This window comes from Schistocerca americana, chromosome 2 (assembly GCF_021461395.2).
Source record: "Schistocerca americana isolate TAMUIC-IGC-003095 chromosome 2, iqSchAmer2.1, whole genome shotgun sequence".
In the NCBI taxonomy this organism is placed as follows: domain Eukaryota; kingdom Metazoa; phylum Arthropoda; class Insecta; order Orthoptera; family Acrididae; genus Schistocerca; species Schistocerca americana.
The window spans coordinates 193,798,189-193,942,367 of record NC_060120.1 but is presented as its reverse complement, the minus strand read 5'-3'; the positions used below and the strand labels follow the sequence as shown (position 1 = coordinate 193,942,367).

At 38.7% G+C, this 144,179-nt stretch overlaps 1 protein-coding gene and 1 non-coding gene across 4 annotated transcripts; one reads left to right on the top strand and one right to left on the bottom strand.

The window, feature by feature from the left end:
• The first annotated feature begins 15,967 nt into the window (after nucleotides 1-15,967).
• On the top strand, nucleotides 15,968-16,042 carry Trnas-cga. The gene has a single exon. It is a non-coding gene; the product is annotated as a tRNA-Ser (tRNA).
• A 16,530-nt stretch (nucleotides 16,043-32,572) lies between these two features.
• Nucleotides 32,573-126,880, bottom strand: LOC124595422 (protein SMG8). 3 transcript variants are annotated; one of them, XM_047134154.1, is made up of 17 exons: nucleotides 126,609-126,880; nucleotides 115,346-115,508; nucleotides 109,053-109,175; nucleotides 108,822-108,973; nucleotides 99,983-100,267; nucleotides 92,307-92,497; nucleotides 84,760-84,866; nucleotides 83,875-84,114; nucleotides 83,399-83,631; nucleotides 76,683-76,898; nucleotides 76,366-76,487; nucleotides 67,714-67,875; nucleotides 62,855-63,086; nucleotides 40,349-40,467; nucleotides 36,533-36,713; nucleotides 36,258-36,437; nucleotides 32,573-32,850 (listed from the first exon to the last, which is right to left on the bottom strand). In XM_047134154.1, exons 1-17 carry the CDS (start codon nucleotides 126,650-126,652, stop codon nucleotides 32,730-32,732), a joined length of 2,871 nt encoding a protein of 956 aa, XP_046990110.1. In that variant the 5' UTR covers nucleotides 126,653-126,880; the 3' UTR covers nucleotides 32,573-32,729. The 3 variants fall into 3 exon arrangements, with proteins under 3 accessions (XP_046990110.1, XP_046990111.1, XP_046990112.1); XM_047134155.1 differs by having other exon boundaries at nucleotides 67,714-67,860; XM_047134156.1 differs by lacking the exon at nucleotides 126,609-126,880 and having other exon boundaries at nucleotides 108,822-108,975; nucleotides 109,057-109,175; nucleotides 115,346-115,502.
• Nucleotides 126,881-144,179: the final 17,299 nt, after the last annotated feature.

Genomic DNA, 144,179 nt, shown 5'->3' with positions numbered 1-144,179 from the left:
CTTTTTTATCAATGCAGCAAACCCTAATCCCTCATATCCTCATAAGAAGAGTTCAAAATCAAATTCACAATCTACTTATATAAACCGTTTTTAACAAAACTTTGCTGATACTGTGCCAAGCTGTAATTGGGGACATGTGGAAATAAGTGATGCAATTAAATCAGTGGCAAAGTTAAGTGACTCCAGATCAGAAGATATTTATGGCCTCTCAAATTTTGTGATTAAAAAAAATAATCGACTTGATATCATTCCCTCTGTGCACACTCATAAACTGGATATTTGACAGTGGTATTTTTCCAGAATTTCTAAAGAAGATAGTAGTAATTCCATTACACAAAATGGGTGATAAAAACTGCACTAATAATTATTGTCCAATTTCTCTGATACCTATTTTTTCAAAAATAATCGAATATTGTATACAAAAGCAAATTAACATGCATTTGTCAAAAAACAATGTACTGACTAAGTCTCAGTATGGTTTTAGGGTCCAGTTATCAACAATTAATGCTGTTGAAAATGTTGTTTCTATTGTGGAATCTTCTTTTCAATCCAAATTATCTGCTGAAGCCACACTAGTGGACTTTAGCAAAGCACTTGATTCTGTAAACCATGCAATACTGCTGGAAAAACTATGGTGTTATGGCATTAGGGATCTGGAACTCTCCCTCATTAAATCATATCTCAATAACAGAAAGCAAACTGTAAGCTACAACGGTCAAAAGTCACAGTTACTGAATGTCACTAGAGGTGTACCCAAGGATCAGTGCTTGGGCCATTAATGTTTATAATATTTATAAATAACCTACCCAGCAATATGCCATGCAAATATGTGCTTTAAGCAGATGATACAACTTTCATCAATTCAGGGAAGGACACAAATAAACTGAAGGAGCAAAGTAAAGATTTTCTCAGATTATCCTTATGTGGTTTGAAGCCAATGAGTTAGCTATCAACTATGAAAAGACTGTAAATATATCCTTCAGCTTATCCAATGCTGTATTGAGTACACTTCTACCAAACTTCTTGGCGTATACTTAGATACGAAATTAACCTGGCAGAGTCACATAGACAACATGTCTCAAAAGCTTTCGCAAGTTATCTATCTACTGAAAAAATTACGCACCTCTACTTCTGAAAGCTTGCTGATTAATTCCTATTATGCATTCTTTCATTGCCATATTAGCTATGGTATTCTTCTATGGGGTAATTCTCCATGGTCCAGGAAAATTTTTATTTGGCTGAAGAAAGCCATCAGGAGCATCTCTGGAATTACGAAAAATAACGTATCATGTAGGTCATACTTCAAAGAATTACAGATAATGACAGTCCCTTCTCTTTTTATATACAGCTGCCTTTTGTACATAAAAGAAAACTTTAACAGTTACAACCTTAGGCAGTCCGTTCATAATCATAACACTCGTCAAACATTTAAGATAGACATACCAACAACTCGACTCAAGAAAACACAAGACAGTTATGAATACATGGGAATAAGGCTATTCAATACATTACCTGTGCAAGCACATTGTATCTCTCTTAATATGTTTAAAAGTAAGACTAAAAAATGGCTGAAAGACAAAGCTTTTTACAGTGTTAAAGAATTTGAAAACTCTTCAAAAATAGACCTGATGAACGAAACAACTTGCAACTCTGTTTGCACCTCTTCCTAAGCTTTTTTCGTCTCTGTAGTTCCACATTTAACTGTTAAACATGTGGAGAAATCCTTATGTATGAAATGTATTCTTTTATTATGCACATTCTTTAAAATGCACACTTTAGTTATGTGGGATATCTTTATGTATCAAATGTACTCCTTTATTATGTATCTTCTTCTGAAATGTGTACTTTAGCTTTGTGTGATACCTCACAATAGTTATATTTCTTAATATGTAAATTGTACATTACTCATGACGACATCGATTGCAATACCTCACAATAGTTATATTTCTTAATATGTAAATTGTACATTACTCATGACGACATCGATTGCATGTAAATGCTTAAAGATGGATAAATAAATAAAAATCTGGTTTTTGTTTCTTCCAAATAGGTCTCCAAATATTCTTTCGTGTTTTGGTAAATAGTTTCGGCGATAGTTAAGCCTGTTCGGAGCGTAGCAACAGTTGGAATATTAGACAGATCTTTTAATTTGAGTTCATTTATATACAATTGCAGTTTGCCTTCAAATGCAAATATTTTGTTAGTCATTTGCTGTGCTGGTACTGAGAATGGTTGAAAGCAAGAGGAAACTACAGCCGTAATTTTTCTCGAGGGCATACAGCTTTACTGTATGATTAAATGATGATGGCGCCCTCTTGGGTAAAATATTCCAGAGGTAAAATAGTCCCCCATTCGGATCTGTGGGCAGGGACTCCTCAAGAGGACGTAGTTATCAGGAGAAAGAGAACTGGCGTTCTACAGAATGGAGCGTGGAATGTCAGATCCCTTAATCAGGCAGGTAGGTTAGAAAATTTAAAAAGAGAAATGGATAGGTTAAAGTTAGATATAGTGGGAATTAGTGAAGTTCGGTGGCAGGAGGAACAGGGCTTCTGGTCAGGTGAATGCAGGGCTATACATAAAAAATCAAATAGGGGTAATGCAGGAGTAGGTTTAATAATGAATAAAAAAATAGGAGGGCGGTAAGCTACTACAAACAGCATGGTCAATGCATTATTGTGGACAAGATAGACATGGAGCCCGTGCCTACTACAGTAGTACAAGTTTATATGCCAACTAGCTCTGCAGATGATGAAGAAATTGATTAAATGTATGATGAGATAAAAGAAATTATTCAGATAGTGAAGGAAGACGAAAACTTAATAGTCATGGGCGACTGGAATTCGATAGTAGGAAAAGGGAGAGAAGGAAACTTAGTAGCTGAATATGGATTGGGGCTAAGAAATGAAAGAGGATGCTGGCTGGTAGAATTTTGCACAGAGCATAACTTACCTTATTTACTCGAATCTAAGCCGCAATTTTTTCCCGTTTTTGTAATCCAAAAAACCGCCTGCGGCTTAGAATCGAGTGCAAAGCAAGCAGAAGTTCTGAAAAATATTGGTAGGTGCCGCCATAACTAACTTCTGCCGTCGAATATATGTAGCGCTACACAGGCATGCTTTGCAGGCACAAAGATAAATACTGGCGCCAAAACCTCTGCGTCAGTAAGTAAATTAAAAAAAAAAAGTGGAAGACGAGCTTTCTTCTTCGCCCCGAGTTTCGACCACTGCAATTTGCATACATTATCCAACGAAGTAAATACAAATTCTGTATTGTTCATCCTCGAATTTAACAGCATTTCAATGTACTACGAAAATCCGACTGGCAAGACTGGGATGTTTGTCAATATGGCCAATTCTACGTTCAGAATTTTTTCCTACCTGTTAGAAGAGATTGTTGCTAAAAGAAACTTTTATGAATTGTGAATCACATGCAGTATTCTCTTGACCATAAAAGTAATATGAATATAAACATTTTGCCATGTATTGTTTCGTGTTTGCTGCTATCTCATTTATATCCTGTCTGCCTAATAAACTGCGAAACTAGAGTGAGACAACAGCAAACGCGGAAGAATATACATATCATGTCATGTTTATAGTCGTATTATTCTTATGCCTAATGGTGATACAGTCAGAAATGAAGCACGACAATTGACTAGATTTTTAAATCTAAGATGACTCTAATTTCTGTGCAGAATGTAATGTACTAAAGAGGCGCCTGCAAAGATTTTCAAACGGAGAAAAATTTTTGCTAAACTCTCGTTCAGAACATCTTCTATCGTACGCGGTCCATTATTTGGTTCTTGTTGATCATTATCAAAGAGAGCAGCAGTGTAAGTAACAACAAATAGCAGTCTCTTGCCATTGTTTCGCTAATGAGACGATTCCTCCTTTTTTTTTTTTTTTTTTTTTTTTTTTTTTTTTTTTTTTTTTTTTTTTTTTTTTTCCCAAGCGGCCGTAGCGCGAACTAAAGCAAGCCATGTGGCGAGCGGCGACAGGCCTTAAACACTCATTATCAGAATGTGACAAACAATGCATTTTCAGCTTAGAGTGACGTAAACAATTATAACAAAGAGAACTGCACTTATCAAATCAAAGAAAAATAAGCAATCAATTCAAACCATACGAAGCACGTGAAAAAGGAAGGGTACCTGTATAAATACGGACCGAGCGCCTGACGCATAGCAATGGCTACCTGGTAAAGCTTAACTGCTAAGCCTACGAATGGAACCAAAGTACTGTAGCTGTATCGTCATTAATTCGACCTAAATTGTGTCTCATATTACAATGGACCAACTTTGTTTCGATTTGGGGGTGCGGCCTAAAGCTTTTCTCTCCCCTCGAATTTCAAGTCTCAAATTTTAGGTGCGGCTTAATTTCGGAAAATTTTTTTTCCTTGATTTCGAGTCTCATTTTTCAGGTGCGGCTTAGATTCGAGTAAATACGGTAATCATAGCTAAAACTTGGCTCAAGAATCCTGAAAGAAGGTTGTATACCTGGAAGAAGCCTGGAGATCTAGAAGGTATCAGATAGATTGTAAATGGTAAGACAGAGATTTAGGAACCAGGCTTTAAATTGTAAGACATTTCCAGCGGCAGATGTGGAATCTGACCACAATCTATTTGTTATGTACAGAAGAGTAAAACTGAAGAAAGTGCAAAAAGGTGGGAATTTAAGGAGATGGGACCTGGATAAACTGACTAAACCAGAGGTGTACAGAGTTTCAGGGAGAGCATAGGGGAACAATCGATAGGAATGGAGGAAAGAAATACAGCAGAAGAAGAATGGGTAGCTTTGAGGGATGAAGTAGTGAAGCCAGCAGAGGATGAAGTAGGTAAAAAGATGAGGGCTAGTAGAAATCCTTGGGTAACAGAAGAAATATTGAATTAATTGATGAAAGGAGAAAATATAAAAATGTAGTAAATGAAGCAGGCAAATAGGAATACAAACGTCACAAAAATGAGATCGACAGGAAGTGCAAACCGGCTAAGCAGGGATAGCTAGAGGACAAATGTAAGGATGTAGAGGATTATTTCACTGGGGGTAAGATAGATACTGCCTCCAGGAAGATTAAAGAGACCTTTGGAGAAAAGAGAACGATTTGTATGAATATCAAGAGCTGTGATGGAAAACCAGTTCTAAGCAAAGAAAGGAAAGCAGAAAGTTGGAAGGAGTATATAGAGGGTCTATACAAGGGCGATGTACTTGAGGACAGTATTATGGAAATGGAAGGGGAAGAGGATGTAGATCTAGATGAAGTGAGAGATTGATACTGCGTGAAGAATTTGACAGTGCACTGAAAGACCTGAGTCGAAACACGGCCGCGGGAATAGACAGCATTCCATTAGAACTACTGACAGCCTTAGGAGAGCCAGTCCTGACAAAACTCTACCATCTGGTGAGCAAGATGTATGACACAGGTGAAATACCCCCAGACTTCAAGAAGAATATAATAATTAAAATCCCAAATAATGTAGGTGTTGACAGATGTGAAAATTACTGAACTATCAGTTTAATAAGCCACAGCTGCAAAATACTAACGCGAATTCTTTACAGACGAATGGAAAAACTGGTAGAAGCCGACCTCGGGGAAGATCAGTTTGGATTCCGCAGAAATGTTGGAACACGTGAGGCAATACTGACCTTACGACTTACCTTAGCAGATAGATTAAGGAAAGGCAAACCTACATTTCTAGCATTTGTAGACTTGGAGAAAGCTTTTGACAATGTTGACTGGAATACTCTCTTTCAAATTCTGAAGGTGGCAGGGGTAAAATACAGGGAGCAAAAGGCTGTTTAAAATTTGTACAGAAACCCGATGGCAGTTATAAGAGTCGAGGGGCATGAAAGGGAAGCAGTGGTTGGGAAGGGAGTGAGACAGGGTTGTAGCCTCTCCCCGATGTTATTCCATCTGTATATTGAGCAAGCAATTAAGGAAACAAAAGACAAATTCAGAATAGGTATTAAAATCCATGGAGAAGAAATAAAATCTTTGAGGTTCGCCAATGACATTGTAATTCTGTCAGAGACAGCAAAGGACTTGGAAGAGCAGTTGAACAGAATGGACAGTGTCTTGAAAGGAAGATATAAGATGAACATCAACAAAAGCAAAACGAGGATAATGGAATGTAGTCGAGTTAACTCGGGTGATGCTGAGGGAATTAGATTAGGAAATGAGACACTTAAATTAGTAAAGGAGTTTTGCTATTTGGGGGGCAAAATAACTGATGATGGTCGAAGTAGAGAGGATATAAAATGTAGACTGGCAATGGCAAGGAAAGCATTTCTGTAGAAGAGAAATTTGTTAACATCGAGTATAGATTTAAGTGTCAGGAAGTTGTTTCTGAGAGTATTTGTATGGAGTATAGCCACATATGAAGTGAAACATGAACGATAAATAGTTTGGACAAGAAGAGAATAGAAGCTTTCAAAATGTGGTGCTACAGAAGAATGCTGAAGATTAGATGGGAAGATCACATAACTAATGAGGAGGTACTGAATAGAATTGGGGAGAAGAAGAGTTTGTGGCACAACTTGACTAGAAGAAGGGATCGGTTGGTAGGACATTTCTGAGGCATCAAGGGATCACCAATTTAGTATTGGAGGGCAGTGTGGAGGGTAAAAATCGTAGAGGGAGACCAAGAGGTGAATACGCTTAGCAGATTCAGAAGGATGTAGGTTGCAGTAGATACTGGGAGATGAAGTAGTTTGCACAGGATAGAGTAGCATAGAGAGCTGCATCAAACCAGTCTCAGGACTGAAGACCACAAAAACAACAACAATAATTATATCACCAAATATGAGCACAAATACACTCAATACCCAATGAACGCTCAGGGGAAACGAAACTTAGTTCACGACTGATACACTGACAAGACAAAGCTAACAATGAGGCAAACGAGTGGTCTTCGGTACGCAGCGCATTTGATGCATGGCTCATATTGTTGGCTAGCATGCCACACATGCCTTTAGTGCTGCGGAACACCGGCAAGTGGCGCGTTAAATGAAAGTGGTGGATGGTTTTCAGTTACCTAATTACTTCCCCAACTTATTCACAATTCTACGCAGTTTCCGTAAACAAAACACCACTATGCCAGACAAATAACGAAAACATGATCTGGGCGGCATGCCGCCCGCAGGCCACAGTTTGACGACCACTGTCCTAGAGGGTGGTACTGTTCTTCATACGTTCATACGTCATGTCCTAGTGACCTCTCCTGCCACAGTAATTGGTAATGTTGTGTCCGATTCACTTTTCTTGCTGACTCACCTAGTAGTGGATGTGATACAGTGTTGTACACAATGGTTCTGTATTCGAATCGAGATCTTGCCGGAACGGTGTTTACGTGAGGAAAGGCAAATGGCAACGGGCGGCGAGAAGCAAGGTCGTATCAGGAGACCTATCCTCATTGACAATAACCACAGCTTTCAATGTTTGCAACAGTGTTTCACTATTTGTCTGAGATAGCGTCATTTCAGTAAGCAGAATATCATGAAGGACACACCCGAAATGTTCAGACACCAGACTTGGAGGAAAATATGATTAACACTGTGGAAGGTGACCACTGTGTCAGTACCAGGCAGATGGTCTGCCAGTGGAACTCTCTCCATGAGAATTGTTACTACCCGTATCACTTACAGTTTGTACTAGGCTTACTAGCAACACACTTTCCACATCAGGAGCAGTTTGTCACTGGTTTCTTCACCAGGCACCAACAATTCTGAGATTTGTCTCATCCGTCCTATTCACAGATGAGGCCACCTTTATGCGGAATAGTACCTTCAACTTTCATAACAGTCATCTGTGGGATAGCATGCAGAACCACCTTGGTATGGTGACAGTGAAGCATCAGCATCTGTGCAGCCAGAATGTGTGGGCTGAGATAATTGGTGGCCGTATTTTGGGACCAGTCTTCCTTCCATGTCGCCTAACATGCCAGAACTATTGGTGTTTCTTGCAAGTGACTTTGCCTCTCCTGCTGGAAGAAGTGACATTGATGATTCGAAGGGTTATGTGGTTTCTACATGAAGCTGCTCCAGCCCACTTAACCGTTACTGTCCAAACACATCTCAATCGTGTCTTCCCTGGTCAATGGATCAGACGAGAGGGTCCAGTTGCATGTCCTCCTTGTTCACTGGATCTCAACACGTGATTTTTGGATATGGGGGCCATCTCAAAAGTGTCATGTATCCAAAGCCCATTCCAGTTATGGCGACACTGGAGGAGCATATCCATGCTGCCTTTGACACATGCAGCCTCGCTGATGTGAACATGTGAGACAGAACATGCTACGGCACGTACACGCATGCGTTGAGGCCTATGTAAACCATTTTGAACACTTGCAGTAACTGTGGCTGCATGGTTCAGCACATATTAGACTGCAATCTCTGTAAAATATATGAATGAATAAATGATCTCTAACATGGAAACCATGCGTTTCTACACATAAGTTCATTAGACCTTTTTTTGTTCCATATCCTCTCATCAAACAATACCTAGAGTTTGTACACAATGGAAAAAATGACCCTGTATATGTGCTGATTAACCTTCTGGAATCCGATTAAATTGTAGTACCGGTAATGTAGTTGCAGTGGTGCCAGCGTGGCTGCAAACAGGCCGCATCATGATTTTATTTATTTATTTTTGTGCTAGGAATGCAATATTTTGTTAATATTTGGTTATAGGAAAGTATAATGATGATTGAAGAATAATCTAATGTAGACAAGATTATATATTGAACAAACATTAATATATTACCTTAAGATTTGAACCAGGCGCAAAAATAATTCAACAATGGGTTTAGTATACAAATTAAGAAAGTACCTCATAAAGAAATAACTGAGATAATGCATATATCTCAGACACTCTAAAGAAAACTTGAAAGGAACATCATTAATCATAAGTAAAAACTGGAATTGATGCTCTTAAATTAAAAATTTGGTATCTAGACAAAAGTTTCTCATTCACCTTGAACTTAGTTTTTTTGTAAATGACAAAACATAATCTTAGGTGGTTGTTTTCTTTTAAAAAGCACAAAACTGCAAGACATCATCCCGTAGAATACACCCCATTGCATATTCTCTTCTCTGTCTTCGGCTGTTTCATCTCCTTGGCATCTGCTGCAAATCACTGATAGTGTGGTATGTTTTTTACAAGCTTTGTGGAGCATTTCTTGCAGGCAAGGCTTGTTCTGTTATTTTTATGGGACCCATATAAGTAACAAATTCTCCTACAAAGAGCTGAGGTGGCATTTGGAAGCCCCACTGAGGGTTCATTGTACTTAGAATTAGGAAAAGTTGTATATCCTTTGGAAGCCTTCAGTTTGGTGCTCAGTTTCTCAGATTTGGTTTCATCAACATTTGAGCAGATTCACTGAGATAAAGTCATCTTCTGTAATTATTTTCTCTGGGAACATTGGTTTTAGTATTAATTTTCAGAGAGCAGAGACCATCCATCCAATTTAAATGACTCTTTAGTGGAAACCAGAAAGAGGAGGAAGCCCACAAGATAAACAGAGGTATGACCTTACCTGAGGTAAGTGGTTCTCCAGGAATGAATAAAAGCAATAGCAAGAGCAAATAAAATAAAATCAACCCTCCCCCTTTTAATATACTGTATCACAATGTTCAGTCCTTAATAAACAAGTTACAAGGATTTGAAGTAATATTGGGATCTGACCTAAATGTTGATGTCACCTGTATAACTGAACACTGGCTAGAAAAGCAGCAAATAAGTACTGCAAATATTCCTGGTTTCCTTCAAGACAATCAATTCTGCAGATCTTTTCACAAACACGGAGGAACAATCATATTTGTAAGGCAGGATTTAAGGTATAGAGCAATCGAAAAACATCCTGTACGAAAAGGGTCTTGAAATAGCAATCAGTGAACTTTCTGTCATGTCACTCTATACAGATCCATCAACAGAAATTTTGAAAGACTTCTTATGTAACCTAGAAATGCTCTTTACTCTAGAACCATCCAAAAATAAGATCATATAGGGTGACTTCAACACTGATTTTTGTAACAATCAAATCATAGAGATAAACTACTGTATATGACAAAGAGTTTCAATCTAATCCCTCTGTAAATACACCAACAAGAATCTCTTTAAACAATGAACCTGCCCTTTTAGAGCAAATGTTCATCCAAGAAACCTACTACCCATATAACACTGAAGTAATAAATATGGGCTACAGTGATCTTGAAGTCCTGAAGGCCACCTATCAAAATAAGTGAGTGTAGAGCCCTCAGTGACAGTGAGATTATACACTTCTGCTACTTACTACGCCGAGAAACACAGGATGAAGTGAACAGCGAGCCTGATACAAATAAAAAGTTCAATAACTTTCATGGTACATATAATCATTATTTTGATTTAGTCTTTCCAGTTAAGAAGTATAGATCAAAACAATCTGGTGATAATAGCTATGTTACAACTGGCATAAAAACCTCCAGTGTGATGAAAAGATTCCTGCACTCATATAAAAAATAGAACCCTGTATCATTAGAAGTTAAAAATTATATAAAAATATACAATATCTACCACAAAGTTATTATATATGCAAAAAAAGTGTGTGTGATAGAGAAAGAAAGAAATGTGCAAGGGTCATTGCAGAAGTCATGGCAATTTTTTTTTTTTTTTTTTTTTGTCTTGCAAATGGTAACAAATTGGAAAGTTCTGAAATATGCAAGCAGAAAGTTAGTTCATATGTAAATGTTACATGTAGGGGGACGGATGAACACACACACCACCATAATAAAGATATAGCATGAGAAGAAAGATGTGAAAATGTTCGTTGTCGCAAACTCGTATTACTGTCAGTTGCAACAACACAGGGCAGGAAGAGAGACCTGTGAAATCTTAAGAGTGCCTCAGAATAGTCTCCCAGTGCCCTGGAAGACACCCTATATGTTTGGCCTCACCATGAGTGTATCATTGCATCTCATGCATTACTATTATGAAAATGTCTTCATGTGTTCGAAAGCGTGCTCCACGCAATGGCTCTTTCAGGTTTGCTCACATCACGTTACTGCGGATTCTTGGGGAGACTCCTGGAATGTGAGTAGTTTGTGATGTACTATTGTGTACTGCTGCAACTGACAATAAAACACATTTGCAACAACAAACTATTTTTGTATTTTTTCTCATGCTAAAACTTTATGGCGATGTGTGTGTTCACCCACCTCCCTACATGTAATGTTTGCATATGAACTAATCTTTCATTTGGATATTTCAGGATTTTTTATTTTGTTACAGCCTTGGGAGAGCCAGTCCTGAAAAAACTCTACCATCTGGTGAGCAAGATGTATGAGACAGGTGAAATGCCCTCAGACTTCAAGAAGAATATAATAATTCCAATCCCAAAGAATGTAGGTGTTGACAGATGTGAAAAATACTGAACTATCAGTTTAATAAGTCACAGCTACAAAATACTAACGTGAATTCTTTACAGACGAATGGAAAAACTGGTAGAAGCAGACCTTGGTGAAGATCAGTTTGGATTCCATAGAAATATTGGAACACGTGAGGCAATACTGACCCTACAACTTATCTTAGAAGCTAGATTAAGAAAAGGCAAACCTACATTTCTAGCATTTGTAGACTTGGAGAAAGATTTTGACAGTGTTGACTGGAATACTCTCTTTCAAATTCTGAAGGTGGCAGGTAAAAGACAGGGAGCAAAAGGCTGTTTAAAATTTGTACAGAAACCAGATGGCAGTTATAAGAGTCGAGGGGCATGAAAGGGAAGCAGTGGTAGGGAAGGGAGTGAGACAGGGTTGTAGCCTCTCGCCGATGTTATTCCATCTGTATATTGAGCAAGCAATAAAGGAAACAAAAGACAAATTTGGAGTAGGTATTAAAATCCATGGAGAAGAAATAAAATCTTTGAGGTTCGACGATGACACTGTAGTTCTGTCAGAGACAGCAAAGGACTTGGAAGAGCAGTTGAACAGAATGGACAGTGTCTTGAAAGGAAGATATAAGATGAACATCAACAAAAGCAAAACGAGGATAATGGAATGTAGTCGAGTTAACTCGGGTGATGCTGAGGGAATTAGATTAGGAAATGAGACACTTAAAGTAATAAAGCAGTTTTGCTATTTGGGGAGCAAAATAACTGATGATGGTCGAAGTAGAGAGGATATAAAATGTAGACTGGCAATGGAAAGGAAAGCATTTCTGAAGAAGAGAAATTTGTTAGCAGCAAGTGTAGATTTAAGTGTCAGGAAGTCGTTTCTGAGAGTATTTGTATGGAGTGTAGCCATGTATGGAAGTGAAACATGGGCCAAACATAGTTCAGACAAGAAGAGAATAGAAGGTTTCGACATGTTGTGCTATAGAAGATTGCTGGAGATTAGATGGGTAGATCACATAACTAATGAGGAGGTACTGAATAGAATTGGGGAGAAGAGGAGTTTGTGGCACAACTTGACTAGATGAAGGGATCGGTTGGTAGGACATGTTCTGAGGTATCAAGGGATCACCAATTTAGTATTGGAGGGCAGCTTGGAGGGTAAAAATCATTGAGGGAGACCAAGAGATGAATACACTAAGCAGATTTAGAAGGATGTAGACTGCAGTACTTACTGGGAGATGAAGCAGCTTGCACAGGACAGAGTAGCATGGAGAGCCGCATCAAACCAGTCTGAGGACTGAAGACCACAACAACAACAACAGCCATTTTTGAGACAAAAAATAGTTGCCATGACTTTTGCAGTGACCCTCATATATCCAAATCAAAAACCAAGACACTGGTCACATTGAACATTATCAGGTCTGAAACAAATGCCATGCCAGTTGTAAAAGTATTAACCTAAATCTGAAAAGTGGACAAGTATCTGAATACACACTGCTTTGAGAATGGAAGATCTCCAAAAGCATCAATGTTTCTCAAACAGGTCACAAAAGATGAGATCATATTGACAATGAGCTCACAAATGCAACTTTCATATGGTATTGATGATATTCTACAGTGCATTACAAAACAAACAGGGAAGTATATTGTTGATACTCCGACATTTGTTATTAATCACTACTTTTCAACCAGTACATTTTCCAATCTTCTGAAGGTCATTAAGGTCACACTGTTGGACAAAAAGGGAGTCACAGACAATATTACTATTATAGGCCTGTATCACAGCTTAGTGGCTTCTCAAAGGCCTTCAAGAAACTCTTTTACAATAGACTACTAAAAGTTACAAACAAATACAAATTACTATTGATCCATCAGCATGGATTCCAGAAATCTGGATCCACAGCTGCAGCTGTCTATAAGTATGTAAATGAAATGCTGAGAGCCACAGGCCAAAAGGAAATAGCTATTGGAATATTCCTGGACTTACCTAAGCATTCGACATTATAGATCATGCTCTCATACCACATAAAACAGAAAGTAAGGGTATTAGACGTAACCCAAATGAATTTTATTCTTAAACATGACATACAAACTGGTAACATCACAAGAACAACAACATACTCATTAGGGAAAACTTTCATCAAATATGGTGTGACAGAAGCATCCATATTATGTCCAATCCTCTTCCTTCTGTATATAGATGATCTGAATGACTCTGTTCATCCAAAAGAGAAAACACTGTTTGCAGATAACATTAGCATTTTGATAACAGGATCAAATAAAAATGGCCTTTAGTAATCAGCAGATAGGAAATTGATGCAACTGTCAGTGAGGTTTAATAGAAATAAGCTCATTATAAACACTGAAAAAATCGTAGCCATGAACTTTCATATATCCCATAAAAAGGAACAGAATGACCACCACTTGAAAATAAACAACGAAAGATTAAAACCAATTATTTGAAATTTTTGGGAATACATCTTCAGGATGATCTCAAATGGAATATTCAGTCTCTGAAAGGCAAACTATCATCTATTTGGTGTATGCTGTGGATATTGAATTCGAGCTGCAACAGGGAAAGAGTAGTGCAGGTATATCATGCTCATTTCCAATCAACATTCAGATATGGAATCATGTTCTGGAGGAATTCACCACGTAGCCAAACTATATTCAAAACACAAAAATGAGTTATTAGAATCATCTGCAACCAACAGAGACAAGATTCATGTCATTCTCTTTTCCACACATGTGAAGCAATGTCTTCGTAAGAGAATATAAATTCCCAGTGTGTATAAGAAACCAGCTCTGTACATAACCATGAAACAAAAAATTGCAATAATATTCATACTCTCATGTCAGAACATCTGCCTACCAGAAAAGTGTCTTACAGAGTGTAACACCATTGTATAAGAACCTTCTGGCAAGCTTGTTCAAATAAAGACCTAAACCTGTTTCTGATGAACCACAATTTTTACTCTGTTAGTGAATTTCTCAGCTAATGACATGTAACACAGTGTCTCACTTCAATGCAAAAATACTTATCACAGCAAATTCCTCTATCTGAAAAACATAAAATATCAAACATGTATAGTAAACTGTATTTATGTGATCATATGTCTGACCATAATGTTTATAGGAATCATTTGTCATATGTCAACTACATATGTAGTAAACATTACTATGACTGAATGTGTAATCATTATTAATTTCTATTGTCTTTATGTATACATGTTTTCAAACATCAGTTATATATGTGGTAAATGTTACTCATATTGAATGTGAAATTGTGTATAATTTCTGTGTTGTCCTTATGTGAAAAATTTGTAATGATTATCTCTGCATTATATTTTGACTTGTCCTGTATCTACACAACATGTCACAAGACTAAATAAAAATAAATAAATTTTGTATGAGCTAATTCTGGCAATACTGAGTTCCCTCAATAAAACCACCATAGGACATCATCTTGTTTTCCTAGCTGTGGTCAGTGTAGAACACATCTGATCCACTGAGTCCACACATCCTTTTGTTCTATTATAATGAAGTACTGTATTAGAGGCTTACATGATTCTGGGGCAATTTCAGCAGTAACGTTCCAAGTCGACAAGAGAATTACAGCTTTTTTTCCTTTCAGTTACAAAAGTTATTAAGGACATGTCATACTGAAAACCAACTAGTGACAATCCTACTTTATGAGTAGGATCATTTACAAATTCTGGAGGTATCTCTTTTCTATTTGTTTTAAGTGTTCCTAGGAATGTCATCCACTTTCAAGCAAATATTTTGCTAGAGAAATACTCGAGTAGTATTTTCTGTAGTCATGTTATGGTTAGACATTTTTATTGGTTCAATCAATCATGTCACTATGTCTATGAGCTTATTCACATAGGAACCCTCAGACTGAAACTTCCTGGCAGATTAAAACTGTGTGCCAGACTGGGACTCAATCTCGGTACTTTTGCCTTTCGCGGGCAAGTGCTCTACCAACTGAGCTACCCAAGCATGACTCACTCCGTGTCCTCACAGCTTTAATTCTGCCAGTACCTCGTCTCCTACCTTCCAAACTTTACAGAAGCTCTCCTGCGAACCTTGCAGAATTAGTACTCTTGAAAGAAAGGATATTGCGGAGACACGGCTTAGCCACAGCCTGGGGGATGTTTCCAGAATGAGACTTTCACTCTGCAGTGGAGTGTGTGCTGATATGAAACTTCCTGGCAGATTAGAACTGTGTGCCGGACCGAGACTCGAACTCAGGACCTTTGCCTTTCACAGGCAAGTGCTCTACCAACTGAGCTATCCAAGCACGACTCACGCCCCGTCCTCAGTTGGTAGAGCACTTGCCCAGCGAAAGGCAAAGGTCCCGAGTTCGAGTCCCGGCCCGGCACACAGTTTTAATCTGCCAAGAAGTTTCATATCAGCACACACTCCGCTGCAGAGTGAAAATCTCATTCTGGAAACATCCCCCAGGCTGTGGCTAAGCCATGTTTCCGCAATATCCTATCTTTCAGGAGTGCTAGTTCTGCAAGGTTCGCAGGAGAGCTTCTGTAAAGTTTGGAAGGTAGGAGACGAGGTACTGGCAGATGTAAAGCTGTGAGGACAGGGCGTGAGTCGTGCTTGGGTAGCTCAGTTGGTAGAGCACTTGCCCGCGAAAGGCAAAGGTCCCGAGTTCGAGCCTCGGCCCAGCACACAATTTTAATCTGCCAGGAAGTTTCATATAAGCGCACACTCCGCTGCAGAGTGAAAATCTCATTCTGGAGTTTAAACTATCATCCTGAGAACTGAAACAGGTTCAGATCATTGGTAAACTAAAGTCAAAATAAGAATCAGATGGTAGTGTTCTACAAAGGATTGGAAAAAAAGTAGAGCAGGTATGTTAAGAACAAATATACAAGGAAGATGAAAGTCAATCAACGTACTGGTGTCATGAAGGGCCTTGAACATGCCTACATACAAAATGGGAGCACTGGTGTATATATAATATATATATAAACTGTAATAAAGCCTACAACAGCTGAAGCACAAGTATTAATTAAACCTTATAAAACCACATAGAATGACTGATGACAGCATTTAAATGGACATTATCCATGGACCAAGGTTAGGCAAAAGACATATAAAAGATAACATCATTGCTATGTAAAGGGAGCTAAACAAAGGAAGATAAACTGTTCAAATTTTCATATTCTTAACAATAAATATGACCTCAGTGTGGCATTTACCATGAATAATGTCATTAAGCATCTTCTTATATTTAACAAGACAAATATCTCACATCTGGGAAGCATAAAAATCAGTGCAATGTGTGCCTGAGCTTTTATATAGGACTAACAGGGAGGGCTTTTAAAACTCACTTTCACAAACACTTACTCAACAAAGATGGTGAGAATTTTTATACAGCAACTTTTACAGAACATTTTAAAACTGAAAAATGGACTACCCCCTCTATATGGAAATTTTACATATAGTCAACAAAGGGTTCAAAATGAACCTTCTAGAAGATGTTGAAAGTAATAAACATTCCCACTTTCACGCCAAGAATTTGCTGAGTGATCAGCTCACACTGAAAAACTGTTTTGTGATTGTATAGCTCTTCTGTTAAATGATTTACAGTGATCTTGTAACAACAACAATTGTACATATAATAATTTTTTCTTCTGATTTTCGATAAATTAGTGTAAGCGATGTTCTGATTTCATTTCTTTTTTCTTTTCATGTCATTATGTTAAAGAAACTGTAAACAATTTTCGACGTGAATATTAATGTTAATGTCAAATTTCAAGCAATATTATAACAAAATGGAAATGTAAGAAATGTTGAAACTTTTGTAAGATGTTAAAGTTGTACTTGTGTGTCTGGTCCATACGTAGGCAATGTATTAGGATATGTGGAATTCAAAACCTTTGGTGAATACCCTGTCTGTAGGGGAGCGGAAAAAGGTGGATGGCAGGCGAGCGCGGGAAAATGCACACGGGCGCTGGACGGCATAACGGGCTCAGTAGTAGTAGTCAGAGTTGGGCTTTGATCTGAGCAACATGTTCTGGATCGAGGAGGCTCTCCTGGAAAACGTGATTTCATTGAGCCTCGGATGTGCCGTTCCCGACGACTATACAGCATTGCTATATTCCATAGGCACTAAATGGAAAAGTATTGCGACGCTAAGAAGAAGTAAAGTGCCGATACATCAAGAGCCATAGCTGTGATTGTATGTGTGCTCTGCGCCTCGCCATCTCGTCGCCCGCCAACCGCCGCATCGATACGAACAGGTTGAAACTTTTAGTACTGTATTCGTGTGGACCAGTGTTACTTTTGTTCCTGACTGTTCAATAACAACTTAACTTTTACCAGAACTGTCCTATCATTTAATTATCCTCATCACTGGCCTAGACAGGATCCTTTCCACATGTTGTGCAATCCGAGTGTCCCGAGATGAAGATTTAAAGTTTATGTTAATAATACTTACCTGCAGACCTATCTATGTCAGAATGATGTTTAAAGAACTTTGTTGTTAATGAATAATATAGGTCTGACAAAGTTGGAAGATAATGTTGAAAGTGGTTTAGTAATGAAGTTTAATTAATTTGAGACAAAAATAATGGTAGTTAAATGAGCAAGAAATAAGACAAAAAGAGTAGTAAATCATATATTGGAAATCTTGAGTGCTTAATGATTTAAATAACCAAAATTTCAGTACAGTGATCATAACAGTTTCAGCCCACCCCCCCCCCCCACAACCTTTTCTTTTCTATTCATTTAAATTCTGAAGTGTAATGAACTGATTTGACCAGCAAAGTTAAAGTCAATATAAGATCAAAATTTATTAATGTTTTACCTTTTTCAAAAGTGACATTGTATGTGTGTATCGAAAGTGCTGTTTCTAGGGTAACCTATGCCCGATTTTAATCAGATCAATAGACAGTACAAAGTTTGTAGTAAACATTATAGTGTATTGTTGTGTATTTTTGGCTTGTCCATATTAGTACAGAAAGTGAAATTATTAGTTCAATAGATTTTTCTGGTTCCAAAATTTACCATATTATTCAGTGTTGTTTAGTATGAACGTACATCAACTTGTACTGGGAAGAAACTCAGTTAATGCCTAATTAGGCTGGCGACCGTACTATTAACAATTTGGTAGCATCTGCGGTGTTATTTCTTGTCCATCCTAACGTGTAGTTGCATTTCAGACTTGCTTGACGTATTATTGTTGTTACTGAGTGGGTGAAAGTCTGATTTTGCCTCCATTCAGGTACACACGGTCAACATATGTACCAAAATCCTTTCTTATAAGGTGAAGCCCGTCAACTTACCATAGTACAGGCTTTAATAAGTATCGTGCGCCAGTAGCGTAGTGTTACAAGTGGCTTCCCAGTGACAGGACATCCAGTTGTTGTCGGTCACAAATTAATGTGAATACCAAACAGTGGATGTTCAGTGGCACGAATTGCAATAATAAGTAGTAAAGTAAATAGCAGTGAACGTCAAGTATGATAGTGCGGTATAATTTGCATTCAGTATGGACAGGAGCGTAGACACAGTAGGTGTGCCGAGCGTAATGGAAAATGCGACTGGCAATGACAGGAGTGTACGCAGCCAGATAACAGATGGCGTTAGCGTAGACAATTGGTGTACATACAATATCACGAACATGTTAACGAACAGATTGAAATGTCGAGAGTGCCTCGAACACAGCAAGGGATAAAACAAGAAGTAGAGGGTGACTTTGTAGATGATAGTGGGTATGTGAATGAATCCACTGACATGTTTGATTCTCCACAGATAAAGAAAGAACCGAAAGAAACTTTTGAAGTAGGATCAGAACACACAGATTCCGTAGAACAAAACAGTGTGAAAATTTTAAGCATGAACGACTTATTTGAACAATTAGAACGACTTATTTGAACAATTAACCAAACAAATTGTGGGACAGAATAGTCAGCTTAAAACACACGTTGCAGAGCAGCTCAAAACACAAAGTAATCAGATTAAAGCACAGGTTGAAGAACAGGGAATAAAAATTAGTAAATAAATAGAACAGGTAGAACAAAAAGTGGGTAGTTTAAGCTCTGTAGTAAATTCTATGAAATTTGAAATTGACACAATTAACAAGAATATGGATACTATGCAGGGGGAAATTGACAACATTAACAGTAGATTTGATGTTGAAATCCTCAACATTCAAGAGAAAGTAGAGCCTCTAGTCGAAACAAAAGTAGGCGAAAAAGTTTTCGGTCTTAAAACTGAGATCGTAAACGAATGTCAACACAGAATCTCACAATTGAAAAGGCAGTTTCAGACACTGAAAGAGATTTAGGTGAGAAAGTTACCAGATGTGTACAAAAATGTGAACAAAATACTTCGAAAATTCAAGGCAACATTTTCGATCTTGAGAGTAAAATTAAAGATTGGCCTGGTGTTGTCTATAATGGCACACCACTTACGAAGCTATTGGAAGGTGAGGAACGCTTCGATCCCGCCAAGAAACATAACGGATGGCATCCGTTAGATTTCACCAAAAATTGCGAGAGGGTATTTCCTGAACACTTGTCTGATCAGGAAAAGATAAACATAGTAATTAGCGCCTTAGCAGGTGACGCTAAGCGCTGGGGAATTAATATGAATACCGAACGAACGACGTTCGAAGAATTTAAGCAAAAATTTAAGGAAGAATATTGGTCCGAACAAAGACAGGATCATTTGTGACGCGAGTTTATCATGGCCAAACATCATGATAACAGGGGCAGGAATTCTTTGAAAGATTTCTGCGAATATTGGTACCGAAAATTGACACATTTAAGAGGTAGAAGATCCGATTCATAAATCATATGGGAGCTATATAAAAAGCTTCCAGAAGATTCGAAGAGATACGTGGGAAGCAATCATCGCAGCTTCCAAGCGTTTCTCGAAAGGGTCGAAGACGAAGACCATTGGCGCGAAAGTCGTGCCAATCATCAAAATTTTGGTAACAGAAACAATCGTAATCATGACGAGAGAAATGACGGTGAGGGGTTTCGCGTCAATATGATACAGAGAGGTAGAGGTAGAGGAAGAGAAAGTTATCCAGGTCGCGGTAGAGGGTACACCGCGCAAAATAATAACGATGCAGGAAACTGACTTCCGCGAACGTTGCGGGCCAAACGGAAGCGGACAGTATATACCGGCCCCGATTTAAGAAATGTTACCGGACTGACAGTAAAGTTATGAGACAGGTTAGAGACAGGCGTGGAACGAAGCAACGTGTCGTTGCGGAGCAAGCGTCAGGTGCGCACACAGATGACTCATCTTCGCTGAGCAGAGTGCTACATGTTAACAGGCGAGTGGAGCATCAGAGGGAAACGGCTCAGCCTAGCAGAACAGCTGTTCAGAGAGAAGCCGCTAGCAATGCGGCAGCATTAGATACGAACATTGCCGTAAGAGCTGGTGAATACATTACGAGTGGTAATTCCGTGGTGAAGGAAATTATAGATGAAACTGTGGTTACACAGAGAGGTGCGGTTAGCAGAGTTAGCAATGAAGTAAATGACGAGACTGAATTAGCAGAAGTAACTGATTGGCGTGTGCAGATCGACGATCTGTACAAAGGCCTCAAGCAATGTGAGTGGGAGGATTTTAAGAAGGAGTATGAGGCAAGGAGGTTAATTAGTGAAAAAGGAGGTAGTAGGGACGTCGATAAGGTGATGTGGCCCGAATTTAAAGAGGAGAGAGTAAATAGCGCCGCGCAAAGTACTCGTGCTGCCGATAGGACGAAGGTTAAAGATAGGAAGGAATTGGAGGATGAAATCCTTAGCATTGACGAGGAAGTAAATTCTGTTAACAATCCGCCAACAGTACAAGCTGCTACCGAAAGGCACCGTGAGGAAGAGGCAGGTAATTACCTGAAAGTAATTGAAGTCCCCGAGGATTACACTAAATATGAAGTAACAGTGGATGTGAGTAACGCTTATAATGAGGCCGTTTTGCCAAAAGAGGATATTGAATTAAAATTAAAGCCTGACAAAAATGCAGAGGGAGAACTTAGTGCCTGTCTCAGAAAAGCTTTTATGTTAGAACCTGAAAGCGATCCAGAATGGTCGGATTCTGACGATAGTTCGGATGACGAGTATGTCAGTACTAGTGAAAATAAAGGGGATACAGTTAATTGCAATATTGTACCTAATGATGACGAAGTTTCAAAACAAAATTCAGATGTTGAGACTGAACAAAGAAAGAAAGAGCCACCGGACGACTCAGTGTTTATTTTGCAACGAGTTCAAGTAAGCAAAGACTTTGAACTCCAGAAACCGAAAAAGCCGCCAGATATAAATGGTTCACGGGTCAGGAACGTATCTTGGGACAATGTCACAGTCAACCAAGGTGCGTTGTGGAAAAAACAGGAAGGGGCATGATTTAGAGTCTGGGGCAGATTTATATTGGACTTTGAGAATGTCATGAACACCTTACATCATGAATCTACTGGATTCCCACCGGAAGAAATTTTGTTAGGCAGCAGAAGTAAAAGTTTAATTGAGGAAAAACTAGAGTTTCCACCTTGTACAAGTTTGGGGTTGAGCCAAAAGAAAGAATTAGTCAGAAAAAGGGCAAAACAAAAAGCTGAATCTAGATCTAAAAGATATGATAAAAATCTGAAAGTTTCAATATTTAAAAACCCACGAAAAATCTAGTGAACTGAACCATGAAATTTCCAAATTTAAATATATTTATAATGGACCGTATATAATACAGAACATTCCACACGATAATGCTTACTACCTGATCTACCCAAAATCCAAAAGACCTTTAGGTGTAAGAAATGTTGTGGACCTGAAACTGTATGTTCCTAGGAGTGAGTGACCTAAGTACTCTCAGAGAGCAATTTGCATTAAATATGCTGTATCTTATGCTGAAACTAATTTATTCCAAATGTAACTAATCTTTGTAAATGTATGTATACCAATGACAGTGTGCTAATGTACTTATGTGAGTTTCAGATTACCGAATGTACTGTAAATGTAAAGATGTATGGAGAAATTTACTGGAAAAACAGGGTAAATGCTGCAAGCCAAATAAAAGATGGGACTGTCAAAAATCAAAGTGGGCAGTATATGAGTCATAATATAAAGGACTGCCAAACACCAATGAGGGCAGATAAATAGTCAATGGAGAATTGTAAGTGTGGTACAGGTGATGTGGTAAAATGAAGCGAAACGGACTGCCCAAATCTGAATAATAGGCAGGAAATATATGTAGTGATTTTTCTAAATATTATTGTGTGGTTTTTTTTTTAGTAAGTAAGGAAATGGACTGCCATTCAATGCAAGCAGCAACAAATTGTCTTATTGTGTATATAGATATTTGCATTTGCTTTTGTAATTAAATGTTTGTGTTCCAGATTTTGAAATTATTTCTTTGAGAAATTTAGTAAAAATGAGTAATTTGCTATTTAAATAATGTTGTGACAGGAGGTTGGACTGTGCCAAAGGCACTTAAGCAAACGTTAAGTAAATGTTCTTGATATGTTAAAAAGTGTAGACCTGTATAATGTGAGTGAAAGGAAGTTTGTGGTATAAAATTTTTTTTTGGGACATTCACACAAAGATTTAGAACCACCGTATAAATATAAAAATTAGTGTTCCCATCAAATTTGCACTTAGTGAAATTTACTGGAAACAGGGGCATGTGTAAAAACAACAATTGTACATATAATAATTTTTTCTTCTGATTTTCGATAAATTAGTGTAAGCGATGTTCTGATTTCATTTCTTTTTTCTTTTCATGTCATTATGTTAAAGAAACTGTAAACAATTTTCGACGTGAATATTAATGTTAATGTCAAATTTCAAGCAATATTATAACAAAATGGAAATGTAAGAAATGTTGAAACTTTTGTAAGATGTTAAAGTTGTACTTGTGTGTCTGGTCCATACGTAGGCAATGTATTAGGATATGTGGAATTCAAAACCTTTGGTGAATACCCTGTCTGTAGGGGAGTGGAAAAAGGTGGATGGCAGGCGAGCGCGGGAAAATGCACACGGGCGCTGGACGGCATAACGGGCTCAGTAGTAGTAGTCGGAGTTGGGCTTTGATCTGAGCAACATGTTCTGGATCGAGGAGGCTCTCCTGGAAAACGTGATTTCATTGAGCCTCGGATGTGCCGTTCCCGACGACTATACAGCATTGCTATATTCCATAGGCACTAAATGGAAAAGTATTGCGACGCTAAGAAGAAGTAAAGTGCCGATACATCAAGAGCCATAGCTGTGATTGTATGTGTGCTCTGCGCCTCGCCATCTCGTCGCCTGCCAACCGCCGCATCGATACGAACAGGTTGAAACTTTTAGTACTGTATTCGTGTGGACCAGTGTTACTTTTGTTCCTGACTGTTCAATAACAACTTAACTTTTACCAGAACTGTCCTATCATTTAATTATCCTCATCACTGACCTAGACAGGATCCTTTCCACATGTTGTGCAATCCGAGTGTCCCGAGATGAAGATTTAAAGTTTATGTTAATAATACTTACCTGCAGACCTATCTATGTCAGAATGATGTTTAAAGAACTTTGTTGTTAATGAATAATATAGATCTGACAAAGTTGGAAGATAATGTTGAAAGTGGTTTAGTAATGAAGTTTAATTAATTTGAGACAAAAATAATGGTAGTTAAATGAGCAAGAAATAAGACAAAAAGAGTAGTAAATCATATATTGGAAATCTTGAGTGCTTAATGATTTAAATAACCAAAATTTCAGTACAGTGATCATAACAGTTTCAGCCCCCCCCCCCCCCCCCCAACCTTTTCTTTTCTATTCATTTAAATTCTGAAGTGTAATGAACTGATTTGACCAGCAAAGTTAAAGTCAATATAAGATCAAAATTTATTAATGTTTTACCTTTTTCAAAAGTGACATTGTATGTGTGTATCGAAAGTGCTGTTTCTAGGGTAACCTATGCCCGATTTTAATCAGATCAATAGACAGTACAAAGTTTGTAGTAAACATTATAGTGTATTGTTGTGTATTTTTGGCTTGTCCATATTAGTACAGAAAGTGAAATTATTAGTTCAATAGATTTTTCTGGTTCCAAAATTTACCATATTATTCAGTGTTGTTTAGTATGAACGTACATCAACTTGTACTGGGAAGAAACTCAGTTAATGCCTAATTAGGCTGGCGACCGTACTATTAACAATTTGGTAGCATCTGCGGTGTTATTTCTTGTCCATCCTAACGTGTAGTTGCATTTCAGACTTGCTTGATGTATTATTGTTGTTACTGAGTGGGTGAAAGTCTGATTTTGCCTCCATTCAGGTACACACGGTCAACATATGTACCAAAATCCTTTCTTATAAGGTGAAGCCCGTCAACTTACCATAGTACAGGCTTTAATAAGTATCGTGCGCCAGTAGCGTAGTGTTACAACCTACTTCATGTTCAACTATTGTTTTATCCGATTACACATTCGAAGCTGGCTTGCTCACAGATTTTAAAGTAATTTTATTTTATCATTTCTATCCAATAAGTATTAATGTCTTTTATGAAGCACAGATTTTTTTTTACTTTCTGACATTGTTTTCTTGTTACAGCCATGAACTACTACTTATATTTAATGTGTAACTGTCGCATGCTGACTTGTTAAAACACCTACCAAGATGTTTTAGCTCTCAGGCAGTAGCTTTTACTCAGCGTCTAGATAAGCTACAGGCATGTTTCCACATCCCAAGTCAACTGCTAGACATGTGCTGAGGTTGGTGGCATCTCTGCTATTGAAGCTCGATTGCAGCTCCCTTACTTGTATTTCCTGCTAACACACATCTAGTGTGCCCAGTGGCCAGCCTCGTCTCCAGGATACTGAACTATTCAATGTGTCATTGCTGTTCCAGTGGCCCAAGGCATCACCATAAACTGATAATAAAATTTGAACAGTTTACCTTCCTTTGTTTAGCTCCCTTCACATAGTAATGATGTTATATTTTTGTATGTCTGTTTGCTTAACTTTTGGTCCTTGGTTTATTGTCTTTCTAAATGAGTTTGTTAATAATTTTATGTGACTGAATAGGGTTTAATGCATACTTGTGTCAACTGTTGCAAGCTCTATTACAGTTTATATCTACATTAGTGCTCCGACTTTGTATACAGCCATGTCCAGTGCCATTCATGTCACCAGTATTTTAGTTGACTTTTGTTGCACATATTATGTACAAATTGTTTTGACAGCTCACTGTTTCACTGTTTGCCTCTCACCATGCGTATCATACATTCTAGTGATGTCACACTGTTTTATTGATTCTGTAGCAAAGGTAAATTGTGTCTCTCAGGTTTAGCTATTTTATATTTGTTTTAACAAGCCTATTTTACTTCTGCTGTTCAATCTTTGTACATTTCTTTTTAACATACTTGCTTTACGTGTATATATTTTTAGCCAATCATTTATAGGGTACTACCGTCTGATTCTTATGTTGACAGCAGCTTACCAATGATTTGAGCCTATTTCACTTCTTCTAAAGATGAGAGTTTAAGTTGTTGAGACTCATAAAGTGAATCAAATAAAAATTGTCTTGTGCAGCTGATGACTGGCTTTTCAGCTTTGTTGAAATATTCTGCAGCTGCTGAACCTACAGCTATGAACAAAATCACGAATTTATTGTTCCTGTAAGCTTGGATAACTTTGACATGGACACAGTCTGTCAAAGGGCTCAATGATTGTCACATTAGAGATACTAGATACAGAAGATATCGACAGGTCATATGATGACCAGAGCCACAAGCAAACTGTTAATGCAGCAGCATTACATGAAGAAGTGGGTCCCTTGCGAGATAGTGATTGGCAAGCAATGGAAGCTTTTCTACTATGTTTTACACAGAACACTGGTTACCCACTACTGTATAACTACAGCTAATAATGCACCAGTTTCATAAAGCTATACTACATAGCAAAGCGTCATCAACGCGTATAATGCACCAGTTTACAGAAAGCCATACTGCATAGCGAAGCATCATCAACCCGTTATGGAGGAGTTTAGAGATCAATAATTAGCAGAAGGTATAATAGAGTACAATGATAACCCATGGGGTGCAGATATTGTTATCATTCCAAAAAAGTCATCACTGGTACTAAGAAGTATAGATCCTGTTATGATTACTGCTACCTGAATGTAAAGAACATGATGGGTGCATATCCAATCCCCAATTTTATGGAAACTTTACATAATCTAGGAGAGGGACATTGTTTTTCAACAACAGATCTAAGAAGCGGGTTATACCACAGAGCTAGTCCCAGAAGATAGACCAAAACCCGGCTTCACAGTCCATTGGGACATTGCCAGTATAAAAGGATGAAGTCTGGCCTGAAATGCACACCAACCACATTCTAGAAGTTATTGGATGGGATCTTACACAGTTTAAAACCAAAAACTGATGCTTAACAGACTAGTGCCTGTTTGTGCAAATCCAGGTAAACTAAATAAAAGCTTCTAGTTTTTCTCACTGACATACGACACTACCACTTTTTTTTTACCTAGTTTACTAAACACACAAATCTTTCTACTTATTTCAGGTGCCTTTTTACTTGGGTAATCATTGTTGCTACAACTGTCTCTTGGTCACTGATACCTGTGTCAATGATAACATCCTCAAAGAGATCAGGGCTATTTGTTGCCATTACTTCTAATATATTTCATCGTGAGTGGGGTTCAGAACCATCTGTTCTAACAAGGGAAACTCCTCTTCACACCTCTTCATATTTAGTGTAAAATGGCTCAATGGATAGCCCATCAAAAGGCAAACACAGATCAAGCATGAAAACAGGATGAATGTGTACTAAACTGTGAAAAAAGAAGCAAAATCAAAACAGTGAACGGTTCAAGCTGAAGATGTGCAAAACTGAGTGAATCTGAATAGCCACAGCATATTGATTATGTGGTCATGGTGTTCGACTGCAAAGGAGGAGATCCATGTTCAAATCTCCCTCGTGCCTAATTTTTTTAAAACTTTTTTCACAAAATTATGAACTGTCCATCTGGTCATTGATGTGTCTTTTCACTGTATTCAAATTTGTGTTTGTGTCATGGTGTAACGCACATTTTGCAAAAGCATGGTTAAGGAAGGGACCTCCGAATGTATGTACTTCTTATTTGTTCTAGACAAATACCACATGTTATTACTCTTGTATTATGCAATGGAAGATTTGACTCTTCAATTCCTTTGTGTAACATAGTTCACACCTGCATATTTGTTGTTTTCATTTCAGTGAGAGGTCTACGCAACATCTTACCTGCTCTCACTATTTACTTGCAACAGTAATATATTCTTACCATATGACTCATATTCTATAACCAATGTATAGTATGACAGTTGCCAAGGCTACTGAAGAAGAACAGACATGTCAATGACTGATGAGAAAGTGTGTGTGTGTGTGTGTGTGTTTGGGGGGGGGGGGGGGGATGGCACAGTGGAGAGTTGAACACAGATCTCCCACTCTGCAGTCCAGCACTGTGACCACACAACCATGACGTCATGATTCTTGCAACTCACTCAATGTTGCACACCTTGAGCTTCAATCATTCACTGTCTATTTTGCTTCTTTTTTCACAGTTCAGTACACCTTCTTCCTGTTTTCATGCTTCAGTTTTTGACAGACTATCCACTGGGCCATTTTACCACAAAATCTGGGGGTGGGGGGGGGGGGGTGCAATGGGGAGTTTCCTTTGTAAGTAGTTTCCATCACAGAGGATATTAATTACGTTTCACAGGATGTCTTGGCACACCCACCACTAACAAAACTGTAAATTTTCCAGTTGATTGTTAGGTGAATAAAGTCTCCATCAATGATTACTGTATGACTGGGAAGCTTATGTACAAGCAAACTGAGGTTCTCTCTCACATTTTAGATTACATCAGGAGATGAGTCTGGTGGTTCATAGATTGAACTCCGGTCAATTACTATGAAAAGTGGTCTTTCTAACAAGAAATCACAGATCCAGTCATACAACTGAGATGATACTTTACAAACACGTAATTTTATTAGAAGCTGCTTGGGAGGAACAATATCAAAAGCCTTCTGTAAATCTAGAAATATAGAATCAAGTTGAGATCCCTTATCAATAGCACTCATTACTTCATGTGAATAAAGACCCAGCTGAGTATTTCAAGAATGATAACTGTGAACATAGTTATATACCAGCTACAATTTAATTTTTGCACAGCCTTTTACATAGGCATTACCTCACACCAGCTATCCATCTAAATGAATGATCAGTGCCAAACTGTGGTCAAGAACACAGTTGACCAACTGGTAGCAGAACATCCCTCTGAGCACAATAGGCTTGACTTAAATAACTGCTTCATAATGACTGAAACTTCCTGGCAGATTAAAACTATGTGCCAGACCTAGACTCGAACTCGAGACCTTTGCCTTTCGCAGGCAAGTGCTCTACCATCTGAGCTACCCACGCACGACTCACGCCCTGTCCTCACAGCTTCACTTCTGCCAGTACCTTGTCTCCTACCTTCCAAACTTCACAGAAGTTCTCTTGCTTGGGTAGCTCAGATGGCTGAGCACTTGTCCACGAAAGGCAAAAAGGTCCCAAGTTTGAGTCTCAGTTCGGAACACAGTCTTAATCTGCCAGGAAGGTTCATTTCAGTGCACACTCTGCTGCAGAGTGAAAATCTCATTCCAGAATTATTCTGATCTGAGCTGCCAGAGTTGGTGGTCATGTGTGTGTGAAGTGTGCCTGCTTGTGTGACTGAATGGTGTGTGTTTCACTTTCTGATGAAGTCTGTGGCCGAAATATTATGTGTAAGTGCCTTTTAATTGTGACCATCTGCAACGTACAAGTGATCAGTTCAAGACATGCAATCAGCCTAATGAACTTAGATGGAAAAAACAACTTGTGTTCTTTGACTCTAAGTGGGCTTTTAATGGGCTGTGCATAAATAATCCACATAGTTGCCCAATACTCAGATATTTTTGTTCATTGTTTCGAAGTCTTTTTAAAGCTTTTTAGATTTATTTAAACATTAAGTATACCAAACACAAACTTGAATTTTAGAAAGTTTTATTTTCCTCTTTGTCCAGAGTCAAACCATTAGTACCTTCATCTAAGTGAAGATGTGTCACAATGTGCACATATACACACAAGAGGAAAAGCATAATTTTTATAAAATAATGGAAAATCTGGGATACAATAAAAACAATATGGAATAGAATAGACCAATAACTCCCACCTCCAATTCTTTACGGAATCAGTCTGTCATGTATAAAACAGCTAGTTTCAAATGCATCTCAATGTTTATGGTGTCATACCTTCTGAACGGTGTGCCATACAATGACAAAATTTTGCAGCTACATTCAGTGATATACGTGGATACTGTTTGCAAAATGTGTTGCAAATAGCATTAATATTAAAGTAGTAATAAAATGAAACATCATGCCTGATGCTGAAGTGAAAATGTAGTATGTGGTAAACTTTTTTTCCTTCCATTATTCCACGGAGGGGAGAGGGGGTTGTATTAGCGATAAAACGTTTTTAAAAAGTTTGAAATTATGTGCAAAGTTTGCTGTAAGTCAGTAATTGCTCCCATTATCAAATACTGGATAAATACAGTATGCGTAAGTTGTGCACCATGATTTATGGTGCCTGAAGACACATACATACTTTCTAACTTTTATACTTGACTTAAAAGTGATAAATCTTTAATGTAAGATAGTAGCTCTTAATGAGAAGATTATAACAATATTTTAAATGTGACCAACAATTATATGACATAACAAAAATCTAATTTTTATTGCCCCTGGAAGCCATTAGATACGCAATTTGCAACTGGCCTGGATGACCGTTATACTATTTAGTAATACAGATTGTTACTCACCACATGGAAAAGGCTCTGAACAGCAGACTGGCGCACTGAAAGAGGACTGTTAGATATTACAAGCAACTCGATAGAGTTCAAAGACCTTCTCAGATGCCGACAAATGCACACACAACCCAATTCAGACCTCAGTGCATGGAGACAACAGTAACATGGTTGTGTGTGTGTGTGTGTGTGTGTGTGTGTGTGTGTGTGTGTGTGTGTGTGTGTGAGAGAGAGATTAACTGCCTGCAGCACAGCCTCATCCAACAGGAATCATCAACCCTTCAAGGACCTTTTTAAGGGACTGAAGGTATGATAATTGCTTGGGGAGAGGGCAGGACTAATCACATCATCAACTACTCACTTGATGTTGTCCGTGTCCTCCCAGACTGACCAGCACCTTCTGTTGAATCACGACCAGCACTTCAACTTCATGCACCATTCCACAATGGCAGTTTTTATCAGACATGCTGTCCCACACACATTCTTCTTTGTCTGATGGATGTCTACTGGTGTTTGTCCTCGGAAACCAAGAAAAGAACAACAGCATGTTGGCACTGTTTGGATGCATTTGGTAATAATGTGCCACAGTCCACGTTCCCACATTTAGCACACATATGTCAGAAAGACATGACTTCCACACTAATTCCTTGTCTACATGATGGTGCTTATATATCCACAACAGAGGCACATTATGTTGCATATAAGCTGCGGCAACACCCTCAAACAGAAACTTTCTAGTTGCACCTTATATGTAAGAACTTCAGAAGGTAAGTTATACATCTTGCCTCATTAAGACCATTGCGTGACAGTAGTGGCACACTGTCAGAGGAGAATAAATGTTCCAGATTTTCCGCAGACACAATTCTGATGTGGTATGGATAACAGACGTGTCACAGTGTGGAAGAAAAATAGCACAGAAATTTGAAACATACTTCAAAGTTGAAGTATGCGGGACAGTATGATTCTTGCAGCTAAAATGTCTAAATTGCACACAGATACACCGTGAAATTCTTGTGATCAAATACTACGTCAGGTCCAGTCATAGTGAAATGGTGCCAACAATTTGACCAGGGCCAGACAGATGTGAGTGAAGCTGATGCGAAAGGTCAGATCTTGTGCTATGCGATTTCCATCTTTTTGGCAAGCTGAAAGAACATCTGGGGTGAAAGAGATTTTCCTATGATGACAGTGTCCACACAGTGCTTCTTGAACTGCTCTGTGACCTAGGAATAAATTTCTATTTTCAACGAACTGAACAACTGCTAGAACATTCCGACCTTGTTTGCAGACTTGGTGACTATGCTGAAGTATAGTGTGATGTATTTGTGTCAGTTTGAAATGTAGTGCGGGATTCAGTAAAAAGGTACTTTTCCTAGCTTAATAATGTGTAATGTGCTTTTTAAAGTCCCCTCATCTTCAACAGTCTTCTTTCACTAACCCAGTCTGCTGCTCAAAGCCTCCTCTATGTAGTGAGTAGGAATCTGTCCTATTTCATATTGTTAATACTTTTCATAATTTTGGTTTCCATCTGCTCTGACTATAAACACGATACTTATGTGCAATACACTTTGAATCTCAGCTGTTAGTAAATTATTACTTATAATCCTTGCTTCAGCTGTTCCTATTGATAAATTTATAGTCTTCTTCTGGCTGAAATACTGACATCATCCAAAACAAGTTTACATCCAGTATTTTCTAACCACATCCACATACATCACTATATGTGTACTGGCTATACAGGATGTGGTAAAATTTGCTCTGCAAGGACAACAGTGCACATATGAAAATTAAAATCAAACAATGGAAAATTGTGGATGGAATGTAACAATATTGTGAAAAGGGAAGTTGCGACTCACCATATAGTGGAGATCCTGAGCCGCAAATAGGCCCAACAAAATGACTGTCACAAGTAATAGTTTTCGGCCAGTACAGCCTTCATCGAAATTAGACAACATACACACATACACGGAAATGCAACTCACACACACCTGAGTTTATAATTTTGGTTTCCATCTGCTCTGACTATAAACACAGTAATAATGCGCAATATACTTCGAATCTCAACTGTTAGTCAATTCTTACTCATAATCCTTGCTTCAGTTGTTCCTGTTGATAAATTGATGGTCTTCTTCTGACCAAAATACTGACATCATCATGAACATTTGTGTGTGTGTGTGAGTTGTGTTTGTGTGAGTGTTGTCTAATTTTGATGAAGGCCGTACTGGCCAGAAAATATATTTGTGACAGTCTTTTTGTTGGGCCTATTTGCGACTCAGCATCTCCGTTGTATGGTGAGTAACAACTTTCCTTTTCACAATATTGTTATGAAAATTAAAACTTATTTAACTGTGAAGGGTGCACTGAAATAAAGAGCAAATACATTTCACCATTCATTTTTGACAAAATACTGTATATTTTTATTTTGTATGTTCAGTCTGTTGAAAAGTGATCACAATTTCCAACACACACACACACACACACACACACACACACACACACACACACACACAGTGATCTTAACAATGATCACAATACTAGCTGTAGAATCATTTTTCTTCAGGGGTGACTTCTGTGATTCCATAAACATCAGTGAGAAGGCGCCCATAGTTAAGTGGAACTGGTTCCTTTGGTGCAAGGTATGGCCCCTGGTCACCAACATACACATATCTGGCAGCAGTCAAGAAACAATACATTATTAACAACAGCAGGCTGCAGAAAACATGGTAGTGTTTAATGCACAGTTTTACAGTCTTAGAGCTTTGGGTCTAAACTGCAAAATATAAAACACTTTGGTTAAAAATATTAAAAATGAATGTTAGCCAATCCACATTAATTTCCATTTTCACATTATGAAGAAATTTCAGGCATATAAATAAAGATTTTATTGCTTTGGAATACACAATGGTAAGGTTAGTTATTTGTTATTATCCATGCAATGACATCTACATCTCAATAACTAAACTAATTTACAGGGTAATGGAAAGCCCTGGTGGAACATAAATAATTTTAGAAGTACTGCTGAAAACTCAATGAATAGTAGAGGTCCTGAGTCGTCGTCAAGAAGCACTTATAAAAGACTGAAAACTTCGCTTGCTTCCAGATGAACCTCATTCAGAGTAACACAAATGCGCACACATACATGTGTGAAACAAACACACACACACACACACACACACACACACACACACACACACACACACACACACTCTACAATGTCCCAGCATTAGAGCTGCAAAAATGTAGCCATACAGGTGTGTGTTGGTGGGTGTACATTAATACTCTGAAAAAAAATTCCTCTAAAAGCTAGCAGAGTTCTCAGTCTTTTTTTATGTGCTAAACCATTTATGTTAATATTTCCAGTTTTAAATTAATCAACTGAAACATACGCCCAGTCTTAATGTACCCTAAATTCCGCTGCAGCTATTCAGTTAGATATAGCTGCTGTTTCAAGAGTGTGCACTTCTGTCAAATTGCCTGTTGAAGTAATTTGGTATAAATGATGGATAACATCACACATTGTACTGGACATTGATGACAGTTGGGCAAAATGTGCATTATCATTGGATTAGATCATGACCAGATCTTGAGTGCTCATTGCAGGTGACACTCCCTTACTGAAGTACATACTGGGCTCTGCATCTATGGCCCAATCAAGAATGTACCTCAAGTACCCAAATTAGGTGAGACCCACCACTGCCACAATCAATCTTCAATTTATTTTATAGGCTTCCTGTTTCAGTGATATTATACATCATCATTAGGCCCTTCAATGATACATTTCCTGTTGTATTCAATGGCTGCCATTGTCTTCATTAGATGTATTTTGTCATGAATAAAGGTTCAGGTTTGTCTAATTACCTGGTACAACATGTCAAACATAGGTTCATCCATCCTTGTTCAATGTTCAATGTACAGACTGAGTAACAATGGTAAGTTACAACCCTGTCTCACTCCCTTCTCAACCTCTGCTTCTCTTTCATGCCCCTCAACTCTTATAATGGTTTATGACAAGTTGTAAATGGCCTTTCGCTCCATGTATTTTATGCCTACTACCTTCAGAATTTTAAAGAGTATTCCAGTCCACACTCTTAAAAGCTTTCTCTACGTCTACAAATGTTATGAATGTAAGTTTGGCTGTCCTTAACTTACCTTCTAAGACAAGTTGTAGGGTCCATACTGCCTCGTGTGTTCGTACCTTTCTCCAGAATCCAAACTGATCTTCCCCAAGGACAGCTACTACCAGCTTTTCCATTCTTTTGTAAATAATTTGTGTTAGTACTTTGCAACCATAACTTATTAAACTGATTGTTCAGTATTTTTCACACCTGTTGGAAACTGCTTTATTTGGAATTGGAATTATTACGTTCTTCTTGTAGTCTGTCTCATACACCTTGCACACCAGATGGAAGAGTTTTGTCATGGCTGGCTCTCCCAAGGTTATTAGTAGTTCTGACAGAATGTTGTCTACCCAGGGTTCTTGTTTCGAATAGGTCTTTCAGTGCTCTGTCAAATTCTTTTTGCAGTATTGTACCCCCCTCTCATTTTCATCTATGTCTTCTTCCACGTTACTGTAAGTTTATTTCCCCTGTATATACCTTCTATATACTTCTTCCACCTCTCAGCTTTTCCTTCTTTCCTTAAGACTGGTTTTCCATCTGAGCTTTTGATATTCATACAGCTGCTTCTCTTTTCTCCAAACACCTCTTTAATTTTCCTGTAGGCAGTATCTATCTTTCCCCTAGTGAAATATGCTTCTACATACTTTCATCTGGCCTCTAGCCATCCTGCTTAGCCATTTTGCAGTTCCTGTCAATATTATTTTTAGGCATTCGTATTCCCTTTTGCTGCTTCATTCGCTGCATTTTTCATATTTTCTCCTTTCATAGATTAAATTCAATATCTTTTATGTCATCCAGTGATTTCTACTATCTCTGCATTTCACGAAATCTTTGTCTATCATTTATAAGCCTAACTGAAAATGATTTTGTGTTTCAGCTGTCATTGTTTTTAATGAAAACTAATTGTTAAATGATTTAATACATTTTTATGCATATTTTCCCAGGCAGAGCGAGCATTTTTCTCTGTAAATTCAGTCTGTTTCCAGTCTGGCATCCAACATTTTAAGGTTTGTGTCATATTAAAATTGATATTTATTTCATCACAAATGAAACAAACTGAAAATGTATCAGCATTACACCTCTCTCTATCATCTTGACTTTCCAAGACTACTTGTAAAAGGTGTTACCAACATGCATTTCGAAATAAAGGTTTGGACACACCCTTGTAAAATTTTACCCAGTAACTTAGAATACTGAACTGGATTTTTCACCCTTATTTTTTACCACTTTAGGTGACTGTTGTAGTGAGGTTATTGTGACAGTCCATTTCTTGATGGTTGGCAATTAGTCATAACAGTCTGTTGACAATGGCATTCTTGTTGGATTTCTGTGAAATAAGAGTTTCTTTTTTCATATTCTTACATCCTCCACCATCTCTTCTGAATTACACACTTGAAAACACCGTTATGAGATGAAAGAGAGGTTCCCCACTGCACATTACATATATAAAATAGCATGATTATAATTAAATAGTTTTCTTTAAATACTTAAAGGAATCAGAGATAATTTTTCCTTGCTCCACGTTAGATATCTTATTACAAAAAAGTCCTCCGTTTGTGACAGGATAAAAAATGAAACTAGAAAAACCAACAAATAACTAAAATGTGTATACAGAAAAGTATCTCCTGATAGAAACTACAGTCAAGACAGGAAAGAGGTACCATGTAACAGGTGACTGCAGGTGCAGACAAAAACACGTGATGACAAAAATCCTAGCTTCCAGAACCAAATATTCTCACCTAGACCTGCTGCCACCCTTTGGCCACTTGACTTCCCATGCAATACCTGAAAATTGCAGTTTCTGTCAACTTTTTCTCTATTTTTGGCAGACAAAGCAGCCTATATATTCTACTAATTGTGTCCACACCTGATGTCTCTGCCAGTTAAAACTACTTCCTTTAAAATACTGCATCATTAACAGAAATATGACCACATGAGATATTTATTAAAGGATACGGTAATCGGAGAACCCAATATGCACTTTGCGAAAGCCTCAGTGGTTGATCACAACCAGTTACGAATATAGGACATGGAGGTGGTGCTGGCTGGACACGTGGATTCAGAGTGACATGTACTGGTGCCTTTGGTGTCACTACATGCACTCGCATCAGTTGTGCTACTAAAGGTTTCGTTGTTCTGAAATAAACACACAGTATGTTGAAAGCTGATTATAATGACATCACACACTAAAGGGCATATATCAATGTGTAAACAAAACATTTTTAACATACCTGCATGGACAAGGAAAATACAGTGGCATATCACTGCCTGTCACTTTGTTGCCATTATCTTTGACTAGACCAGAACCTGTAGTCTTTAAAACTTTATCTGGGGCTGCACACATAAAACGGTGACCCCTTGGGCATTCGTACTCCACACCCACAAAGATTTTTACAACGAATTCAGAAAGATCTGCAAATTCATAATATATTATAAATCCATATCTAGTTTTAAGATTTTAAAAATATGATGGGAAGCAATAAATAAGTCCTGTTGATTATGTCACATTATTGCTATTTTTCACTACATGAAGCCAGAGAGAAACAGACAATGATAATGATCTATATACGAGCAAAAGTGAGCATGGTTTCTCAGAAATACCGAAGAAGTCATTCTGAGAACATAACTTTTCAATTTGAATGGAAATGAACTGGAAATTAACAGTTCTTATTAATGTGGAGACAAGACTCCTGCCCTTCTATGACCTTCTGCAGAGTGTGCAAAAATATCACATAATTTTCAGTGTGTGAAGGTCTGCAGCTGTGGTAAATTTTTTTAATGATTTTCTGATACCTTCAGCTGCCATTCTCTTTATTTTATGTATGATTGTACAATTTTGGCATAGGCCATTTTCAGGTATCTAGAACAGAAGCATTATATGGCTCTGAGCACTATGGGACTTAACATCTGTGGTCATCAGTCCAAAGCATTATACATTGGATACATTAGTGTCACTTGTGATTTTACCATAGGAACATGTCAAATCGCTAGATATACTAGGCACTTTATAACTTACTTTATGGACAGTGCCTTAGTGGTATATTATGCCATATACATTCTTGCTCACTTAGCTGCATGTAATTGTCACAACATAAATTAGAGAAGGTTGTTAAGTATGTTAAACCACTGACCTTATACATGAGAGCTTTGCAACAAAGCCTCAAAAGTAACGTACTTCTAAAATAGCAAAATACCTTTTCTAATTTATTTTATGTAAATTACCTGCAGTCATAGGAGCAAGGACATACACAGCTTAATATACCATTAAAGAATTGTCTGTAAAATAAGTTAAAGCATGTATAGTATACCTAAGAGATATGAGTTGTTCCTATGTTAAAATAAAAGTGACACTAATATATCTAGTGTATAATGCTTCTGTCATAGGTACTTGAAAATGGCCAAAAGCTGAAACTGTACAATTGTTCATAAAGAGGAAGGCTGCTGGAGACATCATGGAACTGAGGAATCATGAAAGCATTAAAAAATCACTTAATGTAACTGCCTGCAACTTATAATGGTGACATTGTGTGGTTTTTCACAGTTTGTACAATTTATTGTTTATTTACACACAAAGCAGAAAATGGGGAAAAGAGAAAAAATGCAAAGTTATAACATGTTACTGTGTCAAAAACAAATACAATAATTCTTAATGAGAAGAAAGGGGGGAGGGGGAGGGTCAAGGGGGGGGGGGGGAGGGTTCTACTGAGGAAAAATTAGAACAACACGTGCTGTTCCAACAAAAGGGATTATGACTGCAGAAACATAAAGCAAAATAATACAGACCAGTGTTATTTTATTCCTCGAGGAAATACTACTGAGTGGTGCATAAATATGCTTCTGTATCTATAAACACTGTAAACATTCATCGTTACTGAGTATACCCTGTGTGAGTGTGATTTGGCCCTCAGTACTTTGTACCATCGCCATGCTTCCATTTTACGAAAATTGTCTTATTCTATGCTACTAAAAATGATGACTCATGTCTCATGAAGTACTCTGACTGATGATGCCCTATTGGGTGAAACATGTCATTTTTTTAGCCAATCAAGACCATTACGCAACTGTTTTTTATGTTAAGATGCAGTACAATCACCAAAGATCCACGCTCCTTTTTCTGCTCTCCGTTTTTAATACTTTGTGCTCTACAGTCTACGAGACTATGGTTACTTATCAGCAACGTCTGCACAGGCGGCTGTTGGAAGGGCATGACATTCACCTTATCCCTTCTAATGTAATACATATTTGAAAAACCTGTATTTCCCCTGGCCTTCCCAGGGTACCATAAGGGCAAAAATATGTAAGTATCACTTCAACTGATGTATAAACTCTATGGTGTACATTCTGTACTACCACCATCAAGTATGGAAGTAATCCCAATTTACTTTGTCTTTCATTTGCACTATACACTACATATAATTTATGTTCAGATCACCTATTACAAGAACAAATTATATTCTAACTAGACAATACAGGGCGTTTCAAAAAGAAAGAGCAGATTTCAAACATTTATTTCTCAAAAACTACAAATGATAGAAACACAATTCAAACGTTTCTTGTCAGAGAAAGGTTCAAAGTTTTTCAATGGTCCGCGCAGAAGTTCCATGCAAATCCGCAGTGGCGCTGGCGTTTGTTTGTAGGAAAATGGCGACGACACCACAGGAACGATCATTTTGTGTGCTGCAATTTGCAAAGTTAGAGTCCATTGTTGGTGTGCAACGTGCATTCCGCCGTCAATTCAACAAACAGCCGCCTCGTCATAAGCAAATTTATGAGTGGCATCACAGATTCATAGAAGATGGTTGCATCTGCAAGCGAAAAAGCACGGGTCGTCCACGCACATCGGATGAAAATGTCGAGCGTGTCCGTGCAGCTTACGAAAGGAGCCCTAGAAAATCCACGACACGGGCAAGTCACGAACTAAACATGTCTAAAACAACGGTATGGCGCGTTCTGAGTAAGCGTCTGCACATGAAGCCGTACAAACTGCAGTTATTGCAAGCATTGCGTCCTGACGACCACAACAAAAGGTTCGAATTTTCAACTGCAATTCTACAGGACATGGAAGAGGACAATTTTGCCGAACGATTAATTTTTTCAGATGAATCAACGTTTCACATTTCTGGTAAAGTTAATCGGCATAACGTACGAATTTGGGCGAGTGAAACTCCGAGGGACGTTATTCAACATGAAAGAGACTCACCAAAGGTTAACGTCTTTTGTGCAATTTCGGTAAACAAAGTTTATGGACCTTTCTTTTTCATGGAGAAAACTATCACAGGAACCATTTACCTGGACATGTTAGAAAACTGGCTATTTCCTCAACTTCAGGAAGATTCAAATCACTTCATCTTCATGCAAGATGGCGCCCCACCACACTTCTCTGAACCTGTACGACGGTACCTAAATAACACCATTCCAGGACGGTGGATTGGAAGAGCAGGAGCACAAGATCAATGTCATCGTCTGTGGCCTCCCAGGTCACCAGACCTTACTCCCTGCGATTTTTATTTGTGGGGGTACATAAAGGACTGTGTTTATGTCCCACCTATGCCCGCTACTCTTCAAGAGGTACGACATCGAATTGTTGCGGCCGTGAATTCGGTAACTAAAGACCAGTTGCGTCGTGTGTGGCAAGAAATGAGATACCGGTTTGATATTTGTCGTGTAACAAATGGTGCTCATATTGAGGTACAGTTTTGATATTTGTTGTGTAACATTTGGTACTCATATTGAGTGAAGGACCGTTGGAATTGTGTTTCTATCATTTGTAGTTTTTGAGAAATAAATGTTTGAAATCTGCTCTTTCTTTTTGAAACGCCCTGTATTTTAGAAAGGCTAAAATAATTTTTCCTTGGGGCCATTCTAATAAAATAAAAGATTAATCAGGGTTTTGAAGCCAACAGTTTGATGAGGTGCTCCTGAAATTAAGCCCACAGATAACACTGAGGCATATGCAGTACAACTGAAGCAGTTCACTTTTTATAACTATAATGAAATGTCTTAACAACATAATCCAAACTAGTGAAGGTAGGAACAATTAAAATCACCTTTGTTTCCTCCTTTTGATTTGCGTCCACGTAGAAGGTTGCTGGACATATGAGGACTGGAACATGGATGCTTCCCTCTGTATGAGTCACCAACAGCTGGCCAACCACTGTTGCGATCTCTGAAGGAAAAAATTGGAACAGAATTCCTCTGATACTGCTATATTGCTACTTAAAACTACTAAATGTGTAAAATTTCTTTTGCTCTTTTAATGCCTCAGACACAAACTTTTTCTTACTTACACTTTTATTATTTACACTGATGCAAAATCTATGCTTCAAGACAACTAGATATATGAGGATAGATCACTACTCACCAAATTAAAAGGTGTCAACAACAGGAAGGCAGACAGTACTAACAAAATTATTATTATTTTTTTATAAGCAGTAACAGTAGTAGTAGTAATAGTAGTAGTAGGATCATTACTTGCTAAAATTTTAGACAAAAAACACAACACACACACACACACACACACACACACACACGCACACACACACACAGAACTGTTTTCATCCAGTAATGCAGTTCAACTTTGACAAACAGAATGATACTCTTTAAAAGAGTTGTATTTCACACAGTTTAAAGTTAGTAAGTTTTTTCCATATAATTGTTAATATTTCCACTGATATATTTTACTTGTGTTATCTTTCAAATTTGTGCACCAGAAAACAAGAAAACAGACATTTGTTACATTTTCCTTACTACAGTTATGTCATGTTTGACTATCAAGAAAAAAAAAAAAAAAAAAAGGTTTGACACTATTTCAGTACAAAATTCTTGATGCTTTTTTCATGGCAATTTGTTGCCATATTGTCTGTTAGCTTCTGTCTTGAGTTCTTCAGCTGATATTTAACAATTTTCCTGATGTTTCATCAGCAATGGAGGGTGAACTGTTGTAATGCCAGCCACTTCTGCTGGCAAAATGTCAGGAAAATCATGAAACAAATGTCAGCCATGTAGACAGAAGTCAACAAGCAATACTATTTTAGTCATTTGCATGTTACTATGATTAATGCAGCTCACCTCAAAATGCTGAATGGATATTGCTTAACTATTCCAAATAATTCAGTATTATCACTAGAGATTGAATGTTTTATAAATCTGTCGTGCTAACTGCTAAGATCACTTTCCTTCTTCCCTCACATATTCCTTACGGCACCTTCACATTTGGTAGTCTACCTTTTTAAATATTTTAACGTCATTCTAAAGCACCAAATTCAAATGCTTTCAGTTCCTTTCCCAAATTTCCATTTTTCATGTTTATTCCATACAGTGCATGGCTGAAGATGTAGATTTCTAGAAACTTGTTTCTCAGTTCTAAATCAGTATTTGAAATCAGCAGAATTCTGTTGCTGGAAAAATCTTGGTATCTTCCTTTCTTCAACCATCTTATATAATTTTGCCCTCTACCTATCAGAATGCAATTAAAAATATAAATTACTATAATCCATCACAATCATGATAATAATTTGTATTTTCAATTGATGTTCATTATGGTCATGGTCGAGCCCACTCTACCAATTAAAGTATGTAAGAATTGTTTTCTTTCTTCTACCACTCTCTCTTCTCTAGTTTAATAAGTCTACATGCTTTATTCTATTCATCGTCAGTTTAGTATTATCTTTGTTTAGCCTTAACTCAAATTTTGTGCTAAGTAATATGTCCCCCTCAATCAACAGATGCCTTACTTTCAACCAAAAGAGCCATCATATGGAAACCTTAGCACTGGAGCTATTCCTCCTGCATTTTGATTCCTCTTGTGAAATACTTGTTTCACACACTTATGAGCTTATTTTACACAGAAGTTACAAAGCAGTGGCAATTACCATAAGCCTAACTTAATCCATTTCTTATTATGTCAACTGTCAGATATGGTATACAGCCCTATACAAAGACAGCGCCACATGCAGTGCCAGTTTCCAGTGTGGTGCCATGTAGTTATGGTCAGCCACCAGAGAGGACACACCTAACAGCGACCATATTACGCCTCCACCGTAAATAATACAAATACTCTGACACATCCACCATAGTTATGCTCTGATGCCACAGAGGGCACTGATAGCTGGGACTACATCCTGCCTCACCTGATGTCAGACAAATACTGAGCACATGAACATCCATCCACCAATCATGGATAAAAGTGAACATACAAATCCATTTGGCCAGCTGTCGCAGTTGCCATCAGTTGCCAGCAGCCACTGGACAGTTACCAGTTGCCTTCAGTGCTATTGCATCACCACTTGCTGCAGTCATCGCAAAGTGTTGAAACATCTGCCGAGTATCACAGTGCGCATTATAAACAGAGCCTGAACTTAGTTACTGTCATTGACATAACAGCTGGACTGGAACTACTCTTAGTCAGTAAGTTCATTGTCTGAGTTAAGTTTAGACCAGACATTGTGGTACCAATATTATTTTTGTTGTCGTTTATTTTTTTCCCTGACACAACACTAACTGCAATGTGTAAGCACACCACCTCAATACAGCAATTACTTCAGAGACAGAGAGAGAGAGAGAGAGAGAGAGAGAGAGAGAGACTGGAGAGTGGGGAGGGGAGATGGTGAGACAGTTGAAAATGTGCTACACTTCGTATGTCGAGAGAGGAGCTCTGAGAGCTGGCATCGTAGTTGCCAGTATTCAACGTGGGCAGGCAGCGAGCCAGTAGCAGGGGTCCAGCACTAGGCAACAATGGGGCATTGCCACGGTGACATAAACAAAAGCTCACGATCTGACTGGCACATGCACTAGGGCTGCGTCAACTATCAGAGCTCTTCTCTCACCGTATGTACTGTGAAAGAATTATGTCCAAGAGATGCAGTGTTTACTGTCTGATTCAACATACACTCCTGGAAATGCAAAAAAGAACACATTGACACCGGTGTGTCAGACCCACCATACTTGCTCCGGACACTGCGAGAGGGCTGTACAAGCAATGATCACACGCACGGCACAGCGGACACACCAGGAACCGCGGTGTTGGCTGTCGAATGGCGCTAGCTGCGCAGCATTTGTGCACCGCCGCCGTCAGTGTCAGCCAGTTTGCCGTGGCATACGGAGCTCCATCGCAGTCTTTAACACTGGTAGCATGCCGCGACAGCATGGACGTCAACCGTATGTGCAGTTGACGGACTTCGAGCGAGGGCGTATAGTGGGCATGCGGGAGGCCGGGTGGACGTACCGCCGAATTGCTCAACACGTGGGGCGTGAGGTCTCCACAGTACATCGATGTTGTCGCCAGTGGTCGGCGGAAGGTGCACGTGCCCGTCGACCTGGGACCGGACCGCAGCGACGCACGGATGCACGCCAAGACCGTAGGATCCTACGCAGTGCCGTAGGGGACCGCACCGCCACTTCCCAGCAAATTAGGGACACTGTTGCTCCTGGGGTATCGGCGAGGACCATTCGCAACCGTCTCCATGAAGCTGGGCTATGGTCCCGCACACCGTTAGGCCGTCTTCCGCTCACGCCCCAACATCGTGCAGCCCGCCTCCAGTGGTGTCGCGACAGGCGTGAATGGAGGGACGAATGGAGACGTGTCGTCTTCAGCGATGAGAGTCGCTTCTGCCTTGGTGCCAATGATGGTCGTATGCGTGTTTGGCGCCGTGCAGGTGAGTGCCACAATCAGGACTGCATACGACCGAGGCACACAGGGCCAACACCCGGCCTCATGGTGTGGGGAGCCATCTCCTACACTGGCCGTACACCACTGGTGATCGTCGAGGGGACACTGAATAGTGCACGGTACATCCAAACCGTCATCGAACCCATCGTTCTACCATTCCTAGACCGGCAAGGGAACGTGCTGTTCCAACAGGACAATGCACGTCCGCATGTATCCCGTGCCACCCAACGTGCTCTAGAAGGTGGAAGTCAACTACCCTGGCCAGCAAGATCTCCGGATCTGTCCCCCATTGAGCATGTTTGGGACTGGATGAAGCGTCGTCTCACGCGGTCTGCACGTCCAGCACGAACGCTGGTCCAACTGAGGCGCCAGGTGGAAATGGCATGGCAAGCCGTTCCACAGGACTACATCCAGCATCACTACGATCGTCTCCAGGGGAGAATAGCAGCCTGCATTGCTGCGAAAGGTGGATATACACTGTACTAGTGCCGACATTGTGCATGCTCTGTTGCCTGTGTCTATGTGCCTGTGGTTCTGTCAGTGTGATCATGTGATGTATCTGACCCCAGGAATGTGTCAATAAAGTTTTCCCTTCCTGGGACAATGAATTCACGGTGTTCTTATTTCAATTTCCACGAGTGTATGTAAAGTCAAATCTGACCCCACAAAAAGTGTTGAGAGAAAGACTAACAGCATCGTGAAGAAAAGCTCATTGTCACAGGAGGCTATCGGGAGCCTTAATTCTTACTGTGCTGGCCCCCCTCAGGTTATATGCCCTTGAAGATCCATGAGGAAGGAGTTCCTCTTAGACCAATTTTGAATAAAATTGGTTCTCTAACACACTATGTAGCAATACACCTTGCTACTCTCTTGCACCCAATAGTAGGTCAGTATGAGCATCACATTAAGAACTTGGTGGATTTCTTATGTCGATTAGGGGGAATGTATTTGAATGATTCTGACATTCCGGTAAGTTTCAATTTGGTCTCTTTCTTCACCCATGTTCCTCTGTCTGATTCATTACTTTTAATTGAAGTCAGGTTTGGTGTTGAATTTATGAACCTATTTCGACATGTGTTGACTTCCACTTACTTTTTATTCAATGACCAGTGCTATATGTAGAGAGATGGAGTTGCAATGAGAAGCCCATTGTCACCTATTATTGACAATTCATTTAGGGAAGACTTCAAGGAACGTGCCTTGGAGTCAGTGGCTTTCAAACCTGCGTGTTTCTTCAGATAAGTAGATGATACTTTTATTTTTTGATCTCATGGCAATGATCATTTGAATGAGTTTTTAGAACATCTGAATTCAATCCATCCGAATAACTGTTTCAGGATGGTGGTGGAAAAGAATGACTCACCCCTTCCTTGGTGTGTTGGTCTGGAGAAAGGCTGATCGTATGTTGGGAAATGCCATTTATAGAAAGCCTGCTCATGCTGACTTGTTATCTGTAGGCTGAACTTACCACCATCTGGGTCAGCATGAAGGGGTACTTCATACTTGGTTCACAGGGCTCACGTCATATCAGAACCTGAGAGTTTCTCAGTTGAGTTAGCCCATCTTGAGGTCACCTTTTATCAGAATGGTTATATTGAAAGAGAGATCAGACATGTGTTGCACTGTCAGCCAAACATGCACCACGTATGTAACGATAATACCAAGGTGGCACCAAAGTTTATGGCCTTTTTGTCTTAAGCAGAGAGCATTTCCAACAGGAATGTTCGTATTTTGTGGAAATATTATGTGAAACGTATTTTTCGACCACCATCTTAAGATTAGGGTACTTTTAGGTTCCATAAAGGATTATCTTGGTTTTCATGCAGTGGGTGTCTACCATATTCCCTGAGGTTGTGGCATATCATACCTTGGTCACATTATCAGGACAGTGTACTGAGCATAAAAATGATACATGTTTACAACAGCTGAGCAACTCTGCTATTGCAGAACACTATCTTGGCACCAGTCATCGTCCAGAATATAACAACATGGAGATTCTGGTATGCACTTCCAGCTATGGGGATAGTGTTATTAAGAAAGCAGTTAAAATGAAATTAGCAAGTGACCTTATAAGTAGAGATGGAAGTTTTTGCCAAAATTCTTCATGGAATCCTGGTTCTCCCCATTAATTTTCACTATGAGTAGCTTCTGATGCTGGTCATCTTTATTGTGTAATGATGTGCTAGTGTTTACAGTGAGTGTGTGATTATATATATAGCGCTGGCAGGTTGATAGACACACAAACGAACACAAACATACACACAAAATTCAAGCTTTTGCAACCAATGGTTGCTTCATCAGGAAAGAGGGAAGGAGAGGGAAAGACGAAAGGCTGTGGGTCTTAAGGGAGAGGGTAAGGAGTCATTCCAATCCCGGGAGCGGAAAGACTTACCTTAGGGGGAAAAATGGACAGGTATACACTCGCATACACACACATATCCATCCGCAAGGGGGAAAAAAGGACAGGTATACACTCGCACACACACACATATCCATCCGCACATACACAGACACAAGCAGACATATCTGGTTCCTAAATCTCTGTCTTAATCTATCTGATACCTTCTAGTATTTCCAGGATTCTCCTACGTGTACAACCTTCCTTTATGATTCTTGAACCAAGTGTTAGCTATGATTAAGTTATGCACTGTGCAAAATTCTACCAGATGGCTTCCTCTTTCATTTCTTTCCCCCAATCCATATTCATCTACTATGTTTCCTTCTCTCCCTTTTCCTACTCTCGAATTCCAGTCACCCATGACTATTAAATTTTCGTCTCCCTTCACTACCTGAATAATTTCTTTTATCTCATCATACAATTCAACAATTTCTTCATCATCTGCAGAGCTAGTTGGCATATAAACTCGTACTATTGTAGTAAGTGTGGGCTTCGTGTCTATTTTGGCTATTTTGGCCACAATAATGCGTTCACTATGCTGTCTGTAGTAGCTTACCCGCACTCCTATTTTTTTATTCATTATTAAACCTACTCCTGCATTACCCCTATTTGATTTTGTATTTATAACCCTGTATTTACCTGACCAAAAGTCTTGTTCCTCCTGCCACTGAACTTCACTAATTCCCACTATATCTAACTTCAACCCATCCATTTCCCTTTTTAAATTTTCTAACCTACCTGCCCGATTAAGGGACCTGACATTCCATGCTCCGATCCGCAGAACGCCAGTTTTCTTTCTCCTGATAACGACGTCCTCTTGAGTAGTCCCTGCCCGGGGATCCGAATGGGGGACTATTTTACCTCCGGAATATTTTACCCAAGAGGACGCCATCATCATTTAACCATACAGTAAAGCTGCATGCCCTAGGGAAAAATTACGGCTGTAGTTTCCCCTTGCTTTCAGCCGTTCGCAGTACCAGCACAGCAAGGCTGTTTTGGTTAGTGTTACAAGGCCAGATCAGTCAATCATCCAGACTGTTGCCCCTGGGGGGAGGGGGGTTCCTAGGTAATTAATATTATGTAACTAACACTTTTATGTGAAATGCAGTGATCACCAATGTCATCTGTGATTTCAGCTCTCTGGGAAAAGATGTTGCTAAAGAAAATCATATAGTGATTGGGGGTGTTTGGACCAGAACCTCCGCTACGAAATTTAGGATGACATCAGGGAGATCGCTGGGAATGCTATTCACATTACTGTGTCATTGGACAACTCCTGGATGACGTTTTCCGCTGAAGATGTAAAAGCAAAGCATTAGGAGCTGCTCAGCAGAGTGGCATGATCACATGTGAATGTGTCTGATGTGTTGTCCCTCACACGGCATGTCCTGTGTCTGAATATTTCTGGTAAGAGGTTACTTGTAAATCTAATTTCCAAAAGCCTTCAGTGTAACCAGGGCACTACTTGCCCAATCTTTGTGATTTTCAATAATTTCAGTTGACCTTTTTAGGGTTAATGTTTTTCAAAGATGGAGTTGTCAATTTTACAATCTCCACATACAATTGTTTCCCAATAGGCAGAAAAACAAAAATGGCAACATGGATGAGACAATTGGTAACAATCATAATAAATTTATACTTTTCTATCAAAATGCAATAAGTCTGTTACACAAGAGAGATGACTTCCTCATATCACTACAGAAAACTTAAAGATCTCAAAATATTTCTACAGATGTTGCAGACTTAGCACAAATAAATGGGAAACGGTTGTATGTGGAGATTTTAAAATTGTTTTCATAAAGGATGGCTTTGATGAAGAGCATCTAGAGTTACTGATGTCCATACTCTTGTTTCGTCCCACTGAAACGTCCCAATAAGAATAAGATTCAAATGGTTCAAATGGCTCTGAGCACTATGGGACTCAACATCTTAGGTCATAAGTCTAAGAATAAGAGCACAGTGCAACAGCGACTGATAATTTATTTATAAATCAAAATATCTATAATGAAATAGCTGTGAATCCTATAATAGATGGTTTATATAACCATAATGGTCAAATGGCAGCAATATAGAACCCCATCAATCAGGTTTAACTGACAAGGGAACAGTACTATTCCACAGAATCATAAATGCTGATTCAAGTACACTATTAAGAGAGTATTTACAGGATGAACAAGAGAAGTTTCCCATGGACACAAGTGCTTATGAAAATCAGTGAAGCTCACGTATACTAGCTACAGAAAGCTGGTTGATACCTGATATTGATAGCAGTGAGATTTTTGGGGAAAATTTAAATGTATATCAAAAGGATAGGCAAATGAGAAATGGAGATGGCATATTTGTCACAGCAGACAAACTCAAATCCATCAAGATAGAAATTGAAGCTGTATGTGAGACTTTTTGGGCAAAACTCAGTATCAGGGGTGGGCATAGAATAATTGGACCCTTCTATCACCCAGCAAACTAATCTCTTGATGTAACCAAAAACTTCAGAGAAATCTCAGTTCACTTGAATAAAAAATTCTTGGGTTTCCAACTGTGTCAAATAATTAAAATTACACAGGCTTTCGGCCAAGCATTCCTTGGCCACTGTCAAGGGATATGACTACCAGTGGGCTGCTGGTACACTCCTTACATACACTACTTGAAGGACTGTAACGTCACTGGTGCCTGCAGCATTGCCATACGTGGGCAAATGTTGATGCATCATTCAAAACACCTGCTTCAACCGTGTGATCACAGGATCCCACATCATGCTGCACCATCTCTATTTAGGGTTTTATTGGTGATTTTTATTTCAATGCCTTCTTTAATTACACAATCCCAGAAGCCACCTGTGTGAGCCATCATGGATGTTTCGTCAAACTTTATCCGGTGTCCATTTCCTAACACATACTCAGCCAAAGCAGGTTCCTCAGGATAGCATAGGTGATAAAACCGCTCATGCTTCTTCCTGCATTGTTCCAGTGCTTACTGTTTGTCCAATATAAGACTGGCCACATTCACAAAGTATCTTGTAAACCCAAGGCATTCTGAGACCTGTTGCGTCTTTAACTTGTCTTAGTAACTGACTGATTTTGGTCGGAGGCCTGAACATTGATTTGACCTTGTGTTGTTTCAGCAGTCAGCTTATCTTACCTGACACAGAGCCACAGAAAGGTAATACAGCAAGTTTCTTCTCCTGGTCCTTGTCAGTGGCCTTATGAGTCTTGCTTGAAATTACTTCATTTATTTGATTGACATTATAGCCACTGTTCCTGAAGACCTTGTGTAGGTGGCTCAGTTCATGTGGCAGGTCATCAGCATCTGATATCATTCTTGCACAATGCACCAATGTTTGTAAAGCAGTGTGGTTCTGTGCCAGGTGATGAAGGCTGATGGTAAACAAGTAAAGATCAGTGTGGGTGGGCTTTCTGCAGACGCTGTGGCCAAGGCATCTATTTCGTTTGCGGCAAGTGAGAATGTAGAGAAGACGGTGGTGCACTGCGTTTCCTTGATGCTCTGAGTATTACAATTATCATTTATCCCTAGGTAGGCAAGCATCAACAAAATATTTTCATATTCAGAGGAAAAAAGGTAGTGATTCAAACTTCATAAGAAGGTCCTGTGGCAATGACAACATCTTTATTTTAATGATTGCCACCCAACTCGCATATCACACCTGTGACAGTCTCTCCCCTATTTTGTGATAACACAAAATGAACTTCCCTTCTTTGGACTTTTTTGATGTCCTCTATCAATCCTATCTGATGTGCAGCAATACACCACAAGAGGAAGGACAAGCACAGTGTAGGCAGTCTCTTTAGTAGACGTGTTGCATCTTTTAAGTGTTCTGCCAATAAAACACAGTCTTTGGTTTGCTTTCCTTACAACATTATCTTTGTGATGGTTCCAATGTAAGTTATCAGTAACTGTAATCCCTAAGTATTGAGTTGAATTCACAGCCTTTAGATTTGAGTGATTTATCGTATAACTGAAATTTTGTAGATTTCTTTTAGTACTCATTTGGATGACTTTTCATTATTCAGAGTCAACTGCAGCTTTTCACACTTTACATATATCTTGTCTAAATTATACTGCAGTTGGTTTTGATCAGTAGACGATTTTTAAAAGATTGTAAATGACAGCATCATCTGCAAACAATCTGTGAGGGCTACTTGGATTTTATCCTTAATCATTTATATAGATTAGGAACAGCAGACAGCCTCCAACACTTCCTTGGAGAACACTAGATATAACTTCTGTCTTACTCAATGACTTTTCATCAGTTTCTATGAACTGTGAACATTATGGCAGAAAATTGTGAATCCAGTTAGACAACTGGGGGGATATTCCATGGGCGTGCAATTTAATTAGCAGTCAGTTGTGGTGAATGGTGTCCAGAAATATGGAATCAACTTGAGATCCCCTGTTGATCACACTCATTACTTTGTGTGTGTGAAGAGCTAGTTGTGTTTCACAAGAATGATATTTGGTGAATCTATGGTGACCTTTTCTCAATAAATAATTTTCTTTGAGATTATTTGTAATGTTTTGTATGTATTTGTACATTTTAGTACCAGTAAACATTTCAGTACTAAAACGTTGAAAATTCTTTCCTTGGATTATGTGGTAAGTTTACAGTGTTCATTTTCCACTATTTGGCACATATTTTCTGCATTTGACTTATGAAATTCATAACCTAACATTAAACCCCCCCCATGAACCATGGACCTTGCCGTTGGTGGGGAGGCTTGCGTGCCTCAGCGATACAGATAGCCGTACCGTAGGTGCAACCACAACGGAGGGGTATCTGTTGAGAGGCCAGACAAACGTGTGGTTCCTGAAGAGGGGCAGCAGCCTTTTCAGTAGTTGCAAGGGCAACAGTCTGGATGATTGACTGATCTGGCCTTGTAACAATAACCAAAACGGCCTTGCTGTGCTGGTACTGCGAACGGCTGAAAGCAAGGGGAAACTACAGCCGTAATTTTTCCCTAGGGCATGCAGCTTTACTGTATGGTTAAATGATGATGGCGTCCTCTTGGGTAAAATATTCCGGAGGTAAAATAGTCCCCCATTCGGATCCCCGGGCAGGGACTACTCAAGAGGACGTCGTTATCAGGAGAAAGAAAACTGGCGTTCTGCGGATCGGAGCATGGAATGTCAGGTCCCTTAATCGGGCAGGTAGGTTAGAAAATTTAAAAAGGGAAATGGATAGGTTGAAGTTAGATATAGTGGGAATTAGTGAAGTTCGGTGGCAGGAGGAACAAGACTTCTGGTCAGGTGACTACAGGGTTATAAACACAAAATCAAATAGGGGTAATGCAGGAGTAGGTTTAATAATGAATAGGAAAATAGGAATGCGGGTAAGCTACTACAAACAGCATAGTGAACGCATTATTGTGGCCAAGATAGATACGAAGCCCACGCCTACTACAGTAGTACAAGTTTATATGCCAACTAGCTCTGCAGATGACGAAGAAATTGAAGAAATGTATGATGAAATAAAAGAAATTATTCAGATTGTGAAGGGAGACGAAAATTTAATAGTCATGGGTGACTGGAATTCAAGTGTAGGAAAAGGGAGAGAAGGAAACATAGTAGGTGAATATGGACTGGGGGACAGAAATGAAAGAGGAAGCCGCCTGGTCGAATTTTGCACAGAGCACAACATAATCATAACTAACACTTGGTTTAAGAATCATGAAAGAAGGTTGTATACATGGAAGAACCCTGGAGATACTAAAAGGTATCAGATAGATTATATAATGGTAAGACAGAGATTTAGGAACCAGGTTTTAAATTGTAAGACATTTCCAGGGGCAGATGTGGACTCTGACCACAATCTATTGGTTATGACCTGTAGATTAAAACTGAAGAAACTGCAAAAAGGTGGGAATTTAAGGAGATGGGACCTGGATAAACTAAAAGAACCAGAGGTTGTACAGAGATTCAGGGAGAGCATAAGGGAGCAATTGACAGGAATGGGGGAAATAAATACAGTAGAAGAAGAATGGGTAGCTTTGAGGGACGAAGTAGTGAAGGCAGCAGAGGATCAAGTAGGTAAAAAGACGAGGGCTAGTAGAAATCCTTGGGTAACAGAAGAAATATTGAATTTAATTGATGAAAGGAGAAAATATAAAAATGCAGTAAGTGAAACAGGCAAAAAGGAATACAAACGTCTCAAAAATGAGATCGACAGGAAGTGCAAAATGGCTAAGCAGGGATGGCTAGAGGACAAATGTAAGGATGTAGAGGCCTGTCTCACTAGGGGTAAGATAGATACCGCCTACAGGAAAATTAAAGAGTCCTTTGGAGATAAGAGAACGACTTGTATGAATATCAAGAGCTCAGATGGAAACCCAGTTCTAAGCAAAGAAGGGAAAGCAGAAAGGTGGAAGGAGTATATAGAGGGTCTATACAAGGGCGATGTACTTGAGGACAATATTATGGAAATGGAAGAGGATGTAGATGAAGATGAAATGGGAGATATGATACTGCGTGAAGAGTTTGACAGAGCACTGAAAGACCTGAGTCGAAACAAGGCCCCCGGAGTAGACAATATTCCATTGGAACTACTGACGGCCGTGGGAGAGCCAGTCCTGACAAAACTCTACCATCTGGTGAGCAAGATGTATGAAACAGGCGAAATACCCTCAGACTTCAAGAAGAATATAATAATTCCAATCCCAAAGAAAGCAGGTGTTGACAGATGTGAAAATTACCGAACTATCAGCTTAATAAGTCACAGCTGCAAAATACTAACACGAATTCTTTACAGACGAATGGAAAAACTAGTAGAAGCCAACCTCGGGGAAGATCAGTTTGGATTCCGTAGAAACACTGGAACACGTGAGGCAATACTGACCTTACGACTTATCTTAGAAGAAAGATTAAGGAAAGGCAAACCTACGTTTCTAGCATTTGTAGACTTAGAGAAAGCTTTTGACAATGTTGACTGGAATACTCTCTTTCAAATTCTAAAGGTGGCAGGGGTAAAACACAGGGAGCGAAAGACTATTTACAATTTGTACAGAAACCAGATGGCAGTTATAAGAGTCGAGGGACATGAAAGGGAAGCAGTGGTTGGGAAGGGAGTAAGACAGGGTTGTAGCCTCTCCCCGATGTTGTTCAATCTGTATATTGAGCAAGCAGTAAAGGAAACAAAAGAAAAATTCGGAGTAGGTATTAAAGTCCATGGAGAAGAAATAAAAACTTTGAGGTTCGCCGATGACATTGTAATTCTGTCAGAGACAGCAAAGGACTTGGAAGAGCAGTTGAACGGAATGGATGGTGTCTTGAAGGGAGGATATGAGATGAACATCAACAAAAGCAAAACGAAGATAATGGAATGTAGTCGAATTAAGTCGGGTGATGTTGAGGGTATTAGATTAGGAAATGAGACACTTAAAGTAGTAAAGGAGTTTTGCTATTTGGGGAGCAAAATAACTGATGATGGTAGAAGTAGAGAGGATATAAAATGTAGGCTGGCAATGGCAAGGAAAGCGTTTCTGAAGAAGAGAAATTTGTTAACATCCAGTATAGATTTAAGTGTCAGGAAGTCATTTCTGAAAGTATTCGCATGGAGTGTAGCCATGTATGGAAGTGAAACATGGACGATAAATAGTTTGGACAAGAAGAGAATAGAAGCTTTCGAAATGTGGTGCTACAGAAGAATGCTGAAGATTAGATGGGTAGATCACATAACTAATGGGGAAGTATTGAATAGGATTGGGGAGAAGAGAAGTTTGTGGCACAACTTGACCAGAAGAAGGGATCGGTTGGTAGGACATGTTCTGAGGCATCAAGGGATCACCAATTTAGTATTGGAGGGCAGCGTGGAGGGTAAAAATCATAGAGGGAGACCAAGAGATGAATACACTAAGCAGATTCAGAAGGATGTAGGTTGCAGTAGGTACTGGGAGATGAAAAAGCTTGCACAGGATAGAGTAGCATGGAGAGCTGCATCAAACCAGTCTCAGGACTGAAGACCACAACAACAACAACAACATTAAACCTTTTCGTGACAGGAATATGCATTTCACCTTGTTCAGGAGAAGAAATAAAACATGTATTAAAACAAAGTACACCTGACAATGGACCCACAGGGTCCGAAATGCATTGTGTAGTTAATAAAACACGAAAAAGTTGTGACTGAAGGCGTTGTTTAATTCATACCTCCAATGTTGTGAATACAGTCACATTGTAAGCTGCAAAATATGGATAAAATTGAACTGTCCATTTTGTTCAACTGCTCTTCCAATTCCTTTGCTGTCCCTGACAGAATTATAATGTCATCAGCAAACCTCAAAGTTTTTATTTCTTCTCTCTGGACTTTAATTCCTATTCCAAATTTTTCTTTCCTTTCCTTTACTGCTTGGTCAATATACAGATTGAATAACATCAGGGATAGGCTACAACCCTGTCTCACTCCCTTCTCAACCACTACCTTTTCGTGCCCCTCGACTCTTACAACTGCCATCTTGTTTCTGTACAAATCGTAAATAGCCTTCTGCTCACTGCATTTTAGCCCTGCCACATTTAGAATGTGAAACAAAGCATTCCTGTCAACATTGTCAAAAGCTTTCTGTAAGTCTACAAATGCTATAAACATAGGTTTGCTGTTCCTTAAACCATCTTCTATGAGAAGGCATAGGGTCAGTATTGCTTCCTGTTTTTCTACACTTCTCCTGAATCCAAACTGATCTTCCTAGAGGTTGGCTTCTACCAGTTTTTCCATTCTTCTGTAAAGAATTTGTGATAGTATTTTGTAACCATGATTTATTAAACAGATAATTTGGTAATTTTCACATCTGTTAGCACTTGCTTTCTTTGAAATTGGAATTCTTATATTCTTCTTGAAGTCTGAAGATATTTAACCTGCCTCATACATCTTGCTCATCAGACGGAAGAGTTTTGTCATAGTTGGCTCTTCCAAGACTATCATTAGCTCTAATGGAATGTTGTCTACTCCCAGGGCTTTGTTTTTACTTAAGTCTTTCAGTGTTTTGTCAAACTCTTCATGCAGTATCATACTCCCTTCTCATCATGATCTACATACTCTTCCATTTCCATAATACTGCCCTGAAGTACATCTCCCTTGTATAGACCCTCTATATACTCTGTCCACCTTTCTGCTTTCCCTGCTTTGCTTAGGACTGGTTTTTCATCTGAGCTCTTGATATTCATACAGGTGGTTCTGTTCTCTCTAAAGGTCTCTTTAATTTTCCTGTAGGCACCATCTGTCTTACCCTTAGTGATATATGCTTTCACATCCTTACATTTGTCCTACATCCATTCCTGTTTAGCCGTTTTGCATTTCCTGTTGGTTTCATTTTTTAGATGTATATATTCCCTTTTGCCTGCTTCATTCATTGCAATTTTATATTTTTTCCCTTCATCGATTAAATTCAATACATCTTGTGTTACCCAAGGACTTCTGCTAGCCCTCGTCTTTTTACCTAGTTGATCCTCTGCGACCATCACTATTTCATCTCTCAAAGCTATCCATTCTTTTTCATTGTATTCCTTTCCCCTGTTTTTATCAATAATTCCCTAATGCTCCCTCTGAAACTCTCTACAACCTCTGGTTCCAAAATCTGTCTAACCATTATAAAACCAAGTGTTAGCTATGATTAAATTATGCTCTATGTAAAATTCTACCAGTCAGCTTCCTCTTTCGTTCCTTCCCACCAGTCCATAAACACCTACTACTTTTCCTTCTCTTCCTTCTCCTACTATCTAATTTCAGTCCCCCATGACTATTAAATTTTCATCTCACTTAACTATCTGAATAATTTGTTTTATCTCAACATACATTTCCTCAATCTCCAACTTGTCCACAGAGCTAGTTGACATATAAACTGGTACTACTGTGATGGATATGGGCTTCGTGTCTACCTTGGCTACAATAATGCATTCACTATGCTGTTCATAGTACCTTACCCGCATTCCTATTTTTTTATTCATTATTAAACCTACTCCTGATTTACCCCTATTTGATTTTGTATTTACAACCCTGCATTCACCTGACCAGAAGCCCTGTTCCTCCTGCCAACAAACTTCACTAATTCCCACTATATCTAACTTTAGCCTATCTATTTCCCTTTTCAAATTTTCTAACCTACCTGCCTGATTAAGGGATCTGAAATTCCAAGCTCTGATCTGTAGAATGCCAGTTTTGTTTCTCCTGATAACGATGTCCTCCTGGGTAGTCCCTGCCCGGAGATCCAAATGGGAGACTATTTTACCTCTGGAATATTTTACCCAAGAGGATGCCATCATCATTTAACCATACAGTAGAGCTGAATTCCCTCGGGAAAAATTACGGCTATAGCTTCCCTTGCTTACAGCTGTTCACTGTACCAGCACAGCAAGGCTGTTTTGGTTGATGTTACAAGGTCAGATCAGTCAATCAGCCAGATTATTGCCCCTGCAACCATTGAAAAGGCTACTGCCCCCATTCAGGAACCACACATTTGTCCACCTCTCAACAGATACCCCTCCATTGTGGTTGCACCTACAGTACGGCTATCGGTATTGCTTCGGCATGCAAGCCTCCCCAATAACAGAAAGATCCATGGTTCATGGTTCAGACCCTATCACAAAAGAGAAACTATTCAGTTGAACCAAAAACTGGGGGGACGAAAAAGACAAATTCCAAGCATGTGAAGGTTGGCTTTACTGGTGAAAAAATTGTCACAGAGTTAGCCAAGTAGCTACTTCATGTGAAAAAGTTACCATTGCGGGTGTGGAGTTTGTTCACAAATTTGAATAAAACAGTCTCAAAAAATTAACTGGTAGCTGATCAATTATACAAAATTGACAAGACTGGGCTAAACTAAAAAATACTCCCTCAAAAAACTCTTGCCTGAAAGAATGAAACAGTCACAGACATGAAACTAGCAAAGGACAGGCTGACCACTGCAACATACAGCAACACAAGTGATGACCATAAATTGCTGTTGTTTGAAATTGGCAAATCTAAGAAACTATAAGCCATCAAAAACATAAACACATCAGCACTTCTCATTTATTACCAAGCTAAAAAAAGTGCTTAGATGAAATGTAATTCTTTTAAAGAGTCTTTTTTTGGTGGATTTGGTCCAGCTTCTAAAAACACTTGAAACAAAGAAACCTACTATCCCATGCAACTGTAATGCTAGACAATGCCCCTAGCCACCCCACTAAGTCTGATTTTCAACGAGGTTACAAAAAAGCTACATTACTGCCCCCCTTCCCTGCCCCCCTGCCCCCAAAGTGACTTCAATAATGCAACTAATGGAACAGACTTTTACTGAGTGGTTAAAATGACATTGCAGGAGGAATTACGTCAGCCCTTTATTGGAGAAAACACAAGAGGGCTGGGATCTTTTTGGAGCAATGAAAAGCCTTGACATAAAAGACAGAATTCACACAGTTGCTCATGCTTGGGAAGAACTCAAAAAAACCACTCTACAAAAAGCATGGAAGAAAATTTGTAATATCCTAAACCAAAAGTAAGAACTTCCAGAACTAATGAGTCAGACACTGCTGGTTTAGTCACTGATTTTCAAACTCTTCAGAATTATATCCAGTATGCTGATGTGGAGGAAAGGCTGGAAACTGTGGCAACATTGGTGCTGTTTGAAGAATCTGAAGATGATCAGATCATCGATTTTGTTTTGCAACAGAAAAATGTTGGAGATCATCCACTCTGCAGCAGAGGATGCATTTGAAACTGACCTCAAATATTTGGAACAACAGCCAACCACTACAGCTATGGACATATTGTGAGTAAAAAAAGTGGCATGATGCAGCCCCCCCCCCAAAAAAAATAATAATAATAATAATAAAAAAATACACACACACACACACACACACACATACACACACACACACACACACACACACACACACACACTTTTTAAAATAGATTTTAGGTGTCTAAAATTTTCTGTTTACATTTCTCTTTATTAAGGATGTAATTTTTTACTTTGATTTATTACATAATTTTGAGCTCTACTTTCATTCTCCTCTGAATATCCGACCTTTTTAGCATTCCAACCACCACCTGTTCCCAAAAGCGACCATTAATTTTGGTTCTACTGCAGTTTATTTGTTGAATACTATGGAAATGCAGTCAATCTACAAGGAAGATTGGTTGTAAATGACATACAGTCCACCCCAGAATGTGGCTCATGTGTGTGGGACCTGTACCAAACAGAACTAACAGTGATATTGAACATACACAGAGAAAAGCAGCAATAATAGTCACAGGTTTGTTTAAGCCATGGGAGAATGTCGTAGAGATGCTGAAGAAACTGAACTGTCATGCTTGAAGGTAGACAAAATCTATCACGAGATGGCTACTTAAAGTTTCAATAACCAGCTTTAAATTATGACTCTAGGGATCTGCTACCGTCCCCTACAAAACACTCCCATAGGAGTGGTGATGACAAGGTTAGATTAATTTCACCACACACAAAGGCATTTCATTCTTCCCATGTTCCAAACGTGAATGGAATGAGAAAAAAGCCCTAACAACTGGTACAATGGGACATATCATCTGCCATGCACTTCACAGTGTTTTGCAGAGTGTAGATGTACGCGCACAAAATGAAATCTTAATTTACACATAGATCCCTTGCAGTGTTCAGACATTCACACAACTTTTCTGTTGGTTTAAACACTGTATCAATACACAGATAGATACCCATACAGAAATTCCAATCACCATCTAAAGCAGACAAGAGGAGTTATCAAAAGATCTGTTCCATTTTCTGCTCCCAGGAATAACTAAAATGTTTTCACTTTTTCATTCTATATCTAATACAGAATGGAATCTATATCTAATTTAGATGGAAATAAAAGAAAGGTTCACAAATGGGATTACAATTCAAGGCGAAGGGATATCAATGATAAGGTTTGCTGATGACATTGCTGTCCTCATTGAAAATGAAGAATAATTACAGGAACCACTGAATGGAATGGACAGTGTAATGAGTACAGAATATGGATTGAGAGTAAATTGAAGAAAGATGAAACTAATGGGAAGTAGCAGAAACAAGATCAGAGAGAAACTTTACATCAGAATTGCAGGTCGCGGAGTAGACGAAGATAAGAAATTTTGCCACCTAGGCAAGGATGGATGGAACAAGGAGGACATAAAAAGCAGACTAGCACTGGCAAGAGGTGCATTCTTGCCCAAGAGAAGTCTACTAATATCGAACACAGCCCTTAGTTTGAAGAAGAAATTTCTAAGAAGGTGCATCATTGTATGGCAATGAAAATTCAAAATTTCATTTAACCTTATATTTCAATTGTTTAATCCTGATTACAATGATGCAGCTTGTTTTGCTAGAATCCAGAGCAATTAAAACTTACAGCTAATTGAAGTTATGACATCATCATACAATTAAAAACGTTTTGAGCTAATTGGTAGCATAGGAGGACTGTTACCACACATCCAAAAGCAGACAATCCCAGCTTTCTGAGAACATAGCTTAAATTATCAGATATAACTTAACTTGCATTATAACATACATTAACAGTCCAGATCCTCAAAATTTCAATTGCCTATTTCATTTTAATGCACACAAGATTCAGAACTTCGATGATATATTTTTGTTGCTATTTTTTCTGAATCAGATAACTCCTTTCACTAATTAATTCTGTCATTAACTAAGATTTTGAATAATTTGGGATCATAAAAGATTTATTTCAAATGGAAGCCATACTCATAAATAGGTGGTTTTAGGTGACAAAAGAATAATAATGTTCTATATACTTTTACAATTTACGAAGTTAATCTGATACATTTGTTCATAAACCAAATAATAATGAATTCTTAGAGTCCATACAGAAGAGTAAAATCTAACCTAACTGATTTTCAAAGCATTAAGTAGTTTCAGAAATCGCATCATACTCTTACACCTGTCTTTAAATAGCAAACCTTTCCCAAAAATAGTCAATCTGTGACTGGTGAGTAACTGAGTGTCACATCCATGATGGATCACGTTACAATCTGGCAAGCAATGATGTAACATCTCTCTATTAAGCTTGTGAGAGTCTGCAGCCAGGAAGTAACTGGAAAACATTTCTGTACCTTAGAGTCTGTGGCCAGCCAGCACACAGACATCAAATCACATATTAAGTTCGTGATAGGTAATCACATGAGTGATATCTATGTACAAAAGGTCCACCACCAGTATTCATATTTGCCACAAATACGTCAATTAATGTAAAGAGTCTACAGCCATGAAAGTTCTTTTATCTGTAGCATCTTGTGGGAAATAATAGACTTGTAACTTCAAAGTGCTAACATTCCACAAACACTATTTACTGGGCAGTGTTACTATTTCTGGTAGACACACTGCAAACTATATTGTTTGCACCATTAATTTCATATTCCTGTCACTTCATATTACACTGCTGTGAAATTCAACAAGTACCTTGGATCTGATTAATGAGTGGGAGAGTTCTCTTCCAGAGGTGTGTGTGAAGGAAGAGATGTGTGTCTCTTTACCTGTATAAACTGTTATTTGTAAAACCGTAACTGGCCACCAACAATGTTATGGTGCAGATAAAGTGGAATGAACCACTTTTAAAATTCATCTATCATGTGCTGTACATCATTTGGCACTATCCTTCATAGTATCAGTTTCCAGAATACCTTTTCAGTTCATCAAGACACGAGACTTCAAGATACGAAAAACTGAGTGCATAGTCAACTACAGGCAAGGGGAGTGTCGCAACCAGGTGAAATGAATCTGTGAACCACAGTACTTGAAAGATGAGCCTCATCATTTAAGAAATGCCTTCAGAAGAAATGCCTACTCTGAGAAAGAGATAAATAAAGCACTACATCCTATAAGGTCTCTACTGAAAATGAACCAATTAAAGAGAAAAATTTCCTTCCATTGGTAAAAACTGTAACTGACCGCATCAGCAGAGTACTCCAAAAACACAGATTTGATACAATGTTTAAATGAACAAGAAAGGTGTGCGAATATTTGAACATTGCAATGGACCTATGTCTCCTGCTTGCCACAGCAGAAGTATATAAAATCCCGTTGACTTACAGTCAGGTGTACATAGAAAATACAAAAAGAAGCATTAGAACCTGCTTAACGAACAGAAAAGTAATTCTTGCTTGGACCATATGGGTATATCAGCAGTATCAGATCATGCATTGGGATGAGGGAACCACCAAATTTGTTTCTCTGATACTGTGATTTTAGCAAGCTCTAATCAGTACTGCACTATGATGTACACAGAGGTCATATATTGTAAATTCGAAAACCCAAAAATGGCTTTAACAAAAAAAGAATGATTGAAATTTGAAAATTTGTAGGCATTGTTGCAAAATAAAACAAACAGCAGTAACTCCTGCCCATTACAAGCTCAATAACTTATGTCGGCATGACTAAGTGATCTTAGGCAGCAGTCTGATGACATCACAATCCAACCATTGCATGGATACATATAAAACGTTCAGCTTGCTCAGTTTGTCTGAGACTGTAACTACTTTCCAAGTCATTAAAGATTGTGATAATGTCTCTAGCACTGGAAGATGAAATGTAAGACAAAGAATCATGCCTTGAACCACAGTCTAATGGCCATCACATAAAAATCAGCAATAAAAGCATTTCTTCAAAGATAGCACACAACATAGGTATTATCTCATATTATCCATCTTGCAATGGACACAAAAACTGATGATAAAATTTCTTCTAACAGTAGTTTCCATAGAAAGTAGTAATATATGATATGAGCTTTCTGTATACTGGGTCAACCAGAAATCTATCAACAAACACTCTGAGCTTGTACAGGGTTACTTTGTGAGCCTTTTGGTGTAAGAAACCCAAAGCATCTGGTGGCTCTTTACAGAATAGTAATGTAGTTTGTTACCACTGTTACCATTGTTTCTGACAAGAAACCTTCACAACAGTGAAAAAGCATGTAATATGTAATCACCAAAATACACAACACAAAAATCAGGATTTTGTTTCACATAGCTATGTATAGCTGATGTGACTGGTGTTGCTGTTGTGACAGCTCAGTATAATGTCACTATATTGCTCTTCCAATGCATTCAGTGAACCCATACTCTTCATAGGAAACATGTCCATAGTACTGCTGTGTATCACTGTTAATGCACAGTTAACACTGATGGAAAACAAAACCCTAGACAGAAAAAGCAGTACTGAACGCAAACTTGGGTACAATGAGGTAAAGGGGGCATTAATACTGTCAACAGCAGGTGCCGCCAGTGAATGGAAACAAGACACATAGTGCATATCATCGACATTTGCACTGTCTTGGGCTATTTTCAGTGCAATGCAGTTATTTAGCTAAGTGGGTCAAGGAACCAAACAAAATGAAATAATTCTATAACGAGCTGCCAGAAACCATGGGTCCCTTACAGCAAAATACTCAGAAGATATACCTGAACAACCTCTGAAAGTTTTTTTGGTGGAATTCCAGTTCACCCTGTATATAATCAATAATCCATATTGGTGGCAATACCTATGATGCTCCAGGCGCACAGTAACATCCCATGGAAGTAGATATGCAGAACCTCCGAGCAGCCCAGCTTGCTGTTGATCTTGCAGACCTAGGTTGTGAGAGTACAAGCTGCTTGGTCCCAAGCATGTCAGGGCCCAAGATGGGAACTGTGGCAACAAACCAGCTGGTGACTCAGTATGTAACATGCCCGGCAGGTATTCTGTTGTTGAAGGCTGCCGTACCAGAGATTTATCTGCAGACATGAATCATTGTATCAATGCATCAGCTTAATTTATGATCACAGTTTTCATTGTTTCACACCAGTGTATCACATATCAAATTTGGAAGGTAAGCAGAAAGAGGGAAAACCATGATGACCCACTTCTTCGTTGACAGCTACAAAGGAACAAAACATTACATATACAAAACAAAAAATAAATTGACAGAAAAATAAGACTGTCTCAATTTTTTTTTTTTTTTTTTTTGGGTAAATAAACTGGACACTCTGTTTTCTTTAGAGCAAAGAATAGAATACTACAAGACATTTTTAACAACTTCTGTCAGAGGAAAACCTCGTAATATAAGTATGTTACTTCAGTGTTTAAAATTGTTAAGGGTGATATGAGAGATTTTCAGTGAAGAGAATTTTTTTATTATTAAATTACATCATCTTATAGATAGTTTAAAAATTTGTGTGGGTAACTAGACACACCTGTGAAATATTTACAGAAAAGCATTTTTATTTGCCATCAACTGTATATATTAGATTTATTCTTGAATGGTTTTGATTATTTCAACTGTCATAAACTGGAAGAAAAATGATAACACCCGTTGGTTTAAAAATGGATATTTCCCAAAGAAGAAACTTGAATATACACTTTGGTGCACATACGTGCCTTCTAAGAGAAATATGCATTTTTAAACCAGCAGATGTTATAATTTTGAGAAATATGTGTTTCTAAACCCACAGATGTTATAATTTTTCTTCCAGTTGATGATGGATGAAGCAAACAAAATTAGTCAAGAATAAATGTAACATATACAGTTTATGGCAAATAAAAATGCTTTTCTACATTATAAACAATTATTTGGCTAACTGAATATATTTTTGAGAGATTGTGTTTAAAGATGTAGTGTTATTTTGCATATCAAGAAAATGTAAGTTCATTTTTAGCTTACGGTAGTGGCCAATCCAAAGCCATATTTCTACCATATCATTTATCATAAAAAAACTCTAACAGCATTGTTAAAATGTAAGAACATTTATTCCACTCTGTACAAATATGCAACAATGTTATCTTAGCACTGTGCTCATATGCTGAAATACAAACAACTTCAGCTTCCATATCAACATACTTGGACTCCCACTTAAGAACTAAAGATCTCTATTCCAAAGCGAAAACACTGCCCTGTTTAATTCTCATTCTTGGCAAACCTAACCAGAAGTCCTTTCAAGGTACTCGATATATATTTGGATGCACATTGCTACCTATGAATTTTTTCCTGCTTTCCAGCCAAACATGTAATCACTCCTTCATTTACCAGTTATTACTTATCTAATGAACCATCTCCAGCCATTAGTGACATTTTCCATACACTGCTGTGTATCCCTGTATAATGGTTCTCTAGGTTCTAGGTCTGGAGTACAGTAATTTTGCTGATACTTCCTAGTTTCTGGTTAAATTTGTGCATTCCAAATTATACGCTCTCAATTTTGTACATTTAGAAATTCTTGTAAAACCTGCAACTTTTTAGAGTTGGCATTCAACTGTTTAAACTTTAGCATGCATTATTCAGTGATAATATTATGGAGTGATAAGCTAATACTTATATGAAAGAGCAGGCCTAATAATGAACAATAACATGAAAATGCAGGCAAAGGACTATGAACAGCAAGTGAATGGGTTACCACAGCCAAGGCAAACACAAAGCAATGTCCCATGACAGTAGCAACAGTATGCATGTCTACTTGTGTCACGGAAGAAGAAGATGTTAGAAAACATATATACATAGAGATTAAACAAAGTATTCTTCAAATTGAAAGAGATAAAAATTTAATACTGGGAGACTGGAATTTCATAGATACAACATAAGAGAAGGAAAATTAGTAGAAAATGTGGACTTGGGGGAGGGGGAAACAAAATAGGAAGCTGTTCAGTGGAATCTTGAATGGAAAACTATATAATCACTGCAAGCCATGAAGGCTAACCTGTATTTATAGCCCTTGTAGACATTTTTTTAAAAAAAGAGCTAGGGACAATATTGAGTGGAATACATTCTTTGTTATCAGGGATAAAATATAGGGAATGAAAGCTTACCTACAATGTATACAGTAATCAGACTGAATTTCTAAGAGTGGAGGGACACGAAAGGAAGCAATAACTGAGAAGAAAGTGAGAAAGGGCTTTAGCTCAACCTCCTTTTTATTCAGTTAAGTAAGCAGTAAAAAAAACTAAAGTGGTACACGAAAAACAAATTCAGAGAGAAGAAATAAAAGCTTTAAGGATTGCCCTGAGATTGTAATTCTATCAAAGGCAGTAAAAAACTTGGATGATTATTTAAACAGAATGGATAGAGCCTTGAAAAGACATTATCAAGAGAACCATAAATAAAAATGAATCATGGCTAATACAGCATAATCAAATTACGTCAGGTGATGCTGAGCAAATAAGTTTAGCAACTGAGACACTAAAAACAGCAGAGGAGTTTTGTTACGTGAGCAATAAATTAACCGATGCAAGTATGAGTAATAAATGAATAAAAAACCAGATTGGCAACAGCAACAAAATATGTTCTGAAAAAGAAAAATACTTTAACACTGAATATAAATTTAAGTGTTAGGAAGTATTTTTCTGGACATTGTTTTAATAAATTTAAATGCCTTTTACTTGCTTTAATCTATATTTAGTTATGTTTGAGGCTTGTTTTGCTTTTTAATTTAAGGTGTCTTCAGTGTATTTAATAGTTCTTCATTAGCCTGGCTGAAATCTTTGTTTTCGCTCAACTGGTCAGAGGTTAGAGGTCACTCCACAACTTCACTTATAAAACAGCAACACATTTTCACGTCACAACCTTTTGTTTTGTAATTTTCATATTTCATAAGCTAATTGCTATGAAACACCACTACTGATATGGCGATAACTGTGCAACTCTTTTACGACAGAAGCTGCTCACAGTTCTTTTAACAAAAATCTTCTGCTCTTGCTAGATCAGTAGTGGTATTCCATAGAAATTTTCTGAAGAAATATTAAAATTACAAAACAAAAAGATTTTGACATGAAAATGTGTCGATGTTTTATAAGTGAAGTGACAGTGTGATATCTACCTTTGACCAGATGAGAAGAAACACAGATTTCAGCTGGATAAACTGTAGCACACCTAGGGCTGGACTACTGTATATTCGGCCACCACACTCACAGATATGCTTTGTGAGCAGGGTATGGCCCCTGCTTCACTATGGGAGGTTGTTTGTCAACAGAAGATTTGATGGGCTGTTTATCACCAACCCTCCTGCAGGCTGCCATAACATCTGGGGGCACAAGTCACACTTATATAGGACACTCAGGTCGCAGGAATCTATTTGTGTCTGTGTGGTCACATGTTCCGTGCCTATTATTCCTCTGCTGATGGATACTTAGGTCGCCACTCAGTCCCTTGACAGTGAGTTCCACTCGGTCCCATACCGACCGTCAGCCACCCCGAGTCTATGCTTCGGACCACAATGCCTGCTGCTGCTGCTGCTACCAATCAGACAGTGCCATCTCATGCATTTACCGAGGTCATCAGCCACTGAACCTTTATCAGTTGCGGCTGACAATCGAATCTGCATCTTGACAGTCCATGAGCACACAGCCACATAGTACATGCCAGTCATCATCCTCAGCATCTCCTGGCTCATCACCATAACTGACAATTACAGACTTCGTCACTGTAGGCACCCACTACACATCTTCAAGCTGGACTTTTCAGTTGTGCTTGAGTGTGGATTGTTGTCCTCTAAAGCTGTCCTGAGTTGAGTTCATGATTAATAAACAAAGAGTAGTTGTTTCAACGTATAAATTCCATCACTGCCTGTTACACCACTTGACCAAGGTTACACCACAAATGAAGAAACATTCACTCCACTGAAGATACCTTAATTTAAAATATCTGAAATATAAATAAATACAGATTGTAGCAAAAAGTGCGTTTATATTCATAAAATAAATATTTACATACCTGCTGTGGAAGATAGTCACACAAACAAACTTGTCATTCTTTTTGGAATGTAGCCATATATGGAAGAGAAATGTGGATGCTAAATGGTACAGACAAGAAGAGAATTGAAGCTTTTGAAATATCCTTTCACCACAGAAGAATGCTGAAATTACATGGATAGATCAAGTAACTAATGAAAAGTTACAGACCTAAACTGGAGAGAAAAAAGCTTTATGGAATGAGGGGAGGAGGGCAGAGAGATTTTAGTTGAAAACTGAATCTAGTAAGCAGGTTCAAATGGGAAAAAACGGTAGTTACGTAGATATGAAAAGATTTGCACAAGATAGACCAGTATGGAGAGCTGCACCAAAGCAGTCTTCAGACAGGTGGCAGCAACACCAAGACCAAGAACAAGAACAACAACAACATCAACAACAACACATGCAGCAGCAAGAAAAATTGTAGTTTTCATGCATGAAATCGACAAATGGAGGTTGCATATCCAAACATAAAAACTGGAACTGGAATACTTTTACACAACGAATTGGTGTTTCTGGGCAAATAGAAAAATAAATGTCTTCTTATCACTTTTCGGATGCATCTTTTAGGCCAACTAGAATTTTCTCAGCTGATGAACATGCATGTTTTCTTTAGTTTAGATATGAATACAGCAAATAAATTACCTTTATTAGGATCATTATCAGCATCTGAGACTTGTATTACAATCTCGTGTCCGTCACTAGGGCTCTGCTCACGTGGTGGATTTGGATGAGGACTAAGACGGCTGCTGACAATCTCTTCCTGGATCAAATCACTGCCTGCGGACTGACCTGATACAAATCCGGCTGCATGCACAATCAAATTGCCTATACTGGAACAGCTTCTCTAACACTTAGCACACCCAAAATGTGAAAAACAAATTTAATGATTCGAGTGGAAACACAATCGTATCTTATTCTAATCCACTTGATTATTGGTTATAGTTTATTTTTATAAGTTACAGACTGAAATTACATCACTGATGAATCTTGAAAAGACCACTGACATAAAGAGTAAGTTTCCATTCAAACTAAATTAACATTACCTCTCAAATAACAAATCAAAAGACAATAAACAATGCAATGCATCATAAACCTATCCAAAGTGTTAAATTCTAAATCCTTGAGAATTACATATTAGAAGACAATTATCTTAATCATAATCTCCTTCAACTCCAGTTTCCCAAATGTGTGCATATCATTCTGCCATATATCAGTTTCTTCTTCAATCCCCTCTCTATTTGTTTCTTCAAAGACTCCATGCATCATTTTCTCTATCGAAATGTTGCCCTTGCCCCTTTAATATCTGCACACAGGCATTTTATAGCTGTTCTAGCATTTTTCACTTTGATTATGTCACCAATTAACAAAAGGCTACAGAATCAACAAGTATTTTATGGTTAAAGCAATTAATAATAAGAAGAAATTACCTCCAGTCGCTGTTGACTGACTGATTTTTCAATATCCAATGAATTTCACGCAAAAAACTGCATTCTCATACACAAAATTCCCTTTTTTAGTATTATACCTGCTTATGCTTTTCATTTTCTTTCAGTCACCGAATACTTCCAACGTCCAACAATAAAAAAACCTCAGTACTTACACTTACACTTTTTGTACATAGAGGATTTGACTGATGAAAATGACCATTACACAATGGTTCCAAACAGTGACAAAGAAAACAGATTAACCACTAACAGAAAATAATCAACATCAAAACTGATAACAATATTCACATAATGAGGAGGAACTGTAAGATTTTTTGAGTGTAAGACCTATTTCATTCCTGGAGTACACAGTAATCCATTTAATTTCCTTGGACCACTTTTTTTCCTCCTGTATTTCTTAATTTAAAGCAACATTTAAGAATGTACGTGCAAAAGGCTAGAAACAGATCTTCTTTGAGTTTATCATTTGATTCTTCACTATGATGAATAGAAATGTGAAATGCTTATGTGATTTTCTTTTCCTCATGCCACCCTGACTCAAGTCCCAATCTGGATTCTACTGTAAATCATTAGTAAATCACCTTTGCTTTAAAGACTCCTCAAATTCTTTCAGGTTAATGGTCTCCAAGAATTCACTTTCTTTCTTATGAGGCTGTTGCAGGCCTCTTTTACATCACATGGTTGAAATGCATGTCAACTACTTTCCTTATGACAAATGAGGAAACACACAGGACCATTACCATCTTTCCCCTTCTCTTCATGTAGAATCAGTTGAAAAACTGTCCCTCTAAGATTTATAAATACTTTGACACAATATATTAACAAGGTGATACCTAATAGGTCTCTGCTCTTCTGATTGTTCCATTCTTTGAGACAAGAAAAGCATTTGTCAGACTTGTTGACAGAGAGTACTTTGAAAAGGTGTGGTTTACATACAAAATAAATAACCTGAATGTGTGGTTTACACACAAAATAAATAACCTTAGAGACATTTGTGCAGTCCATCCTCCAATAGTGCTCAATTGCTCTGGATCCATATAATGTCAGAATGAGTGATGTAATTGAAAATGTTTGGAGAAAAATTGTCTAATTTGTGACTTATTTATATTATGAGCACTATAGTATTATAGAGAATCTCAACAGACTTATATGGGATACTTTACAAGAAAGGATTCTAAAAACGCTATTATTCAAATGCTATGAATATGTTTTTACAGAAAATACCATTGTCATACCACCCCCATTGTTCACTAAAGAGGTCCGTCCAAAAAATTCCAGAACTTTCAAAAATTCACCCACAAAATTTTTCTATGCTTACCTTTTACTGGTTTTGCATGGTATCCTTGGAAATATTCTCCTCCACAATTGATACACTTCTCCCAATGCTGTTTCCACTTCCAGAAGCAGTCTCAATACAGCTCTTGCTGGACTGCATGAAGTGCCATCTGCAAATTTTCTTTTATCTCATCTATCGTAGCCAATCTTCTTCCTTTCAATGGGGTTCTCATCTTTGGACATAAAAAAAAAGTCTGCAGGGGCCATGTCTGGAGAGTATGGAGGATGAGGCAGCACAGTGCTTTTGTTTCTTGTGCAATAGTCATGCACCACCATGGATGGAGGTGCGGGTGGGTTATTGTGTTGCGCGAGAGCTATGAATTGTCTTGTCACATTTCATGCCGTTTCCTTCTCACATTTTCTAGCAGGCGTCGGCGTCGCAACACGACCTGATGATACCATCAATTAACAGTTTGTCCCTGAGGCATGAATTCACGATGAACTAATGCCACAAAGTCAAAGAAAACTATCAGCACAGCTTTGACATTTGACCTGACCTTATGAGTTTTTTTTGTCTTTGAGAACCTTTCCTGATCCACTGTGAAGACTAAACCTTCATCTAAACATCATAACTGTAGATGCATGTCTCATCACTGATTATGATTCTCTTAAGGAACATCTCATTCTCATTTGCATGATTCAAAAGTTCTTCACAGATTGTGAGGTGAAGGTCTTTCTGGTCCTGACTCATGAGCCATGGGACAAACTTCACAGCAACACAATGCATTCCAAAATATTGTATCAAGATTTCATGACATGATCCAACTGAAATGTTACATTCTTCTGCAATCTCTCGGGCAGTCACTCTTCAATTGGTATGCTCGATTTCGTTGACATTCCTGAAATGAGTGTCATTGGTAGACATCGAAGGGCATCCTAAACGAGGGTCATCTTTCGATGAGGTTTTGGGATTGCAGCTGGATCATATAGTTTTACCTCAATATTTTGGCTGGCAACCGTACAGTGGAAGACACTCACCTGGAGAGGGCTGGACAATAGCCAGCTGAAATATTGTGGCAAGAAGTCAACTTGGTCTGGCTGCAATCCCAAAACTTCATAGAATATTCAGTATGTTGGGAAAACTTCAAGAATCATGAGGGTCATCTTTTACTTCTGTCTGGCCATTTTTAAACCATGTGAGCCATTTGTAACACTGAGTACAGCTTAAGCATTCATCACCATAGGCTTCCTGCATCATTTGGTGTGTCTCTGTAAAGGTTTTCTTGAGTTTCACGCAAAATTTAATGCAGACACTTTGCTCCTCTAACTCTGCCATCTCGAAATTCACAAACTGTGTGACACAATGTTCTACTCAATATGGCACTGAACAATATCTAACTGACAAACAACAATAAAGCTTCTGGTAGTTATACATTAAACACAGGCTTGTGCAGGGATGCCAACCTCATTTCACTCCAACATACCATTGGCGGGAAATTCCGAATGTTCCGGATTTTTTGAACAGACCTCGTACAAAGCATGTGAGAACACCATTAATAAAATTAAGGAGATTCTTGCACATACAGAAAAGTAGAGGATCTCTTCCTCAGTGCACTGCACATGCATCTGCAAATCAGACAGAAAACAGATAACTACTATTACTAAAACATACACTCCCCATCCATACATAGGTGGGTACATAATTCAATATGTTCAGTCACCTGGAACCTACTTTGATTCCTGATACAAAGAATAATCCCAGTAAACACTCCAATTGCTTTAATGATGACTGGTGTTTTTCGTTTCCTATACTCTGTAGTTTCCTCTGTATCTCCAACAACGCATTTCTGACATTATTCATGACCTGTGTCCACTTTGAAGTCAATGTTACTGGTAGTTCTGTAGTTGATGTTGCAAGTATTCCCAAATAGCTAATGGCTGAAATTGTTTCCTATTTCTTTACTGGTTTCTTCCTAGGTTCTCATCAATTTTCTACTGTTTATCAGAAGTTCAGGGGTGTTTCCATATTCAGTCATTCCATCTGTTATTTCGTTATTATTTAATTATTTACAACAGTTATTTTTTATACTTTAGTTTGATAGCAAAGCACCCCAACATTTACTCTATACTGGCATAACTTTAACATAGGTCCTTATTCTTCACTTCTTGTAGCAACAATGGTTTTGCAGATCTAGTCTTTTTAACATTTCATGCATTCTTCTTCCCTTAAAAATTTGAAAACACCTTATTTCATAGTGGAACTTTTTTGTCTATGTAATACATCTTTTGATTTAATTTATTATGGTTTTTTCCCCTCCTGACAATACAAAAATTTCTTAGAATTATTCAACACTATACTTAACAATAAGTTTGAGACAGAGCTGCTGGCGAGGAGGCAAAATGTGTAGTACTGTCAAAACATACACAGAAAAGTAAATGTGACACACTATCTAGCTTTCAGAACTAATAATGCCTTCCATGCAGAGAAGAGGGAGATATTTGGGGAAGGTTAAAAATGAAGGACAGGTCATCCAGGTTGCAGGATGAGGGGGACTCACCTGTGGAAGGAATCATTAGTTCCAAAATCTGAATAACAATAACACTAAGAATATTAATAACTTTTACTTTTACATGTGTCTGTCAGCAGTACCACACATTTCACCTCCTACTGGCAAGCAATTCTAAATCAAATTTATTAATTTCCTCCATTGAATTTTCCTTTGTATGTTGAACACTGTATTTTCCATTCTGTGGCAGTAAGTAGTTCTTTTTTCCATAACATGTATAATAAAGTGATCTCTTTTATTATTTAATTTTTACATGAAAGCTTATTCCATTTTTGCAGACACTTGACTGATTACCAGACACCTCTAACAACAACCAACCATTTTCTTTAAACAGCCTATTTTAATACAAGGAAGGAAAAGATGATGTTCCCCAAATGAATTTATCACTTTGAGGTCATGTGTGCATTGTTGTGAAACTTCCTGACAGAACAAAACTGTGTGGCACACCAAGACTCAAATCTAAAACCATGTCTTTTGTGTGCAACGCCTGTACTAACTGAGTAATCCAAGCTTAAAACTGTGAAGGCAAGTTGTTGGAGAGTCATTCAGTAAAAGCAATGGCCACATAAATCAAGGGTTTGGCTTTTTAAGTTGACAGAGACTCAGTTTTCTTCTGTCAGAAAGTGCCACAGCAATATACAGGGTGAGTCACCTAACGTTGCCGCTGGATATATTTCGTAAACCACATCAAATACTGACGAACCGATTCCACAAACCGAATGTGAGGAGAGGGGCTAGTGTAATTGTTTAATACAAACCATACAAAAATGCACGGAAGTATGTTTTTTTACACATACCTATGTTTTTTTAAATGGAACCCCGTTAGTTTTGTTAGCACATCTGAACATACAAACAAATACGTAATCAGTGCCGTTTGTTGCATTGTAAAATGTTAATTACATCCGGAGATATTGTAACCTAAAGTTGACGCTTGAAACCTCCAACGTTCAGTTGCGTGTTGTAACAAACACGGGCCACGGTCGGCGAGCAGCATCTGCAGGGACATGTTTACGATGACGACCGTGTTTACGAGTGTGGCTGTAGTGCACTGTTGTGGTTTGGTCTAGCTGTCACAGTGTCCACATGTAGCGCTTGCTGCTTTTGTTATTCTGCACTCGTCTCCACACGCAGACCAACTGTAGTACACCGTGTTACCAGACGTCTGTGATAGTGTAGTGTTGTAGGAACTGTGACCATGGTGTATTCGAACTCTGATAAGGCGGAGATGATACTCATCTATGGCGAGTGTCGACGAAATGCAGCTGAAGCCTGCAGGGTGTATGCAAAACGGTACCTGGACAGAGAGCATCCAACGTGCCGCACATTGCAAAACATCTACCGCCAACTGTATGCAACAGGTATGGTCGTAGCACGCAAACGGGTCCGTAACAGGCCCGTCACAGGAGAAACGGGTGCAGTTGGTGTGTTAGCTGCTGTTGCCATGAACCCACACATGAGTACATGGGACATTGCGAGAGCCGATGGACTGAGTCAAAGTAGTGTCATGCGCACACTGCATCGTCACCGCTTTCACCCGTTCATGTGTCGCTACATCAGCAATTACATGGTGATGACTTTAATCATCGAGTGCAATTCTGTCAATGGGCATTAACAGAGAATGTGTTGCAGTTCTACCTGTTTACCCATGAAGCGGGTTTCACAAAGCACAGGGCAGTGAATCTACGGAACACGCATTACTGGTCCGTGGACAATCCTCGCTGGCTCAGACAGGTAGAGCGACAGCGACCGTGGGCTGTAAATGTATGGCGCGGAATCATTGGTGACCACCTCATTGGTCCTCACTTCATTGCAGGGGCCCAAACAGCTGCAACATACATCGCATTTCTACAGAATGATCTACCAACGTTGCTCGAAAATGTCCCACTGGAAACGCGTCGACGTATGTGGTATCAGCATGATGGTGCACCTGCACATTCCGCAATTAACACTACGCTGACCCTTGACAGGATGTTCGACGGGCGTTTCATAGGACGTGGAGGACGCATAAATTGGCCAGCCCATTCTCCTCACCTTACACCTCTGGACTCCTTTCTGTGGGGTACGTTAAAGGAGAATGTGTACCGTGATGTGCCTACAACCCCAGAGGATATGAAACAACGTATTGTGGCAGTCTGCGGCGATATTACACCAGATGTACTGCGGCGTGTACGACATTCATTACGCCAGAGATTGCAATTGTGTGCAGCAAATGATGGCCACTACATTGAACATCTATTGGCCTGACATGTTGGGACATACTCTATTCCACTCCTTAATTGAAAACGGAAACCACGTGTGTACGTGTACCTCACCCCTCATGGTAATGTACATGTGCGTCAGTGAAAAAGACCAATAAAAAGATGTTAGCATGTGGACGTAATGTGCTGTTCCAGTCTCTTCTGTAACTAAGGTCCATCACCGTTCCCTTTGAATCCCTACGTAATTCGGTGCTCTCCGATACACACGATCGAACAGCGGAGGAGTGGTACTCAAGCCTCAAATTTAGGTTACAATATCTCCGGATGTAATAACCATTTTACAATGCAACAAACGGCACTGATTACGTATTTGTTTATATGTTCAGATGTGCTAACAAAACTAATGGGGTTCCATTTAAAAAAACGTAGGTTTGTGTTAAAAAACATACTTCCGTGCATTTTTGTATGGTTTGTATGAACCAATTACACTAGCCCCTCTCCTCACATTTGGTCTGTGGAATCAATTCATCAGTATTTGATGTGGTTTACGAAATATATCCAGCGGTAATATTAGGTGACTCACCCTGTATACTCTGTCCTGTATTGCAGATTGTGGAAACCACCCTTACACTGTGAAAAAGCATTTTTATCCATGCCTTTTTTTTAAAAAAAAACAGGAATGCTAGTGTAGCAAGGTGGCAGGAGAGATACTATGAAGTTTGGAAAGTACAAATGAGGTACTGACAGAATTGACGCTATGAAGATAGGTCATAGTCAAGGATAGGCCAGAGTCCATGTTCGGGGCACAATCGCAGACACACTTTTTATCTGCCAGGAAGCCTCATGGAAACAAAAATTAAAACACAAGCAGCATTTACTTGTGGACAAGAAAATATGCAGAAATTTCTTTGATTCATTCTTATAATAATTTGCCTCTAAGCCAGATTTCATTATCTTTTACTTCTCTGAACATTATTCTTCCATCAAAATTGTGATTGTTCCCATCATCTCTGTCTTGCCATTTATGTTCACTAATCATGTATGTCAACACTGTAGGAAAAGATAGACCACTACTTACTGTAAAGAAGACACGTCAAGTTGCAGACAGGTGTGATTAAAAAGACACTCATATGCAGCTTTCGACCACAGCCTTCGTCAGTAGACACACACACACACACACACACACACACACACACACACACACACACAAAAAAGAAAGAAAATGAGATGTGCTTGCCCCCCTTTTGTGTGTGTGTGTGTGTGTGTGTGTGTGTGTGTGTGTGTGTGTGTGTGTGTGTGTGTGTTTCTTTACTGACAAAGGATATAGCTGAAAGCTACATGTAAGTAAGTAGCAATCTATCCCATCCCATTGTTTAATCATGTATGCCAGTCATTTGTTTCCCTTTGTCCAAACAATCTCATCTATTCTTTCTCTGTTTTATGATGTAACCTTCTCACTTCGATTTTCTTCCTTTCACTTTCATTTCCTACTTTGTTTCCTCATTTTCTTTTTCTGCAAAACTCATAACCTCATAGACTTTCACTCCCACAAGAAACAAATTAACTTATCTTCTCAGTGTATCCATGTCTGAATTATCAAAACTGTCAGAAAAAAAGCAAGTTAACATGTTCAATACACAACAGAGACGTCATTTAGATTACAGGCAATTATAATGTCATTTCTAACATCATAATAATATCTTGTTGTAATAAGAGTTTTAGTAGCTAAGAGGAATACTACAGCAGCCAAATTTTATGATAATATGAGTAATTGTTCCCTTCTGACCTGGATTTCTTAAATTAGCTTACCTAAGCTGAAAACTTGGGTATTTCCTTGGGGTGTATTAACCGTAAGTTCCTTGCCCTCCACACATTTTGCTGAACTATCTTTCCTTTTGCTGTTAGCACCATTTGAGAACAGTTGTGCAGCCCTGATGACATAAAGATAAATAAGTAACTAAATAAATAAATAAACCAAATAAAAGAACATCAAATACTTTCTTATAATAGCGTTTAACAAATGTGAGGCATTATTACAAAATTCAATTCTGAAATATGCATTGTGTATCTTTCAAATAGGATGCACACATAACAATGCCAACAAAAAATCACAATATTAAGTTCACCTGTAATTTTGAGTGCTTGGCTGAAATACTGGAAAACGAAAACTCTCTAGTTTGTTGCACCCACACTCTTCTCCCAGCAACCTGTAGAAGTCATAATTGGCAGTTCGTACAGTGAAAGGATCTTCTCTTGGTCCTTGCTTACGGCCACAATTGCAGGCAGACACATAACGTACTCCACTTGAGTGTTCCATCAGAGGTAACTGTGATGGATCTCTTCTGGAGATAAGAAACACTATTTTAAGAACCTTAACATTTATCATGATCATTCAATTTCTTAAGTGTATCAAATATATATCATTTTGAGAATATCTGCAATGTATTTATCCTCTTCATTTAGTTTTAAAATAAACATTAAATTCATATGGGAGAAAAATTTGTGTGAATATTATACACATGAGTTTCTGAACAAAAATCATGAACTATTAATAAACGCTTGTTGTACAATTTTCTTAATTTTTTTTGGAATCAAACAGAAAAACTAGCTTAAATCTAACAAATGAAAAAGTGTAAGTTGTATAATAAAAATTTATGGAAATTTATTTGCAGAACAGTTAGCCCATCAAAAATGATTCACAAAAGAAGGTAAAATATAGCAGTTTCCTCAATGACAAGAGAAGGTCACTGATGAATACTGCAAACTGAAGGTGCTGCCAATGTGATGAAAGCTTTGTAGTACATACCTATGTTCCAAGAACAATATCTGCATTATGCTTTAAGATTTGGAAAACTATTGGTCTTACAGTCCTATTGTGGTACCTTCGTATCCCTACAGCAACAGTCTCTAGTAACAACTTCAGTTCACCAAAGTGACTGTCAGATACAGAAAAATCCCACAAACATTCTCAAGCTTTGATAGTCAGTAGGACAAGAACATCATGAATTGCTGTCATCATTCCTGCATCATTGTTAAGTCATTGCAGGTGTTAGTAGAGGCCTTCAACAGCAATTAAACAGTTAAGCAATCTAAGTTGGCCACAGTCTAATGTGATGGATGCAAATGACACTTTGATGCCATTTCATATTGTCTTCCAAGTAACTGGCCTCTTCTGTCTATCTAGATCTATAAAAGCCCGGGAAGTATAACTACAGCAGTTTACATTACCATTCAGCTTAGCCTGCATTTTATCATACCATCTCATTTTTCCCTTCAGGTTCATTATCCTCAAACTATGACTTCAAATTATTCCGTCTTGTCTGACGCCAAGGAAGAATCAAACAGATTATCAGAGATGCTCTGTGTGTGTGTGTGTGTGTGTGTGTGTGTGTGTGTGTGCGCACTACTGCTAAGACCAAAATTGCCATATAACACTACTGCACCACATGACTGGCCTGGTGAGACCATGTGATCGATAGCATAGTGTCATATTTTTAAAAAATGCAATGTCTGAAGGACAAAAGAACAGCAGCCAGAATGAATAAGTTATCTAGACAGCAATCGGAGTGCAAAGGGCATGGCACATGAAGGTCGTTGGTTTGAGAGTGGGCTAGAAATGTTATATAGACTCTCAAGGTATGATGTGAGCACACGTGGAGAGCTGCTAGGCATGGCAGTGCATTGACAGTGACCATGGTCACACAAGGCCCCACTGGGCGGGGTCCAGAAGTGCCAATGTGGAAGGGGCGACGCAGCCTGCCGCACAGACGAAAGGCAGAGTGGCGTAGCCTGGGAGGGAGTTCAGTACAGACAGTGGTCCAGGAGGGATGTCTATGTAGGTCAGGCCTGGGGCCTAGACTTGTAGTATTCACTCTGGCTGTGCTCATGCTCATACTTAGGCACGTACATCCCTCCATGGGATTTTGCAATTAGTAGTAGTGTACTTTCACTCAAGTCATTATCCAATTCTTGCTCAAACATACAATTAAAGATTGTAGTTATTTGAGTCTTGTCTTCGTCCATTTATTTCCTAAGTGAGTTCCATAACTCTTTCAAACTTGCAGTTAGCTATCTTGACATTAACTGATGGGTGGACCTTCTCCAGTCTCCAATGACCTTGAGTATCTAGATCGCTCACTGGATGTGACAACACCACAAACGTGTGTCAGCACCAGCAACTGGTCTCATTTGTGCAGGATCATAATTTTAATAAAATTTTCTTTGAGCACCATGCCTTGAAGCCAGCAAATTTGCTTGAACGTCATCATCTTCACAAACACTACGAGTTTAAATCAAAATTTTGTACACCACCACCTGGACATGTTTCAGGATGAACCCATAATCAACTGTCAGACTACCTGCAGAATCATAATGGGTTGCTTGAAATCTACTCCATTCGAATGGCTTTACCACCTCACAGGAATAGCATCACTTCCTGTTCCAAGATAAATAGCTGCATATGGGGAAAGAATGACAGTGGAGTATGAGAAACTCTTCCTCTGTATAGGCATGATCAACAGCCACAAGACTAAACTCAGGGAGTAGTTTCCTTAAAACATCGAATGTACTCAGAACCACAGCTGAAAAAGCTAGGCTGCAACTATGGGGTAGCTAGGCTGCAACTATGGAGGGCTATGGCCTGTCTTCCCACTGGCTGGAAGAGTTTCTGAAACTTTACATTCTGGTTACGATGAGAAATGGATGACTTGGAAGTCCCTGTATAGACTAAGATCTGGAGATGGCATACCAGAGGTAATGTTGCAGGATGGGGTTCCACTGATAAAGATGATATTCAGTGTGACTGATGAGAAAACCAGGCTATTCATCATATACTTCAATGCTAACTGTGTCCAGCCTTCTAGACAGAAGATGAACTTCATCAAGGAACAGAAAATCCATTATAAAAGGTCAAGTTTTGGGCAAAAGTAATACAGACATAACCGTGTATAATATGTAACATTTACAAGTACTTCTTGGGTGTCATGAAAGAAAAACTTCTGTAATTCTTACTGCAGGAGATGTTAACTAAAATCAGGTGCAGACATACTGCACTTACATGCCAGTCAGCACACTTCAGTATAGAGCAACATATAAACGTTGATATTTTTCCACATTTGCATGTTTGACTGTTAATAGGTATTGGTAAACACTTATTTTAACATTGTACTGTGCACTCTATGAGCAGCAACTGCAATTTCTGACTTTGGACTTTTAGGGAATTACCTGGACTATCTGTTTACTTATACATTTTTTATTGTTGTGGTGTTCAGTCCTAAGACTGACTTGGTGCACCTCTCCTCCAAGCTACTATATCCTGTGCAAGTTTCTTCATCTCTGTAAAACTACTGCAACCTACATCCATTTGAACATGCTTATTATAGTCAAGCCTTGGTCTCCCCATTCAATTTTTTCTATGAACATTTCCTTCCATTGCCAAACTGATGATTCCTTGGTGTCTCAGAAGTGTCGTGTCCATGTACCCATCTTTTAGTCAAATTGTATGATAAATTTCCTTCCTACCTAATGTGAGTCAGCACTTCTTCATTAGTTATCCAACTTCCCGCCTAATCTTCAGCACCAAATTTCAAAAGCTTCTATTCTCTTCTCTTCTTGGTTGTACACTTAATCATCCACATTTCCTCTTTACTCAAGGCTACACTTAAAAAAAAAAAACACTTTCAGAAAAAAACTACCTAATTCAGTTCTCAACCTTCAGATTCACCTTTAACTTACAAAGGGAAGGCCTGAGATACCGTCACCCAATTCATCTCATATTTGGCACATTCCGTACAACATAAACTGAAAGACAGTAAGATATTTTGGCTCAATACCAATCTAAGCTGCACCTGAAAAATGAGACTCGAAATCAAGGAAAAAAAAATTTATTGAATTTAAGCCGCACCTGAAATTTGAGACTCGAAATTCAAGGGGAGAGAAAAGTTTTAGGCCGCACCTCCAAATCGAAACAAAGTTGGTCCAGTGTAATATGAGAGACAATTTAGGTCGAATGAATGACGATACAGCTACAGTAGTTTGGTTCGAGTTGTGAGCTTAGCAGTTAAGCTATACGAGGTAGCCATTGCTGTGCGTCAGGCGCTCCGTCCGTATTTATACAGGTACCCTTCCTGTTTCACGTGCTTCATCTGGTTTGAATTGATTGCTTATTTTTCTTTGATCTGATAAGTGCCGTTCTCTTTGTTATAGGTGTTTACATCACTCTAAGCTGAAAATGCATTACTGTACTGTGCCATGCGCTATTTGTTGCATTCTGATAATGAGTGTTTACGACCTGTTGCCGCTCGCCGCATCGCTTGCTTTTGTGTGCGCTGCCGCCGCTTACAATTTTTTTAAAAAAGAGAGGAATCTTCTCATTAGCGGAACAATGGCAAAAGACTGCTATTTGTTGTTACTTACACTGCTGCTTTCTTTGATAATGATCAACAAGAACCAAATAATAGACTGGCGTATGATAGAAGATGTTCTGTACGAGAGTTAAGCGAAAATTTTTCTCCATTTGAAAATCTTTGCAGGCGCCTCTTTAGTACATTACATTCTGCACAGAAATTAGAGTCATCTTAGATTTAAAAATCTAGTCAATTGTCGTGCTTCATTTCTGACTGCATCACTATTAGGCATAAGAATAATGCGAATATAAACATGACATGATATGTATATTCTTCCGCGTTTGCTGTTGTCTCACTCTAGTTCCACAGTTTATTAGGCAGACAGGATATAAATGAGATAGCAGCAAACACGAAACAATACATGAAAAAATGTTTATATTCGTATTATTCTTATGGTGAAGAGAATACTGTATGTGATTCACAATTCATAAAAGTTCCTATTAGCAACCATCTTTTCTCACAGGTAGGAAAAAATTCAGAACGAAGAGTTGGCCATATTGACAAACAGTCTTGCCAGTAGGATTTTCGTAGTACATTGAAATGCTGCTACATTCGAAAATGAACAATATGGAATTGATATTTACTTCTTTGGATAATGTATGAAAATGCAGTGGTCGAAACTCGGGGCGGAGAAAAATGCTGGTCTTCCACCCTTCTTTTAAATTTATTTACTGACACAGAGGTTTTGGCGCCAGTATTTATCTTTGTGCCCGCAAAGCATGCCTGTGTAGCACTACATACATATAAGTTAGTTGTGGCAGCACTACCAACATTTTTCAGAACTTCCGCTTACTTTGCACTCGATTCTAAGCCGCAGGCGGTTTTTTGGATTACAAAAACCGGAAAAAAAGTGCGGCTTAGATTCAAGTAAATACGGTAACCCCGATATTTTGGCTCAATACACCCCTGTTTTTAAGGAAACCACCGTTAAAGTTCATGATGAGCAATCAACTCAATATTTATGGAATCAATGGATAATTGGAAACAGAGCATTTTTATGGGTCTACAAATGCACATTTTCCTAGAAAATGTGGAAAAAACGTTGACAACTGTCATTTATGTTCCGACAAGGTAAATTCTGATCTTCGAAAGCACTGGGAGCATAATGACCGTGCAATCAGCTGGAGAGCAGAGAACCTGTGTTCAATTCATAAATGCATTCCACAGTTTCTTTTCATTTGTATTTTTTTCTGTAACAAAATTGGTAGGAATAGGAGTGTTAATCTGATAGTTCTACAATAGATGTACAATACTGTACATCCTCAAACTTCAGAACGTGTCCAAGATGGATAATATGTGTGACAGTCTCATGCATTGTTGTTAATTATTGGAATGACTTTGTATATTAATAATTGCTTCACAACCTGTTTATTCCCTTACAGAGTCCAAGATTCGCAATAAGTCACAATTCTGATAGTCATTATTTTCGAAAAAAATTGAAATCTAGTTAAGATTCTTCTGTTACCAGATATTGAAAAGTTACTCAATAACATGAGTTACATGGATACTGTGAGCAGAAGACAGCGGATCAAGTAGTACAGGAAATACAAAAACAATAAAGAGGCACAATGAGAGCCTCCATCATGACAGACATTGCTTTTATCGGGGACAAGCTGCAAGCTGATTGTACTATTGATAAAGTGTTTTAGTCGTGTGTAGTAGCAAAGATGTGGTAATCTATGTGCAAATGAAAGTGGTGTACATTAACTAATGAGGGGAGGGCCTCAGACAGAGCCAACTGATTTGGGTCATATTTGACAGTAACTTGTGTAAAATCTAAAATGAAAGACGCTTAAGATATTTTGGGTCAATACCTCAGTTTTTGAGAAAACAGGCCCTGAAATTCATGATGCGCAGTTGTCTTAAAATTAAAATGGACAGGACCAATAGACAATTGAAAACTGATCATTTTTCATCATTATTTTTGCTGTACATATATTATGCAATTAATGCTTTTCTCATAAGTGCAGAATGCAACTGGAATATTATTTCATATGATAGATATGAACAAAACTCACAAAAATAAGATATTTTCATCATCAATGTAAGCAAGGAGCTACAGAGCAGAAGTTATTCAATATAATCCTTTTGTAATATGTATTTGAAATTCTCAATGCAATATACAATTAAAAATTTTCAACATTCTTTACAATGAGGCTGCTGTGATGCCAAGAGAATGTATCCCAACTCACTAAGTTCTACTCCCAGAAGTGAAGTCTACTTGCTTAAAGTTTGAGTTTCATATATCATCCTCATACACTTGCTTTAGTAAAACAATGTGAAGATTAAAATCATTCATATTTTCACTGATAAATAAGTGAAGAACAATGGATAAACTAAGGAATAGTAATAACAGATACCACCTTTCTATTCATATAAGCCTGCCTTGTAGCCAGGGATATGATACAGTTATAATTTTTGTGCTGAAAATCTCTTACGTGTCAGTTACTTCTGAATCTGCTGCTTCTGTGTTAAGTTCTCCACCACCTGCACCTTCCCCACCACCTCTGTGTAGTGGGTTTGTGCAAGGATGGCCTGTCAGGCTTAAAACTTCACACATTTGCCGTCCAGATCTCCAGTGACGTTCACATTCTCTTTCTAACTGGGTTGTGTATTCTTCCACTAGGGGGCCACGTGCTTGGGCCATAAACAATGAGAGAGCATGGCCAAGCTGAACCACAAGAGAAAGAAAAATCATGTGAAGGTAATAAAACACCAAAATATTAATAATCAAACAAATTGTGAGTTTCACATTTGAATAAATAGCTCATGATAAACTGTAAAGTGCAACATTACGAAATAATGCTTGTGCACTACACTGAACAATAAATAATGTAAGTTTCAAAAATATAGCTAGAAGTAAAAGAGTAACTAGAAAAGTAACAACTGCTATTTCACTTCTGAATATTCTCACCCGTTCTTCATGGTAGTCACGAGTATAATGAGGTGGCAGGTTCTCCTGGTATGCTGCTATAGCCAATGGTAGAACTTTGCCACAACGCCCCTCACTGAAACGTACATCAGTGTCAAGCATTGTGCGCAATGTTGTGAATACTTGTTGTCTTGAAGACTTATCAGGTACAGCATCTGACCCAGGCAAAAACAATGCTATCAATTTGTTTGCTAGTTCAAACCATACACTTGCAGTTGCTACCTGAAAACAATGGAATAATTAGACTCATTAGAAGCAAATATACACAAACTTATTATTCCACTTTATAATGGAGCTATTGATACCAGTTTCTCTTGTCAAAAAAGACTACAAAAATTTTGTTACTAACAGAATCTTTTAGTTATTTTCTTTCTGGAAAATTAAGAAAAATTAAATCCAACTAAATTTTATGTTGATTGTATTTGTATTTCAAAAGAATCCACTGTTATGATGTCACATTTATCTATTAAACAGCATAATTCAGAAATAATGAATGAGACTGGGAATGAAATGGCATCATATCGGCGTATTTTAAACATCAATGGACACAAAATTTCAAACAGTCTAGGGACATTCTTCAACAGACTATAATTCAGATGTGAAGTTATGTAACTGTTGTTAAGTTGGGTAGTTTACAGTTTTTTGTCTTAAATCCACTAAAATGTTAGAAATTAAAAAATTTCGGTGTAAGACTAGGAAAGCCACTCATATATTTATTTGGTACAGTGACGTGTGATGTATACCACACAACATTTTTATATAGTATTAAAATAAAACCGTGTATGTACTTAGCTGTTATGATAAATCTGTTTACTAGATATGTGTGTAACATTCTGCTGTAACACAAGAAAGACACCAAGCTCTTACCTCAAAGTAACTTGGTAATGCATGTTTTCCAACATTGTCATCAAAACCTTTTCCAAGGGCAAGGTCAATATGCTGATGCAGGAAGCTTTTAAAGGAGTGACGTGAACCTACAATACAGAAACAAATGTCGCAAAAAACTCAGTTGCAGTGTATGCACATATGCATATGTGCATTCAATTTCTCAATTAGAGGAAGAAAAATGAAACAATACCAATAGTAAATAGACAAATAATTTAAGCATTAAATACAGCATGGTGTTTAGTTAACACATAAGTATAGCACTGCTTAGTAATAACAATCTTCTGGTTGCATAAATACAATCTTAATGATGATAATCATAACTGCAAGCTACAAGCATGATAAATTAAAACTGAAGTTTGTCAGTCATGATGGAAATATTAGTGTTTGAAATAAGGAATCATGTTTTCTCTGTTTACGTAACATGATAATGGAATCATGTCTTCCTAAAACATGTTAAAAAAATGAATAAATTATAAATTTGAACAACTCTTCCATCCTAATCTCCATACTGATAGTAGAGGAAATATTGGCAGCGGCCTTAATGAGTATGCCATTTCGGTATGTATTTGGTATTTCGAGAGGTTGAGGAGGAGGGGGGGGGATATTGTAAAATTGTATATTTGAAAAAACTTAATGTCTTATGACTACAGTGTCAATGGTCACAATGTAATCAGGCAAATCGTATCAATACATGAGCATAACAACTGGTTGGGAGATGAAATTGAATTATCACATATGCTCCATTGTCAGTACAGAAAGTGATCAAATTTTATTCAAGGGCAGGATTGTCGGTAAATGCAATCAGTATTCAAAGGAGACTGTCCACAAAACAATCTTAAGACTCAGCTTAATATACTGTTCAAATTTGTGGGACCCACATCAAATTGAATTAACAAACAATACTGAATGATACATGGAAGGATAGCATGAATGGTCATAGGTTGTTCTGACTGAGACAGCATCATGGAAATGCTCAAAAACCTAAACTGGTAGATGCTTGAAGATAAACAGCAACTATCATGCAAATGACTATTTACATAATGTCAAGAACCAGTAATAAGTGGAGAATTTAAGAATACTGTACAGCCTCTTATGGATTGCTCCCACAAGCACAAAATCAAGCTTCATCTAATTACCGTGTGCACAGAGTCACTCTTTCTAAACTCCATTCGTGGTTGGAATGGGAAGAAACCTTAATATGTGGTACAATGGGAAGTACTCTCAGCCATTGCCTTCATGGTTGTAGACATTGATCTTTATTATTTCTCCATTTTGTTTCTTTACCTCCTTTACATCCATAAGTCAACAAATTATATCTAAACTTCTGACAAAAACAATGCCTTGGCAGTAGCAGGCCATTTTTGCACAGAAATCCTGGAAAGTTCACCTCAGATGACCGCACATCCAATACACAGTTAGCTATAATATATATTCTACTGAACTGTGTATTTCTTATTTCTCCATAAAAGGCAACATTAGAACACACTCCATATTGGTAATCAATTATCTTCTCAAAGGATGAACATGCTGAACCAGAGGTTGGTGCTAAAGTAAAGCAATAATATTAACACTAACTGTCCTTTTTGTATTGTTTGAACCATCATCCATATTTCCCTCAATTTTCATTTTTCAAATTTTCATTTCAGTATATGACTTAAATTCACTGCCACAATTGCTTAAATGCTTCTATTCCAATCTTGTCATCATGATCTATTTGGGAGTGTAATGTATGGGTTTGTAGTATGTTTTTAGATTGCCAGGTTCCTGGAACTTTGTAATTAGGCTTTCCTATGATAATAAGTGTCTATCTTCAAAACTCTGCCAATTCAGAATTTTCAGCATTTCTAACCTGTGGCCAATCATGTTACCCTTCTCTGCATATGTTCAATATCCCCTTGGGTATGAATCCTAAACACTTTAGCGATATTTTAGGATGGGTTGTACACAATGTACTTTGTAAACTGCCTGCATTTTCCCAGCACCCTGACAATGAACTGAAGTCTACCATTTTCAGCTATTGTACTAAGGTGACAAAAGTCATAGGATAGCGAGATACACATATACAGGTGGCGGTATTATCGTGTACACAAGGTATGATGGGCAGTGGGTTGGTGGAGCAGTCATTTGTAAAAAATGGCTCTGAGCACTATGGGACTTAACATCTATGGTCATCAGTCCCCTAGAACTTAGAACTACTTAAACCTAACTAACCTAAGGACAGCACACAATACCCAGCCATCACGAGGCAGAGAAAATCCCTGACCCTGCCGGGAATCGAACCCGGGAACCCGGGCGTGGGAAGCGAGAACGCAGTCATTTGTACTCAGGTGATTTGTTTTAAAAGGTTTCCACCACGATTATGGCCACATGACAGGATTTAACAGGCTTTGAACATGGAATGGTAGTTAGTCTGGCCTCAGCAGCCAAAAACAGCTGTCATGTGTGTTACAGTTGCAATTGCATGAATGTGCATGCATGTGTTGTCTACTTCAGAACAAGGCTTTTTGGCCAAAAGCTTACTTGTTTGGCAGTGTTTTCGTGTGTCTGTCTGCGACTGAACATTTTCACTATATGGTGAGATCAATCTATCCTTTTCATAATATTGTTTTGAATGGTAGTTGGACTTGGACACATGGGGCATTCCATTTTGGAAACCATTAGAGAATTCAATATTCTGAGATCTACAGTGTCAAGAGTCCGCTGAGAATACCAAATTTCAGGCATTACCACTCACCACGGATAACGCTGTGGTCAGTGGCCTTCATTTCATAATCAAATGCAGCAGCGTTTGAGCATAGTTGTCACTGCTAACACACAAGCAACACTGCATGCAATAATACAGAAATCACTGTGGGACATACACCGAACATATCTGTTAGGACAGTGCTGTGAAATTTGATGTTAATGGGCTATGACAGCAGACTGATGCGAGTGCCTTTCCTAAAAGCACGCTATTGCCAGCAGTGCTTCTCCTGAGCTTGTGGCCATATCAGTTGGATCATAGACAACTGGAAAACCATGGCCTGGTCCAGATTTCAGTTGGTAACAGCTGACGATATGGTTCAAGTGTGGTGCAGAGCCCACAAGGCCATGGACCCAAGTTGTCAACAAGGCACTGTGCAAGCTGCTGGTGGCTCCACAATGGTGTGGGCTGTGCTTACACTGAATGGACTGGATCCTCTTGTCCAACTGAACTGATCATTGACTGCAAATGGTTATGTTCAACTACTTGGAGACCATTTGCAGCCATTTATGGACTTCAATTTTTATGAATGAAAATGCGTCATGTCACTGGGCCACAATTGTTCATGATTGATTTGAATAACATTCTGGACAATTAAAATGAATGATTTGGTCACCCAGACTGTCCGACATGAACCCCAGTGAACATTCATGGGATATAATCGAGAGGTCAGTTCATGCGCAAAATCCTACAATGACAACACTTTTGCAATTATGGACAGCTGTAGAGGCAGCATGACTAGTTATTTCTGCAGGGGCCTTCCAAAAAATTGTTGAGTCTATGCTACACCGAGCTGCTGCACTGCACAGGGCAAAAGGAGGTCTGACACAATGTTAGGAGATATTCCACGACTTTTGTCACCTCAGTGTAGTGAGCATATGTTATTTTCCATTTCACATCCTCACAAATTTTTACACCTAGGTTACACCAACTGCAAATCACTTATATGAAGTGAACAATTTTATATTCCTGAACATCTGAAGGAAATCCCCAGTTTTTGCACAACTCTTAAATTGTATAAATATTTAACATGATACCTGTGCAGTTTTTTTTATCAGTAGTACATCACTGTAGGTAACTGCATCATCTATGAAAAACCTGAGGTTACCATTAATATTACCTCCTGAGTGATACATACATAACATGAAAAGCATGGGTCACAATACATTTTGCTGGTGGCACACTTGAAGTACTTCTGTTGATGGCTCTCCATCCAAGATGTATCCTCACCACCAAGAAATACTTAGTCCAGTCACAAATTTCGTTTGCTACTCCTTATGGGCTTACATTTGTTAAAATGCTGGTGTGATACTGAGACAGGTGCTTTTTGTAAATCAAAAAATAGGGTATCCACCAAATTGTCTTGTTTCATGGCTATTGGGATGTTGTGTGAAAAGCATGAGGTGAGTTCTACATGTCCTGAGTTCTAGAAATCCACGGTAGTTGGTATGGAGGAGGTCATTCTGTTCAAAGAAGCTAATTAAACATTTTTAAGAGTTTAAGTTAAGTAAATGGATGATAGCCACTTGATCTGTTCTGTTTTAGCAACTGGATTATCTTTGACAGTCCTGTTGTATAAAATGACAATGAAGAATCAAAAAAATTTTGTTCTGCTCAAAAAGAATAATTAGTTTCCCTACTTTAATGTTATATACTGTTTTTCTTTCTATAAATATTAATGTGTGCAATATACTGTTTATTCTATTCCAACAATGGTTATGGAGCCAGGTATGCTAGCAAAAAATAGCAAACTGCATTAGTGTCAATTAGCCAATGTAAAACTCATATAGTGGCAAAGATGAAATATTAGCCAATACCAAAAGAGTATTTTTCTGCTAGGCATTTTGACAACATAAATTTATGCCAAGATGTGTTCATGAGTTTCATGGGAAATATAATGTGTTCTTTTAACAACATGATTTGTGAAATATACAAAGGTAACAGAGAACAGACACAGCATTGAGAAACCGAGTGGAGTGCATCATGCTTACTGGGTTGTACTAAATGAAAATGAATCTAACAGATTCTGATTTGTGTCTATAACTGAGTATGGTGAGACTGAATCTGGTGAAGATGCATCAGTTGCCAAATATATCATGTCAAGGTAAGGTCTAGCAAAAATGCAATGAACAGAAAATGCACAATGTAGTTTGGCAAATCCAAAAACAGTGTAGAAAGATCTTTAAAAATTATTTGCCCCAAATGAAAGCAAATTCTGCAGTGATGCAAATAAGATCGAAATAAAATTTGCTGTAAAGAAGAATTGCAAATCTATGAAACATTACCTAGGACTGATAAACAAAATTGTAGAAGATCTCATGAACATTAGTGATGAAATTGAAGATGGAGATCTAGCAACAATTGTTCTACATGGAATTCCAGATGAATGAGATGCAGTAATTACAGTTTTGAGTGATTTGTCAGATTATGATTAGAAGCACACTACTATTAAAAGACAGCCACTCACTGAAGATACAGATGTCATGAATGTAATGAAGATAAACATTCTGCAATGTCCTTGAAAGCTAATACCAGTAATCAAAGATACAAAAATGCCATTTACACAACAACAGGACAAAGAATAAGAATAAACAAAGAAAGAAGCAACACAATAAGGTAATTTTACTTTTTACAACAGTCACAAAGTCGATCACCTATCCAGAAACTGCCCTGAAATGGAAGAATTTAAATGAGAGCAAAAGAAGTAACAAGGTGGTGTCAGTAAGAGGGCTTCCTGTGACAAAGTTACTTTGATTAGTGACAACTGCACAGTGTATTCCAGGACAACTTATCTCACGTTTCCAAATGGAAAATTATTTCCTAGCTGTTGATAAAAATATTTTATTTGAAAACATAACTTTAGCTGATGGCAGAAAAAGAGAAGCCAAGTGTAAAGGTACAATAAGGGTGAAGATAATTAAAAATTAGAAGATAATTAAAAATTAAGGTTTGACTACAGTATTTGTAGATAAAAATACACTACTTGTTCCTGAGATCGACCATGCAATCTTATCAATGAATCAGCTCACTGAAAATGACAGAAAGGTCATTTCTGATAAGAAAGTTTGCAAAATCTATGATGAATTTGGAAGACTACTCAGTAATACTCAACAGGAAGGTTGTTTTATCATATCCAGTTTTGTTTTAGGAATCCTTGACTGTTCCAGTTTCGAGTTGACTGCAGCTGATTTGACCATCTCATTTTAGGATGCCCAACATTTATTTTTTCTTGAGGTGTATGATTGTACATTAATTTAGGTATTCATTCATCTGACATTCACTTAATGTGTTCACGTCTTTTCCTTCTGTATTCCTCTATTTTCTGACCTGTGCCTATGGTGCCCAGTTCATTCTTAATTCCACTAATCTTTATACACTCTATGAGTTTGTAACCAGCTAGTGGTCTTAGGAGTCTCAAAATGCAAAGCTGTGTGTAGATGATAGAAGATCAATAAGATACTGAGAAATAATAAATTTAACACCAAATTGCTAGACTTGTAGCACGTCAAATTGTACACATCAGTAAGAGTGCAGTCAACAACATGATAAGACAAGAAGCCGCCCTGAGATTAAACTGCAAAAAAGGCAAAATACTGTGATGATGGTGGGTAAATTGACACACAAATCCTTTCCAAAAACTGTATCACACAATTCAAAGGAATAAAAAGCCATATTAGAACTTGTTTGTAGTGATCTCATGGGACCTACTGATGTTCCAAGGTTGGGAGGCAATGGATATTTAATACCATCATGGATGATGCAAGCAGATGCAAAAAACAGTAAATACTTGAATACTTAAAGAGAATCTGCACTGATGATGGCCTAGAATTCTATTCAAGCACATGGTTGCAGTTCTCGGAATATGAAGGTCTTCAGCAGGAAGTAACTATGACTTGTACATGCCAGCAACATGTTGTAGATGAATGCTTGAATAGAACATTAATAGATATGGGTAAGTTCACAGTTGCTAGGGGGCAACTTTCCATGAGTTTTTTAAGCTGAACTGATGTTCACTGTGGCATACATAAGAAATCATATTACAAACAGCCACAACAATGAAAATTAACCTTATGAAGCGCAGACAGGTAGAAAGCCTAGTGTATGACATATACGCATGATAGGATGCAAAGTTTTAATTCACATACCCAAAGATGTCATACAGATTTATTGACAAGGGGAGAAAAATGCTTTATGATTGGATAGTATTTCGATAGCTATAGATACAAAATCTGAATGCCAGAAATGAAACAGGAAGTGGAATCTAGGAAGTATATTCAAAGAATTTTTGAACGACTAACGATCAACTGAAAATAGAGAACAGAATGAGTTTATTAAATTGTATAATGAAGGAGCAAGACCTAATTATAAGATCCAAAACAAATCAATATGCTTGATGTAACATATGGATTTGCCACTGGGTGGGCAGTAGTGGCATACCAGATTACCACAAAGAGGCTGGGTACGGGGCTGGCTTTGCAGATCCATACATAAGCAGGGCTGCTTTAAAACCTTATGAAACTGGAGTATACAAGCTTTGTACACTCTCCAGGACCTGTCATTAGTATTAGTAGTGTCTTACAGGTCCTTGATTTTAAGCCAGTTTACTATCAAACACAAGGCTCCAGAACCTCATTGATGCCATCACAAACAAAACAACATCCATAAACTTATTTCCTTCACTATGCACTCTGCTGCAATTACTCATGAAACAAACAAACTGAAACAAAATCTACATATCTCTTTGAATAGAAGATAGTATTCTCAAAAACAGCTTTATACAGACCTGCAGCCTCATCTTGCTTGCTGACAGTAACATTTTTCATTCCCTCAGATAAACGGTCAACAGATACTGGATTCTGGCAGAAGTTGATAAGGGATTTTATCATATGGCTCATGAAGTCCTTTGTAGGGTCCGGTTTCGTCCGCACATACACAAATTCTTGATTTGCTGGTATAGCAAAAAGTGAATTGGTGCTGGAATTACAATTACCACTTAATAGAGATGTAACGCTGCTGAAAATTCACAATAGATCTTAACATGAGAGATGTTGGCTAATTTAATGCTGTGGACTAATTCTAAGATATGAATAACATCTGCCATTAGTAATGACTCACAAACATAGTCAAACTAAGTTAATTATAGTCAACTACTACCGTCAGGTAACAATAATCTGTAGGTGGTTAACAAAGTTTTCTTTTGATAGAAACTGTATATTTTTCTTTTTGGGAAGAGCTAAAACAAATAAATATTGTACACAACCCTATTCCAACTAGAGAATGGTCATAAAAATTCCATGTTAACAATGAAATAATGTGATAAGATTTTAGGTGAACTTAAAAACAGAACTATTATAAACTGCAAACCTCCTACATCAGATCTTGGACACCAAATATTTCCCACATTTATACATATATCTATGATGCAAAAGCAATCGTCTAGTTTATGAGAGTCTTTGACTTCTAAAATCCAGAGTCTTGATTTCTGCTTTCTCTTTAGAGCACCAGAATGTAAGCACACACCATAGAATTAGAAATACAAGGGTTGTAACTTTAATAGTGGCACCTCTAAGCTGGTCGTAGACTGTGTTCCAGAAATTAACAGCACAGAGACAGAATGACACTTTCTGCAGGACCTGACCATCATTTTGCAGGACAATGCTCAAGCATGTACAGTGCAAGCTGTTACTGATTTGTTTGACTGATGGGGCCGCTTAAGTGCTATACCACCTACTGCACTCCCCTGACTTAAGCCCTTGTGAGTTCAGGTCTATTTCTAAACTGAAGGAAACACTTCATGGCATTTGCTTCAGAACTACTACAAATTCATCAGGCAATACACCGCGCCACTTGAACTGTCAACACAACTGGGACTGCTAAGAGTATCTTACGACTTCCACTTCGCTGGCAATGGGTTATACACAATGCTACGGACTACTTTGAAGGTCAGTAAAACTTTGAAACATGTATCTATTTTGTACGAGCTGTAAATAAATAGTTGCCACTATTAAAGTTACAACCCTCTTATTAACCATTTCTTCCTTCTTATTGTTGAGTTCTGTTAATAACTACCACATATTCTATCAGTTGCACAATGATGTATCAAATGAATGACTCTCCTTTCATTTTTGAAAATTATCTTTGTTCCCTGATGTTGATACTAAAATAAGCATTTTAGTATAATATTATTTTTGGTGATGGGCTTTCTAAAAATGTTTGTCATGTTAGACTGTCTACAGGAGAGGTAGTAAACCTAATGTCTGTGGACACCCATGAGGATCTGTATGGTGTTTGCAATTACACCTAGAAATAACAACACATTGTTCTTAAGCTCGTATTTACTGACAAATTTTTGAACAAATATATTAACATGTTTGATTTCTACTTAGATCAGCTAATTGTTAGTGCTGCTTGTAATGCTCGACGAAGGGAAGTTTTCTAACATTCTAGTCAGTATTTGGAGGGTTTTGTTTGTACACCAGTTCTTCCAATAGCACTCTCCAGATAAAATGTTGGAGTATGAAACAAAAGCTGTGTTGAGTTTTTTGAGTCCTAAGGGTTGCAGCTAACCCTGTGAGATATGGATTCTGAGAGGAAAACTCTCTGTATGATGGAGCCCTGTAATTTTGATAGGCCTGGGACTGGATACAACCTCATAGGTTCACCCCAGTTTGTTGGAATGGACATACACATGGATTTTTTGGAAATCAATAGATTTTCTGCGAGAGGGAAGGGAAGGTCAGTTGGCTGGTTTAAGAGCTTTAAAAGGCAAGATGGTGAGAAAACCAAAATTCATACCTTTTTACCAGTTTTGCAAGTGGGTTGTAATCATGGAGATGTTTGACTGTTTTCTGAAGCACCAGCCAAGGGCTTGTGGTTTAGCAATTTTGTAATTGGCTGATGTAAAGTACAATTAGTATTTCAAGTAAAATAATCCATGATCAATATACAGAAGCATTTCCTTTTTTAACAGCTGCTAACTCATTCTCCTTGTCCCCTTCAACCAGGAATTAGAGTCCAGAGGTTATAGTGGCAGAGCCCGCAAATGGAACCATGTTATCAGTTTAAAAAGTACAGCAAAAGAGTTGTGGACAAATTTTATCCTTGGGCAGTGCTAATGATCACTGCTGCTGAGACCTGGAACCAATGTAAAAAGTGTCATAATGCTGAGATGTTGCAAATAAGGACACATAATGTAATCCATTTGATAATCATGAATACAAACATGAACTTTGACAATGTCAGAATTTAACACATCATCATCTGGAATTAGGTTACGAAATGTGCTAAAGCACTTCAAAAACCTTTGCTTGCTGAAATTAATAGTAGACTGTACTAGACATCACACTCCTTTTAGACATCTGGTGAAAATGTAGTCATTTTATAAATTCAATGTGACTGTGGTGCTAACAAAAGGGGGGAAAATGGCTGTGTATTGTAGTGTCACAAACTCAACTATGACATACTTTTTCCGCAGCAGCCAACCAAATGTACGTACTATGAATTTTAACAAGAGTTATTAAGTTTTAAAATAGTCATATGTTTCTTTTTTAACAACAACAACTCATGTTGTTTCTTTTTCATCACCAGGACAATATATCATTCCTCCAAAGACTGAGCTGTGTTGAGTGACTGCTCACAAGCTACAAATGTGCCAAAGACCATTGCTGTTTGAGGAAGCATGTGAATATTATCTTCAGAAATTGTACTTGTTATAAAAACTTGAATCATTAGTTTCCAGTGATAAGGTTATACATACTTGATTGTTCTTGGAGGTAGAGAAGTTATGCAGTTATTACTGTGATCAAGAAGAGTTACAATCAGACTTACTTGAAGGATAATATAAAGTATATGTTGACCACAACTTGGTGATACTTACATCTGTGCAGTTAGAGGATATCTGAGAGAAACAGACAGATTCACCAACATTACTAAGGATATTTGCAAGTGAGGAAAGAATTTTATTATGGAGGCTTCATAGCAGTTTTTATATATATACATTCTTCACCAATCTGAGGCACATATTTGAATTAACTGACTGTAGCATATGTTGAAGAATATATTGTGTAAATTGAAGGTGGAGAGGCAGGGAGAAAGGAAAAGAAAGGAAAGGAAAGGAAAGGAACTACTGATGTCAGCTACATCGAGACTTTATGCAGAATCAGAAGTGATGAGTTGAAATGTGTGCCGGACCAGGATTCGAACCCGGGATCTCCCACTTTCTAGGCAGTTGTGTTAACCACTGCGTCACCTGGACATGGTGTGTATCTCAATTGCGTAGACTATCCGGGTACGCCTTCCAGCCTTAATTGTGCATCTGCACTGAAGGTGGTGGATTCCTTGTTCATTGATGCAAATCAATTATATGAATGTGTGATGTCTGTTCTTTCAGACATGTCTCCCTTCTCCACCTTCAATTTATTCAACATGTATCACAGCTATGGATTCTGCAAGGTGTCTGTTCCTTTGAACACGACCAAAAGAAAAGACGCCACACATCCATACAATTTAAGAACTTAAGCAATGGCAAAAGAACCTCTCTATCATGTTGGTAAAAGAACACACCTGCAACAACATTTTTTAAAAAATTAATTTAGAAGCAAACTTGGATAGATGCACAGTGACAGTATATATAATAAAATTATTGAGTTTCCTTGAAGGATGGAGATGATTTTTATAAGGGTTACAAAAACACAATAATTAAATAATGTGTACCACCACAGATTGTATCTCTGTGTGATTAAATTCTCTGCCCTGATGAAAGAGAGTTCACGAGTTCACAAGTCTGCACACAAAGTCATTTCTGCTACTCAGAATCTCACATTAAAGGTGACTGGCATCTGTTCATTAAATCATTGTTCCCATTATCATAACAATGTAGTTGTATTTAATGGTGCAGACATGTAACTCTGTGCAATTGCCCTCTAAGCTTTCTTTAAAAATAGTGGACTAGCATTCACTGTCTTTCACATACAAATGTCATTAGTGCCCCTGTAATTAATGGTGAAGTGCTGACAGAAAATTGCCAGTTTTTTGCACGTGATTTCAAACAGAACAGCGATTCAAACAGGTTCAATTGCTTTTGTTTTCATTAAACGATTCTAACTCCTTTTGAACTCTATAATTTCTACATAAAATATTTTTTTGCACCTTCACGATGATCAAAGGAAGGGTTTGTAAACTATTTTGTGAGAGACTTCTGAAATTGGAATTATGAATGTTGGGTCTTGTTTTGTCATTCATATATCATTTCATTATTGTAATAAGTTGTTGTTTCTGAGTCATTATCTAAAATTATAGCGGGCGAAAATTTCTGACCTTGACGTTCAATTAATGAGAATTTTCTCTCAAAAATTTTGATGGCTTCTTTAAGAGACATCCTGACAATGACTTTGATTGAGTTCAAGGTTTCCACTCATAAGTGTAAATGTTTCAAGTAACTGTCATTCAGTGTCCATGTGGGAAAAATGACAAAAGAAGCGGGTCAGTAGGGAGATGCGTAATCCTTTAGGTTGGTGCATAAGTTCATAACATTTTTGTTTTGCATGTTGGTATTCTGGTTGCTATGGGCTCATCTAATCAACTGTCATTTTTCATTTGTAGTTCACTGTTGCTATTTGAGTTTACATATTGTCATTTACAGGTAGTGAGTGGAGCTGTGGATGGTACAAAATGGAGTGCCAAGTGGAGAAATAAGAATATTTCAGACATATTTCTTTGTTTGAGTTCAACAATTGGGTGACAGCAGTAGTGGCAATCAGAAAATTTTGCGCCGCATGTTGGGATAATGCCATTGGAGGGATAATGCCCTTGGACAGAGCACAGCAAGAGAAGGATTTTCATGTTTCAAGAAGGATTGTTTTGACATTAGTGACTGTCCATGTTCAGGAAGAGCATCGGGGCTTGATGAAGATCGTTTGAACGCATTAATCCGCAATGATCCACGTCAGTGTGCTTGAGAACTGCCAAGTGTGATGAACTGTGATCATTCCACCATCATGCGACATTTGCATGCAAAGAGAAAGGTTCAAAAGTCAGGTGTATGGATACCACATGCTCTAAGCCAAAATCATAAAAACCAGTGAGTGGACATATGTGCATCTCTGCTTGCTCATCTTCAATTGACTCATGAACAACACTGACCATTCCTATCCTGTATCATTAAAGGGGATGACAAATTGTGTCTTTATGCTAATATAAAGAAAATAAAGGAATGGTTGAGTCCCAACAAAGTAGCAACTCCCTGTATACAGACCTGCACTTATCCACAAAAGATAATGTTGTGTACCTGGTGGAACAGCGATGCATGGTAAATAATGAACTGTTTCCTGAGTTGTAACCACTGCTGCTGACATTTATTGCCAATGACTGAGATATCTTGCAGACATAGTCCAAGAACAGTGACCAGGAAGACTGCTTGAAGTGATGCTACTCCATGATAATACCAGCCTACATTCTGCTAGACTCACAAAAAGCACTATACTTTCTAGTGAACAACCTCCGAGGGACTTCCTTTCCAGATGAAAATGCATTCTGACCATGGCTCGATGAGTTCTTTGCTTCGAAACATCATGATTTCTACAGATGAAGAATTGAAAAGTTAGACCTGTTTCAACACATGACTATTACATTTTAAAGGTATAGTGTGTTATTCTACAGAACAACCTTTAACAAATAACACAACTTTCCTAACTTCGAAATTGAACACTAGAGTGTACAACCACAAGCAAACCACCTGGTATGAAGCACTTCTTCTCATACGCTATATTTTAAATACATAGCTCAAATAAACATGATGTCACACACCACAACACCATTATGTTACAGATCAAAGCAGATGCCCAGTACCAATCAGTTTCATTTCTCTGTACAAGACAATACATCAATATATGATTTTAAATCAAATATAAACAGGATTTTTGTTCCTGAGCATGTATGACTGAGGACAGGACCTGCACTTCTAGTATGCTTGGGAGGGTGTCATTAGGAATGTGGAGAGTTGGCCACTCCACACTCCCAACCAATTTGTCAGAACTGCTCTTGATGGTGGTCCAAAAGGTGATCCTTCTATTGCACAACTCATAATTATAAATTTTCTTGCTCATAAATGAGCTCAAGCTACTGAAATTTGTCATTATGGATGAAAACATTTGCATGGTGAAAAACATTCTTGAAGATGATTGATGGGTGAATGTATCTGAAGCTCCAGAACAGCCCGGAATATGTTATGGAGGCTGTCAAGGGGTCATCACAAACAACCTAAAGTACCATAAAGTATGGGCCAGACGAGTCTCTCACCTTTTACTGTAGATCAGAAGCTGAGACAACTGGAGATCTGTGAGACACTTACAGCAAGATCTACGAAAGAAGGTGATGCATTTTTGAGTCTGAACATCACCTGCAATAAAACATGGATCCACCACCACAGTCCCAAGTTGAAAAAGTGAGTTTGGAGTGCCAGAGGAAGGAGAAGGCAGCCCCAGTGTCAGTTGACAAGGTTCTTCAACCACTTTCTTCAATGTGTAAGGCATTTTGCTCAATGGTTCTTTGCATGAGTGACGCACAAACAATGTAGCTTACTACAGAGAGATATTGAATGAGATAAAGGCTACATATTGCCCCAAAAAATGAGATCAACAGATTTGAGAGGCCATCCTCCTCCACGATAATGCCAGGCCCCATACTGAATACCTATTGGTCTCAAAACCTAAAGAACTGCACTGGATTCAACTTGATCACTGTCCCTATGGCCTGAACATTTTGCTCTCAATTTTCATTTGTGTTGACCATTTACAGAAGTTTTAGGAGGGCAACATTCTACAGATGTCAACTTTGATTCCATACAGACCTATTGCGCACAGCTAACGAACATTATTATAAGAAAGAATAGAAACACAGTAATCAGTCACAAAGCCACTGGTATTCTTGCACATTCAATCTTGCCATCTTCAGTACAATTGAGCGAGTTACAATCCAAATAACTCCCAGCAGTACTTGTCACCATATGTGTACCAGTAAAGTCATAAGGTGACATGTACTGCTGGAAGTTTGTTGGATTATAACTCACTCAAAGGCAGTGAGGATGGTTGTCTATAGTTGAAATCTGGATTTAAAAAAAGGTATTGAGACTGACTGCTGTGCTCCTATCCTTCCTTATAGTTTGAAGATGACAAGGGTGTGGAGGGACTTACGTGTAACTGGTTCTTGACACAACCAGCTTCAGTCTAATATGCTGGGATTAAAATACCTCCCTTCTCACTGGGAGAATTTACTACTAAAGCAGGAAACTATTTAGAAAAAATACATTACATATGTCTTTTATTTTTCAATAATTTTTTAAATAAAATCCTATTTACATTTGATTTACCCTCACTTTATGAATGTTTTCATTTCAGAATATGTGAAACAGTAGTGCTGTAGTCACTTGGTGTCATATTAATGAGCAGCTGTGATGTGACCTACCTCACATTTGTGATGACACGGCTCTTCCTCAGAATATGGTATATCTGGTCTTCAAGAGCATGTTCCAGCTTCTTTATACTGAGTTTCGCACTCTTGCTTTGTTCTCCAGCTCCTGCACTGGGCCCCATTCCTGCACCAGCTGTTCCATCCACTTTGAAAATAGATGGGCAAGAGTTGAAAAGAAATAACACACGTGGGGAGCAGGGCCGTGCATTGTTAATCCACTCCTTAGGCACACCAGTCACTGATCGTAATATTTCACTCACAGTGCCTTGCATTTTCTGTCTGAGTAAAAAGACATTGTGTAAATTGAACTCCTTGTAAGTCTTACACACAGAAATAAACAATATATGAACTAAATACAAAACCAAATCAGCTGCACAAGAGTTAATATATTCAGACCACAGAATAATTAGTAACCTTTGTAAAACTGTGTAGAAGTAATAAATATCTTCTGAGAATGACAGTTTTACATCCTCCCCATCCCCCTCCAGCCCCTGCTGGAAATTGGTTAGATATTTGTCCCATGTTCCATGGATCATAATTACGACTCCTCTTGTTGCTATGATACGGAACAAATCAGGTTCACAGTCATAGTTCGTCTCCTCAGTGGAAAATATGGCAACATGCTGATTGTTTATAGGATTTCTTAAGTATTTTTCCACATACATACATTGTTTTATACCTAACTATGTTCAATAAATCATTATATCCATCTCCTGTGTGTGTGTGTGTGTGTGTGTGTGTGTGTGTGTGTGTGTCCATGTTGCACACGCAAGTATGCAAGCACATGCTTACGCACACACATGCACCCCCCCCCCCCCCCCACACACACACACACATACACACACACAAACTCTTATATGGAGTAGAAAACCAGAATTATTATGTTTTAAGACAAGGGTGTTGTCTTTATTTACGAGATTTACACCTCCTGAGAGTACATCATATGCCCAATTATCCATGTGGAACTATCTGGCTTACAGATTATTCATGCACTTAAAAAAAAAAAAAAGGAAGAAGAAGCAGCAGCAGCACAAGCATCATGAACGCAGGGACTGACAGTGAAGGTTGCCAGATGCTAGGGGTAGCAGCAGATGCTAAGATAGACCAGCAATGGAAGACAACTGTGTCGAGCCATGCCTGAGCACATGCAGGCATCAGCAGCTGATGCTGCTGCTGCTACCCATCCATTAGACATTGTCTAAACTACACGTTTAAAAAAATATCTCAGTTATTCATATTTTTCGATTATGCATATATCTTCTCTCCCACATTACCCTGCATAATCAGGAGTATACTGTATATCCTGGTCAGTCAATCTGTCTCTTTGCAAATTCAATGAAGTTTTGACTGCATATTTATTTTTATATTATGAAGAACATAGTCAATTAGAACATCTGTATTTAATTATACAATAAATGTTGTAGGAAAGCTCTTGTAGAATGTTAACATTTTTGGATCAAAGAGACCACTCACCAATAAGCAGACACATTCAGTTGTCAATAGGCACACGCAAAAGAAAGAAAACTTGCTAGTTTTCAGGGTTATCCTTAAACGAGCTATAATAAAATAAATACTTCTTCAGGGACCCACATCTACTGAGTATGTGACTGGCGACCACAAGGTCCCAAGCTGAGCCTGGTATGGCTCCCACTTACTTATACCAGGCCCCTGTCTTTTTATCTTTTCTATCTGGACATCCTCAGCCTCCTCTTGTTCTTTCCTGATCCCGATGCCCTTAGGTCTCAAAGGCTAGGGTGTCTTTCATGTTCCTACCTCTACTTCTCAGGCTGGATGGTTAATGACTTGGAAGATGGAAGAGCATAATCTGTAATGCCTCAACAACGGAAAGGGCAGATGAACTATCTTCTCACCAAAATAGAAGTTCTACATGGCAACTACAGCAGAGATGGAGATCACTGGTATCGTGCAGTTGCAAGATAACTAAAATTTCAAAAAGAAGGTAGCATCTGTTCTCCAGTGGAGTGGCTGCAAAAGGCATCCATTCTACACGTCAGGAGTGGCTTCATGCTGGCGGCAGCTTCTAAAATGCTTGGCAACAGGTTTTGTGACAAGCTGGCTGTAAAATCACTGTCAGATCTTTATGGAAATACTGGCCCAAGGATTTGGTACCATGGTTAGGGTGTCCCTCAAAAGCTACACCTGTTGGCAGGGCCCAGTTAACATGGCAAGTATGTGAGGGTTACCGTCACATGGGCAGCGACAGCTAGACAAGAGAGGCCACACATTCTCTCTCATATCACTGAATGTTGTGACAATGACTGGCCAATGCAACAAACTAGCAAGGCACTGGAAAAGAGGCATATCGATATTTGTGCAGTTCGAGAAACAAGGTGGAGTGGGCAAAATTCATATGAGACTGGTTGTGGTTACAAACTGATATACAACGGAACACACAGAACAACCAAGACGTCAGCATTTTCATATCAGCAAAATTCAGTGGTTCTGTTTCTGAGTTGTGGTGTTATGATGATCACCTTATGAAAATTGTCTACATTGCAGACAGATGAAAAGTCCACTTCTTCAGTGCCTATGTCCCAAAACCGGCCTGAATGCAGAAACCGAAGATGTCTTTGGGACAGTACTTTATGAGAAGCTGGCTGAAGTCCTAGCACAAGACTACCTCATCATTGCTGAAGACCTGACTGGACATATCAGGCAAAGGAAAGAAGATGATGATGCCCATGCTGAACATGGATATGGAGAGAAGAATGATGGTGGACAGCAAATCCTTGATTGTCCAGAAACTCATGACCTGGTCACCATGAACACTTGGTTCAAAAAACATGAAACTCACCTAATCAAGTACTACAGTGGATCAAATGCAAGTCAGACTGACTATGTCGGTGTAAGATGTCAGTATCTCAAAGTTGTTCCATATGAAACTGTTGCAATGTAACACTGCCAGTCATCTGTAAGCTTGGAATAAAACCACCAAGATCTGGGTACTCTGCCAGAAATGGACCATTAAGAATCACATGGTGGCACTTCAGGGAGAAAGAGGCTGACATTATGACAGAAATTACAGTGCCACCAATTACCACAGCAGAAGATAGCTGGACTAAATTGAAGATTTCTGTTCATGAAGCTGCATGCTTTATTCTCGAAAAAACAAAACCAGGATGATGAAGGGATCACAAAGACATGTGGCCTTGGAATAATGATGTTAAGGATGCAATACACAAGAAGAAAAAGTTGTACCATGAGTTTCTAGCAGACAAAACGCTATCCTGTTGGAATACTTTCAAATAAACCCATAAAGAGGTGAAGATCACTGCAATCGCAAAAGCAAATGAGTACTCAGATCTCTACACAAAACTAGATACACACGAAGGAGAATGCCACATTTATTTACTTTAGTGGCATCAAAAATGAAACGGGTGAGCTCCTGGTCAACAGGAAGAAAGCAAAGGAATGCTGGCAGGACTACTTTGAGAGAATTTATACCAAGGAATTTCCCCATCCACCAACACCAACCATGTCACCTGTTGAAGGACCAATTAAGGAAATTACCGTAACATTGCTGAAGTTGAGGCTGTTGCAAAGGAGATGAACAGAGGGAAAGCCACTGGCCTCGATAACTTCGCAGGATAGTTATGGTGTTCTTAACAGTCAAATGTGGCACGCTGACTAATGGATCTTTTCAACCATATTGTCAAAGAAGCTAGGATAACAATAGACTGGCTGCAGAGCATCTTCACAAGGAAAGGAAGTCCTGCTGAGTGTTCTAATTACCACCCAATGAGATTACTGAGCCATGCAGTGAAGATCTTTGAACATATTTTTGACAAAAGGACAAATAGCTCAAATCAGTAGGAACCAAGCTGGAATTGTGAAAAATTGTGGCGCAACTGACACAATGCATGCTACATGGGTGCTTATTGAAAAATATCACAAAAAGAACAAGGTATTGCACCTTGTATTTCGAGACCTTGAGAAGGCTTTCGATAAGGTACCACATCATCTAATTTGATTAGCACTTTGAGACCACAGTGTTTCGAAGTACCTTGCTGACTGGGCACGGGTATGTCCAAGTGGCAGCAGTGGCATCAAACAACTTTTGCATCACAGTACGAGTCCACCAAGGCTTGGTCTTATCACCATTCTAGTGATGGATACTGTCACTTCAGACCTACACATGTCACTCCCATGAACACTTCTCTGTGCTGAAGATGTCATGTTAGCTGCAGAGAATAAGTTTTATCTCCAACACCAAACACAAGAGTGGAATGACCAACTCGTGCGATATAGTCTGCAACTCAACACAAAGAAAACTGATTACATGACATCAGATCGATGAGAAATTCGGCACTGATGGAGAAAACCTATCAAGAGAAGAAAAATTTAAGTATCTCGGTTCTACAATCTCCAGCAATGGCCACCTTACAGATGATATCAGCACAAGTTCACCGGCAGTCTGGATAAAGCAGTGAACGACATCAGGCATCACCTGTGATCATTGGGTTAAGGATCGTCTGAAGTCGAAGATCTACTGGACTCTCACCCATCCTGTTGCTCTCAATAGCACCATGTGTTGGTCAGCTGCAAAAGAGGTAGAACGACGATTGGGGGTCATGGAGACTATGATGATCATATGGACAGGTGGCATCACTCAGCTGGATCACTTCCCAAGTGACACTATCAAGGAACATTTTGGGGTTACACCAATCCAGAAGAAGATGTGAGAAAGCAATCAGCAGTTGTTTGGATGTGCTGCATGCAAAGCATGATACCGTTGCAAAGGCAGCATACACAGTGGAAGTCAGGAGTAAGAGACCCGAGGGATGACCTAGACAATGATGGACCAACACTCTGCATAATGACCTGAAGGCTGTAAATTTTCATCCCGATATAGGCCACAATCAAACAAAATGGAGACAGCGAATCCACTCAGCACACCCTATTGCCAGGTGGGACAAATGTTAAAGAAGAAGAAGAAGAAGAAGAAGAGCTAGAACACACACACACACACACACACACACACACACACACACACACAGTGCCCCTACATGTTGCAGCTGAATTAAAGGTGCCAATGCTATTTTTTGGCAGGCTGACTGGTAGTGTGGGTAGGGGGAGACAGAGATGGAGGGGAAGGGGGAATGGGAGCATGAGGGTTAAGGGGAGAGGTGGGAGGAGGGGGAGGGGAATGGGGAGAAGAGGGGGAGGGGAGGAGAGGGGACAGCAAGGGAGAAGAGAGGAAGAGGGAGAACAGGGGAAGAGGGGTGAGGGTGAGGGAGAGGGAAGATGGGGAGGGGAGAGGGGAGGGGACAGGGAAGAGGGAGATGGAGAGGGAGGAGGGGAGAGGGAGAGGGTGTGGGCAGCCAGTGGCTTGGAGAGAAGTAGCTGATTTGCTGACCAGGAATGCAGGAGGGAGGGTGACAGGTATAGGAAATGAAATGTGTGTGTGGCTAGGGCCTCCCTTTGAGTACACCATTACCCTAGTGCAAGTCTTTTTAGTTGGCACCACTTCGGCCACTTGTGTGTCAATGAGGATAAAATGATAATGAAGACAATGCAACACCCAGTCCCCCTGCAGAAAAAAATCTCCAACCCTGCCACACCCACTCCCCTCTGTGGCATTTTGTCGCATGGACCACTTAGCTATGGAGATGTATAGTAGGTGTCTGGGCTGGTAAGATTGTTGTGGGCAGTGGGAAATGGCACACACTGAAGGGTGATGAGGGGAAGTGAAATGGGAGGTGGTGACAGGATGGATGAAGGGGAAGTCACTGGGTGAAGGATGCAGGTTACCTGAGATTGAGGCCAGGAAAGTTACGGGAACAGAGTGTGTGATGTAAAGATAACTCCCAACTTCATAGTTCAGAGAAGCTGGTGGGGGAGAGAAGGATCCATATGGCTCTGGTTGTGAAGGAGACACTGACATTGAGCATGCTGTGCCCAGCTGCATGTTGTGCCCCCAGATGGTCAACTTTGTTCTTGAGAATGGTTTGGCAGTGGCCATTCATCTTGGTGGACAGCTGGTTGTTAGTTGTACTAACATAAAAAGCTGTGCAGTGTTTGCAGCAAAATTGGTATAGGCCATGGTTGCTTTCACAGGTGGCCCAGCCTCTAAAGGGGTCAGATAAGTCTGTGACAGGATCCCCCCCCCCCCCCCCCCCAAAAACACCACCACCACCACCACCACCACCTTCTCTGAGCTACGGAGATGGGAGTTATCCTTACAAGACACATTCCATTCCAGTTATTATTCTGGCCTAAATCTCAGGTAAAGTACTGTCCGCACACCCTCTACTCAACAGTTTACCTTTCTTCCATCCTGTCATCCCCTCCCAACTCACATTACCATGTTTCCTTCAGCATATGCCGCTTCCCACCGGTTGCTACAGTCCTCCCAATCCATATACCTGATACCCCTCCCTCCTGCTTTTCTGACCAGCAAACCAGCCACTACCCTCCGAGCTGCTAGCCACCCACCTCCAGTCCCTCTCCCTGCCTCCCTCTCCCTCGCTACACACCCCACTGACACTACCATCACCCCAACCAGTCTAACTGATAAAAAATAGCTTTGACACTTTTAGTTCATCTAGTGCCGTGTGTGTGTGTGTGTGTGTGTGTGTGTGTGTGTGTGTGTGTGTGTGTGTGTGTGTGTTTTATTCTAGCTCATCAAAGGATAACTCCAAAAGTTAACAAGTTTTCCTTCTTTGGTGTGTGCCTATTGACAACTCAACACTTCTGCTTTAACCATACTACAAAATTTAAATTCTTCCTCACAGTTTTAACAACATGCTCATAAACTACAACAACACTGCCTCTGTGAATACTTCTGTCCTTTTCAAGAAATGCAGTGGTATGACACTATCCAAATTGTGCTCAGAGTGAAGATATTAATTGGAAACTTCATTTTCAATTAAAAAAAAAAAAAAAATTGATGCCGCAAATAGACGTTCACCATTGCACCTTCTCAGACAGTAGCCATGGTGGTCCCAAACTCTGGTATTTTAGAAAGTGACAAGTTAGCAGGATTATTCTTGTAAAATGCTAGCCATCACAACACAGTGATTACACAAGAGTGACCTTTTGTGAGCTGAAAAATGGAGACCACATTCATATCCAAAGGTTGAAAAGTACAATGTCTATATTTCAGCTCGTAAATGAAGCATAGCACAAATTGTATAAGTCATTCTCATTAGGAGAGTCCAAAGCCGTATCAGGTGAGGAATAATTAAAATATAATAAATGTTTAGCAAAGGCAGGGACACACTAACAAGAATACATTTTAAAAATTAAATAGTGATAACCAGATGTGGCATTAAAAATACACTCCTGGAAATGGAAAAAAGAATACATTGACACCGGTGTGTCAGACCCACCATACTTGCTCCGGACACTGCGAGAGGGCTGTACAAGCAATGATCACACGCACGGCACAGCGGACACACCAGGAACCGCGGTGTTGGCCGTCGAATGGCGCTAGCTGCGCAGCATTTGTGCACCGCCGCCGTCAGTGTCAGCCAGTTTGCCGTGGCATACGCAGCTCCATCGCAGTCTTTAACACTGGTAGCATGCCGCGACAGCGTGGACGTGAACCATATGTGCAGTTGACGGACTTTGAGCGAGGGCGTATAGTGGGCATGCGGGAAGCCGGGTGGACGTACCGCCGAATTGCTCAACACGTGGGGCGTGAGGTCTCCACAGTACATCAATGTTGTCGCCAGTGGTCGGCGGAAGGTGCACGTGCCCGTCGACCTGGGACCGGACCGCAGCGACGCACGGATGCACGCCAAGACCGTAGGATCCTATGCAGTGCCGTAGGGGACCGCACCGCCACTTCCCAGCAAATTAGGGACACTGTTGCTCCTGGGGTATCAGCGAGGACCATTCGCAACCGTCTCCATGAAGCTGGGCTACGGTCCCGCACACCGTTAGGCCGTCTTCCGCTCACGCCCTAACATCGTGCAGCCCGCCTCCAGTGGTGTCGCGACAGGCGTGAATGGAGGGACGAATGGAGACGTGTCGTCTTCAGCGATGAGAGTCGCTTCTGCCTTGGTGCCAATGATGGTCGTATGCGTGTTTGGCGCCGTGCAGGTGAGCGCCACAATCAGGACTGCATACGACCGAGGCACACAGGGCCAACACCCGGCATCATGGTGTGGGGAGCGATCTCCTACACTGGCCGTACACCACTGGTGATCGTCGAGGGGACACTGAATAGTGCACGGTACATCCAAACCGTCATCGAACCCATCGTTCTACCATTCCTAGACCGGCAAGGGAACTTGCTGTTCCAACAGGACAATGCACGTCCGCATGTATCCCGTGCCACCCAACGTGCTCTAGAAGGTGTAAGTCAACTACCCTGGCCAGCAAGATCTCCGGATCTGTCCCCCATTGAGCATGTTTGGGACTGGATGAAGCGTCGTCTCACGCAGTCTGCACGTCCAGCACGAACGCTGGTGCAACTGAGGCGCCAGGTGGAAATGGCATGGCAAGCCGTTCCACAGGACTACATCCAGCATCTCTACGATCGTCTCCATGGGAGAATAGCAGCCTGCATTGCTGCGAAAGGTGGATATACACTGTACTAGTGCCGACATTGTGCATGCTCTGTTGCCTGTGTCTATGTGCCTGTGGTTCTGTCAGTGTGATCATGTGATGTATCTGACCCCAGGAATGTGTCAATAAAGTTTCCCCTTCCTGGGACAATGAATTCACGGTGTTCTTATTTCAATTTCCAGGAGTGTAGCTTTAACATTAGATTAAGGAAAAGCTACCACCCAAATTAATGACAGTTTCTATGCTTCTAATATCATGATAGCAATTTTGAGAAATGGTTCAAGTCTGGAATACTTACCTCACAACATCCAAAGCACGAAACAAATGGACATAGCTGATGTCAAATGTGTGAGTTGGGTGATAAACCACAAGAATATGAGACACAGCAAAAAGAAAAAGCAACGCTCTAGCATAATGATATTTCAGTTCAGCCCACACTGAAAGATAACCCTGTTAAAAAAAGAAATAGTTGTTAGGTGCACTTATTACCCAACCATACACACGAAAGAGCTGTGTATTAATTACATACCTTTTGTTCCATATCTCTTGAGAAAGTATCATACATTTTAACCAAAGAATGAACATCAAAGACTCCTCGTAAGTGAAGATATACAACTCTCTGATTCGTGTCATAATAGCCCTCAATATCACACTGTAATATTTTTAAAAAAACATAATGTTCACAGAATATAAATAATAATGATAAAAATAAATACAAAGATTGATAAGTTATTACTGACAGTAAAAAATTGCAGTAACAAAACTATGACATTTACTGTACAGGTGACTTTTTATAGCCTTTCTGAGCAGTATGTGTTTATTAAGAATCTATATTATGAAAAGGACAGATTGCTACTCACCATATAGTGGAGATATTGAGTCACCGATAGGCACAATAAAAATACTGCTAAACACGTACATTTTTGGTCATAAGCCCTTCTTCTAAATACACAGCTTACACACAACATAGATGCAAGCACAACTCACACACATATGACCACTGCCTCTGGCTGCCAAGGCCAGATTGTAAGTAACTGTGCATGATGGGAGAAGCAACATGGGTGCTGAGGGTAAGGAGGAGGCTGAGTTGGGTAGGGGGAAGGATAGCACGGTACCAGTGTGGGATGGTTAAGTGTTGCTTGTGGGGGCATACGGGGATGATGTATGGAGAGGAGAGGTTAGGGCAGCTAGGCGTGGTCAGGACGTTAGATGGCTGCCAGAGAGGGGGCGTGGGGGGGGGGGGGGAGGTGCTGGAAAAGATGACAAATAAAATGACTGTGGACTGCGGGTGCATTGATGGAATAGAATGATTTGTAATGCTGGAATGGGAAAAGGGAAGGGAATGATGGGTGAAGGATAATGACTAACAAAGGATGAGGACAGGGGGCTTACAGCATTGTAGGATATACTGCAGGGAGATTTCCCGCCTGCAAAGTTCAGAAAAGCTGGTGTTGGTATGAAGGATCCAGATGGCACAGGCTGTGAAGCAGTCCATGAAGTGAAGAATGTTGTGTTGGACAGCATGCTCAGAAGCTGGGTTGTCCAGCTGTTTCTTGGGCACAGTTTGTTGCTAATCAGTCATATGGACAGACAGTTTGTGCCTTCTAATGCCCATGTAAAATGCACCACAGTGGTTGCGGCTTAGCTTGTAGACCACATGGCTTTTTTCACAGGTAGCTGTGCCTTTGATTCTTGTAACCAGAATGGAGTGGATGATGGTGGGAGGATGTATGGAACAATTCTTGCATCTAGGTCTATTACAGGCTTATGAGCCTTCAGGCAAAGGTTTGGGAGCACAGTTAACAGGGATGGACGGGGATATTCTTTGGTTTCAGTGGGGACAGAATACCACTGTGAGAGAGGTGGGAAGGGTAGTGGGTGGGACATTCCTCATTTCAGGACATGGTAAGAGGTAGTCAAAACCCTGGCAGAGAATGTGATTCAGTTGCTACTGTCCTCAGTGGTACTGAGTCAAGAGATGGATGCTCTTCTGCAGTTGGACAGTGGGACTTTGGGAGGTGGTGGGGGACTGGAGAGATAAGGCACGGATCTGTTCTGTGCAAGTTTGGTAGGGTAATTTCAGTCTGTGGAGGCTTCAGTGACACCAGTGAGACTCTTGGTACACTTTGAGAGGGACTGTTCATCACTACAGTTGCAATGGCCACTTGTGGCCAGGCTGTATGGATAGGACTTCTTGGTATGAAATAGGTCAAGGCAGTTGAAATGGAGGTGTTGTTGGTAATTGATAGGTTTGATATGGATTGAGGTACTGATGTGGAGGTGGAGGTCAACAACTAGGAAGGTGGTCTGTTGGGTTGAGGGGACCAGCTGAAGCAAAAGCAGGAGAAGGTGCTAAAAGTTTTGGAGGATTAAAACACAGTCGAGAACCTTTCCTCCAAAAGCTGTAGTCTCACTGAGGTATCAATTCTTTACAAGGGCCCTACCTTTTGCCGCACTCCCAAATTCAATTGTGCTGGACTTGTTAACGACCTTCTCTCAGTCATTGCTGTGAAAACACTTTTTCGCCATCAATCCTACAATCAGTTTCAACCCAAAACCAATGTTGACTCTGCCTGACTTAGTTCACTCCTCTGTCCAACCATGATCTGCCTCCACCCTAAAATCTCCCGCTGTTAACTTCCCAGTATTTCTTAACCATGAACCTTGCCTCACCATCATTCCCCAAATCCCTCATCATGAAAACTAAAATTACATCCACAGGAAGAACCACGGTTCACCACTTAAAACTGATCCTGACCTTAAAATTCTACTTGCTGGCAAAGGTTCTACCACTATGGTTCTGAACCACAAGTATTACCTGGCAGAAGGACTACACCAGCTGTCAGATTTGTCCTGCAACACAGTATCCCTATTCCAGAAATCCAGCAGGATCTCCACTCTCTTCAAATCCTTAGGCCTATCCAAGAATCTCTCCCCAGAGTATACCTCTCTCCTCACCTCTACCACTCCCCACACTCCTACATGCATCCTAATGTTCATAAATCCAACCACCAGGTCATCCACAGTGGCCAGTTTCTGAGCCCCCACTGAGAGTGTCTCTGCCCTCGTAGACCAACACCTTCAGCCTATTACACGCAACCTACCCTGCTATATAAAAGATACCAGCTGTTTCCTCCACCAACTCTTCAATGTTCCTCGTCCTTTATCACACAGTGCCCTGCTCATCACTAATGACTCCACCCCCCTTTACACTGGCCTTGTCGCTACTGAACACTACCTGGACAACCCAGCTGCTGAGCTTGCCGTCCAACACAATATTCTTCACTTCAAGGACTGCTTCACAGCCTGTGCCACCAGGATCCTTCCTACCAACACCAGATTTTCTGAACTTTGCAGGCAGGAAATCTCCCTGAAGTATATCCTACATTCCTGTAAGCCCCATGGCCTCAACCTTTGTTAGTCACTGTCCTTCACTCACCACTCCCTTCCCTTTTCCCATTCCAGCACTACACATCCTTCTATTCCACCACTGCACCCCCCCCCCCCCCAACACACACACACACACACACATACACACACAAAATAGAAACATTCCACATGGGAAAAATATATTAAAAAAAGGTGCTGTGACTTACCAAACTGGAAAGCACTGGTAGATAGACACAATAATAAACACACAAACACACACAAAAATATCAAGCTTTCGCAACCCACAGTTGCTTCATCAGGAAAGAGGGAAGGAGAGGGAAAGACGAAAGGATGTGGGTTTTAAGAAAGAGGGTAAGGAGTCATTCCAATCCCGGGAGCGGAAAGACTTACGTTAGGGGGAAAAAGGGACAGGTATACACTCGCGTACACATACACATATCTATCCGCACATATACAGACACAAGCCGACATGTAAAGGCAAAGAGTTTGGGCAGAGATGTCAGTCAAGGCGGAAGTACAGAGGCAAAGATGTTGTTGAGTGACAAGTGATGTACGAGGGGTGGCAACTTGAAATTAGCGGAATGGATGAAATAATTGGTGGCAAAGAAGTGTTTCCACTGAAGGGATCAGGAGAACGAGAGTAGGTCTTTGACAAGTCAAACATGGTTAAATGTGAGTGTAGGGCTGAAAGTGAGGCCTTGGGATAGGACTGAAATTCTGTGGGGCAGAAGATTTAGGTGGAAATCTTAACAACAGTGTTCCAGGATTGTTTCAGCTCTGGATGCGGTGGAGTGTTAGTAGGAAGTTTTGGAGGATGTGGCACATCAAAAAGTCAGCCAGGTAGTGTCTTGGTGTTATGAGGGATTGACAATGAGGAACACTGGGGGTAGGAGAGGGGTTGGATAGCAATGGTCTGAGACCACAGTAGGATGTCAGCAGGTTGGATAACTTTTGGAGGTGGTGTCTTGAATGCTCTTCCATGTGCTGGAGAGCAAGGGATTCTATTTCAGAGATGTGACGTATGTAGTAGGTATTGCACAGTAGCAATATCTTGTGGTGGGAGCGGAGGTGTTTCTGGGATGCCTGTGACATGGAGATGTGATTTTGCAGTACCAGCTTTGTGAGAGGCAGGGACTGACAGAATCTGAAAAGGTGAGGGTCATTGTGAAAGGAGGGGTGGGATCCAGAGGAATTTTTGTTGTTAGGAAGGAACAGGAAATATGCACTAATACATGAAAATAGGCAAAAATATGTGCAAACAAATATGTAAAAAAATGTACAAAAACGTGGGAAAAAAGGACAGAATGGATGAGATATGGGAATACGCATGCGTTGGGATATGGGAAGAGAGGGAGGGGGGGGGGGGAAAGAGGTGATTGGTTAGATAAGAAGTCTGGGGCAAATATGAGGACTATTCATAGAAAGTAGGGAACGTTTTGGCATAAAAAAAAGCTAAGTACAAGAAATACATTTTATTATATACATCTGAAAGAGTGTTGACATACTACTTTTCCACATAGTCACCAAACACATTGAGGCACTTATCATAGTGGTGGACAAGATTTGAAATACCTTCGTCATAAAATTCTGCCACCTGAGATTTCAGCCAGTGAGTCACGCCCACCTGGAGTTCCATGTCATCATCAAAGTGCTGCATTGCAAGCCAGTTCTTCATCTTGGGAAACAAGTGGAAGTCACTTGGTACAAGATCGGGGCTGTAGGGCTAATGAGGGAAAATTTCCCATTTGAATGAATTAAGGGGTTCTTTAGTGCGGTTTGCCATGTGAGGTTGGGCATTGTCGAGCAAAAACAAAATTTTGGACATCAACTTTCCTTGGCACTTATTTTGAACTGCTCTTCTAAGGCTGTGCAAAGTTTGACAGTACTGGGCAGAATTTATGGTTGCTCCATGTTCAAGATAATAAATAAGAAGCACACCTTGCCTATCCCAATACAGTGTTGCTATCAACTTCTTGATGACAAGGTTTGCAAACATTTTCTTGGTTTTTGAGGGGAACTTGTGTGCCCCCACACCACGGACTTAATTTTGTCTCGCAATCGACATGTTTCACCCAAGTCTCGTCACCGGTTATGATTCAATCCAGTAATGAATCACGATGTTTGTGGCAGGCCTCCAGAAATGGCAATGTTGCCCCCATTCACTGTTCTTTATGGTGCCCTGTATGCATTTTGGGCACCCATTGTGCACAAAATTTGTGGTAGCCTAGCTTTTCAGTGACAATTTCAAACAGCAAAGTCCATGAAACTTGTGGAAAAGAAAGAGAAAGATCCATTATTGTGAAGCGATGTTTTTCCCGAATCGTTTCATCAGCTGTAGCGACAAGATCATCAGTCACAATCCTCGGGCGTCCACTCTTCTCTTCATCATGAACATTGGTTCGGCCATTTTTAAACCAAATGCACCATTTATGGATGGAAAATTCACTCATTACATTGTTTCCATACACTTCACACAGTTTATGATAAATTTCTATACGTTTTGGGTTTTTTGCCAACAAAAACCGTATCACAGACTGCACCTCACAACTGGCAGGATTTTCGATTGCAGCGCACATTTCAAATTCGAATATCGAAAAAACCAGACGTGCAGAGACTTTCCCGCTGTCATGGATGGATGCCGACTGGGCTGCCGAGCACACACATACCAAAATATACAAGATGGGCGTGTGCCTAGCAGCGTCAGACGGAAACGTTCCCTACTTTCTGAATAGCCCCACTGTGACAGTTCCAATTTTGTTTTAATCCCATACCCCAGTGTATTTTTCATAATGAATAGCCAGAATTGAAACCTGCCAAAAGAATTCCACTTCTGCAGCTCGATATTCTGAGAAATTTGAAAACAATTTGCAGCACATAGTGTACCGTCCCTTAGTTCCTATCTCCAATTAGAGTGCTTACATTTTCATCTCAAATTTCTTTTATATGTTAAAGACATAATCCATTTTTATCATCCGCCACAACAGCAATGGACACGACAGGTTGGCTACACTATATGACGTGGAAGTTACAACCTTTAAACTAAAGGCTTTTTAATATTTCACTGTGCTTGATGAACCTGAGTGATTTATAGGGCAAAATTTAGTACATAATCAGAAACAATACTCTATTGGGATCAGGAGTACTACTATTATATTTTATGCTAGGAAAACAGGTAAAGATTGTGGAGGAAAATTATCATATAATCACTGCGGTCTACAAAACTATATCAAACTGTCTGCATGATGATCATAAAATATACTGTGATGATGCCTGAAATCACTCTCTGGGTTTACATGTTTGTAATTACAGCAATAACAAGAGTCATAACCACACTAACACTTGTATCTCAAGAGAATAACTATTGCTTTTTATTTTAAGCATTATAAGCATTATAACATGATAAGCATTATAACATTACATGTGAACACTTACCAAATTATTCTTGTCAACATCAGGATCCTCAAGCAATGACTTGTGAAAAATTTGTTTACCTAATATCTCATCAATTAGACCTGCTTTGCAGCCACGAGCAGAGATTGGGGATTTACCAAAAAATGACACTACAGCAACTTTCTTATCATTCAGTAGTATTTGTCTGAAATAAACACATTGCATCAGTGTAAATAAGAAACAGTCTTTTCTGTCAAATGTTTAGTTTCTAATATAAGGTGCTATATAAACATGCACGCATAACTCTTGGTTTTACAGTATTTCATATGGCAGCTCATCCCTATCAGATGTAGATTTATCTTCTCCAGATGCTGCTATCACTATTTATGGCATCCCCAACCTCGACAATGACATATTAATATCATTCCCTTTCTGACTGGTAGTCTGAGATGCCATTGACAAGGAATGAGTGACAATGGAACTTAAAGTAATGAAGCCACACAATCATTTTCATTTTCTTACACACACACACACACACACACACACACACACACACACTCTCTCTCTCTCTCTCTCTCTCTCTCTCTCTCTCTCTCTCTTAAGACAACCATGTAGGGCTGTATCAGGATGAGTTCTGTCAGGAGGGAGAAGAAATGAAATCTTTGAGGTTTCATGATGACATTGTAATGCTGTTGGAGACAGCAAAGGACCTGGAAGAGCAGTTGAACAGAATGTACAGTGTCTTGAAAGGACGATATAAGATGAACATCAACAAAAACAAAACGAGGATAATGGAATGTGGTCACATTAAATCAGGTGATGCTGAGGGAATTAGATTAGGAAATGAGACACTTAAAGTAGTAGAAAAATTTTGATATTTGGGGAGCAAAATAACTGATGATGTTCGAAGTACAGAGGATATAAAATGTAGAATGGCAATGGCAAAAAAAGTGTTTCTAAAGAAGAGAAATTTGTTAGCAGCAAGTATAGATTTAAGTGTCAGGAAGTCCTTTCTGAAAGATTTTGTATGGATTATAGCCATGTATGGAAGTGAAACATAGATATAAATAGTTTAGACAAGAAGAGAATAGAAGCTTTCAAAATGTGGTGCTACAGAAGAATGCTGAAGATTATATGGGTAGATCACGTACCTAATGAGGAAGTACTGAACAGAATTGGGGAGAAGAGGAATTTGTGGCATAGACTAGATCCAACATCATACCACACTGGCTAACAGCATTGTCTGCTGTATTCCTTGGGCATGACACAGCAAGTCAGCAGCATTTCTACATTACACACAATTCCATGATTCACTGTAAACTCTTAGAATCCACGCTTCCACAGTCACTTGCACCAACACAGAATAGATTCTTGAAAAACCATTTTGCTCAGTGGTCACTGACCTCAATTCTCTCCATCTGAAGAGTATCTCATCTAGTTGGGATGGCATCATGCTACCATGTGATTGTATGCCTTGTGATGTCTTTCTTGGCCTCCCTGGGTACTGCAGCTGTAGTATGGTCCAAGATGCAATAGGTTGACTGCTTTGTGATCCTGCACCCTTAACACCTAATGGCTATTACCTGCTGCATCTTCGTAGAACATTCAGTCCAACAACATGTGCTCTGGAGTGCCTACACTGCCACAGGTGCAACTATCATTAATTTTTTGCAGGCATCTAGCACACAGACCATGACCAGACAGGTAATGTATCAGTTTACTCAACAGCTGAAGAAATGTCATTTTCAATCTCTCCCTGATGTTAGGAAGAAATTTATATGTCCTCCTGCCTGTGCCTAAAGAGTCCTATACATTTTGTCACAGTTCCAATTATTATTTGTACTTCCATTTCATTGCCTTTCTTTAACCCTCAACGTGCTCCGCTTTTCCTAATTTACAAGTCCAGTGGGCATAATCCTAGAATTACTAACAATGCGTTATTCAGTGTAGTGCAGTAGGTGTCCACTAATCTTAGTAGCACTCCTTGTTGAACTCTTCTGACTAATAAAGCTGGCTTCAGAAGCTGCAAACTATGATCCCAAATGCTTACGCCATATCCTATGACTGATGCTATGGATTGACAGTATGTTCTGATTATTTTCAAGGGAAGTTGGAATTGCCATTTGTGATGATTAAGATTTTGTTCATCATGTATGTATCTTTTCTGTTTACTTTGCCTATATGATGTGCAAAATTATGACATCCTTCCAGGAAAACCGATAGATATCTTGTTACTGTACTTCTTCTAACAGTTACTATGTTTAATTTTACAATCTGTATAGGTTAATTGTTACCTTTTCAAATGTAATGAAAGTCTTATTAAATCCAAATGTGTTAAGCTTTATTTTAAAGCATCTTATGTGGTCTGGCTTTTTTGTCATTTATTTCATTCTTCTGGTTCTTCCACATTTCTCTGTAGGATTTCAGCACACAGCACTTTACTGCGCTAAATATATCTACATTTCTGTGTTGAGAAGAACCACTTTCATCTGATCATTTCATGTGTTTTGGAAATGAGATATGATAGTGGTTCTTCTCAACACAGAAACGTAAATATATTTAGTGCAGTAAAAGTGCTGTGTGCTAAAACCCAACACACACTTGTGGACGAACCAGAAGAATGATGTAAACAACAACAAAAGCTGGACCACACAAGATGGTTTAGTATAAAGCAAAATACATTTGGTCTTAATAAGACTTTCATAACATTTGAAAAGATAATAACTAACCTATACAGACTGTAAAATTAAACACAGTAAACATGGTAATTAACATACACAACATGTACATCTGCACCTGCAGAAAAAGAGAGACCAAAATAACAAAGAAGATAACATGTTCAATTTTAGCTTAGGGTTTCTTGCTAGATTCCCTTTCCGCAGTAGGTAAATGATTTTGTGAGATGCTAGTGACCGTCCTTCAAGTTCATGGAGTGCTGCATTACATCTGTCTTCTGTAGTTCTAATAATAATAATAATAATAATAATAATAATAATAATAATAATAATAATAATAACTCCGCCTAAGCCGGTCCCAAGCCCGGTTGTAAAAGGAGGAGGGGGAGGAGTAACACCTCGTAAAAAAACCTTGGTTCACCTGGCCCGGGTGATAGTACCTTGTGAGGGTCCCTTGCCAGGGATACGGCGAAGACCTCAACGGTAGTGAAGACGGAGATGAAGATCATCGGTACGGCGGAACTGGCGGAAGAGGCAAGCATTATCAACAAGATAAAGCATATTGAAAAGCCCAGACACGTCTGTGTGGCAACCACCGGTACTCTGGCCAGCGTCTGTTCACCATGTGAGGTGCGGCTGAACACCAAGCTCCAGGAACTAACAATCCCTGGTTCTAACTACCCAGCATTAGCTGGAACTTAATTACAAGCAGTATGATTCGTACAAGTAAAATTAATATTACCCCAGGTGGCCAATCCACTCGCCCTGTGGCGACAACCAAGCTATCGGATTCTGGGGAGCTTGGGCTCGTACGACAGAGAAAGTCGGAGTTCTCTAGTAAACGTCCACGAAAGTCCCATACATTTATTGGCACTTTTAACATTCAGACACTAATTCAGACAGGCAAACTTCATAATCTTACAACAGAACTCAACAAACAGAAAATTCAAATCCTTGCTCTCCAAGAGACCAGATTCACTGATTCAGAAACAATAGACTACAACAATTACCGTATCTTTAAAAGTAAAACAGACAAGAAAATTGGCAAAGGAGCTGCAATATTTGGCATGGCTTTTATTGTAAATAAGGACACCCTTGACTCTGTTATAGACATGAATCAAATCAGTAACAGACTAATGACCATGCGAATCAAGCACACCAACAAAATATATACATTTATTAATGTTCATGCACCTACCAACATTGCCAACAAAAAAGAACCGGAGAAGACAGAAAAATTTTGGGAAAAACTCGAAACTGAAATGTCCAAAATTCCAAAGGAGGATGTAAAAATTCTTCTAGGGGATTTCAACGCGCAAATTGGCAAAGAGAGGAAATATAAAAAAACAGTCGGTAATTACCCTGCACACAAATTCACAAACAAGAACGGCATGAGACTCATCGAGTTATGTCAGCAAAACAACCTAAAAATCGTGACAACATCACTTCGAAAAGACCCCAAGAAACAAAAAACATGGAGATCACCAAACCTTCAGCTTGGTGAATTTCAAATAGACCATGTTGCGATCTCCTATGACTTCCAGAAAGAAATACACGACGTTCAAGTCCGCAGAGGGGCAAATATAGATTCTGACCACTACCTTACCAGAGTTAAAATTAAATTCACTCCAAAAAGGAAACGCCAAAGGAAATCACCACTAATTCCAAAATTTGACTTGAAAAATATCAAGGAATCAGGAATTACAGAAGCATGGGATAAACAACCAACAAACAACTGGAAAGATTTCCGAACGAAAATTATACAGAAAGCAAGAGATTTGATTCCGTTAAAGAAAATATCCAAGCATCCATGGTGGAATTCGAATTGTGATAACGCATTAGAAGAGAGACAACAAGCCTTTTTAAATTACAATTGTGACAAATCAGAAACCACACAACAAACATTTTTCAAAGTGAGAAAACAAACAGCTAAAATACTTAGACAAACTAAAAGAAAATACCTTAATGAACAGCTAAACACAATTGAAGAAAACTTTAAGAACCACAACACTCAAGATTTTTATAAAATATTCGCAAATCAAATCAAAGGATACACTCCACAAAATCTCTGCTTCCGGAAACAGAATGGAAAATTGGCACTAACTAACAAAGAAAATTGCCAAGAACTAGCTAAATATTTCTCACAACTCCTAAATTGCCCACAACCAAGTACAAGATTCCCCAGATTACAACCAGAACACACGAATGAGACTTCACTACCACCATCTCAAGAAGAAATTTATAGTCACATTAGAAAACTCAAAAATAATAAATCATCGGGAGAAGATGGAATTGTAGCTGAACTACTGAAAAACCTTGGTCCAAATTCGTTAAAAGAGATCACTAGCATCATCAAAGAAATTTGGCAGACAGAAAATATCCCAGAGGAGTGGAAGTGTGCACTAATTCACCCATTGCACAAAAAGGGAGAGAGATCAGACGTAAACAACTACAGAGGCATTTCACTTTTACCAGTTACCTACAAAATTCTATCTGCATGTCTCCTAAAGAGGGCACAAGAACAACTAGAACATACAATTTCAGACTACCAAGCAGGCTTTCGTCCTAATAGATCATGCCCGGAACAGATATTCAACCTTAAAACTATTTTAAAGATTAAAGCAATCAGGTCAAAACCAATAATCTGCACATTCGTTGATTTCAAAAAGGCATACGATTCCATAGACAGACAGTCTCTATGTCACATTCTCGAAGAACGAGGCCTAGACACTAAAACCCGAAAACTAATTGAACAAACACTAACAGAAACCAAATCAAAAATTAAATTCAGAGGGGAAATTTCGGAACCATTCTCAATTAAAACAGGAGTAAGACAAGGAGATGGGATCTCACCACTATTATTCAATATAGTTTTGGACAAAGTTATGAAAGAGTGGGAAGTAACACTAAGGAAACAAAGCTTTTGGAAGCCAATTGAACTAGGAAGAGGTAAAGGAAAATTGAACATCCCTTATTTAGCGTTTGCAGATGACTTGGCAATTATAACTGACAGTGAAGAAACAGCAGTAAAACAAATTGAGACACTTAAAGAATGTGCTGAGAAGGTTGGCCTGCAAATCTCCTTTGAGAAGACAGAACTCATCTGCTCAAAATTAGATATTTCGAAACTAAAAACAAAGTATGGTGAAATAACTAGAGTCAAGCACTTTAAGTATCTCGGTGAAGTTATTGAACCAACAGGACTTGAGAAAATAGCACAAAAAAACCGATTACAGAAAATCAAGAAAGTATTCGGACTTATTCAAAATATATATAACAAGAAATGTCTATCAAAAGGCACTAAAATCAGACACTACAACACAGTCATCAAACCAACAGTCACATATGCAAGTGAAACACTCTCCCTGAATAGAAAATTAGATTTACACGAAATTAAGAAAGTAGAGAGAAAAATTATTAGAAAAATCCTAGGACCACGATACACACAAGATGGATACAGGCTGCAGACTACCGAGACAACCGAAAAACTATCAAACATCGAGGCAGATATCAGGAAGAGGCGGATGAAGTTTTATGGACATATAGACAGATTACCTGGAAACAGGTTAACTAAACGTCTATTGGACTATATGACATCACTTAAGGCAACAATACCCTGGGTAACTGAAGTTAAGAAGGATTTGAAAAAGGCAAAAATTGACATAACAAACACATCAGACCGGGATACATTCAGAAGAAAAATCGACAAGTGGAAGTTTACTCCAGAGACGGAATCTAAACCTTTCCGACCAAAGTGGACCGAAGAAAGGAAGAAGGCCTTTGGGGAGGCAATGAAGAAATACTGGGGAAATAAGAAGAACATTAAGAAATGTTAATCACCTGCTTATCGTTCTCCCATGGGGACATTCGCTAATAATAATAATAATAATAATAATAATAATAATTTGGAAGGAAAAACTGAAAACATCCAAAATATTGAAACTAATACTGGAGGAGCAGAGGAGGATGTCTACAGAAGGCCTTCATCCAAGTGCGTTCCTTATGGAAAAGCAACAAGATTTCTATGTGAACAAAACTTCCAATAATTGAACAGCAACATAAAATCAGTGTTGCCGTATGGGTGTGAAACCTGGAAGGTGACCTAATAAGTCACTAAGTAAATACAGACTTTTACAAATCAGGATTATGAGAAATTCTGAGAGTATTTTGGCTGAAAATAATATTCTATGAAGAGCTTTGGCACAACCAGCGCAAAAATCAGATAGCAATATAGAGACAAGCCCTGATTGGAATCTTCAGGGCCATCACAGAAGAGGAAGACAAGGATAATGTAGAGAAGGATAATGCAGAGAGAGGCAACAGAAGCATGAAGAATGTGGTGAGAGGTGAAGGCAATGGCACCAAACCTGAGTCCATGCTTCGTTAGAGCCCTTTGTTCCAACAAATGGAATGAAATGATGTAAATCATGGCAGAAAATTGCAACATTTTGGAAATAAAGAAGTAATGATGAAATTTATCAGAACATAGAAAAAAACCAGAGACAATAAGGAATAGAAAATTATTATTTTTGAACATATTTACAGAATGGATGATAATCAACTGACTAAGCAGATCTTAAAATATCTTAGAGAAAAGAAATGAACAACCACCTGGATTTATGAGGTTATAAAAGATTGGAAAGGAATAACTCAAAAGAAAAATTTTGGTAAGAGAGATTTTTGGGGAAACTTTTAAAACTGGAAGGATTCCAAGGCAAGAGGGAAAAGAAAACTAGCACAAAGTGGTTTGAAGACAACAAAAAGAAACATAGTGACATAATGAAGGAATACTGGAAGAAAAGGAAAGAACAACAAAGGAAACTGAAAAATGGTCCTTAGAAGGCCTTAGTCCAAGAATAAGAAGAAAATTACAATACAATTATATATAATAATGAATACATAAAATTTAAGAAATGTCACTCTTTCTAATATTTCACTAAGCTATGTTGTGTTCTTACCAAATGTGAGTAACACTGCCTAACAAATAGGTGTGGTAGCAATAAGAAAGGAAGCAATGTGACCAAGAACTTATCTACTCAGAAGAAGAACGAGAAAAAATAGGCTAAGAGTAGCACATGAGAATGAAGGAGGAAAACAGACATAGAAATGTGTCAGGAAAATATTAAGTAGGAAAACACTTAAGAAGAGTAGTTTGTTTCACAGTAGTATACCTGAAATGGAAAAGTAGATCAAGAGATATTTAGTGCTATGCAAATGTTGAGCCAAGATGTTGGACACATCCAATTTAGTATTGCAGTTATGAGATGATAAGGGGTATTTGATATGCGATGACAGGTGTTTAAGATGCCAGTGATTAAGAAGCCAATTAAGTACACGGAACACATGAAAATCACAGTATCCATCCAGTCACATCCAGCCTGACTGATCACAGAAAGGATTGATGTGGTCGAACAACCAAATGTTGTACACATATCTTACAGAAGCACTTGCAGCTGGTTTGAGTCTTCTGGAGTTTTCACTGTGTCTTGTTGAACTATGTTACATCAGTTAAGATATGGCAGAACTTAAGACTGGACTAAATTTTATGTAATTTGAGGTGCAAATATTTTTATAAATTTTTGGATTGTGTGTATACAGGAGTGAGATTTCCTGCATGCCGCAGCAGTATATTCTTCCCTATTAAGATATTCCTCCAAGATTACATTAAGCTCTTTTAACAGTTTTTGATAAGGTAATTAAATACCATACCAGAGGAACAGTTTCATGAAAATGCCCACTAATCAAGTTTTGGCACAATATGAGAATGATTTGTGACTTCTTAGGGTTTAATTTACGGTCCAGATTGTGATATTAAACAAAGACTGTGATTCCTACTTGTTGCAACAGCAACAACTTTTTAGGGCTGGCATTTAGACATAACTGGATGTCACCAACATATAAGTGGTACCAGACGTTGAAAATACACTATAGTTGTAATGTTCTTTTATTATCACACAACCAGTTTCAGGCTCTTATACGACCATCTTCAGGGGCCATCTACGAGCAGAGGGCACGGACTCCACCCCAGCGCTGAGGGGTCAGAGCACCAAGTTACGACACCTGAAGATGGGCGTATAAGAATCCAAAACCGGTCATGTGATAATAAAAGAACTTTACAATCGTAGCAGTATTTCCAACCTCTTGTATAATGCTCAGTTGCAGATGTTCCTCCAACAGGATCGTTTGTATATAAGTGGTAGTTACAAAAATGGAGCACAGATGAAATATCATTGATATACAGCACGAAATACAATAGACCCGGGTCTACACCCCAGGACTCTCCAGAGAGTACATGTTTCTATGATGACTTCTCCAGCCTACAAGTGACTCATCAAAACACAGTATTGACTGTTTGAGAAATTAAGCTGTTTCATTTTCATAAGATATACACTAAAAATGGGAAGTACCCAAGAGATATGGTTGGATGTCAATGTAATTTTGTACATGTACACACCATCAGCAGGTAGGTACAGGATAAGAGTTACAATTCTCTGTGACAAGGAGAACAGCCATTAGAATGTGTTAGTGTTATGAGTGATATATGTTATATACTGGAACACACACACACACACACACACACACACACACAAAAATAAGCCACCATATTGCATTAGTCATTACTTAAAATGTGTTGGTGCATGTCATGAATGTAAATATATGACACAGGACTTTAAAAGCAAACATCCAAATACTAAATGCATACATTTAGTACTTTATACACTTTTCGTACAGTTACAAATAATGGTCCATAACCTATATTACTTGTATAAGTGTGACTGCAGAAAAAATGACGTCTCAAAACAAAAAAGACATATGCATATGGTTGTTTGTGTTTAGTGCTGTTTTCAGATCTGGTGAGATATATCAGGATCATGAGCAGCATCAGATGTTGAGTGATTACTGCCCGGACACACATAGGCCATGTCCTCATGTGAGATACCATTATCAGCACCTAACACAGACTGAAAGAGGCCGCATAGTGAATCTCCATTCGGCCAGCTAGTCAAATCTTGCAATACCCAGATTTGTGGGGCATTTTGATCTGGCCAATGTAGCACTGCATGAGAACATATCTTTGCGCTCCCTGTGGCCTGGAAGATTCAGTGGGGAAGAGTGCCATAAAGCCATTGTATCCTCTCCTGTGCAACCAGGCCCATAACTGTACATTAGTCATCAAGGACCCAATCGAACACATCTGACCACAACAAGGGAGGATCGCCATATTGTGCACCAAGCACATTGTAACAGCCTCACATCTGTGTCTACTATCCAAAAATAAATAATGGCCTCCCTACAACATTCTGTGTAATCACACACTATTGGTCAGAGACAAGTGGCAGCCAGACTAGAGAATTAATATCCTAAGCATAGACTGATGTAAACACTATATCACAAACAGCTGTGGTTGAATGGCATCACACTGTATTTAGTATGAGTCGCAGCTCTACACTACAGTGGATGACCATCGTCAGCGATTATGGTGGTGACCTGGAAAAAGATCCCATTCTTTCAATGTTTGGAGAGGCACAGAGGTGTTACTCCTGGTGTAACAGTTTGGGGAGCCATTTGATATGACTTCTGATCATGGCTGGTTGTGATTGGGGGAACATTGAAGGCAGAACGATACTTCACGGACATCCTCCATCCCTATGTATTACTTCTCATAAGAAATTACTGTAGTTCCATTTTTCAACAGGACACTGCTCATCCAAAAATGGCATGTGTCTCTATGAAATGTCTGCATGATGTTGTAGTACTCACATTGCCAGCAAGATTCCCAGATCTATCTTTGATAGAACAGAAGTGGGACTAGCTCGGGCATCAACTCCATCCCATCCAAGACATCAAAAACCACTTACAACAGTTGTGGGCCTGGTTGCCTCAGGAGAGGATACAATGGCTGCATGACACTCTTCCGCACCGAATCAGTGCCTGCATACAAGATAGAGCAGGTTCAAAGTCATATTGGTAGGCGGCCTCATAGTGCCAAGCTGTTTGTAAATTTGACTCAGTGTTGTTATCACTGAAGTGACATTGTATACCCTTACCACGCATGAAGTTTTATTTCGTTTCAGCTTTCCCTTCTGGGCAACTGCACCTTTTTGGTCACATAGTGTGTATCAAAATCAACAGTATCAAAAACCTTGCTGATATCAAGCAGTGTTAAAATGGTCAGTTCACACTTGTCATTGCATGTTTGATATCAAATTTCGCTCCGATTAATTCAGTTGCTATGCTATGGTGTTTTTGAAATGACAACGGCTGAATGAACAGTTAAGGTCTTGAATCTCATTCAAAAATGTATTAAATCTAAGTCTGAACGAAAATGTAATCACAAATTACAATGTTAATCGTTAATTCATTACAAATTTAAATCTGTTAACTGAAGCATACGCACAAAGGTGATTACGTCGTTTCTACTTCCATTCCTAAGCACTGTTATCATATCTACATAACACATGTTCTTGCTTATAGTCCACAAACAATAAACATTACATTTTCTTTACGCTACATCATTTTGGCATAACTAGCTCAATTCTTCAAAACCATTGTATTTAAACAGGAACATAAAATGTCATGTCTGGTAACTTGTTTAGAACGAAATTTGTTTCAATATGTTATGTACTTACTCTTCAGGGGGCGTATATGGTAAATAAAACTTTGCAGTCCCCATTCTTCACAGCTTAATGTTCGTTACACAGAACCTATTTGTTTCTTCTAAACCATGTCTAAACTTATCAGTACGAATTAGAACGATTCATAATGGAAATCGATGTTGTGCAACGTCTTCACTTATACATATGCTTTTTTCCAGAATAACGTAACACTTGCAAACTTTTAGAGAATTGTCTTGCTATGCCACACGCTTCTGCTACACATGTAAACATAAACATACAGTATACACACACATCTTTGTCTTGTTGATAGTGAAAGACTTTGAAGTTTCAAGGATCTTATACTAGGCAAAGGTACTGTATATCAGAGTTCAGAGATGTGGTCGAGATCGAAAGAGTTGTTTGGTGTTGTGAGTGTTGTGTTATTTTTGCCGGAATTAGAGGTATGGCTGGAACGAACGCTTCTAGTGCATATTCTGCCGTTTTTGTTACAACACCAAATGAAGAGGTAGCGAAGAAACTGGCTCACGGACTGGTCAACAAAAGAATGGCAGCATGTGTGAACATTATTCCTAAAATAACCTCTGTGTACTTATGGGAGGGTAAAGTGAATGAAGACAGTGAAGTATTAATGATGATCAAAACGAAAACATCAAGAGTGGAAGACCTAACAAGCTTCGTTAAGGAGAACCATCCGTATGACGTGTGTGAAGTAATAGCGTTACCCATTGAAAAGGGTAACGCTCCCTACTTGGACTGGATAAATGACACTGTGACCGAAAAATAACTGTAATGTCATGTCACCTAAATCATTGGTATACTTCCTCGTTCTGGCAGTTGTGTTGATCTACTGAAACAGTGGGAAGTGTTGTTGCATTTCATATTGTAACCAATTCTTGATTCGTTGTTACAGTACAGAACAAGTCACATTTTCTTGTATTCCTTATAGTGTTTTGCATATTCTTATTAATAACTATTGTAGCTACGTTTGCTGCAAGTGAAATATATTTAATAAGTGACCTCATGAATGGTTAATGTTTCGACTGCTAAACTCGAGTATTGCCATCACTGTTGTAGGTTCGTAATTGTGTTTGACACCATTTTAAACCTGTGAGACATTATTTGAGTGTATACTGTCATGTAGTAGTCACCCTCCACATAAAGACCTGTCATCGGATTAACAGACACAAATGAAAGCACTAATTGTTATTGTAAGACATTTAAAGAATGGGTTGAAAATGCTGCATGTGTATACAAAGGAAACAAATTCTAAGGTTCGAGTGGACCTTCCCACTGATGATGAGAATTGTCAGATTTTTAACAAAATAGTGACACATAACAAAGGTTATTTACCATGGGTGCTAATCACCTAGGGGTGGTGTCGACCTCATTGTTAATAAGTTAACGGAAACTTTTAAAATCTCACCTCCCAAAAGTAAGATAATGTTATGGGGAAATAAAATCCAGATATCACACGACTCATCTTTAGTTGACGAGTCGTGCACATTCACAGCTCTCGTAAAGATAAATGTTTAATTGAGTAATGACAATTAGGCAAAGTTACAATATAATTAAGTAAATTAATACCTATTGTAAGCTATCAATTGAAGGTTTCACATTTCACAGGCGGGAATTTTGGATTAGGATTTGTTTACGTTGTGATATACTTTAAGTTACATTATTGTTTTAATAAAGCAAAGTTTATGTTGTTAGTGTATTCTTATACACTATCCATTTGGTTCTCTAGTAAATACCCGAAACAAAAATTTCCGAAATGAGTGAGAAGTTTATATAGTGTAGGCTCAGTTCTTTGTTTACTTTTGTTTCGTCACGTAAACAATACAGGTTAAATCGTTTTTGTTTCTCCAGAAGTTCTGAATTAGTATCCGAACTTTGGGCCTAAACTTTCTAAGAAATTTGATATATTAATTTAGTAGTCTAGGAAGTTATTCTTGTTTTAACTTAGACTAAAGCTAAAAGTTGTTCCGCCACGAGTGAGAAGTGTAAGACTTGCTGTAGGATTGATAGTTTTGGGGTGTGGTTTGAGGGTTGTTGCAGTTTCTTTCATGTGGGTGACTGTAGTGATGTGGGCATTGGGGAAATAAACAAGGCTCACTGGTTGTGTAGGATTTTGTAGAGATAGGAAGATAGTGGAACAGGAGGAAAGATTGCTGCCCTTCAGGCAGAACTAGATAAAGCAAAACAATATCTGGGAAGGTGAAGGGGGGAGAAGGGAAAAGAGAGGTGGGAAGTGACAACAGGTCAAAGAAGAAATAGGAATAGGATGTTCACGGACAGTGTGGTTGTGAATGTGGAAAACACGTTTGATATGTTGTCACTGTTGGAAACTGATGAGCCACAAATAGGTGTAGGAGTAGACAGGACACAACAAACTTCCAAAAAGTGTTTGAGAAGTATGAAGTCAGAAAATGCTGTGGAGAAGAAGGCAGTTTTGTTTGTGTAGTTCACATGGTAGAGGTGTTGGCCAACTATTGCAGGATGAACTAGGGTCAGGTTACCAGGTCACAATTTTTTTAAACCTAGTGAATGCCTGGGTCTGGTGATAGAGAATGTAGGTTCACTGTGTAAAGACTTCACAAAGGAAGACACTGTGGTAATAGTCGGAGGGATGGGCAACAGCATCGATAGGAATCCCAATTATTCAATTGAGAGTGACCTGGTAAAGATAGCTTCAACTACGAGACTTGGACTTGTGTCTGTTCTTAGGTGCCATGGCCGGACTCATTTAAACTATTCTATTAGGAGAGTTTATTTAGAGGTGGAATGGCTGCTTGGCTCAGATATGGGGTCTCGTATCAGTGTGGTTCCTGTTGACTCTATCAGCAGGTGGGACTATACTAGGCATGACCTTTACCTCAACAGGAAAGGAAAGGGAAAACTGTCTGGGCTAATAGCAAATAACTTTGGGGGGGGGGGGGGGGGCACTGTCACAAATGTGACTTTTTTTTTTAAGAGTATGGAGGGCAGAAACAAGAGATGTTCAGAGACAGGCTGAAAATGACATTCACATTGATAAAACAGGCAGCCAGAAAGCAAATTTTAATGCACACTATTCATGCAAACAGCCTTTGACTGAAAGTAGAGACACACAAGAATTGGCAGGAACATTAGGTTCATCCAGTTGTAATTCAGCCAGTGCACAAAATCAGTATCATTATTGCATGAGAATTACAGAGGACTATGGGGTAAGCTTAAAAGTTGCTTATTTGTGTTGAAGAATTAAGAGTTGAGCAAACCAGTTGATATAATCCACCTCTCTGAACATCATGTGACCACTGGTATAGATATGTTAAATGTTACAGCATTCAAGTTAGATTCTTACGTTGGTAGGGGAAAAATATGGAGAAAGGAGGAGTTGTCACATTTGTCAGAAACTGTTTTGATTTAAATAATGTTGGTATTAATAAATTTTTCTCAGAGCAGCACTTAGAAGCTTGTGCAACAGAAGTAGTCTTTCATGAGAAGTTCTTTATAATAGTAGGTATATACAGATCACCTTCAGGAAATTTTAACTGCTTCATAAAAAAATCTGGAAGCTCTGCTGTCCCATTTAGCCTAATGGTAAAAGACAAGGAAATAGTGGTTGTTGGTGATTTTAACGTGGATGTATTGAAAAGCTCTGTCAGTGAACAATTATTGCAGTCAGTAACACAATCATTCAATTTAGTTCCTACTGTGAACTTTGCTACTAAGATATGTAAATGCTCTGAGACTGCTATTGATAATATGTTTGTAGACAGATCTACGGAAAAAGTCATATCACAAAACCAATAGAAAACGGGCAATCTGATCATGACATGCAGCATCTCGTGTAAAATGTTGAAACTTGCCAAGCTGAAGAAAATATTAAATCTGGGAAATACGGAAGCGTCCGATCCCGCCCGTCTGCCTTAACCCATGACGTCACAAATATGGCGGAAACAAAAACAAACACACACACTTTCCACAAGAAGCCTAATGACACTAACGGGACAAGCGCGGGAAATGGGGTGTTTTGGGTGGGGGGGGCAAACTAAATATAAACAAATTTAGATGCCTTGCGTAGCTACAACGTGTAAGTGAAGACAGCCATGCATGAATACCCACCCACCTCCCCAGGGGTCATAACCCCCTGCAACCCATAAAAGATAAAGAAGCTTCAGTAGCTGATTAGTGTTTTTTGTCTTTTAAAAAAAAAAAAAAGTCTCACGGGATAGAACGAACAGATCAGAAAGATAAATATAATAAACTAAAACAGAAATTGGAGGAAATAGATAGTTAAAATAAGTAATAAGTGTTTTAAACTTAAAAAAAAAAAATCTCACGAGATAGAACGAACAGATCAGAAAAGTAAATAAAATAAGATAAAACAGAACTGGAGACAGCCACACTCAAACCAAACTCAGTGCCGTCATGACGTCACACACGGACAACACCCCTTACGTCACGGGTCAAAGAGCCGACGCGTGGGATCGGACGCTTCTGTCGACCCTAAATCTGAGTACAGGAGAGTAATAAATAAGTCAAAAATTGAGAAAGTCAGAAAAAAAAGCTCAAAGACATGAACTGAGATGTTTACAATACTTCTGACTCAAATGGAAAATACAAAGCATTCATTAATAAAGTTACCTCCACTTTTGAAAATTGTTTTCCGCTAAAGGTAACTCAAATCGCACAGAAATCAAAAAATAAACTGTGGATTACACAAGTAATAAAGAAGTAATGTGGGACAAAAAGGACACTGTACGTACTATCTGGGAACACCTCTTATGTTAGAATTGTAATGCATTGCAAAGAATACAGAAAAATATAGAAGCAAGTAATCCACCAAACTGAAGCAGCTCTAGGGCCTATTATGAGAAAGAGATAATTACATCAGGCAACTAAATAAAAACTGTGTGGGATATAGTGAAGACAGAGTTGTGGCCGAAAAAGAAAAGGAACAGATAGCTCTAAAAGTATTGAGACTTTGGTAACAAGTGCATGTAGTGTTGCAAACCTCATAAACAAGTACTTCATTTCTGTTACTGACAGCTTGCCCACCAGGGTTATCATGTTTGGTTAACAATGCAATGGAGTGTCTGAGACCAAGCTTTAAAAATAACTTAAGTAAAATGGAAATGAGTCTCACATCTCCCAAAGACGTAGCATCCATCATAAAATCTAAGTATTCCAATGGGTATGATAACATATCAATGAAGTTAATCAAAGAGTACTCATGAGTGTTGAGTTCTATCTTAAGTCATTTGTGTAATCAATCTATTATCAGCGGAGCATATCCAGACTGGCTAAAATATGCTGAAGTTAAGCCTCTTTACAAGAAGGGGGATAAACAGATACCATCAAACTATTGAACAATTTCACTTTTGCCAGCTTTCTCAAAAATATTTGAAAAGGTTCTCCTTAAGCAACTGACCACAAATAATATACTGTCCAAGTCACAGTTTGGATTTCTTAAGGGTTCCGATATAGAGAAAGCTATTTAAACTTACAGTGAGAATGTCCTTAATTCATTAGATAATAAATTAGAGACTGCTGGCATTTTCTGTGACTTGTCAAAAGCGTTTGAGTGTGTGAACTACAGCATTTTCTTAAGTAAATTAGAATATTAAGGTGTCTCCTGCAATGCTGTGAAATGGTTTGAGTCTTATCAATATTACAGGAAACAAAGGGTGTCATTGTAAAATACCTGTGCAGTAAGCAGTCTGTCTTCATCTGACTGAGAATTAATTACATGTGGTGTTCCTCAAGGTTCCATCTTGGGTCCATTGCTTTTTCTTGCGTATATTAATGACCTCTCATCTGTTACATAGCCAGATGCCAATTTTGTTTTGTTTGCAGATGATACAAACATTGCAACAAGTGGCAAGTCATGAACAGATTTGGAAAGAGCTGCTAATCAGAGTTTCACTGACATTAACATATGAAGACATGTAGACTGTAGAGGTTGACACTGTTAAATTTCTGGGATCAGTTGGGAAGGGCATACCACAGAATTGCTAAAGTGCCTAACAAGTCTGTATTTGCAGTGAGTACTTTGCTTACTTTCATTGTATTATGTCATATGGGATCATATTGTGGGGCAACTAATCAAACTGAGCAAAAGTTTTTAGGGTGCAAAAAATTGTGATAAGAATAATTTGTGATGTAAATTCAAGGACATCACGTAGAAACCTGTTCAAGGAACATTGTATTCTAACCACTGCTTCTCGTTATATTTATTCCTTAATGAAATTTGTTGCAGTAATTCATCTCTATTTCCAACCAATAGCTCAATACATAGTATCAATACTGGGAATAAAAACAATCTACATAAAGACCTAAAATCATTTACCTTGGTCCAAAAAGGGGTACAATATTCAGGAACACACATTTTCAGTAAATTGCCAGCAACCATTAAAAACTTAGATTCAGGTGAAGCACAGTTTAAACAGAATTTGAAAGACTTTTTGATAGGCAACTCCTTCTACTCTACAGAGACTGTTTAGCCAGCTTAAATAAAAATGTCTTTTAGATCTCAGTTTTGACAACACTTGGTCACAACAGTCAAGATTTTGTATATGATAATTTTATTAATAGTGCATAATGATGTTTCATTCTGACAGTGTGTTAATTCTGTAAATATTAGCTGTTCCAATTTACTGCACTGTAATCACGTACTTCAACAATCTTGTGACAAATGATCACAGTGGTAAGTATTATATTCTAATGTTTTATGTTATACTTTCTGACATGTTCCACGCCCACGAGAATCATCTCATTTTTTGGGTCTATGAAAGAAAAACTGAATCTAATCTAATGTAATAGAACATTCACTTACAGGCTACTCTTCTAGGGTTGCCATCTGTGGCAAGCAAAACTTCTGGACTCTTCAAACGTAAGATAGTGCTTAATATATTAAATGTGTAATGCTTACTAGTGTTCATCAGTTTTTGTTTACCCACCAAAACTATATTGAAAGTACTGTACATGACACTAAATATTTAAAAGTTCAATGTTTACCGTGTACATTGGCTAAAATCAGTGGGGCTGGAACTTGCAGCCATATTTGTCTGATTTAGTGGCCTATAGAAGTTTTTTTCTCTCATCAAGAACATGCTGACAAAACTCAGAGCAGCTTATATAGGGTGGAGAAAAATTGTGTTACTAAATTTTAACCCTGGATAGCTGATGCCAGTAGGAACCAAAATTACTTATGTTGTGAGGGTCAACAACGCACCATTTTTAAACTATGGAAACTTGGTGCCATGCGCTCTGATTGGTCTTGGGATTGGCTTGTTACCGTTCATTGGTTGACAGGAAGCCCTATGGTTGTCAATTCACACATACAAATGTATCACGTTGGGGTAGTGACAGGGAAATCCCATGGCTAATCGGAGTGCATGGCACAGAGTTTCTGTATTTAAAAATGGTGCGTTGTTGACTTACACAACTTTAGTAATTTTGGTTCCTGCTGGCATCAGTCTATCCAGCGTTAAAATTTCGTGACACAATTTTTCTCCACTCTGTATAGTTTTATAAGAGGATTACCTTCCACAGATTTCACCTTACATTTCTCTCACCAGTCCACAAGTTTTTCATCAGTGAAAACACTCAATCTACATGTGTGAGCTTGTATGACTAGAAAACTCAAATTTCACAATCTTGTAATAATTTTGGGTCTACAGTTTTGCTAAAGAAATAAACCCATATTTGCTCTGTTTGTAAATCTGAGGTTTTAAAAGTTTCAGTGAAACTTCTTAACACAGCAAATTCACTGTACAACTTGTCATTGTTTATTTTTATGCTGTGGTCATTTTCATCCACACCTTTCACTTAAGTCCATATTAAAGAGTTGGTTTCCTCACCTCCTTGAGAGAGAAAATATGATTGAATAGCTTCCAGGTGTCTTAGTACGGACAAGAAAAAACACTGTACTGGAATATTGGAATGTAGTGTAAAATTGTTGAGTTCCCCCCCCCCCCCCCCCCCCCCCCCAGGAGATTGAACTTGTAAACTTTTGTACTAGACTGTTGATGTCAAATTTAATCATTTTGCGTGCAATCTTGGCCATATTATGAATAGCCTGACAGTCACAATTAACTTCAATTATATTAATTACCATTTAAAATTTTGGAAACTGAGTTGTCATGTTGCTTGCACCAAGGCTTGGCATATTATAAACTACCACACAGCATTCATCTAAAATAAACTAAGTTTTCCTTTTAAAAAAAAATGTTTCATTAGTATTGTCATAGCAGCATAGTAATTTTGCTTTCACCCCAAATACCTCAGAACAATGTTTTATAACATACATTTTATTCACCTACAGCGAAGTTTTGGACTTTGAGTCTGAAAATTGTGTTCCTAGCTTGAAACCAAAATCAGTAGAAACATAACTATGGTTGTGCTTAACTCCATGATATACAAGTGACAGTTTGGCTGCTGAAACTTCATGGTCAATAGAAGGATGTTTTACACTAAAAGTAATTGGCAGTTTCTTTACTTTTGGAATTTGTTGCAAGAGCAAATATCTGTTTCTCTTTTTATGAATGCTTTTGCGTTGCCCAAAACCCTCACTTTTTATTGAGAAGGTAGCAGGTCACACTGTCTATTTTGCTGTCTCTTCATTACCACGTTAGCCAACTAACATTGGAGCTGTTTATCTTCTAACAAGTCATTACAAAATGAGCACATTCTTTTCACTTTTTTCTTTCAGGTTTCATTCTGACTACACCCACCACTACCGTCATGTGTATTTTCATGTAATCTACTGAGCAGTTTAAATGTGAATTGGGTTTTGGAAAACCCTAAAATCACTGCAATGGCAATAGTGTTTTGCTCTTACTGAACACTGAAAGTATAAACTGTCAATACTCTTTCACTTGGTCACTCCATAAATACAACTGCCTTTTCAGTACTAACTATAATGAAAATGACAGCAAAACAATTGACACTTTGGCTTTGGCTAACAAGAAGAAGATGATAAACTTAAGATTATGAATGGATGAGATCTGTACAAAATCGGAAAGGGTGGGAACCTGGAATGTCCCAGTTGGTCAGTAGGAAACAAGGGTAGGGCCAAACTGAAATTTGAACACCAGTAATTTATCTGTTTATTTATTCCAGGATCATCTAACAATGATATAGGCATAATCCATATCACTTCAGGAGGGGGGGGTTACCTTCATAGTCTCAGATGTTATTGAATGTAGCATTTCTTAAAATTCAGGAGTAAGTAAGAAACATATATTTTTTTGTTTTCTCCAAAAAAATTCCTGCCCTGAGATACAGGCCTCCAAAGATGACACTGGGAACACCATTTTGAAGATGCGAATTTTCGAAAGCTTTTTAAAATGCTGTATCTCTGTAACAGTTTTAGATATTTTGTTTGAGTTTTTCTTATTTGAAAGATAATTACTTTATGACTACAATGGTGTCCTCTGTTTGGACATATCCATCACAGCTCTTTTACTGACACCTTTTGAATTTTTTTAAATAATTTACAGAATTTCTTTTTTTTTTTTTTTTTTCAAAAATGCCAATACAGAAAAGTTAGATTTTTTTCTGTTGATTAGTACCATGTAGTACTATATTTTCTGTAAAGGAGAGCTTACACTTTAAGTTGGACGGGTTTTATTTTAAAAAACCTTTTTTTTTTAACTTTCAAGGGTCATGTATGTCTTCACTGAAGTTGTTTCTTACTAATTTCTTTGTTACAATGTTTATTTCTATTGTCATTTTTGCAGCTATTTCTTATCACATTCTTTGTTGCAGTTATTTCTTTTCACTTTCATTGTTGCAGATGTTTGTTACACTTTGTTGTAGTTCCTTGTCATTTCTTTGTTGTGATTGTTCATTGCAGGTTTCTGTATTGTAGTTGTTCAGTGCTAATTTGTTTCCTGAAGAGGCTTCTAATAAAACTGAGACCATCCAGTGAGGTCTGTGTTTTCATGAGGAATTTCCAGTAGACACAGTTGCTGTGTGTTTGTGAAAAGGACTCTTTGAAATGTCTTCTGACTGGGGACACAGGAGAGTGGTGTGTTGACTATTTGCATATCCATAAAAGAGTGATATATAGACAAACAAAAACACAGACTTTGTTCAGGTTGGGAATAAGTGTTCTCATTTGAAGACTCTGTTTCAATGTGAATATGTTTCCAGTGACAACTTTTTGTTTTTTTGAGAGAATAACAACAATGATAGTATCTGAACAAGGTGAAGCCTCCCATGGTGCAGATGATACAGATTTTGCACCAGTAGAGGAAGAATTAAATACCCTGAATCAGTCAACTACAGAGGCAGGTGTTAGTCCTGTTAAGAAACCGTGGTCAGTGAAGTCGAGTCATAAGTTCTATGCATAAAGAACATGCAGAGAAATTACTAAAGCTATGGATGAATACACTACAGCAAAACTGACCACACTCTTCAAAGTAGAAATTCCATCTCCAGAAGAAAATGAACCAAAGAACTCTTGCCAGGAATTTTTCACAAATATCAATTTAGATGCTGAATTTAATTGATGAAAGGAGAAAATACAAAAATGCAGTAAGTAAAGCAGGCAGAAAGGAATACAAACATCTCAAAAATGAGATCGACAGGAAGTGCAAAATGGCTAAGCAGGGATGGCTAGAGGACAAATGTAAGGATGTAGAGGCTTATCTCACGAGGGGTAATATAGATATTGCATACAGGAAAATTAAAGAGACCTTTGGAGAAAAGAGAACCACTTGCATGAATATCAAGAGCTCAGATGGAAACCCAGTTCTAAGCAAAGCAGGGAAAGCAGAAAGGTGGAAGGAGTATATAAAAGGCCTATACAGGGGCGATGTTCTTCAGGACAATATTATGGAAATGGAAGAGGATGTAGATGAAGATGAAATGGGAGATATGATACTGCGTGAAGAGTTTGACAGAGCACTGAAAGACCTAAGTCGAAACAAGGCCCCAGATGTAGACAACATTCCATTAGAACTACAGCCTTGGGAGAGCCAGTCCTGACAAAACTCTACCATCTGGTGAGCAAGATGTATGAGATAGGCGAAATTCCCTCAGACTTCAAGAAGAATATAATAATTCCAATCCCAAAGAAAGCAGGTGTTGACAGATGTGAAAATTACCGAACTATCAGTTTAATAAGTCACAGCTGCAAAATACTAACGCGAATTCTTTACAGATGAATGAAAAAACTGGTAGAAGCCGACCTCGGGGAAGATCAGTTTGGATTCCGTAGAAATATTGGAACACGTGAGGCAATACTGACCCTACGACTTATCTTAGAAGAAAGATTAAGGAAAGGCAAACCTATGTTTCTAGCATTTGTAGACTTAGAGAAAGCTTTTGACAATGTTGACTGGAATACACTCTTTCAAATTCTGAAGGTGGCAGAGGTAAAATACAGGGAGCGAAAGGCTATTTACAATTTGTACAGAAAGCAAATGGCAGTTATAAGAGTCGAGGGACATGAAAGGGAAGCAGTGGTTGGGAAGGGAGTGAGACAGGGTTGTAGCCTCTCCCCGATGCTATTCAATCTGTATACTGAGCAAGCAGTAAAGGAAACAAAAGAAAAGTTCGGAATAGGTATTAAAATCCATGGAGAAGAAATAAAAACTTTGAGGTTTGCCAATGACATTGTAATTCTGTCAGAGACAGCAAAGGACTTGGAAGAGCAGTTGAACGGAATGGACAGTGTCTTGAAAAGAGGGTATAAGATGAACATCAACAAAAGCAAAACGAGGATAGTGGAATGTAGTCGAATTAAGTCAGGTGATGCTGAAGGAATTAGATTAGGAAATGAGACACATAAAGTAGTAGACAAATTTTGCTATTTGGGGAGCAAAATAACTGATGATGGTCGAAGTAGAGAGGATATAAAATGTAGACTGGCAATGGTAAGGAAAGCGTTTCTGAAGAAGAGAAATTTGTTAACATCGAGTATAGATTTAAGTGTCAGGAAGTTGTTTCTGAAAGTATTTGTATCGAGTGTAGCCATGTATGGAAGTGAAACGTGGACGATAAATAGTTAAGAGTAGAAGAGATTAGAAGCTTTCGAAATGTGGTGCTACAGAAGAATGCTGAAGATTAGATGGGTAGATCACGTAACTAATGAGGAGGTATTGAATAGAATTGGGGAGAAGAAGAGTTTGTGGCACAACTTGACTAGAAGACGGGATCGGATGGTAGGACATGTTCTGAGGCGTCAAGGGATCACCAGTTTAGTGGAGGGTAAAAATTGTAGAGGGAGACCAAGAGATGAATACACTAAGCAGATTCAGAAGGATGTAGGCTGCAGTAGGTACTGGGAGATGAACAAGAGGATAGAGTAGCATGGAGAGCTGCATCAAACCAGTCTCAGGACTGAAGACCACAACAACAACAACAACAACAAAATGGTTCAAATGGCTCTGAGCACTATGGGACTCAACTGCTGTGGTCATAAGTCCCCTAGAGCTTAGAACTACTTAAACCTAACTAACCTAAGGACATCACACACATCCATGCCCGAGGCAGGATTCGAACCTGCGACCGTAGCGGTCGTGCGGTTCCAGACTGTAGCGCCTTTAACCGCTCGGCCACTCCGGCCGGCCAACAACAACAACAACAACAACACCAATTTAGCTGTTGAATATTGTGCATCCTACAGTGAAAAGGTGCAAGTTTTAACTATTATTGCAGAAACATTTTCAAAGAAAACAAATATTTAACCACATTCCATCAGTATTAAAGAACATGGTAGACAAATCAAGAAATGTAAGTCTATAAAAGGAGTCTTTGGAAGACCAGATCCCTATTATGGTCATCCTGCAGAAGGAGCTGAAGTTCAAATAGTGCAGTGATTTTATCTGGAAGGTAAATGGGACTGTCCTTGCCAGAGTGCTAACAAAAACGACACTATAATTGTAACAGTTGAAGGTCAAATAGTTGTGAAAGTGAAGAGGTACATGTCTCTCAGTATTAAAGAAACTTTCACAATTTATAAGAGCAACTATACAACTTTAAACATTGGAAGATCAAAATTTTATGCACTTTGACATAAGTGGGTAGTTCCATATCTGCCTAGAGATGTCTGTGTATTGTGCAAATTTTGAACTTCGTGTGGTAACTGAAGAATGTTCTGGAGCACATGACATATGACACCTTGCTTGGGCGTGTGAAGTCATTAGTAGTCTGTGATGTAAAGTAAGAGACTTGTTTGTTTCTAGAATGTGGTGACTGCCCTGGAAACGGAGGACTGTGTTTACAGACACTTGGCCTGGAAGACGTAGCAGGTAACCCTGCAGAAATTACATATGTGACGAGAGGAAATTAAGAAAACTCTTGCCTTTGACAGTTTCATTGATAACTTGGTAAATGATGAGTGAAAGCAGTAACACTCCAGCATCTGAAGAAATTGCAACAACAACACATTGCAGAAGTGAAAGGATTTGTACATGCTGAAAAACTATGTTTAGACAAGAAGCACAAGGGTCTCACTGGAAAAATGACCAGGTTTCAGTTTTTACAGGAGTGACATATTTTCAAAACAAGACCACGAGTGTTGCTGTTATAAGTGATGACACAGGACATGACCGAGCGCTTGCTTTGCTAGCGATGTGCAAAATTCTTCAACTGCAAATGGGCAGAGAAGATCATCATTATTTCTGATAGTGCTCCTAGTCATTTTAAAAATCGTTACCAGCTGTTTGAAATGAGTAAGTCGCTTGTGCCAACTGACTGGATATAATGTGCTACTGGTCATGGGAAAGGGCCTTGTGATGATTTAGGAGGCCTGCTGAAGCACCATGCTACAAAACATAATCTTTCCAGACCAAATAAATACAGCTGTGATTCAGAATGCTGAGGATTTTATGAGAGTCATGAAATCTTACACATCCACAAACCTCATTCTTTTGTCCAAAGGGGAAATTGAAGAATTCCATGAGCAGAAAAAAAGACAAATGGTCCAAACAAACTACTCCTGTGAAAGGAATTCAGAAGACACATTTTTGGACTCTAAAGTGTTGGGTGAACTCATATTGCACACACTTTAAAGAGCAAGAAAGAAGAAATTCCGTTTGTTCAGCTAACACCTCATAAAAAGCAGGATAATATTCAGATTCACAATCTGAGAAGGGGGATGTTTGTGGCGTGTGTGTATGACTGTGACTAGTGGATAAGAGAGATTATGGACACCAGTTATGAGTTAGACGAAATTGTAGTGAACTTTATGCTACCACATGGACCAGCTGCTGGATATAGGTTTCCAGCTGAACGACAGCAACAACACCATCAGTGCTCACTTCCTGTTCACAATGTTTTGAAGACTGGAAATGCTCCAGTTCCTATTGGTTCAACAGGAAGGCATCACTCTGTATCAGAGGAAGATATTGAAGCAGTGGAACACATTGTTAGTTCATTGACTGGCTAATTTCAGTACAAAATAAGTTGTATAAACTGAAACCTTTTAAGTCTTTGGACCTTTCACATACATTTTGGAACCACTAAAATGCTTGAAAAACGAGACTCTTACTCATCTTTAAAAACTAAAGTTATGCTAAATAAGGCTAGGTTTTGATTTTTATGAGCCTGTTATGTGATAATAAAACAGGTTTTATGTATGGCAAGAATTTCAGTTGTTTATAAAACATGTTCAACATAAAAGTGGAAGCTCTCCTTTTCAGGGAATGTAGGACTGTATGGTACTAATCAAAAGAAGAAAAAAAATCAAAATTTTATGGATTGGCATTTTTGAAAAAAATTTTTTTTTTCCATAAATTATAAGAAAGTTCAGAATGCAATAGTAAAAGAACTTTGATAGATAAGTCCAAATGAAGGATTTCTTTGTAATCATAAAGCAATTATCCTTCAAATAAAAAAACAACAAAATACCTAGAACTGTTCCATTTTCCTAAAATTCACGTCTTCAAAATGGTGTGTGCAGTGTCATCTTTGGAGGGCTGTATCTTGGAGCAGAATTGTTTTTGGAATAAACAAAAAAATATAGGTTCCTTAATTAGTCCTTCATTTTAACATATTCTAAATTCAAGAAAATCCGAGACTTTGAAGATAAGATTTTTTCCTAGCTTGCCTGAATTGATATGGACTATGCCTGTAGGATTTGTCATCATAATACAGTTAAAATAAGTAGGTCAGTTACGCACACACGGAATATATAAGCATGTGTTTAGAAAGATTAGTGGTTGACCAAGTCCTTGCTAGAGGAACTATCCCAGCATTTGCCAAAAATGATTTAAGAAAACCAAAATCTGGATGGCCATACAGAACAAACTCCTGAATATGAAGTCAGTGTCTTAACAGCTGCTCTGCATGAATCGGTTGGTCCAAATTTTACAGTGTTCTTTTCAGTACACACAATTTGCACACGAGAACTTATAATATCAAAAATAATTTTACACTGCTTCTTTTGAACATTCGGTTACAAGTACAGGTAGCGAACCCTACTATGTATCTGTAAAAGATCTTGGTCTCAGATCAATACAGCCAAAGAATACAGTAAAATCTTGTATGAAAAAGAACAACAAACTGGAAATCTACAGAAGTTCTTTCTCAAAACACAGGCCTTTTGTTGGAAATTGTGAAACTGAGAATTGAAGGAAGTTCAGGCTTTTACAGAAAACAATGTAGCTGCCAAAGTTTCCCAGTTATATACATTGTATAAACTTAATTTTGGCTTGACATCTCCAAAATAATTCACTTCTGCTGCAATGTCCAGAGAAATCTAGTACATCGTAATAAATTTTAGAAAGTGCTCTCAAACTTTAAAACATTCTTTCCCATAAAAAGGAGGGTCAAAGTGAGCAGGATACTTGTAAGACAATAATTTTTAATACCAAAACCAGGCAGGATGTGTAGCCAAGTAAATATATCATAGAGCAGAATGAGTGAATTCTTTGTTGGATTCCGACTGATGAGGGTAGACTGATACAACTGTATCATAGATGACACTATAAAACATTCAAGGGTGATATCAATGCATATGTCTGATGATCCTAATGCACAGAAAAGCTTGAAGAGGTCTTTATCCAGTTGATGGCAATGAAAATGGCTCATTTTGCTATGAGCCATTTTCATTGCCATCAACTGGATAAAGACCTCTTCAAGCTTTTCTGTGCATTAGGATCATCAGACATATGCATTGATATCACCCCCATCACCCTTGAATGTTTTATAGTGTCATCTATGATATATATATATATATAGAGGGAAACATTCCACGTGGGAAAAATATATCTAAAAAGAAAGATGATGAAACTTACCAAACAAAAGCGCTGGCAGGTCGATAGACACACAAACAAACACAAACATACACACAAAATTCTAGCTTTCGCAACCAATGGTTGCCTCGTCAGGAAAGAGGGAAGGAGAAGGAAAGACAAAAGGATATGGGTTTTAAGGGAGAGGGTAAGGAGTCATTCCAATCCCGGGAGCGGAAAGACTTACCTTAGGGGGAAAAAAGGACAGGTATACACTCGCACACACACACATATCCATCCACACATACACAGACACAAGCAGACATATATATATATATATATAAACTGAGAGCCGGGAAAAACCCAGAAATTTTTTCATCCAGGAGAAAACCGGGAAAAACCCAGGAATTTTTTAGGATTTTGGGAATTTTTATTGTTTTAGAATTCAGTTAAATTTTTGTAACTTTGACTGGTAAGAACCAATACTCTACCAAAGGATATTACTGTATCTCGCTACTGAAGAATAATACTGGAGCAATAAAACATGAACGAGAGAAAAAAAAAACTAATATAAAACTTAAATTGCAAAGGAAATGCGCCATATACAACAACAAAACTCAGTGCTCATACAATCGTCTGCCAACAGCAAATTGTGTCAAAGGCTTTAGGAAGACTAAGCAATGCTTCATAACAACTAATTGCCTCCGATGAGCGTGACGTCACAGCTGCAGTTGCGTTTGAGTAGTTGCGAGCAAGCTCATGCGCATGGGCTGTAGTGTCGCATATGAGTAGTATCTTCTCATGCTTCTGGCTATAGAAGTGCGGCAGTTAGCTGTATAAGCAATAGCAGCAACCAGCCAGATGCTACCCGGAAAAATTTTACTGGTGTATCAAAGCTGCCAGGTTCACTCATGGGCAACAGGCCCAGATCTAGGGGGCGGGGGGCAAACCGGGATATCTTCACTGGGCGGCAATTTCAGGGAAGGGGTGCCAAATTCATATTCTTGAGGAAAAAGACCTTGTTTCACAAAATGCTTAGCATCCAGCGCACATCGGTCTATCGATTATTCATATGATTTTGAAATGCATCACTGTTAGTTTTTGAACATTTCTGAACAAATTCTAAGTTGATTCCTGAAGGAATTGTAAGCTGATGTTTGAATGCGTGCATAGTGTATGTGATGTCTTTGCCAGGGGAATCCCTGTGGCATCTACCAATAAACCTTCCTGCAGACAAAAGAGCACGGAGCTATACAAGCTGAGCAGAATAAAGCCGAATGAGTGAAAGCCAATGTGGTTGACTGGGTTTGAGAGTCATCAGCACTGTTATAATTACTTGCAAAATCCATAGATTTGGACTACCAGAGTGGAAATAAATGACTAACAGGAATAACAGGTAAGAAATGTTATGTAT

What these genes read in the sequence shown, in the direction of transcription:
- LOC124595422 (XM_047134154.1), bottom strand. Translation starts at nt 126,652, where the DNA reads ATGGGGACTGCAAAGTTTTATTTACCATATACGCCCCCTGAAGA. An exon ending in GTGACTACCATGAAGAACGG is followed by an intron (nt 83,632 to 83,874) that starts GTGAGAATATTC and finishes CTTGTGGTTCAG; the next exon opens with CTTGGCCATGCTCTCTCATT. An exon ending in ATCAAAAGGAGGAAACAAAG is followed by an intron (nt 36,714 to 40,348) that starts GTGATTTTAATT and finishes ATGAATTTGCAG; the next exon opens with ATCTTTCTGAATTCGTTGTA.